Source organism: Pan troglodytes, chromosome 2 (assembly GCF_028858775.2).
Source record: "Pan troglodytes isolate AG18354 chromosome 2, NHGRI_mPanTro3-v2.0_pri, whole genome shotgun sequence".
In the NCBI taxonomy this organism is placed as follows: domain Eukaryota; kingdom Metazoa; phylum Chordata; class Mammalia; order Primates; family Hominidae; genus Pan; species Pan troglodytes.
Genome location: NC_086015.1, coordinates 192,222,753 through 192,349,061, shown reverse-complemented (window position 1 = coordinate 192,349,061; position 126,309 = coordinate 192,222,753). Strand labels below are relative to the sequence as shown.

The following is a 126,309-nucleotide window of genomic DNA, read 5'->3' as shown; positions in this document are numbered from 1 at the left end:
TCCCAAAACTTAAAACAGATATTCAATAGCTTTCAATGAATGACACTTGAATAGACGTTTGAATTGAACCATTGTTCAATAAATAGTTTAAAATGAATGAATCTTCTTCAAACACCTCATTTTACTCTGTGTCACATCACCTACATACATCTCTTGAGGCACAGAACTCTGAGATATAAGTACAACTCTAAGCCAATCCCACACACAATCATACACATGAAAATGAGAAAAGTTTGGTTATTTATAAAATACCTTGGGGTTTGGAGTTGTGTAAATATTAAATATTGCTCTGGTGACAGTGTAGCCCTTTGCAAAACAAAAACTTTCCCTTCACCCACCAGAAATGCTGTGAAACACAGTGGAGCATGCATATATTTACGATTTTTTCAGTAATGTTTATTATGAAGGAATCCAGAGTCAGGATATCAAGAACCTTCTATGCCTGTTCCTTATAGAGTGACCACTTCCCAGACCAAAGGACAAAGGTTACGTACTAAAAAATCTTCCCACATCACATAAGTTAAGAACTCAACTTGTGCATCATCATTTTTCTAACATTCAGATAACCCAGAGGAATAGACTTTCTTGAGAGAGAGAAACCTTTTCCATATTTTTAAATGAGTCTTATAGGTTGCTTAACATATTTTAAAAATATTTTTATCCATCTTTCTAATTCCACTGTATAGCACCACCTTGCCTTACTCACTTCACATGATACTGTCTATTGTATTCATGTAAGTGCTCAACTTAATCCTGTTCTTTTTTTTCTGTTACTTCTGAAAATCCTAATGTAGAGCTAAGGTGTGCCTACACAGACATTTTCTCACTGCCAACTTACAAATTTGGATAACAATGAGCTAATAATCATGAACTAATGTCTGGTCAATAGCCGTAATGCCCATCAAAGACACCATGTTGTGCCTGATCTGAAACCCTGAGCCTGCCAGCACCCAGGATCTGGTGAAGACCCAGACTTCTGGCCTCATTCCACTTCAGTTCCACTGGCCCTATATTGAGCTGTAGTAAATGCTTCCTACCCTTCAAATATACTTCAGATAGTATTGACTTTGGAGTTTACTTAAACTCTTCTCTTGTTGAAAACTCTTCTCATGTCTATCGAGCCAAAGCCCAGTTCGAGTGCCATTTCATCCTTACAATTATCTCTGATGGCAACCTACCTAGTTGCCATAAATCTCTTCTTTGTGAGACCTCAACATTTGCTTTCTTCTTCGTCTTGAAATATTTATCATATTCTGTCTTGCATTATAGTTATTTGTGTACACATTTTCAATACTAGATGGTAAGCCCCTTTGAGAAAGGGTCTCTACTCTTTACCCCTAAATCCCTAAGCTTAGGGTTGTATAATACACCATAGGTGATCAAAAGGTGATTATTATATTATTGGGTGAATAAGAGAAAACATATCATTAAGCTAGTCTCTAGGATTTCAGCAATTTGGATTCTTTGGAAACAGGGCATTATATTGCTATCTATGTGCTATCATACATCATAATTTCTTTTCTTGTTTTTATGCCATTGATCCATTGAGTAAAGAGGATTACCCTGCAAGTATCAACTGTCCTTCCTATTCTCTTATAGGCACCTAAATATTATGCTGCAGCAGTGTCATCTTGCTTAATACTTTAGCATTCAAATCACTGAGTTTTGATAGCTAGCTGAAGAAAATATCCTGGGTAGGTATCAGAGCCAACGGTATGTTCTGCTGAAGTCATCATATATCCTATATCTCTTACATAGTGAGAGGTTAGGAACAAATAATTAACTTCACCTCTTCCCTGGTGCCATTAAACTGTAGCCTGGTCTGTCATTATGTAGAACTAGGTTTCCTTTAAAAGAGAATGATTGAAAGGAATCCTAATACCTAAGAGATTGGAAGAGATCAGAAGTGGAAAATTCAAACACTTGGTAGCCTAAATCAGGTAAAATGGGAGCTGTGGAGGATGGGAGAAAACATGTTCTATCTACAGGGAGAAGTTGCTGCCCGGCCCCAGCACAGGTGTTATCCATGAGGGGATGTGGGTCCATTATTATCAGATCTCCTGATCTTCCTGAAAACCAGATATCTGGATTTTTTACAGGAAATTTCCTAGATATCAAATACTTTGGAACTAGTTTTATCTTGGTTAATATGGCAGCACAAACAAAGCACATCTGCCTGCTGGATTCACCTGTGGCTGCTGCTCTGCAAGCTCTGGAGTAAATGAATTCTCGGACTTGACGCTGCCATTAGATTAAACAATGTTGAGTAAAATATCAACTATCGCTTCAAGTTTTAAAAGGATCAAACTGAGTGACACTTATTTAGGAAGATCCCAGAAAATATAAAAATCCAGACAGGCTGAAGAAAATGAAGATGCCACCACTTCTTGCCCATCTGCCCATCTTATACCTAAGGAGCAGCTCCAACATTTGGCTGAAGCAAATATTCCAGAAGAACCAAGTCAATAAAGAGAGAGGCTTCTCTGACAGATTGCCCTGCTCTAAAGGGCATGATACCATCTCCAGTAGATGCTAAGCAAAGGTCAAAGTGCCCTAAAACTCTTAATTGGAAGAAATCTTAAAGGACATCTAGTTACAGTCTCCAAAATGGCATGGCTAATGTTTCTGCTTGGGACTCCTAGCACCATTCACTACATATGGTGGGCAATGAAAGAGTAAGAGACCCATATGTGACTTGCAGCTCCAATGATATTGGTGTGTGACTTGTGCATATCACTTCATCTTTCTGGGCCTCGGTTTCTCTGTTTTGAATAAAGTAATCAATTAAACGATTTCTTCAGGATCCTTACAGCCAGAAAGACACTAAGAATATATAGAAGTTCCAGCCTGACCAACATGGTGAAACCCCGTCTCTACTAAAAATACAAAAATTAGCCAGGTGTGGTGGTGCATGCCTGTAATCCCAGCTACTCAGGAGGCTGAGGCAGGAGAATCGCTTGAACCCGGGAGGTGGAGGCTGCAGTGAGCCGAGATCGCGCCACTACCCTCCAGCCTGGGCAACAGAGCAAGGCTCTGTCTCAAAAAAAAAAAAAAAAAGAAAGAAAGAAAAGGAATATATAGAAGTCTGCCAAAGATTATATAGCATTACAACCCACTGCATTTGTGGTGGTCCCAAGGGATGACTATTAGTACTGTCATAATAAACTCAAACAGACACACACACACATACACACATGCACACACACACAGAGGAAACATTTCCTTCCACAACTAAGAATGATATAACCTTTTGAGCATGAAAAGAAAAATGATAGCTAAAATTAGCATCTTAAAAAGTAAACTACATAATAACTGAAGATGAGATTTCCTTAAAACTGTAGAACAATGAGATACTATGATAGCTGTCACAAGAGAGGAAATTGCATGAGTCTATTTGAAAGGATTTGGGGGTGTTTTTCCCCCATTGAGATTTGCTTTTCTACATACCACAGTGTGACTGAAAAGCTAAAATATTTCCCCAGGGCCTGTATGATCTGTGCCTCACTACGCTGCCTCTGACATTTGGAGAGTGTCATTTAGCCCCGAATTAAAACCTGCTTATACAGAGATCTGGAGGATGTCTCAGGCGCCAAGTAGTCATCGCTGTCTCATTTGCCTATCATCTTTCAGTTTACAACTCCCCTTTACATACATGCCCTCGTTTGTTCTCTAAAAACAGCCCTGTTTGATGGGACCTATATATTATTATGAAATTTCCCTCAGATGAATTCAAAAATAACCCTCTCAAACTGCCTGCAAAGAAATAATCACCTTTTGTTTGCCATTTAACGGTTCAGAAAGGCTTTTCACTTCTTTTGGCTTTTGGGGATAAGGTATGACCTGCTGGGTTCTATAATAGAGGAAGAGGGAAGAAGGAATCAAATCTAATCTTGGCCTTAACCTGCGGATCCAATTGGAACAAATCACTTCAATTGACCAAGCTTCAGTTCACTAAGCCACCAAATGGAGAAAATTATACCCATCCTACTGCACTATAGGGCAGTTAAGATCAAAATCAATATATAGATAAGTATGCCAAGTGGCTTTATAGGCTAAAAAATGCTAGCCTACAAGCCTCATCAACCCTGGACAGTAAGGAAGAATAGGGAAATTTCACATGGTAATGCAAAACTACAAACCTAAACCAAACTGCAAGTCAGTGGGGGAGGTGACCAGAAACTCGGCTTAGGGGACAGAAGCAATTGGTTCATAGAGAAATAACCCATCTCTGCAGAACCAGTGACAAGCCACTTGATCTTACCTGACTAGGCTGGTCCTCAAGGCTCTTCTTTCTCTTCCTGCACAAAGGGGGCTAGACCACAGATAGTGGCCAGGAGAGGTGTGATTGGCTCAGATAAAGCCAGGCAAGACAGTGCCCTGTGCTGTGAACCCACTCAGTCTGAGTCTCACTTCACCAAGTAGGCTGAGAGTTACATTGTCACCCTCAAATAGTCAAATGAAAGGACTGAGGATGTTTACAGGGTGGAACTCAACCCGTCAGAGGCAGAGAATTGGGTTTGTGGGTGGGGCCTTTCTTGTTCTGCAATGACACACCTTTACCTCCTGTCCTCTCCCTCAAGAAGTCCTGCATTTTTCTGCCAACTCCCTCTAATACACATCCAGCTGAGGGAGCAGGAGCAGCCTATCATCCATTCCTCCATGGCTTCTGTATGCCTCCAAGTAGTTATAATTAAGCTTAAGCCTGAGGCCTACACTCCTATCATTAATATTCTTTATGATGGCTTGATTTATTGGATATTTGTGATTTTAAGCATCACTACCACTCTTGTCAAAAATGTAGAAGACATGTAGAGCAGTGTATCTCTGAAAACAAACACATGTACACACAATCTCTGGTCAGTATTCCTATTAGGAAATGTGCCACATGATATTGTCTCTATGTAAGTGTGTATCCCCCTCCCTAGATGGGGGGCCCCTTGAGGGCAATGCTACATCTTATTCTCTCATATACTCCTCAAAACACCCAGCAGATAGTAGGTAATAAATAAATACACATTGGATTAATGATGATCCATTAATATCTATTTAGTGAATCCTGATCTGTCATTTAATGGCTTTGCAGCCTATAGCAAGTCATAATTTATTTTCTGAGGTTTTTTAATTTTGGTCATCTGTAAGTTGAGAGTATCATTTCTCCTTCAGAAATGCAGATAGAACTTGAAAGGAAGCATATGAGAATAAACCTAGGATAAGATTTGACATAGCAACGGTGCTAAAAAAATGAAATAGAATCTTAATGAACACATTCTGAAACCTAAGCAAGTGTGTTCTACATACAGAGTTGGTATAAAATAAAGTATGAACGGCACAAGTAGGTGGATTGCTGAAAGAAAGGAGAGCACAGAAAACAAAATGCTGTTATGTGTATGATTGAATTTCAATCTTCTATCCTAAATTCTCTACTTCATTCAGCAGACTTTGGCCAAATCAGATTGTATTTGTTTGATGGCTGGAGGAACGGGGGTGCGCTGACAAAGTAGATTGCTTGAATTCCATTCTTTTAAAAGAAAAATAACTAATATTCACCCTTCAAAAAATGTTGTTTAAAGTGCCAGGAATACTGAGGTCATGAAGCGATTCCACAGGAAATGAAGTGCAAACTGGCAACTCGCCACTCAGGAGAGGTCACAATGAACAAACTCACCCCCCAGGAGAGGTCACAATGAATAAACAGTCCTTTTACCTGCTTCCACCGTGTCGAGGACGTCATGTATACTAACTCAACAGTAGTTAACTGAGCAACTACCTTGAGCTTTCTCAGTTATCCACATAGACAAGGATATGAAAAGGAACCAAACACATTCTCCGGCATAAGGAGCTCAAGAAGATAAAATCTGTAAGTGAATTAGCATTGCACGATATAGAAGATGATGAGCACCACAGACAGGATCCTAACAAGTACTATGGTAATCCAGAGGAGGGAGCAACTCCAGGAAGGCTGCACAGCGGAGGAGGCGGCATTAGATCCGGGCTGTTAAGAAGAGCCAGGATTTCAACAAGCACAGACGGTAGAGTTGGGTATAAACATTATTGGTGAGATGGACTCAGCCACAGTTACCTGATCAAACTGATTTATGCCCCCTCCCTAATACAGACCCCAGGCTGAAAAGAGAGTTTTACAGAACCGGTATCTAGGTCACACCACTTAGACGCCACAAAACTACAGGGCAATTAGAAATAATTGCGAGGCAAATACCGTTCCCACTCAGCTCCAAATGTCTTTATGATGGCTCAGGGTGGGGTGCACAAAAGGCAGGAGGAGTGGAGACATGCTGGATCCCAGCCTGGTCTCTTAAGAGAAGGACTAAGCAATGCACTGCTGTTTGAAGTATGCTATTTTAAAGGGCAAGAAACTCTGTGAAAAGACATCAGTTGTTCACACGGCATCCATCTAATTATCGTTAGGTTTCCAGCGGCCACTGAACACTCCTCCCAGCTCATGCTGAGCTCCGCCATACTGCAGCCTGCAGTAACATAATACATCCAGGAGGGGCACAAGCAGTAGGAGTAATGCCACACGGAAAACCTCAGCTCTGGTCCCTGCTCAGCTGCTCACTGGGATCAGAGGCAAGTAGCTTAGTTTTCCCCAAGCCTTGGGTGCCTCTTCCGTGCAATGGGAGTTACAGTACAGATCCCACCAACCTCCCTGGGCTGTTGAGGGAGAAAATGAGCTCCTGGAGGTGATAAGAGCTTTGTAAAATTCAAGGTATTGGTATGAATGTGAAGCAATACTATGACAGAACATATGGCTATATATAAGAATTCACTTCATGTCTATATTTCCAGGCATAGCAAAGGCTATGTACAGATCTCCCAGTAGAGGACATGCTCAACAGCCAAGGAGCAGGGAAGCACAGAATAATTTTTACCAGATTGGCCTTCAGAGATCATTTCTCTCTGTGTCCTGTCTCTTCTCTCTCTTCTATAATAACCTTTACAGGCCGGGCCTGGTGGCTCATGCCTGTAATCCCAGCACTTTGGGAGGCCGAGGTGAGCGGATCATCTGAGGTCAGGAGTTCAAGACCAGTGTGGCCAACATGGTGAAACCCTGTCTCTACTAAAAATACAAAAATTAGCCGGGTGCAGTGGCGGGCCCCTGTAATCCCAGCTACATGGGAGGCTGAGGCAGGAGAATCGCTTAAGCCCAGGAGGCGGAAGTTGCAGTGAGCCAAGATCTCTCCACTGCACTCCAGCCTGGGCACCAGAGTGAGACTCCATCTCAAATAATAATAATAATAGCTTTTACAAATTATTGTTCTTCCTCTTCTCATTCAGCTCTAGTGTCTATGAGAAATAATGTATGTTGTTACTTATTTAGGTTAGGAAACACTGGTATGTTAGAACCCCTCTTCTGCCATTTTTCAAATGGGGATGGAGTGACATCCTGATGATCACACAAGCTAGCCTCCTCCCTGGACTCGGCAGGGCTGTTCTCTTACACACTGCCTGGGGCAGCAGATGGGCAGGAGGAAGTACAGGTGGCATGGATCCTGGTCAGGTATGAACCAGAATCACCTCATGTCCAGGTCTCCCTCATAGTGGATCATGCAGATAAAAATTGGTACATAAACATGCATCACTGGGGGTAAATAGGTACTGTCTACAAGAATCCCATATCCCAACTCCCCAGATACACCCCTTGTCCCAGGAGTCTTTTGGGAAAGAGGAGTTCAATGACAATGAACAGATACTGGCAGCAGCTTTTGAAGTGAACAGGTACTAAGCAATATGAATTTCCCCTTCTCTTGCGTTCCAATAGTACACCACACACGTCACTAGTACTGCCCTCTTATAGTTAGTTTTCTTCCCCAATATGCATCCGTCTACCCTCTTTAAAGATAAGGACCATGTCTTAAACAAGACATTCTTTTTAGGATCTAGCACAGTACAATGCCAATAGTAGGTACTCAAAAGATACCTACTTTGACGGATGGGTGGATGAGTAAATGAATGAATATACAAACTACTCTGTTTTCCTTCACAGCCCTACAAGGCCTCGCAGCTAGAGAGGTGACATTTCAGAGAAGGAGAAACAAAAAGCCCCTTCTGCTTTTGACAAGGGACTAAATTCAGCCCAAAGCATCTTTTTTTCTCTCTCTATTTACTCCGGACAATCTGTCCCTTATCAGATGAGCTCAAGGCTGGTTGGAAATATGCATATTTTATTTGAAAATATCTGCTTCCTCCAGTTTTGTTTTGCCACATACACATTTGTCTGCTTTGCTGTATGTTGTGTATCAGATAGGACTCAGACAAACTGCTTTGGCTTCCTAAACTGTTTTGTTTTCTCCATTCATTTATCATTGATCTCATTTCCTTCCCTGTATCTCACTCTTATTTCCAAGTTCCAATTTTATCCGCAATGAAAGAGAACAATTTCATTGTCGCACAGGTTCACTGAGGGCTAAAAAGGGCACTGGCATGGAAGTTAGAAAGCCTAAGATTTAGTTCCCATTCTGCCACTAACAAGCAATGTGACCTTCAGAGGATCGTCTCTTCTATCTTGGCCTCTCTTTCTCCTTTGCAAAATAAGGTCTGCTCTTGACAGCCACAGAATCTCGAAGTAAGTGCAATACGTCGAGACTCTCTGGATACCAATCTGCTAATGTTGCACCATTTTTCACATTCGTTACAGATGGGGAAGAATTATTGTATGTTTTTGGCTTTGGTTTGAGACCCAGTGAGGGTCCTCCACTCCAGATCCTCACCTGACTTTCTGATCCACCCCAACCAAGAATGGCTTCATGGGCATGCAACCCGTGCAGTTACAGAGGCCTGCAGGTGGAAGGGCCTTGTGCTTGGTTTTGTTCTGCTGTTGTCATGTTGAAATTCTTAATAGTTCTTGAACAAGGAGGCTGGATTTTCACTTTGCACATGGCCTCACAAACCAGTCCTGCCCCTACTCTTACACTTGCACTCCCCCAAAGCAACAGAGAACTAAGAAAGAACCAGGAAAAGGAAAACAAGGGTGTACTTTGCCAGCCATTCATGGCAGGGAGAAGGGCTCCCCATAAGGCAGAGCTTCACTTTGAAACGCCCTTCCTCACAAATATAAATCAAAGAAAAGACAAGGCGGGAGAATGTGAAACTTGCCACAGTCTCCACCCCATCACCCTTCCCCATCTTGCTGGATGGGAGGTCTGACTCATACCTGGGGTGTGGCTCACCACTCCTGCTAAGCACCTGGGCTCCTCCCTGTTCACAGGGCTCAGGAGGAAGTGTGGGTTACCCTGGAGTGGATGTGGAAACCATCCAGTCACCTCTCAATGTCACAGAGCTAGATGGAATCTCACAGCCGACTCAGGCAACCACCACAGCCCACCTTCATCAGAGAAAAAACACCGCTTCTATTGGAGAATGGGCTGAGGCCAGTTCACGCTGTGAGCAGCTCCCACCTCTTCTTGGCATTAATTTTGGATTATCTCCCCCTTTCTGCATCTTTGGGGTCCACAGGGGAAGAAGTTACTCCTCTGTCACACAAATAAGAGTCCCACCCCCAGTTCAGTCACCAGCAGACTCGGATACCCAATATATGGTCGAATTAAATTGAAAATGACCCTGATCTTTTAAAACCTCAGTAAGATGAAACTATTACCATTGGATTATTTTTTTTCTTCCTACCTAAAGTTCTTCTCCTAACAGCTTGAGGCATTTTACATGTCTCATCAGGGAAGAAATTAAAGAAGGAAGAAGAACCTTGACAAAATTTAAACACACAAACGAAGAGCTAGTGATAAATTACAATGCAAATAAGATAGGCTTTTGAAACGCTGAGACACCAAGGAAAGTATCAGGGATACTAGTTAGGATAAAAGGCATTATGCATTTCTGTGTAGGCATGGAGAGTTACTTCCCTAGTTGACTAACTCCCTGGGTGTGCTCGGTCAAGTATACCCTTATGCAAGTTTCCCTCGGTATCCTTTGGCTTCCTTGTCAGCAAATTAAAGCCGTTTGGACGTGCTCAAAGTGAGGTCTCTTCTAGGTTGTCATTCTATGCTACTAAGTATCAAACTGTTATCACCTCCATGTCAGTGTCCCCACTTAAGGATTGATTTTTAAAGTAAGATTACACTCTAGAACCTAAGTTGGCATGGCAACGTAATGAAAACAACAAAACAGTTCAATTCAAAAACTTGAGTTTGGACCATAGGAGTTGAACCAGAGAGGAAGATCCTATGGCACTCACCTATCAACACAGTCCCTTGAATTCCCATTTGAAGACACTGAATGCTCTGTTCTCTTGGAATGTCTGAAGTTTAAAGGGAAATGGTGGCCTCTAAGGCCAAGGCCATGTTATTGAGGGTCTGGAATGCTTAGCCAAGAAGTTTATGTTTAATTTTCATCTTTATTATGTTGTTGGGGACTCTACTCAGTGATTCTGTCTTGACATTTGATGATTTCTTTTGAACTGCGACTGCTCTCTGGGTTTCCAGAGAGCCCAAATCACCTGGGGAGAGGGAGGGAATCTTCCTTTTGTCTGTCTTAGCCCCTGACCAGTTACAGCCCTGCCTCTGTTCCTGTAGCCTAAGGGATTTTCCATATTGGCAACACTCAATGGCCACCTCAATCACATGTTGAGCAGTTTCCACCTCTTGGCAGTAATTTTGGATTCTTTCCCCCTTTCTGCATCTTTGGGGTCCACAGGGGAAAAACTTACTCCACTGTCACACAAATAATAGTCCCACCCCCAGTGCAGTGACCAGCCTGAATCAAAGACAGGCCCAGAGTCCAGGGCTTATGACTCTAGTATCAACCTGGATCTTCATGCCAGGGCAGCCTTTAGTGTCCAGAAAGAGCCTCTCACCCCGAAGACAGCATTTGATGCACAGGTCCCTGGACACCTGCCTGAGAACCTCATATTAAAAATGCACATGCCCAGGCCCCTTGATTTACTGGATTAGAATCTCTGGGGGTAGGCCTAGAAATCTCCATGTCAACAAGCCTTGCCAGATGGCTGTTATGCACATAAAAGTTTGAGAACCAGAGTGTTACAGTTTCTCCATCTACCGTGACAGTCATTTAGAAAACTCCAACCCAGAATAGACTGTACAAAAGCTCAGGGGCAAGAACCTGTAGGGTGAATCAGTCTTGCTGTAAGGAAACAGCAGTAAAACCTGTGTGTCTGGAACACTGGGCGGCAGGCAAAGTTGAGGGTGTGGTAAGGTTAGAAGGCAAGTAATCTGTACATGAATGACCCACGATTCTTTCATTTTTACATTGCTCCTCACTGTATGATATAAACGTTCCTAGGTAAACTCTAAGTTTCATTACCCTCCATCCCAAATCCTCATAGCTGGATATCTGTACTCTTGCTGACTTACTACACATGAAAGAGGTTCTTGCTTAACAACAGTAATAAGGGTAAAAATGCACAGAGATGGGGGCTGGAGCTAGCTACATTGTACAAAGGCCCAGAAAAGAGAAATCGTGAAGGTTTTTGTGAAGGAAAGGAGTTCAGCAAAGCCCATCCCCATTTCCAGGGATACTCTGCCACATGAAGGCTGAGGACAAGCTCCAGCTCCTCAGAGTTTTCTTAAAGCACGTTTGGGACCCCAGGGGACATGGGAGCTGTGGAGGGAACCTGCCACACAACATGCCATATCCGTTTTCAGAGGGTGTCAACACCCTCCTTCCCACACCTGCTGTTCCCAAATATCACAACCTGATTTTTTTCTCCAACCTCCTGTCTTGATGATGATGATTAAATATTCATGGAATGCTGTGATGCCAGCATACTTTGTGAAATTTCAGATACCTTTTTTTTTTTAAAAAAAAAGGGAAGCTTTTATTTTTTTTTTTTTAGCTTATTTCAATTTTGAAAAGAGGTAAAAAGAATAACAAATGCAATGACTAGAAAAGTAGATAATGAACAAAGAAGCTAGTATCCTAGGTTTTCACAACTGTGTTTCGAGCCAAAAATTGTCCCAATTTAAGAAAAAAAGTAGGGGCCAGGCTTGGTGGCTCACGCCTGTAATCCCAGTACTTTGGGAGGCCGAGGCGGGTGGGTCACCTAAAATCAGGAGTTCAAGACTACCCAGGCCAACATGGTGAAACCCCATCTCTACAAAAATACAAAAATTAGCCAGGCATGGTGGTGGGCACCTGTAGTCCCAGCTGCTCAGGAGGCTAAGGCAGGAGAATCGCTTGAACCTGTAAGGTGGATGTTGCAGTGAGTGGAGATCGCACCACTGCACTCCAGCCTGGGTGACAGAGTGAGACTCTGTCTCAAAAAAAAAGAAAAAGAAAAAGAGTAAAACTCAGAATTTAGAAAACAAAGACATGAAGAAACAATTGTTCACATTATAAAAGAATCTTCTCTTTTACCATGAGTTCCATTTAAGTAGCAAAGTTCCCAACTTCATGTAAAATACAAGTAAAATGCATGTAGGTATATATGTCTTATTTATTTGTTTATTATGCAAAAAGTTTACCTTATTTGAAAAAAATGCATATTTTTTGAGAACCAAAGACTATTAGCTAAAGGTATCATCTTATCCAATTGTTTTCAGAATGATTCTCGGCGGGGTTTTCAGCGTGCCTCAGGAACTGCCCTGCTAGACAAGCAGAGCCAAGAGGGTAGAGCCAAAGGGTGCCCCCTCCAGCCCAACCCCAGCAACTCCACTGCTATTTGGGAATATATTGGAGGTACCTGTAAAGTTGTGGAGAAGCCCTAATGGCACACATAGAAGCCTAATTCCTTAATTTTACATTCTGGGAAGCTAAGGCACAGAGAGCTGTAAAGTCATATCTTGAATTTTAACTTCAGTCCGGTATTTCCTTTTCAAGGAAACTTGTTGCCCCATAAAAGTCATCATTTTATTAAAGAAGCAGGTTTATCTCCTATGAATGTTAGGGTTTTAAGCCTAAAACTGGTAAATCATCACAATAACCAAAACAATTGGCTATAACAAGCTTGACATTTTTAAATGTCTTCAGATTAGCTGGCCCGTGTCAGAGTTGATCACAGTTCTGTCTTGAATCATAACACAGATAACTTGAGCTAACACATATCAAAATTTTATTTAAAATACCAACTAAAGCAAGGTGTTATCAAGACGAATCAATGCCTCAGAGAGAAATAGTCAGAGAAAAAATTAAGAACCCCATGTTTTTTTGTTTTGCTTCGTTTTTTGAGACGGAGTTTCTCTCCTGTTGCCCAGGCTGCAGTGCAATGGCGCCATCTTGGCTCGCTGCACCCTCCGCCTCCCGGGTTCAAGTGATTCTATTGCCTCAGCCTCCCGAGTAGCTGGGATTACAGGCACCCGCCACCGTGCCCCGCTAATTTTTTGTATTTTTAGTAGAGACCAGGTTTCATCATGTTGGCCAGGCTTGTCTCGAACTCCTGACCTCAGGTGACCCACCCACCTGGGCCTCCCAAAGTACTGGGATTACAGGTGTGAGCCACCACACCCAGCCTAAGAACCCCATGTTAAATCACCTTGTGTTTTAAATTTATTTCTAATTATTTAACAAATACTTATATAGTGCTTATCATGTGCCAGAAACTGCCGTAAACACCTTACAAATATTAATCACTTAGTTTCTACAACAACTCTCTAATGAAGGTATTATATGTTATTGACATTTTATAGGTGGGAAAATTGGGCACAGAGAGAGATCTGGTTCTCTCTCCAAATTTCCGCACGTGTATCTTATGTATAGAGCAACCTGGATTAATCTGTTTTTCAATGATCTCCTAGGGTTTTCTACCTCTGTCTTTAGCTTTACTGTCCTTTTGATTTGGAACATGAAATGCTGTCTTTCTCTCTCTTCCATAGCAGCCATCAAAGACCCAAATGTTATTATCTGGCTGTTGCTAGAGCCAGATGTAAACCCCACCACTTCCAAATTCTGATACCAACTCATTGTATCTTCATTGTCATATTACTTACCCTCCTGCTCAAAAAAGCTTTCAATGTTTCCTCATTGCAAATCAAACTGAGTACAAAATTATTATCCTGTCATTAAAGACTCGTAACAACAGTGCTTCACCCTTATTCCCCATCGTTTCTTTTTGCATATCATATTCTTCAGCCAAACTAAACTGTCAGCATTTCCCAAATATGTCTCACAGGCTGCTACACCCCTGCTTTTCTTAGAATGGTCCTTCTTCGGCTGGGTGTGATGGCTCATGCCTGTAATCCCAGCACTTTGGGAGGCCGAAGTGGGTGGAGCACGAGGTCAGGAGTTCAAGACCAGCCTGCCAAGATGGTGAAACCCTCTCTCTACTAAAAGCTACAAAAAAATTAGCCAGGCATGGTGGCAGGTGCCTGTAATCCCAGCTACTCGAGAGGCTGAGGCAGGAGAATCACTTGAACCCGGGCAGCAGAGGTTGCAATGAGCCAAGGTCACGCGACTGCACTCCAGCCTGGGTGATAGAGTGAAACTCCATTTCAAAAAAAGAAAAAAAAGAATGGTCCCACTTCCTAGAGTCCTTCCCCATCACCCCACATAGAGAAAGTTTTCACAGCCTCAAAGATTCTGGTCTAAAGTTACCTCCTCTATGAAGCTCTCTCCATTTCTCTTCACACCTCCACTATTCAGAAGCTATCTGCCTTCACCTTGACCCTCCATATCCTTTTACCTTTTTCACAGCACGTGCAGTATCTGCCTTACAATATAATTATTTCTAGACTATTGTCATTCCCTGATTAATCTGAGAGCTCTTTGACAGCAAGGGCTGTCACATTAGTCACTGAAACTACCATTATTGCTGGCATATAATAGATATTTAATAAACATTTCATAGAATGATATAAAATGAAGTGGATAAAGAGTGAAAAAATGGATAAAGGTGTGGGCACAATCATTTTCTTTAGACCCTACTGCCAGGCTTTTCGGCCTGAGGGATGGTATATTTTGTATAGTTTTTGCACCCAGAAAAGATATTTGCTGAGAAAGATAAGGCAATGTGGACAAGAAGAATAAAAAAAAAAGAATCTACTACTTATTAAGCTAGGAGGCAATAAGCAATCTAATATGCATGTAATGTATTTGAATCTTTTGGTTTTTACAATACTTCTCCATTTATGGCAGAAGAAACTGAGGAGAAACAAGTGAATAACTTGCCCCAAGGCCGCAAAGATAGTCCAGTTCTGAAGCTCCTTTCCATGATGTACTGCTTCCATAGCAAAAGAAAAATGAGAGAGGCCTTGCCTGTTCCCTCCAGCCCTAACCCCCATGATAATTCTATACTCGATTACCTCTACAGTTGTATGTCATAAAAGACAATAAACAATATATGCTAACACTTCCTAAATGCCTGTCACATACCAGTGAATTAACAGGTACTTTGAACACATTACCCTAAATTCTCCTGATCGTCCCAGGAGGCAGCCATCACCAATCTTATTACAAGGAAGGAATACAATGAAGTTCTGTGTCCAGGCCATGCCACAGGGCAAAGCCAAAAATCCAATCCAGGCCATTATGAGGCACCTTTTCAATTTTGCCTCATTGCCTCTTCTCCACAGATTCCAGCCATAAGTGGCATACTAAGAGATTCTCCACAGCAACAACAACGACAAACAAACAAACAAAAAACATAAAGAAGGAATTCATTACTACCTTGAATATGAAGAACACGATAAGTATCTTCCGTGTGATGATCTAAATTTTCATCCCCCAGAGAAGAGTATCCTTGGAAACAGGTCTGGCAGGTAAACAGGGTGGGGCAAGGTCAGCATTCCAACACTTCCCTCTGAGCTTTTGCCTTTCCCTGGAGTTCTTTTATTTTGATTCCTGTTGCCACCACCAAGCCTAGTCCCCATCTCCCTGGGTTGGGGAGTTGGGTTGGGGAGGATGAGAGAGAAACGCTATCCCTCTTTTCTTCTCAGCTCAAGGTAAACATAATCTTTCTCCTTGTTTTCCTTTGCACAACTGAGACAGGCTGATACATTCAAAATGAAATTTACTAAATGCTGAGAAAAACCTAAATGGAAGTAAAGAAAATTACAACAGCACAAAATAGATGGCTGATCCCAACACTTCTAATTAAAGTGGAGGAGGGATTTACTGAGCACCAAATTTTATCACATCTTTCCCCAGCCAAAAAATTATCTTCAATCATCTAAATCACTTGCACAGGGTTCTTCCCTCCTCACTGCCATGTGAGATCATCTTCCCACTGTGAAGAAGAAATCACCCCATCAAATCTCTAGTCAACCTGCCAATTGACTGGGATCTTTTCATTCATTCCACGTTTCTCCTTCAGAAGAGTCAACTCATGACCCATTCTCCCAGAGGTGCTGACATACTTAAGCTTCCGGGAGGGCTGCAGCCCATCTCAGCTCAGGCTAACAGCTCTGCCTACTTTCTCTTTAGCATTCGGTTGACCCCCCCGACCACCCACACATCATCCACCATACAGGCCTTCCTTTGGAATTTGAATTTTAGGATTTATTATGAGATTAATCATAGAGTGACAATCTCTGAGAAAGCCAACCCCTCACACACATACTTCTTTGAAATGTCATCGTGAAAACTGATGACAGTGGATCTTTGCAGCTCATGAACCCCTACCTCCACCACCACACACACACACGCACACACAAACACTCCATGAAAGCATTATCTACCTCAAAAACCTTTACCCCAGGACTGTGCGTATGAATCTGCAGTGCCTGAAATTGGAAACAGGTGCCCAATTTCTCATTGCCCATTCCACACTGCACTCCTAATACCAAGAACAACATGCCAGAGAATTAAACCACACCAGCCACTGAAATCAGATCATTCCAGTTGGGGACTCCTGGCTGACTTCAGATTGCCAGTAATAACAAGAACACAAAAATAACATCATCAGTATAAGCAAATATTGCTGCGTTAGATAGTGCTGTACTCTATAGTTTATGTGGGAGTTGTACGAGATCATAAGGACAGGGGATAGGACTCTGTCCTTCCCTCTTCCCAACCTGCTCCTCCAGAATCATCTCTCACTTTTGCCTCAATTCTCCGTCTCTATTATCTTGACATACCACGCTAGTTTATGCATCTTTGCTGTTGCCTATCTTATTCCCTGTACCTGAAATGCCACCTCCACTTGGTAGGATATGCCACACACCTGAGACCCCTTCCTTGTGAAACCTGTCATAATTCCCAGAGTTGGGTCTGCTCTTGCATTTCTCTTCATTTTAAAACCTGAAAAAAATAACTGTCTTTTTTTATGTGTATGGCTCAAACGAATTATCATGTTAAACTTTTTACAAGTTTATTATGATTTAGCATTGAAACCAAAAGTTGTGAAAACAAAATGGCACAAACCCAGGGCAGCAGGGTGCACATGTGGTGTGAGAGGAGCACATCTTCATGATCAGAGGAACGACTGCCTGCTACTCCAAAGAAAATCCCGGAGACAGCAAATGTCACTTTTTAAACAGCTTTCCGAGTAATTCCTCTTAAGAGGAAAATTGCCTTTGTCTGGGGCAAAAAGACCAAAAAAAAAAAAAAAAAAAACTTGATGAGCTCTTTGGATAGAAAAGATACTTTTGAGCACAGCTTCAGAGAAGTGGGCAAAACAACTGTGGTGAAATGAAAGCAATTTTGTTTTAGACCTCGGATGAGGGAGTGCAAAAGGAAAACGGCAGAGCTAGGGAGTGAAGGAAGGAGACAGAACCCAAGATGGAGACAAACTGAACGAGGTGGGCTGGGGACGGTGAAAGTCCACAGTCGTGGAAAGGCTGAAGGGTATTTCAAGAACAGTGGTGTCTGCTCTTCCCATTGCAATTTATTTATTTATTTACTTATTTTTTTTTTATTTTTTGAGATGGAGTATTACTTTGTCGCCCAGGCTGGAGTGCAGTGGCGCAATCTTAGCTCACTGCAGCCTCAGCCTCCCGGGTTCCAGCAATTCTCCTGCCTCAGCCTCCTGGGTAGCTGGGATTACAGCCGCAAGCCACCACGCCTGGCAAATTTTTGTATTTTTAGTAGAGACGGGGTTTCACCATATTGGCCAGGCTAGACTTGAACTCCTGACCTCAGGTGATCCGCCTGCCTTGGCCTCCCAAAGTGCTGGTATTACCGGTGTGAGCCACTGCGCCCAGCCCCACTGCAAGTTTTTAAAATGCTTTAGATCCCTCAACCGCTCAGTTCCCCCAGCTGCATAAAGAGAATAATAGTGAAACCTAGTCCACAGGACTGTGTGGTGCACTGAGTAAGTGAAACAGGGTAAGAGCAGTTCGAAAGCCAGGAAATAATGATGATTTCTATTTCCTGTCTTAAGTGGTTTCAGGGACCCTCCAATGGTAAATGACTATGATGTTGACATTCAATATCTTTTTGACTATAAAAGATTTGGCCAGAATCTTTGTTTGATAAACGTGCCCCCCGTGAGAAGCAAAAGAATGATGCGACATATATAAAGCCCCACAGTAAATAACATCCTAAAAGGATGCACTTGCTAAATGCACTTGCTTATTTATTTAAGTCTTCGTTAGTCTCTACAACATACATTGTATAATACTCAGCACCAGTCAGTCATTCAGTCTTGTGCTATCAGACAGGCCAGATTTGCTACAGCCGGAAGGAGAAGGAATGGAGGGAGTCATAATAACTCCTGTCACATGGGTCCTACAGGTCCCAACTCATCAGCGTGGCCTAGGAAGGAGGACAGGGAGGGCATTCACACCACAAATTTGTCATCCTCCTGGGAGGCAATAGCATGGTGTTCTGTTTATGTTTTATTTTCATGGAAACTTCCTTCGGGAGGGTCAAGGATGCTTGCTACGCTCCCTTAACAGATGAATTGCTTCCTTCTTTGCTTTTGCTGTTCTTCCTTGTCTTTCGCCAAAAGCATCATTAGGCAAACCAGAACAGAAGGTGGCCAGAACCTGGCCTGTGTGGCTGCCTCACAGAGCTCCAAGTCAGAAGGAGAGTGCCCCTCACTGAGTTCCTGGCATTTGATGTTCATTCTGGAAAGGAAGCATGACCATCTGCCTTGGACTCTGTCGAATGGAGCCTGTCCTCACTGCTCAGTCTCGTGGACATGTGAGTCATTGGCCACTCGGAATAGAAGTAAGGCCTCTTAACTGCATCCTGAGCAATGACAGGTCTGGGGTCAGAATAAAGACCAATAGGACAGCAGGGAAAAGAAGGCAGGAGAAGTAGGTCAGTGCCTGCTCCTCAGGACCTGAGACGGAACAATGCTGAGACCTGGATGGCTTAATGCTTGATCAAGTTTCTCTCTAAGATGCATAACAAATAGCAAGGCGAAGCAGCCCCACGAAGGCTCTTTGAAAACATTGGCTGTAGCACTCTCAATTTACAAATGGGGAAGCTGAGGCTCAAAAAGAGAGAGTGACAGCAGGTGAATAGCAAAGCCAGTCAAAATCAGGTGCTCCAACTCCCTGGCATAGCTTCTTTGACTACAATAGTATGACTTTTGTCACTGGCTGAGGATAACCAAAGCAGTACTATGGTCGTTGGTGACTATTTCAGTGATTATCAATTTAAGGAATCCATTCCTCAGCCTGAGGACCCCAGTGACAGACCATTAACAAGCCTCCAGATAATACAGCTTACATCAAAGCAACTTTTATTTCCTAGACATTTTCTCAGCTGTACCTTAAAATAAGAAATATATGTCTAATTTCATTGAGCTCTGTGCTGCCTGCTACCATCAAAGAACAATGAGGAAATACTGATAGATACAGGCTGCAAAGAGGGTGTAAAATTAGGGGAAGGATGATGACAGTGGACAGACTCATCTGACCAGCTAAGCTGGTGCATCTCCCATGAATTTTGTCTTGGTTTATCCTCTTAGCATAGCCAGAGCAGAAAGGGTATCGCCAGGGGCTTGGACTTAAATTCACCCCAAACAAGTTTTCCCCAGTAAAAGGCACTCCATCCTTCCAGTTGCTCTTCAGAAACTTGTAACGTTATCCCTGATCCTCTCTGCATCTCATCCAAGGGTAAACATCACTGACTCTAACTCCAAAACCCATGTGTTTGTTTCCTTTCGCTGCTGTAACAAATCACTGCAAACACAGGGGCTTAACACAACATAATTTTTTTTTTTTATCTTATAGTTCTGGAGGTCAGGCATCTGTAGGGCTGTGTTCCTTCTGGAGGATCTAAGAGAAAAACCTTTTCTTTGATTTTTTCGGCTTCTAGAAGCTGACTACATTCTTTGGCTCCTGGCCCCTTCTTCACTCGTCAAAGCCAGAAGCAAGCACAGCACCTTTTCTGTCTCTGTTTCTTCCATCTTCACATCACCTTCTCTCTTTTTCCTTTTCCAGCTTTGTTGAGTTACAATTGATAAATAAATATTGTATATATTTAAGGTGTACGATGTGATGTTTTCATATAGTTATGCATTGTGAAATGATTACCACAATGAAGCTCATTAACATACCATCACTTCTCATAGTTACTTTTCATTTTGTGGTAAGACTATTTACCATCTACTCTCTCAGCAAATTTCAAGTATACAATACAGTATTATTAACTATAGTCACCATGCTGTACATGAGATCTCCAAACTTATTCATCCTGCATAACTAAAACTTTGTACTCTGACCAACATCTCCCCATTTCCCTCACCCTCCAACCCCTGCTAACCAAATTCTACACTCTGCTTCTATGAGTTCAATTTCTTCAGATTTTACACATACGTGAGATCAGGCAGTATTTGTCTTTCTGTGCTTGGCTTATTCCACTTAGCATAATGTCCTCTGTGTTCATCTATGTTGTCACAAATGACAGGATTTTACTCTTTTTTAAAGCTCAATAACATTCTCTTTTCTTTATCCATTTATCTATCGATGAACGCTTTCATTGTGTCCATATCCTTGACCCTTGCCACTTCCATACCTGGCTTCTATGAATAATCACCTTCTCTCTTTCTAACTCTGCTTGTTTTTTCTTATAAGGACCCTTATGTTTATATAGGGACCACATGGATAACCCAGAATAATCTCCCCATCCCAAGATCTCTAACCACATCTGCAAAGTCTCTGCCTTGTAGGAATTAGGACACAGACATGTTAGAGGGCCATTGTGCAGCCTACAACATAGCAAAAATATTATTTTTCAGTACCTCCACAGCTGCCACCCTAATCCCAGACTCTATTATCACTTACTTAATTTATTGCAGAAACTTCCTAACCAGTTTTTCTGCTTCTGTCCATCCTTCTACCCTTAGAAATGTAATTCCAATAATGTTAATCCCTTCCTCAAAACATTTTATGGGCTCCAAGGCCCCCATGATCCAGCCCCAGCCACCTCCTGGCTTTTTCCTCCTGTGGCTCCCCCTTGCTCCCTCTTCCCCAACCATATTAGCCTCCACGTGGGTCCCTGAGCTTGCCAGTTGCATGCAGACCTCAGGGCATCTTGCACCTGCTGTTCGCTCTGCCTAGGACATTTCCACAGACAGTCACATAGCTCATTCCCTTACTTCCTTCAGGTCTTTGCTCAAATGTCACTGTTTTAGCAGGGACTACTTTGACTGCCCTACTTAAAATGGAAACATCTCCATAATATAGCCACCACACCCCAACCCACTCACCTTTCCTGATTTATTTTTTCTTTCTAATATTTGTCACCGTCGGATGTACTATGTGTTTTATTTACCTATTATTTTTTGTCTCAACCCCCTCTCCCCCAACACACACCACATAGAAATGTACACTGCAGGCTGGGCACAGTGGCTCATGCCTGTAATCCCAGCACTTTGGGAGGCTGAGGCGGGTGGATCACCAGAGGTCAGAAGTTCGAGAGCAGCCTGGCCAACATAGTGAAACCCCATCTCTACTAAAAATACAAAAAATTAGCCAGGCGTGGTGGTAGGAGCCTGTAATCCCAGCTGCTTGGGAGGCTGAGGCAGGAGAATTGCTTGAATCTGGGAGGTGGAGGTTGCAGTGAGCCGAGGTCGCACCATTGCACTCCAGCCTGGGTGACAGTGCAAGACTCCATGTCAAAAAAAAAAAAAAAAAAAAAATGTACATTGCATGAGGCCATGGATTTTTGCCTATTTTGTTCAGTGTTGAATCCCTAGGACCTAGAATAAGGCTCAGCCCATAGCAGACACTCGACAAATAATTGGCAAATGAATGAACTTAATCTCTCTGAATCAATGAATAAAATTACTTCTCTGAGCCTCAGTTTTTATAATCGTAAAATAAGGGTAATAATCTTCACTTTGCCAGCTTTCAGGAGACACTCTGGCTGTCTCTCAGGTTTTGCTCTTCAGCATCAAACTCCTTTTCCAATTGCTGAAGAATATCGCATGATGTGAGTTATTGGTGAGATGCAATGCCTTCCTTCCATCCAAGAAAAAAGCAGCTGCCTCATCCTCTCTCCACTTAAAGCATGCTAATGATAAATGTGTGCTCTACATTTGGCCAATTGGGTGTTTCTACCCAAAGGGCTGGCTTTGGAGAGATGACGGGAACTCACTTAGAATGGCTGCAATGGGCCGGGCGCGGTGGCTCACGCCTGTAATCCCAGCACTTTGGGAGGCCGAGGCGGGCGGATCACGAGGTCAGGAGATCGAGACCATCCTGGCTAACACGGCGAAACCCCGTCTCTAATAAAAATACAAAAAATTAGCCGGGCGTGGTGGCGGGCGCCTGTAGTCCCAGCTACTCGGGAGGCTGAGGCAGGAGAATGGCGTGAACCCGGGAGGCGGAGCTTGCAGTGAGCCGAGATCGCGCCACTGCACTCCAGCCTGGGCGACAGAGCGAGACTCCGTCTCAAAAAAAAAAAAAAAAAAAGAATGGCTGCAATGATGTCCAGTGGCATCCAGTCATAATGCTGTCCTGGCCAGCAATTATTGCTTAAAAACCCTCACTGTACTGACAGTCTTCTGAGACTTGGTCCTCTTAGTCCTCTAAGATTGCCTTGTCTTCTGCCATAGTCCAGATATGGTCCTCTTGTCTCTCAGATCAGTCAGCCCTCTATTCCTTCCAATCAGTTCTGCTTTTTGCCTATACGAGCCAGAGTTTCTGGCCTGCAACAAGCTCTCTGAGGTAGACTCAAGGAAGCCTGCAGCAGATGCTGCTGATGCTCCACCCAGATCCCATTTGCCAGCTGGATACCCATCTCCCGGCTATGGCAGGTGCTGCAGCTAACAGTTTACACACTTGATCTAGGAAGAATTACCTGGGGCTGATGGGAGCTGGCTCACCCCGAGACACTTGGGGAGTGACACCACCCCTCACCCCAAACATCCAATGACTGAGTGATGCAGGGGCCAAAAATCCAAGATACCTTGCCTCAGATTGGAACAATTCTCCAGTGCAAATTTTACATAATTCTTCTGAATCAGAATAAGACTGCATTTTACCTATGATTACATTCTTGCTCAGCTCTTCTCTGTTCTGTTTTCTTCATTCTTTGGTGATGTTTTTTAAGAGTGTAAACTCAATAAACCCCATGCACCCAAATTCCTTCTCAGGTTCTACTTCTAGGGAAGGTGAATTAAGACAGGTTATGACTAATAGCCAGGTTACTCAAAATAAAATCTTTATTTAAAAAAGTACTAGCCAGTATCTGCACACTGCAACAGTGCTCAATACATAGGGATGACGACATTTGTAAAAGCCTGGCGTTGGCAAACTCACTCTCTGGCATAATTTCCAACTCCACTTACGTTGTACACTGTCAGAGGAATATTACATTTAAGTCAAAAGTTTTTCCCATTTATTTCAGGTCTCTTTGTCTGATATCTTTCCTCTAAAGTGATCTAAGACACACGTGAAACTACTTTCATAAGGTAGCTGTGCAAATAACGGCGGGTAGCAGTCCTACTTTTTAATAATAATGGCGGGTAGCAATCCTACTTTTTAATAATAATGGCAGGTAGCAATCCTACTTTTTAATAATAATGGCGGGTAGCAATCCTACTTTTTAATAATAATGGCAGGTAGCAATCCTACTTTTTAATAATAATGGCGGTATCAATCCTACTTTTTAATGATAATGGAGGGTACCAATCCTACTTTTTAATAATAATGTTGGGTAGCAATCCTACTTTTTAATAATAATGGTGGGTAGCAATCCTACTTTTTAATAATAATGGTGGGTAGCAATCCTACTTTTTAATAATAATGGTGGGTACCAATCCTACTTTTTAATAATAATGGTGGGTAGCAATCCTACTTTTTAATAATAATGGAGGGTAGCAATCCTACTTTTTAATAATAATGGTGGGTAGCAATCCTACTTTTTAATAATGGCGGGTAGCAATCCTACTTTTTAATAATAATGGTGGGTAGCAATCCTACTTTTTAATAATAATGGCGGGTACCAATCCTACTTTTTAATAATAATGGTGGGTAGCAATCCTACTTTTTAATAATAATGGTGGGTAGCAATCCTACTTTTTAATAATAATGGAGGGTAGCAATCCTACTTTTTAATAATAATGGAGGGTAGCAATCCTACTTTTTAATAATAATGGTGGGTAGCAATCCTACTTTTTAATAATAATGGTGGGTAGCAATCCTACTTTTTAATAATAATGGAGGGTAGCAATCCTACTTTTTAATAATAATGGTGGGTAGCAATCCTACTTTTTAATAATAATGGAGGGTAGCAATCCTACTTTTTAATAATAATGGTGGGTAGCAATCCTACTTTTTAATAATAATGGCGGGTAGCAATCCAACTTTTTAATAATAATGGCGGGTACCAATCCTACTTTTTAATAATAATGGCGGGTACCAATCCTACTTTTTAATAATAATGGCGGGTAGCAATCCTACTTTTTAATAATAATGGAGGGTAGCAATCCTACTTTTTAATAATAATGGAGGGTAGCAATCCTACTTTTTAATAATAATGGTGGGTAGCAATCCTACTTTTTAATAATAATGGTGGGTAGCAATCCTACTTTTTAATAATAATGGAGGGTAGCAATCCTACTTTTTAATAATAATGGTGGGTAGCAATCCTACTTTTTAATAATAATGGCGGGTACCAATCCTACTTTTTAATAATAATGGAGGGTAGCAATCCTACTTTTTAATAATAATGGAGGGTAGCAATCCTACTTTTTAATAATAATGGTGGGTAGCAATCCTACTTTTTAATAATAATGGCGGGTAGCAATCCTACTTTTTAATAATAATGGCGGGTACCAATCCTACTTTTTCTTATGTTTCCTCTCTACCAAATGAAACATTCCTACTGCAGCAGACATGCCTGTCCCACCATCACACACCCCTTTATAAAGGAAACCGTCCACACGTACCCTTCACTTGGAGCTGGGGGTTCCCTCTAATTTGGAGATGATCATGTCTGTATAGTAGAATCTGCCTCTGGCCAAAGCTGATTGGACTAGGAAGTGCCCATGGCCCAAGAGTTGCCAAAATATAGGATAATCAGCAACGATGGTGTGACTTGAAGGAAAACTCCCCAAGGGACTATGGTAATTAAACAGCCTCAGACCATTTCTCTCCAGATATTGTAAAATGAAGTAAATGGTTCACCTTGGTAACATAAAAAAAAACAGATCTTAAGGGAAGCAGAAACTGACAAAATAGTTGAGTCATATGGAAGGTGAAGCACAAGAACAAGAGCCTTGTGCTCTAGCTCCTGCAGTCCCTAGAGCACACCAAGCCACGCACATCTGCTCAATCCAGACCACACTCCTATTCCAGGTTCTGTAAGGCCTGATGGTTAAGGTTTGCCTGGCTTCCAGTAAAGACAGAGAGGCCTATTTCACAAGAGTGTCCTTAAAGTAAATCCTCCATTACTTGACATATAATGGAGGATCAAGTAATCAATTTTTTTTTTGTAAGATGGAGTCACGCTCTCTCACCCAGGATGGAGTGCAATGGCGTGATCTTGGCTCACTGCAACCTCCGCCTCCCAGGTTCAAGCGATTCTCCTGTCTCAGCCTCCCGAATAGCTGGGACTACAGGGGCATGCCACCACACCTGGCTAATTTTTGTATTTTTAGTAGAGACAGGGTTTCACCATATTGGTCAGGCTCATCTCAAACTCCTGACCTTAGGTGATCCACCTGCCTCAGCCTCGCAAAGTTCTGGGATTACAGGCATGAGCCACCACGCCCGGCCAGGTTTCTCTTTCTGCAAAGGGCTTTGGTGTAAGGTATTACTTTGTGCTTAATTACTGAGGCTGTTAAACTCTTTAGGTTTCTCTTTCTCACAACCAAAGGAGTTTAATGGCCTCAGTAATTAAGCACAAAGTAATACCTTACACCAAAGTCCTTTGCAATAGCATGGTTTTAGCTATATTTAGGGTCAAATTTGTGTCTCCAAAATATGTCTCTGATATACTTAGATTATGAAGTAAGAAGACTGTTGCTGGGATATCAGCTCTATCTCCCAACCCACATCAGCTTTTTCTATATTGGTGAGTTTCTAATAATACAGTATCTTATATCTGGAAAACTCACTTGCTTTTCTGAATAACTGAGCTTATTGAAACCCCAAGGACAAGTGGTGTTAAGGGACTCACTTTGGAGGTGTGTTGCCATCTGAAGTGTTTTGCACAGGTCTTTGCACAAACATCTTTGGAAGAAAATGAGAGCCAGCACTGAACTTTTATTGATTGAAAATTACTCAGCAGTTTTAATCACTTATCCAAAGATGGAGGCTTTTGGGGGGTACCTGTGACAAAACCAATGAAATCCAAAGCACTGTCAGAAATGGAAGATCCTCGGGGGTCAATTCCTTCATTTCACAGATGGGAACACCGACGTCTTCTTGCACCGACTCTTACTCAGGTCACACATGCAGGAGGTGGGAGATTTGGGGCTGTAGGAGAAATGTTATAACATCATCCCACCTGGCTTTATCCATTAACATCTGCTCATCTCTGCCCTCAGGGAGTCGTGGAGCTGGTTGAACAATACCAGACAGTACGTGGAGAGCCTTGCATTGCGTTCACCACCTCGCTCATTTTTATTCAAAATGATTCCAGAAAATCAATGTGACCATCTGGCCTCGGAGAAACTTCACTGAGGTCCCAAATGTCTTCAGTACCCAGATGAATCCTTATAACTCTATTGAAAATACATTTAAAAAGCAGTTATTGATCATGTATTGTGATCCTGGTCCCAAGCCTCGCACTGTCGTCTCCTTCCTTCAAGGAGTTAACAGTTTTATGAAGGGAAACAGCCATGAAAATGAACAGTCACAGCTGAAGCAGGTAAATCAACATTAGAAATCCACACAAAGATCTGGGCGCGGTGGCTCATGCCTGTAATCCCAGCACTTTGGGAGGCCGAGGCGGGTGAATCACAAGGTCAAGAGTTCAAGACCAGCCTGACCAACATGGTAAAACCCCGCCTCTACTAAAAATACAAAAATTTGCTCGGCGTGATAGTGCGCATCTGTAATCCCAGCTACTCAGGAAGCTGAGGCTTGAGAATTGCTTGAAGCCAGGAGGTGGAGGTTGCAGTGAGCCAAGATCGTGCCACTGCACTCCAGGTTGGGCGACAGAGTGAGACTCCGTCTCAAAAAAAGAAATCCCTACAAAGCCTGCAAGTTCACCAAGTCACTTCCACTTTACTGCTCTTCATCAATGGTAGTAAGCAGAACTGCATTTCCATTTGCTCTAATAAAACATAGAACAGCCCCAACTCATTAGTTATAAAGCGTGATATTCTGGGTTATTGTTTATCGAATTTGGCACTGGGTACATCAAAGGACACTGGTCAGTGTGCCCTCAGGAAAATAACAATTAACCTAAGTAAAGCAGGCAAGAGTCGATGCTAAAGTAGTTATTCAACCATGTGGAAAACACTGCGTACATAATCATGTACTGGGAAAAGTCATGCGATGAAAGTTAACATCTTTTTTTTTAAAGGCCTCCAAGAAAAGATGGGGGCTCTGGTTGGAAAGATGTGGCAGATGTCAGCTACCAGATGGCAAGAAGGAGGCAGTTCCGGACACAGGCTCGAAACAGAGAAGTTAGTGTGGGAAAGTGAGAGCAAACTGACCCCACCATGCAGAGAGAGTGGGCAAGGCGTGAGTAAAGACAAGGAACAAGAGAAAGAATGAGAGGAAATGCTGTTTGGTGGGTGGAATTTGTGTTTTGCCTCTAGAAGTGTTGTTCTGAAGAGGGCAGAACATAACCACGTTGGCTGAAACAAAACAGTCTTTGCCCATCAGGGGACCAGTCACTCTTCATCAGTTCTTAGACTGACATCTCTCCTCTGGTGGCAAATGCCATCTAGAAGCTCCATGTCTTCACAGAACAGAAAGTCCTAGCGATCTTGATAACTCAGCCACTCATCAGAAAGCTCTTGAATGCTTTCTCAGAGTGCTGTTCTTGGAATGAAAGCAACAACTTTCGTGCCCTGAGTAAGACCAAACAACTTCTCATAACTCCATCATAGATTATCTGTGCTGCACATATGCTGTAGATACTTAACATGAATTAATACCTTAGACAGCGTACAGTGATGCTTAACAGACACTGCAGAGATGGCTGCTTTCTATCCACCTCCCTACACGTGTCCGTTAGCAATATAAAGCTAGGGGCCAGGGACCAGGTAATATAGATTGTTTGGGAACGTTAATTTATTAATAAGATAGAGATTACCATAAATGGAATCTTGAGAACAGCGCTGAGATATAAAAAGATCTAGAACCTACTTTATGGATACCTATGACATAGGAGGGATAGGACGAAGCTGGTGCTAACACCAGAGCAGAGATAGTCACATTAGGTAAGCAATCGCCCACCGCAGCAGTGTCAAGCAAGAGTCTGCTGAGCCTTAGGCACTACCCAAAGGCATCCGCATGTTCCAGGAACGGGAGAAATGGGGTGGTGGAAGTTCTTTGGGCTCTGAATCCCCACTTCTGCTTCGACCAGAAGAACTATGGTTTTATCTATTTCACATAGTGGGTTTCCATAGGTGATTTCAAGTAATGAGAGAGTTCCAAATGTTTGAAAAGCGTGTGTACCGACACTTGTTTTTCATATTGCTTTACCACCCAAATCTGAATCCTTTATATTCTGGCTGTATAATCTAGAGCCGATTCATTGCCTGGGTCAGGCAGTCAAGGCCTCTCATGGTCTGGCTTAAACTTTTCCCAGCCTTTTTTCTATAGCTTCTTGCCATGCTCCTTACTTACCAGCCAGGCTGAACTAACAACTCACACCATGCAATGACCCATGATGTGCCCTGTGTTTAAAATAAACCTTCTCCTCCTTTTTGCCACAGTGCGAGGCATGCTTCCAGACTCAGCTCAAAGGTGGCTTTCCCTAAACTCCCAGAGAGAGGTCCTCTGCTTTGATAACACTCGGCACCTTTTCTTAAAATAGTACTTATTCAGTTGTAACCACGTGTTGGGCATGTCCGTTTCTTCCATTAGACTGTGAGCCCTTCGCAGCCAGGAACTGTGTTTTATACTGTTTTGCTGAAGACTAGTAGTTGCCTGGCCCCTTGCAAGTTTAGAGTAAACTTTAAAGTTTCCCATTAAAACGACAGTGACCAGTAGTGCCCACCAGATGGCAGTGTGTGGACATTTTTGCTTATCAATCAGGAGGGAGCAGAAAGGTTTTATAGCAACTTGCCTTTCATCTTTGTCCTTGCAGACAAACAAATCCTACAAACACCAAGACTTTTGACTGGCAGAATTCACATCTGTGAATCAGAACCTTAGGCAGCCTTGTATTCCCTATATGCTGCTACTTTTTGAAAACACTCCTCTCGAAGATTGAGAAAGGATTATGCTGTTTGTGTTCCAAGACAGAGAAACTTAGGTTTGAATTTTATCTTCACAAGTGCAAGGTGACCATCTTTTCAGCACTTAGGAAGAACGACCACCCACATCCACTGACTGCTGGCGTCTGCTGAAGTTCCTTAACCTCCTGCCCACCCCCATCTGCCAGACTCAAGCAACAAGCAAAAGTCAGCCACGCATTCCATGCTTGCTTTTAAAGTCACTATCTCCCCTGGGTTCCACTGGACAGCACTGTGCTTTTCAGGCCAGAAGACCTACAGGTCACTTTTCCCTCTCTTCCAGGATAGAACCTAGAGGTACGCCCTAGCCTCCTTACCTGTGGGCCTGGGCTGGTCTCTGGAACTTCTTAGAAGCAAAGGGGCTTCCAAATGGAAGACATCCTAGTCGAAAGGAAAAACAAAAAGAAACATCCCAATGGGTCTCCCAGACGATACAAAACATTCAAAGGCAAGAAGAGTCTCAATTTCCACTTCTTTTCTGCCTCCGACATGGCTATTTTATAATTTCCTCTGCTCTCTAACCAAGTGTTGCGTCTGCTGGTGTAGTAGTGCTGCAGGTAGAGAGCAGGGAGGGGTGGCTGCCATATCCACCTGCATCCACAATGCTCCATCTCCTCTAAACTCATCCTACCCCTATGGATTTTCTCTTTCTCCACTGCTAGAGCAGAGGTTATATTAGAATGTGAGGCCGAAAGATTCTGGAGAGCTCAGCTTCTTTTAACTAAGCAAGTCTCTTTTAATTCACAGGGAATCTCAAGGGTCTACCCTGGAGATGGGCTCACTGGATAACTCTTCCCTCCTCTTCCTTCTGTAGATAGTGTAGTGGTTAAGACTCCAGCTCTGGAGTCAAACAGACCTGGGTTCAAATCCCAGCTGTGTCACTCCCTGAATCTATGACCTTGGATCAGTTACTTAGCCTCTCCAAATCTTAAATTCTTTATCAATAAATGGAGAAAATACATGTGGACCCCAGAGGGGACGCTGTGCAGATTAAATGATAAGGCAGGAAAAGTGTTTAGTGCAGTACCTGTGTCCATGTACTAAATAATAGCATTAGCATTTGCAGAAGTACTGTGGAAAAGGCACAACTCTCTAGAAATGATTCTTGGTGTTACATTCAGCCCAGCTTTAGCAACCTCTAAGAACCAAACACCTCTTCCTAAATCATGCCAAAACTCATCTTTTAAATGAGATGCATATTGCTTTCATGTAATTACTTTTTTATTTATTAGGATTTATTTAGTATGTAAACTGTGGATAGCTCAGGGTAAGCAGTGAAGATACAAGAATATATAAAACATGGTCTCTGCCCTCAAGGAACTTGTAGTGTGTTGAGGAGATGCATCCACAGCAATTATAATATGGGGGGATCAGTGCTCTAACATGGGTATGTACAAGATACAACAGACAGAGTGGGAAGGCGTCTGAGTCCCTGACACTCTGTACAGGGCATTGCAGGTCCTTGCCTTCCTGGAAAAGTCTACTCCCAACAACATTTGTTTTTTTGAGAATCCATTATGATGTCTCATACCTCTAACCTTGACACTGGCTACTCTCTTTAAATGGAATATCTGCCTGGAAAATTCCTAGTAATTGTCTAAGTCTTCCTCAGATCCCTCAGAGAGACTTACGGGCGCCTTCTCTTCCTAACTGTGACCTAACTGAAGGTGGAGGTCACATCTTTATCCTTTGGCCACCAGCATTTAACTCACTGCCCAACATGAAACTGATCTTTAGTCACGGCAATGCATAAACAAAGCTTTAATACATTCATCATGCAACCAACACTGCCTGGTTTTTCAGTACAGGGAAAACCAGCTGATGTGATGAAGGGTCTCCTGTTCCACGAGCCACACAGATCAATGATAGTAAAGCTCTGACTATTACAGAAAAATGTTTTAATATTATCCAGATTGTCTCTCTTTTTAACTACTACCAATTTTAGCCTGGCTTTCTCTTAGAAAAATGCAAATAAAGATATCCATATTCTCTTCAATATGGCAGCCATTCATATATATGAAGATATCAGACATATAATATCAATATAAGATTCTCCTTTGTGATTTCTCAAGCACACACAGATAATTAAGGCATCATTAACATACTTTCTGAAGTGTCTGACATGTGTTAATCACTTCTTAGCAGCTTGAGTGTCATAAATATGGTCCTGATACCTCCAATATCACCTCCACGCATATCTTTTAAGTTCAGATTTGCTTCATTGTTTTCAGTCCTGTGTTCTAGAAGTTCTAGATCATTTTAGATATTAATTTGATGTTATTATTAATGTTATTGCTATTAATTTATTGAAAACATGTGCCAAGCATGATACTAGCTGTTGACACACTTCTTTTTCAATTCTCATCTGATCTGAATCACAAACAACCCTATTGCTACCTTATAGGTGATGGAACTGAACTCTTAGAAACAGTAAGTCTCTGTTCAATGTTACTTCACTGTCAGGGGGTCAGAGACAAGCTGCAAGGTTAGGCCATTCTCTCTCCAATGCCAGAACTCTTTCTCCTTACTATATTACGCCATCTCTTTGTGTTAGTCTATGGTATTTGATTTTTGTTTTAGTTTGGCTTGTTTTTTTTTTTTTTTTTTTTTTTAGATGGAGTCTCCCTCTGTTGCCAGGCTGGAGTGCACTGGCACGATCTCAGCTCACTGCAACCTCCACCTCCTGGGTTCAAATGATTCTCCTGCCTCAGCCTCCTGAGTAGCTGGGATTACAGGCTCCTGCCACCACGCCCAGTTAATTTTTGTATTTTTAGTAGAGATGCGGTTTCACCATGTTGGCCAGGATGGTCTCAATCTCTTGACCTCATGATCTGCCCACCTCATCCTCCCAAAGTGCTGGGATTACAGGCTTGAGCCACTGCGCCTGGCCGGTGTCATTTTTATACTTGGGTATTCCCTCTTCCAGATAATCTTTCAAGTAATTAACAAAAAATATTGAACAGAATAAAAGGCTTCTAGTCCTCACCAAAAACCTCCGACTAGCTTACATGGAACAGTTAGCAAGGCTCAAGCATCATTTTTATTCACCTGCCCGTGAAACCAGTGTGTAAGACATGACCCTGCCTATACTTCACCTGCTTATGTGCAATCACGTCACAAGAGGTCGTGTTAAGTCCACTGCTAAAACTTCCTCATCCTGCTGATTTACCAGTTGTGTGGCGTAATAAGAAAAGGAAATGGGGTGTGTCTAACACAACTTGTTTATGGTAAACTCCTATTAACTTCTAGTGATCAGTGCCTTTTCTTCAAAATACCCATGAATCAGTTGTGTAATGATCTGTTCCAAAATTTCAGCAAAAACCAGTAGGAAACTCATACTATTTCCTGGCTTCACTGGTTAGTCCTGTCATAAGATGCAAGTAATCCCCTTTATTAAAAGAGAAAATCCTGTGAATCTACCAAAATATTAGCTGTTTCCAGGGCTATTGAGAAACTCCCACACCTACACCCCCAGTTATATTTTAATGCTCAGTTTGACAGCAGAACCACCTGCCTCTTTGTTTCGAAATGTGAAGTCACATCACTATTTCATGTACTGTTTCCTCTTCATTGCCTATATGTCACCTGGAGGAGTATTTGACTAAATATTCCTAAACCCACAATTAAAGGTTAAAAATACCTTGAAATTGCAGGAACAAATGGTTGCCCATAAGTTATGTGGATCTCTGAAGTCCACTTATAGGAAACAAAGCTTTCTTGCCACAACCATATTAAATCCAGGAGGATGTAGGTGATGTCTGCTTGTTCATCATTGTACTCCCAGTGTCAAGAGCATAGCAAGGGCTCAAGAAGTATTTGTTATAGTGAGCAGGGAGAAGACAATAATGAGAATATGTATACTTTTAACAGAGATAACTCAAAGTTTTAAAATCGTAGTAAAACATGTATGACTGACATGAGAATGTTTCCAGAAAGCAGATCTGGTCATTAGACTGTGGGAAGAGTTCCTGAAGATCCTAAAGTAGGAAGCTACACAGAGAGGAAATGGAAGACGAAAGCAAAGTGTCTGGGGGAGTTTCACCGGAAATGATTGAATAAGTCATGCTATTGGAGAGAGAGGCCCAAGCTTCAAGTCCCCAGTCTTCCACCATTAGCTGTTTCCTACTGGAAAAGCCTGCATCTTAACAGGGTCCCATTTTCCAGTAGATTTGACAGAGACCAGAATCCAAATCTCACAGGAGTGCTGTGGGAATCAACTGTGGTAAAAGATATGAAAATATGTTATGAAATCAGTGTCACCTACACCTAAGTCTGGGTTGGGGTCACCCTGAGTAAAAGACCAAGGGATTACAAAGAGGTGTCTAGGATGAATTAAGAGGTTACTTCCTCATGTGGGCTCTCAGGCTACCTGGAAAAGATTCGGACTCAAGAAAAATGTTGGCCCCCTCCAGGTTGAGGAGACCATACTCACACAGTATTGGAGCAGCTTTTGTATGACAGAGCCATACAAATATGCATCCAGCTTCCAGCTCTCTAGTCAGCTGCAATTTAGAACATCCTACTCTGAGTTTGTCACTTTTCTCAGACAACCATCTTCTCCTCCTAACTTCCTTATTTATCATCGACAGGCAGTATCTCAAGCCACTTGGGCCTGAAACTTGTGTCCTCATTGTCAACCTTGAAGCATATAGCTGTCATTCGGAGAAATCCTTTGACTGCTCTCAGCCCAGACTTCCTCATCTGGAGAATGGAGATATTATCAGCGGCTCCTACTTTGTTTCAGTGTTTTGTGGGAATCATCTGATGGATGCAAAACCTTTTGGAAAATGTAAAATCCTATATAAAAAAAAGATGATCCTAAAAATTGCAATATTATAGGATTAAACCAGAACAACAACCTTCATCTAGGTTATACATGAAAATCGAGTTTAAAAATCTCTTATTTAGTAATACCAAAAGATACTGGTTCAAAGAATCATGACTATCACTTGTATAATCTTTCTACTTGTTCTCTAGCTAAATACCTTAAATCTATGGAGTTCTAATACTGAAAGAATTAAGAAAATCATTGCCACATTAAAGGTGAAAGTTTTTAAAAATATATTAATGAGGTGGTGGGAAGTAGGCTGACATTAAAGAAGGTTTGGAAGTGTTTGCTTTCTCTAATTAAATAGAGCTAATGAGTTTCTCCACTGAGCCTGAGCACTGGGCTAAACAGTCTCACAAGCCTCTGGTTTCTGTGATCTCAATAAGGGATGGCCAACTGGCAGCCGAAAATAATCTGCATCATGGGGTGATTCATCCTTCACACCTTTGGGTGAAACCTTCCTGTCAGAATGCAGGAACAGGTTGCAAGCACCATGCAGGGTTGAGTTAGAGTCTCCTTGGTCTTCAGAAGCTGCTGACCCCTCACTCATATCAAGAGACTGTAGCACAAGGTCACTACAAGAAGAATCAGAGAATGGCAAAATGAAAGCTTCCACAGGTCACAAATCAGAGCTGGGAACAAAGTGACAAGGAGGAGATAGAATTTAACTGAACCACCCATCATTGAAAATGGGGGCAGGGGGTAGGATCTAGAGATACAGAAGGCATGCCTCTGCCCTCTCCTTACTCACAAGCATGGGAGACGGGTTTTAAAAAAAGAAAATGAAGACAATCTAGCATATCTTCAGTGCTTTTGTGGGGTCTGCAGGTATAATCAATCCCTTGGTGTAGTTTATAAAGCCATTTATGACCTGGCCCAGCTTTCCTCTCCATTTCTGCACATTCCCTGAACATCTCACCACCACCTCCCATCACCACGAAGATGGAAGGAGCTTCTCCCAGACCTGGACGTGTCCTCTGTACGTGCTGCCCGTCCTGCCCGAAATGACCTGTCTTTCCTCTGCACATGCTAAGTCTTCCTTAGTGGGGCCACCTGTTCAGCAAAGACATTCCTGACCACCCCCTTTCTGTAACCCTGTTTCCCCCAGTTCCTCAGACTCTTTAAACTTGGTCCCTCTTTCAGGTCTTTGCACAGGTGCATGTCTCCATCTTTGTCATCCTTATTGCAATTTACCTCTCAGGTCTCCACTTAAATACCACTTGGAGGAGAAATCCTTCATATCCCATTGACTTCTCCAATCAGGGCCCCATCTAATTTTCTACTAGAATCCTGTTCTTTTCCTTCATTACACTTGTCACAGCTTTTTAAAGTAATCAATCAATAAAAAATATAGTGTATGAACTTGATTTAAGACTACACACACAAATACTTGAGACTGTAACGTTGGTAAATTTCAAGGACTATGTTTTGCTCTTCATTGTAGATCCAGTAATACTGGGTGCTCAATAAAATATTTGATGAACAAATTCTCTTCTCAAAGTGCTCAGAGCAGTTTGTACAGTCTTTAAATATAACACTTATTCCATAGTAATGTAATTATTTTCCTTCATATCTATCCCCATCCCTGGATTTTGAGCTACTCAAGACTAGGTGAGATGGCCCCACAGCATCCTGCACTTGGCATATCTTAATTGGCTTTAACCTGTCTTCCAGCTTCTTGGTGGCAAGAGCAGCTTGTTAGAAACATGCCTGGTGCCTAACACAGTGTCTGGCACACAGATAGGTTTTAAACAAATGAATGAATGAATGAATGAATGAATGGCTAGAATGTCTTCCCCTCCATTTTCCCCTGACCTCCCAAAATGCCCTTTAAATGTTGGAGGATATTGCATCCTATCTCTTCGGTGAGATACAGTGCACCTTCTGTGTGTGTTTCTTACTTAAAGCACATTCCATAAAACTTACAGAACTTTAGATTTACAGAAGAGATGTATAAGGATGGAAATTACTTCCTTGAAAAAAGGATTTTTTCTGCAACATGATACAGAGACCTGTAGGCATGCAGCTCTTTTTCCTGCATTGAATTTAAAGTATGATTTGCTGAAAACTGCTATTTGTTAATTCTTCGAGGAGAGTCTATTTTATTTATTTATTTTTTTATTTTATTTTATTATTTTTTTTTTGAGACGGAGTCTCGCTCTGTCGCCCAGGCTGGAGTGCAGTGGCGCGATCTCGGCTCACTGCAAGCTCCGCCTCCCGGGTTCACGCCATTGAGGAGAGTCTATTTTATAAAGCTTGATGTACTTGTGTGCAAATAGGTCCACTTTTGAGCTGTGTTAAAGTAATCAGGCAAATCCTTACTCATCACCAGGTAGGACCTGGTTTGCAGGCTGGTGATACAGCAGCTGCAAACACGGCACTCAGCCTGGGCTGCAGAAATCAAGATTGGCGCGGACATACCCAGGCAAGTTCGAGAGGAGGTGTCCGCCTAGGAAGGGGATGCAAAACTGCATAGTTCAAAGGAGAAATGAAAGGTACCAAATGAAACTGCAGAATACTTGCAGAGTGCATGATTACCCTCTTGAAATACCTGAAGGACTGCCACCGAATTAGGCTTTTCTATATGACCCAAAGGAAAGGCTCAAGGTGCAGGTAAGATTTGTGTTTAATATAAGAAAAAACCATTTAACAGAATTGTACGGAAAAGAACGGGCTGCCTTAGAAGAGACTGGTCTTCTGGACACCAGCGGGGTGCAAGACAAGAGAAGGAGAATAATAGTGGTAACGTTGTAGGAGGTATTTAAGCATCAGATTTGGGAATAGGGATGGTGAGGAAGAGGTAACTAATACTAAGTAATAGCAACGATTTGTTGACATAAGTCCTGTGTGTAGGGATTTAATCCCCTATAATGCTGTAAGTTGTGAGGGCACACTTCGTCCACTCCATTTTACAGATGAAGTAACTGAGGCACACAAAGCTTTGGAATGTGCCCAAAGTCACCAAGCTAGGGAGGGCTGGGGTCAGGATTCAAGCTTAAGTCCATCCACTTCAGGAGCCTATGCTTTTAGCCACAAAGACTGCTTATGTCCTGTCCAACTCTAATTTTCTGGGCCTTAAATATTGAGATACCAAGAGAAAACCTATAAAGGAGTCTCAAGTGTATCTGGTGAAGCTGAGTCCTTCACCTTCTTTCCTTTGTCCTCCAGCATGATTCCTATGCTTACGACTACAGAGCATCAAGCCAGTTTTCAAGTTTATTGTGTGTCTCTGTGTGTGTGTGCATAGATCTGACAGGGCTAGTTCATTTCAAGTAACCAAGTATGTCTTTGGACAGCTCTTGTCAAGATCCAATAGAAGAGCCAATTCCAAAAATATGTTCCTTTAGTGGTTTTTTAGGGTTCTCTGCTCTGCACGGATTGACAATGTGGTAACAAGAGACATTCTGGAGACTGGATTTAATGCAACCATATGCTAGACAGAATGAGAACCCATATTGCAGCAGACCAGCCGGTACATTTCCATGTTAACAGAAGCTTGATTGCAAATTACATTTAGTCTCAACAGCTCAGTTCACTGCACACAGATGCCATGGGGGACTGTAAAGTTAGCGAGATGTGGGGGAGTACGACTAACATTTTTTTTTGAAAAAAAAAAAAAAATCCTTCAGCTGATAGAATGCCAAGGAGCATCAGCGCTGATGCTGAAAAGAAAACGCTGCTATATTTGTTTTGCCAGAAAAGGAAAAATAATCATTGTCGCGAGTTGTTAGTCAAATTATGAATACGAGCTTGGCTGGTAATTGTCTGATAATACAAACAGTGATATTAGGGTTGTCAGATGCGGCACGCACTGTTTGACAGCTAACATGTACGTGCTCTCTGGATGAGGAGCTGGTTCACTGATTCCAGAAGTCAGGCAAACGGGGGGTTGGTGATGGAGGAGAGCTTCCCTAGGATCCTGGCCCCCAGTCCAGGGCTGGATCTGGGTCAGCTCCCCAAAGTGTGGTCAGTATCTCCGCTACACAGAGGAGGGTCTGTGGAAGTGCAAAGAGCACAATGTGGGTTTCAGTGGCAGATGCATCTCTTACTTACTGTGCAACCCTTGGCAACTTATTTAACATCTCTGAGCATACATTTTTCCACTTCTAAAACAGGGATAATTTTCAACCAGGTCCTCCTCCTTTGTGAGGATCAGCTGAGAACCTTGTGTGTGAGCATACAGTAAACCACATGGTGCTTTCTAAATGTTGGGGCTGTAAGTTGTCTACTTGGCTGGGTTTCTTTTGCTCCCATTTTAAGAGCTGAGCTACAGTGATTTTTTGTCCATTTTCTCATGGCTGGAGCAGATTTTTTTTCTGTCTGAGTACAAACACCTTTCAGATAGAATCATTCATCTTCTTTTCCCCAAGGAGTGTGGCCACAGGGCACCTTTCACCTAGAGCCCTCCCTGACCCCTTTATTACATGCTTGTCCCCTAGGGAAGCTAGAACACTTTCATCAAGTTTTATCTTATATGCATAAAGCCCTCATGCTCTCCATCCTCCTGTTCTCCAGACACAAAGCTGTGATAGACACTGATCTGCTTAACAATGTGTTCTCCCCTTAGCCTCTAATTCCCTGGACCCCTTGCAGTTGAGTGTGGCTGGGTGGCTAAGTTCTAGCCAAAGGCATACATATGGACAGGAGTGATGTACACAACTTCCAGACATCACGTTTAAACTTCCTATGCGTGCCTGATCCTCATTCTCTTTCTCCAACCTCCAGCTGAGTGGCAAAGACCTGAGGAACTAAGGGGAGGAGAAAACCAGAAGATGGAAGGAACCTGGGTCTCTGAATGACTGCCTGGAGCATAACTCCCTTGCCAACCTGTATTGTGCTGGGAAGTGAGTGAGAAATGAAAGTCTACTCTCTTAATCCGCTGGTATTTGTTGGATGGTTGTTAATGTAGCTAGCCCTGCCATAAAACCCAAGCAATCATTGACTTTATCTCATTACACAAAATGTGTTGTTACCAGAAAAACAACCAGTATCTCCTCAAATACTCCCTGAAAACACCATGCTCTTTCACACCTCCAAGCCTTTGCTTACATGACATTTTTTCCCTTGTCTCTTCTCTCCTGAACTCCAATTACACTTTTGTATTGAGTAAACTCCTACTTTCAGGATTCAGCTCTTAACACACCCACCCAGAAGTATTGTCACTTCTTCCCCTGGGCTTTCACAAAAGTTGTACATGCCCATTATTATGTGATAATGGAACTATGGTTTACACATATGTGTCCCTCCTCTTGAGGCAGGGACTATGTCTTATTCAAGGCTTTAATGGATGTCTAAGACAGCTCTCTTTTTTCCTTTCTATTTTTGTCTATTATCTATGGAATTAGGTACCCTAAGGCTACATCTTCCAGCTTAAAAATAGAGAGGCACAGAGACAAATGGGATTGTCCATTTGATTCACCTTTAGAAGATCTCATCATAGCGCAGGAAAAGGAAGATCACATTTTTCTTTCTACCCATCCACCAACCAAGGCCTATACTGTCTACATACAGAGACACGAGAAGGGGGAAGGATGCTCACATGAGAGAAGCAGGCATAAACTGTTGTAGACATGCGGAACTTCCCTATCAAAATAGGCCTCCTGCCTCTCTCTCCCGCTCACTGCATTCCCACTTGGCACCGTACTGGGACCCCCAAGAAAGATTATCCTTCTAATGGCCAGAGGCAAAGCTGTAGCCTGCTCATATTTGAGTCCAGCAAAGCCAGTCAATAAGGGCTGTGTGGAATGTAGAGCTCTGTTCGCAGCAAGGCCTGGATGCTCACATCAAACACTGCTCTGTACAACTTAAGGACACCCTGCTGCATTCCAGATTTGAGGGAAAAATTCTTTTTTTTTTTTGTTTTTGTTTTTTTGTTTTGTTTTGTTTTCAAGTGGCTGTTGCTGCTGTTACTTGTTTTGGTTTGAGAGTTCACTTCACCCAAACACACACACACACACACACACACACACACACACACATTTTGGGGTTTTCAGAAGCTGTTTATTTTGTTGCTTTCTTAATGTTGATACTTTGGGCTTCTTTATTTGCCACTTTGACATTTTCATTGACATTATTTTCTTTCAGTTAACTCCTGGAAGATACACAGGGATTTCCCAATGATTGCAAAGCAGACGTGGCAAAATCACAGTCTTGGATTCAGAATGGGAAGCCCAGGTTTGAGTCCTAGCTCTACCACCTTGCTGGGACAAATCATTCCACCTTAGTTTGTCTCTAAAGTAAGAAAAATATGAACTCTGTCTTTCCAGACTTTCAAATTCCATAAGGACAGGGGTCATGTCCATTTTTTAAAAAATTGTCTCCATACACCTATCCTAGCACCTGGTATGTTGTAGCCCTCAGTAAAGATCATTGAGTGACTGAATGATGATTGTGGAGACCAAATAAGGTAATAGACATTAAAATGCTCTATAAATCCTGTAGTGGTCTACACAGGGAAGTATAATTATTGCCTAGACTGGGAATGTATGGATTGCCCCCAAACTGAAGAGTCATTTATCTATTTTAGGATACTGGAAGATACTTTGGCAAATATATTTCAAATGTGCATAATAACCTTGATGAGGCCCAGCACTGTAACGAGAGTGAGAGGCAGGGCAGAGACCTAGCTGTTTTCTTGCCCTTGAATTCTGAAATTTCTGCATTCTTAAAGTAAACTTACCTTTGTTGTCCAGTTAGCAGAGACATTTTTTGTTAATTGAAGCCAGGAGTCTTTAGCAAGCCTAACTATTAACTAGAAGCTGCTTGAGGGTTCACATGTATTCACAGTTCTGAGCACAATATCCCGCAAGAAGAAAGTGCTCAGTAAATGTAAGACATTGATACTCAGCTTCAGGGATGTTCCCTAATGGCTCCTCTCCAGAAACGGCTCTCCTCCCTGAGCAGTCTCCTTCCATAAGCATCTTGAACGGCTTCTCCTCCCCCAGAAGTCCCCTTCCATAAGGATCAGTAATTACTACTGATATATTTGTCCCACCTTCCCTTCTGAAACAATGTTCTCATGCCCCAGCATACACCCTCCACCAGGACACAGGGAATCATGGTGGAAGTGAAGAGGCTGAACACTGTACTAGAACTGTAAGCTCATTTATTGCATGAAGTTTATTTAGCATCAACTATAAGTTGGTGAATGTTCAAAGAAGTGAAAGAAGGGAGTCAAATTTCTAGACTTGGTGACAGGTGAGTAACATATAGAGCTTAGAATTGTTGGGAGATAGGCACAAACACACACAGCTATAATATAATTTAAATATTATAATAGATTCAAGTACACGGCCCTCTGAGAGCTCAGAGGTTATGCCAATGTACTGGGACTTGAGATCAAAGAAGGCTTCAGAGAGTAGGAGATATTTGAATTGGACTGTGAAATATGCGTAGGATTTCTCCAGATGGCAAGAGTCAGGAGGAAGGGCATTCTAAGCAGAGGAAATAACAAGTTCAGCTACAAAGAGGGGTGGACAGATGTGACAATGACAGGGACTACACTGCATCTGGAAAGGCTAGACTAACATTTTCCGGAAGATGCTCTGAGGAAAAAAAGATGTTCCATAGCCAGTAAGTTGGAGAAATGTATCCTATACTCTTTTTTAGAAATGTAAAATGCAGACTTGCCTATTAAAGGCTCTGAGCAATCATTTGAGCAGCTACACATATAGTCCAGAGAAATATAGCAGGGGGGCATGAAGGGCGACAGGGAAAGTGAATACAATAGAGGATAGATGTAGATAGATTTCAGGGGGAGCATAAGTTGCTAAATGTCGAAGAAGACTGGGTGTAAGAGGACTAGGTTTTAGCTTGTTAAACTAAATAGATAGCAATGCCATCTGAGAAGAAAAGTATTTAGAAAAGGTAACATGGGTTTTGAAACTTGTCATGTTGAATGTGAGCTGACAGTGAGGGAAGCATGTGAAGATGTTGAGATAATTGACAGTATACGTCCAGGATCCACAAGTGATGTTGAAGCTCAAGAAGATGCTGGACAACCATTAGAACTGCAATAGAAGAGATCAAGCCCTGGACAGGACATTGAATTGGATGAGGCCACTTTGGCCCAGGGACTGTATGATTTTTAGGGTCAGAGGGACCCATGCTGAAGAGTGTAGATGGCCAAGTCTCTGGCTACTGACTGCATCCAAGTTCATAACCACCTGTATCTGATGACAGAAGTACTGACCGCAAAGAAGAGCTCAACATCTGCACACATCCCACTGAAAGGAAGTAGATTAAAAGGTATGCATTTAACCAGTAAAACTTTTCAGGGACCCCATAAAACCATTATTTTTCTGTTGGGCTGTCCTAACTCAGAAGAAACAATAAAACCACAGCATATTCAAGATCATAGAAAACTGCGTACATTCCTTGTCATGTACTTTACTGATCAGTACAGCCTGGTAGAGTGGAGAGAGCACTGGGCTAGGAGTCAGGTGGTCAAGGCTCTAGTCATGACTAGATCAGTAAATCATTGTAAGTCCTAGTGAAAATTATTTACCTTTCATGTGGCTCTATTAACATATGAGTAAAATGTATTTAAAATAATTATACCATCCAGGTGCGGTGGCTCATGCCTATAATTCCAGCGCTTTGGGAGGCTGAGGAAAGACGATTGCTTGAGGCCAGAAGTTTGAGACTAGCCTGTACCACATTGTGAGACCCCCAACTCTACAAAATTTTATAAATTAGTCAGGTGTGGTGGCATGCCCCTATATATAGTCCCACCTACTTGGGGAGGCTGAGGTGGGAGGATCACTTGAGCCAGGGAAGTCAAGGCTGCAGTGAGCTATGATCATGCCACTGTGCTCCATAATGGGCAACAAAGAGAGGCTCTGTCTCAAAAAAAAAAAAAAAAAAAAAAAAAAAAGGATACCCCCACTGCTTATTCCTAGGGCTGTTAGGAGGGTTCAATGAGATTGGTTCATTTTGTGAAAGATAACATTAGTAATGGATACTACTTGTACTGAACATACAACCTAAACTGCTGAAACTTTGAAGGGCCCTGAATACTGAAGAACATAACATGTTCATTTTGCAGATGAGGAAACCAAGCCCCAGAGATGGCAGGTGATTTACCCACGGTCAGACACACAGCAGGGACAGAGCCACCAGATAAGGTGGAAGCTCTTCCTTCCTGGCGTCACTACTTTCAAAGACCAAGGGCTGGGACCTTGGCTGGAAACAAACCATACAATGGAAAGAAACTATGGGTTGAATAGCTAACATGTGTATTCAACATTCCAAGCAGCAATAAAGCCTGCAGTATGAGTAGTCCAGGTAACACTATTTGCCTCCACACTTCTATGAAGTGAGCAACTTTCTTTTGTTGTGTCAACTTGAGTTGGCCACACTCTTCAGAGTCTCACACACCTCCACTCAATGACTTTAACATACACTAATCCATTCTGTGATGGTGAATACTTTTATTTATATTAATATCCTCATAGACTAGGTTAGAAATTCAGATGCATTAACACAACCCTCTCCTGTAGATCTTCTCTTCTCTAGCTCGAGATGGAATGCTGTAAGTGAGGAGCCATGTGTTAGTTTGTTCTCACACTGCTATAAAGATACTGCCTGAGACTGGGTAATTTGTAAAGGAAAAAGGCTTAATTGACTCACAGTTCCACAAGGCTGAAGAGGCCTCAGGGAACTTACAGTCATGGCAGAGGAGAAAGCAAGGACCTTCTGCACATGGTGGCAGGAGAGAGAAGTGCAAGTAGGGCTTATAAAACCATCAGGTCTTGTGAGAACTATCACAAGACCAGCATGGGGGAAACCGCCCTCATAATCCAGTCACTTCCCTCCCTCAATACGAGGGGATTACAATTCAAGATGACATTTGAGTAGGGACACACAGCCAAACCATATCAGGCCAGAATTAATTTCTTTCCTGAACTGTGGCAAGAGGCTTCTAACTGATCTTGATCTTGCTCCTTTGCCTTTTCCTCTCTGGAGTTGGCACTATTATCTTCCCATAACGTTACTACTTCTTCTCTCCCTGTCTCCATAGCACACAGCATAAGACCTCAAATCTTCACCCTGGCATTCAAACTCTTTCCAGATCTGATCCCAGTCTCTTTCCAGTTTTATTTCTTCTACTTCCTTATTTGTATGTTACATTTCAACCTAAATTAGACTCATTGCTAAATCCTGAATACACATAGGCCTTTCTTTACACTAGTCTCCCCTCTGGTAGACCATTCATCAAGACCCACCTCTGTTTTCCTTGCACTATCATGGTATCATGTTTTTCCTGTTTTCAGTACATATTTCCGTTCATAGCATCATGGTATGTGTACTGGCCCCGCTTCCTCATTAGATGGTCCTCATGTTGATTATATCTCCATCCCCCACAGAACTTAGCTCAGTGCCTGGAAACAAGTCTCTTCCAGAAAAAACTAACTTACATTATTTGAGGAAAAATAGACATACTACACTGGAACTGAAGACCATCATACTAAAACTTTTTAAAATAAACAGCTTTGGCTAAAGATGAAAGTATTTCCATGCAGCTTCAAATCAGATCTGAGTAGCTGATTCTCCAGACAAACGCTAGGAAAATTGTTTTACCTGTTTTCCCGCCTGACAGTTCAGTTGCCTAAGTTGCTTTGAAGTCTATAAAATGGCCAGTATCTCCAATCTGAGCAATGTTTCCTTTCCAGACAGGAAGACTGCTGCTAAGTACAGAAGCCACGCTTGTTTTTGCGGTCGGGCTGCAATGGTGACTCATCCAGTAAAGCCAGAGACTGTCTGTTTTGATCTTTCACTGTTCAGAGACTCTTTACAGTTGTAATTTGCTTTCTTTCTCTCTCTCCCTCATCACCTCTGGTGACTTATCGGAAGGGTCACACACATTTGACAAATGGAACCTGTATAAGGAGAGAGAGAAAGCACGCGATCAAACACGCTTTCAGCTAACGCCCAGGAATAGATGCTTGTGTTTACAGCTCTGATGATAGGGTTCCAGTAATGACTTGGCCTTTTTCTCCTTGATTGAATATTCCCTTGGGCCTGCCAGTCCAGGCTCCTGTTATTTAATGAGGACATTGGAGCACAACATCAAGATGTCTGCAAAAATGACCTTTCTTTTGGGCTCACTCCAAATGCAAAGAAAAGAAGAGACCAAGTTAGACAGGGTGGTTCTGGAATACAGCTTTGGAATTTGCCCTTTTCCCAGAAGTTCAGAATCAGGGAGTCGTGCACTATCAGAGCCAGAGAGAACCATGGAGATGATCTAGTTAAAAGTTTCATTTTTCACATGGAGAAACTGAGGACTAGAGAAGAAAAGCAAGTTGCCATAAATCACATAGCAGTCACAGCAAATCTTAGTTAGTATTCCTTTGAATAGCTTGAGACAGAAATTAACCATTGGCTAAACGTTGGCTTTAAATAAAAAAGAAGCTTTCCTTAGTTTCTCCTGTGTTATATTGTGGCACTATTATGCTCTCCTTTTCCTTCTCAAGGAGATGAGAGACAAGCAGCACAAACATAATAATATGCCTCTGGCTATAAGTTCAATGTCTCACTCTTAGCTTTGAAAGCCAATATAGGATAAGGATAAAGGTCAGTGCTGAAGGGTCTTAACGAGGACAATCTCAGAGGTCCCAGATCTGCTTCATTCACTGTGTATCTGCATTTTGGCTTCACCTGCAAAATGGGGGATTCGTTTATTGACTGAGCATTCTTAGAAAGTTGAAATGAGAAAATATGATCAGAAAGTGCTCAGTAATATAAAGTCCTACTGCATTTGTGAGAAGAATTATTATTATGTTATCAACTGCTATCTACATGGTCTTGTTTCCTTCAAGATGGAGATTTTATATTCTCAAATTATTGTAATTTTGCCTTTTAGTGAGCTTTTTTCTAGACAACTATGTATATATAAACACACATATAGATACACATATATACACATATACATATACACACATGAATATTTATATACAATTCCAACATTAGAATGTATCATATTTACATAATATCTTAAATGATATTGCCTTTTTGTAATGTATAGAAGTAACTCACTAGGGATTTCTTTAGCACCAATTTAAACACTGAAGCCCAAGTTGGAATCTCCCTGAGCCCTCCCATCAGTGAAATTACTACATAATCGCTGCTCCGATTTAAAACATTTTTTAGAGTAAAAGGTAAGATTATTACTAATTATGCTGCCAAAAGGGATAAATCTGAACTGTTCTGGGCAAAGTGGGACATACGATCACGTTACTTAGAGTTGTGCAGAATTTTAGGTATTTTACCGGCCAGAGATAACATGGCATGAGGTAAAAAGTACACATCTCATAATCAGAAGTTTTGGATCCTAGCTCAAGATCCACCATTGTTAGCAAAAATCATATATGGCCCTGAACCTCACTTTCCTCTTCTCTAAAACGCAGGTCATTCCCTGCATCTCAAACTCAGGTTATGACCTGCATTTGAGGAAGAATGTAAATGAAAGCCTGTTATAGCTGGAATATATAGCTCTACTGTTGGATTTTTTAAATAGTACTTTCAAATGGATTTTTTTTAACAGACATTGGTACTCTTCACATCACATTATGGGTGTGTCCTAAGCAGTTCATATTCTGCCAGAATATATAAATGGTTGCTTGATAGCAGAGCCCTCACACTCACAGAAGAGAATCTACATTTGCCTCTAGTTTCATCCTATTACAGTCCATGTCAAGGGACTATTGGTGTTCTCTTTCATGCTGTTGTTCAGTTTTATTAACTACTGGTTAAAATAATCTGCTACGTTTTGACCATGCCAGGCCATTTTCCTCTGATAACATTTGAGTTACTGAGATTATACCTGTAAGGTCCATTTTAGGCCAGTTAAGAAAGCACTGAGAATAGAAGTTTAATTTTTTCAGGTACTACATGTAAGTTAATTCACCATTTCCTTAATGAGGAGCAATGTTTGAATTCTCTGAAGCCTCATAATCTCTCCCAGGCAGAAAGGAATCATGGATCCTAAAGACAGTCAAAATGGTTATTGTCTAGTTGAGTTCTTCTTTCTGTAAATTATGAGAAAGATCTCATGGTGCTCATAACCCAACATACTCGGTACTATGCATGTGCCTAGCACCCATGGCACGTGATGTATGTGCCAAGATCTGTACATACATCATGATCATCTGGTTGAGGATATTCTATATTACTCAGAGCTGAGCTTGCCATGAGTGCTTGATAACTGCATTACAATTCACTTATCATTGCCATAGTCATCAACATAATCATTTATCAGTTCAACATTCAGCTGAGAAGTTTTATTATCCCTCTTATGAAGAGTACCTTAAGTATTATCTTTGATTTATCAGCCTCCATGAGATTTTTTGTGCATTTCTCTTTCCTTCACAATGCCTAACACAAGGCCCTGTATAGAAGTAAATGTTTGATCAATGTTAGTAAAATAAGTAAAATTATTTTCATACTCCTTCCACTGTGCACATGAAACAATCATAACTTTACCATAGCTCAAAATCCTATACTTTTTTCTTCATCTGTGCTTTAGTGAAAAAAGCAATAGACTTGGACTTAAAATAACTGAGCTTAAATAAGGAGTGAAGCGACAACTCTTTCCAACAGAGAGTTTCAGTTAATAAATGTAGAGAAAATGAGGAAAATAGAAAATGACCATTACAACATCATAATAACAATGGCAACAAGCAAGATCCACCACAAGAGGCTAAAATTAGTTAATGAGGGAAAGTTTAAGTATAAACAGCATATTTTTATAGTCTCAAGTGTCACTTCTCAAAATATTTAGTAATAACAAAGGGGGAAACAGCAAATTTACAGTGGAAAAATCCAGCAGATGCCATCTTAACCAAGTGATCAGGGTTAATGTCACCAATAATATATATCAACATAATATACCTGGTATCACAGCCTGAGAAGGACGCATCCCTGCTGTGGTATCTTTTGCAATACCTTCAGTATAGTCCCGAGAAAAGATCAGAAAAACCAAAATTGAAGGACATTCTACAAAATAACTCATCAGTACTCTTCAAAAGTGTCACAATCATGAAAGAAAAGGAAAAACTGTGAGAAACTGTCACAGATGGCAGGAGACCTGACAACTAAGGCAACGTGGGACTCTGAATTGGAGCCTAGGAATAAGAAAGGACATTTGTGAAAAAATTGATGAAATATGTATAAAGTCCATACTTTAGTGAATAGTACTAAAGTTAATTTCTTAGTTTTTAAGCATTGTTCCATGGGTAGATAAGATGTTAACATTAGGAGAAGTTGCTGTTGCTGTTGTTTTTGTTTTTGTTTTTCCTGAGTCTAAAATTATCTCAAAATAAGAAGTTTAAAAGATAACTGAGTTGGGCCGGGTGCGGCAGCTCATGCCTGTAATCCCAGCTACTCAGGAGGCTGAGGCAGGAGAATCGCTTGAACCCGGGAGGTGGAAGTTGCAGTGAGCCGAGATTGCGCCCTTGCACTCCAGCCTGGACAACAAGAGCGAAACTCTGTCTCAAAAAATAATGCTAATAATAAAATAACTGAGTTGAAGAGCCAACACTGCCACCTACCAGTCAGTGGCATGTCCTTAGGTAAGTTACCTAAGCTCTCTCAGCCTAATCTTTCATTATCACTAAAATTAGAGAAATAGTACCAACCTTTTGTTGATATGAGGTCAAAATGAGATAAGGAACATGAGGGCACTTCGAAAACTATTAACTCTTATAAAAATATCTTCATTACTTCTTAACTCTTTGACCTTTTCATCTCATTCAACTATAGTTGCCAGATAAAATATAGGACTCCAGTTAAATTTGAATTTCAGATAAACAACTGTTTTAGTATAAGTATGTTTCATGTTATGGTTGAGACATACTTAAAACAATTTTTTTCTTTAGATGCCCTGTATTTTTATTTCCTAAATCTGATAAACCTACCTTGACCTGACTTCCAATACTCTGTCCCTTTCTTGAAGATGTCTTCTTCCCTCCTCCAGGCCGTCTTTGCACAATACTGACAGCTCTGGTACAATGATTCCATGCAAGGGCCATGGCGGCCCATGCTCCAGGAGAGCTGCACAAAGGTTCATCTATCACAAGACTCTAGCAAAATGAATTCATTAAGAGTACACGACAAACAGGAATTTTCCCTTTCTGACTCATCTTGCAATTGTGCAAAATTTATTTTAAAATTTTTAAGTTATTTTTACTTCTCACTCCCCACAAAAGCCCAGTGATAAAAATACTGTGCAGATTTTTTAAGCTGTGAGGAAAGATCAAAATCAGCAACAACCTATAAGATGGTCCTGGTAGACTAAAGTATGAGCCCACCTCTTGGGACCTGTAGTGAGGTTTTGGGGAAAGAATGAAAGAGAAGAGGAGGAAGACTTTGAACACAACATTTTTACATATACCAGCTAAGCATATAGGGAAGTATGCTTAACTTCACTTTCCTAGTGAGAAACTGAGTCTGAGGGAAGACAACTTAGGGTCTACCTCATGAAGGCCATTGATTTCATACTTCTTTCTCTTCCATAACATCTGGACCTCAAGGTTCTACCCAAAGGCCACCTCTTTTGTGAGTTTACCTCCTTTATTCTCCAAATCAAGTATGGTTTGTTTTTCTCTGAATCTCCACATTGCTATAAAAAGACCTTAAGACCTTTACCTGGGAGTATAGCCACATGTTATTCACATTGTATTGATATCTCTTATTTTGGTCTTAAGGACAAAGGTTGTGTCATGTTCATGTCAAGATACCCTATGGTATCTCCAAAGCAAACGTGACTTTCAAAATTGAAAGTTGAGAGGCCCAAGTACTGGTTCAAGTTGACCACTAACTTGGCACATTGGTTACAATATACACTGTGGCAGATACAATTTTAACTTGTGTCAATAGTTTCCATTTGTTAACATATGTCAGCACCTATATGATCTCTAAAATCCTTCTAGTTCTGACATCTTGCCTCTTAGGATCCCAGTTTTTGATGGAGCAGACACCTAAGTAATGGTTTTGTGGCCTCAATGCTATTCTGGCTACTGAAATCAAATTCCTATAGGCATCATAATTTTCCTTTTTGGTTGCCACTCCCATAGTTCCTTCTACTCACCTTGGAGGTGTATCAGAAATATTATCAAGGATCTTCTGTAAGGGATGATCCAGACTCTGAGGACTCTACGGAGTGAACAGTAACAGGCTTTCTGTGAATCAACAGCATGAAATCTCTGGGTGTCTTTTTGCACAGGCCATCCTCATTAATAATCCTGTCTCAAAGGGAAGATGCAGATTTGTAATTACTGACAGCTTAGAGGTCAGAAGCTCTAAGTTTATATGTTGTTTCACAGGATATTCCTGCTGGATTTAAGTCTAGAAACTGGATTCAAACCCTAGATCATCATCACACTCATCTTTCTGTACTTCTGGTTAGCAATTATTTCACAATGAAATCGTGTGAATAAGAGCTGTCTTTCTTTCCCTACAGGGTTTGGTAGGAATCAAATAAGATACAACTAGCAATAATTTATAGAATACATAGCAAACACCAGGTACCAAGGTAAACACTTCACTTGTATCATTTAATCCTTCTGATGTCCTCGTAAATTTGGAGGTCCAATTTCCATTTGAACAATGAGTAGATCTAAGCTCAGCAAGCTTAAGCAAATTATACAAGGTCATAGAGCTAGGAAATAATGGAAATGGAATTCAGACACATTTTGCTGCCCCAAAAAACCACACTCTTAATCACATGCACCCATTTCCCATATAAAAATGCTTTAAAATCAGAAAGCATCATACACATGAAGGAATTCTCACTTAACCCTCACAACATACCAGGGGATAATAAGGCAGGTATTTTTTCGCAATTTATAAATAACCAGTGGCCAGTCTTAGTGACATCGAGCTAATAAGTGGCAAAACTAGGAGTTAAGCCTATTTATTATCTTGTTCTCTGAGCAGATTCCCTTAACTAAGGAAAGAATAACAACCTTCAAGTTCTGTCTGAAAGCAGAGTGGTATTTTTTTAATACTAGAAGAAGGTCATGCCACCTTATGAGAATATAGCTCTACCCTCCATGTATCTTCTGAGTCAAATTGACTTATTTTATGTAGAACAAAGAGTTTTCCTGGTGTCAGCACCTCATTGCCCAAAATGGACTTTTCTCTGTCTCATGCATCATCCCCCAAACCAAAATTGTCAGTAAAGTCCCACTTCCAGAATTTTTATTATCTATAATGACGCTGTGAACTCAGGAAAAGAGCCCAGCTCTCTTCCAGGCATCGGCAGTGCTTATAGAGCTGGCAGGGAGAAATCCACTTTGTACTTTGTCAGAAAAGTTAATCTGATATGAGACAATAAAGATGGAATGCCATCAGGGTGATGTTCTTACAGAAGCATTTTTTTCTGATCACTAAAGACATTTTAAAAAATAAAACAAAATATACCAAACACACACACACACACACACACAAAACACCCTGCAGCTCCATCTTCTGAATAGGCAATGGAATCTCTCAATGAGAAAAATAAGTCTGATATAAAGAATTCTGCAAAGGAGGAGGATGGTCTTTTCTGAGATCTGGGGCCCCTGAGCTGGCAGAATCCTAACATGGGGCTTGAAGGTGATACTTCCTTTGTACCTGTTGATTAAGAAGACATATGAATAGAGAGACCAAAGAAGGATTAATTGGGGGAGGAGTTGTTTACATGAAAGCTGTGGCTTTTTATTTCTTTGCCAATCTCCTACCTTTTTGGACCTCAAAAGGGGTGGGGTGGAGAGAAAGAGGAATTAATCAGCTATAAACAGACAACCCTGGAAGAAGATCATATGGTCTGACAGGCCCAGGGCTCAGTAAATAATAAGCACCTTCATTTAATGTAGTACTTTATAAATTCACTGTGTAATTTCTATTATATCATTTCTTTTGATCCTCAAAAACAATAAGGGAGGTTAACTGGGATTAATATCTCCATTTGACACCTGAGAATACTGAAGCCAAGGGAGAAAAAGAAACTTGCCCGAGGTTATATGTCTTGTTTGTGGAACAACAAGGATTTGACTTGCTCTGACTCTACAATGCAGGTTTCCCTTCCAATGCTACATTATTATCTTAAAGTAAACATTAAAAACAATAAGAAAACTTTTTGTCTGAGTATAAGCAGACTTTTTTATGTAGTTGCCTAGAAATTAATTAAATAAATCATCCAATATTGGAAAACAAGAAGTAAAAGCAAACATTCAGAGCGAAGAGAGACCTAAAAGATTACCTACTAAATTGAAGGTAGAACAGATAAAAGTAAATCACTTAAGATCTCATTGCAAGATCTAATACTACTTTGGTCAAAAGTTTATTTAACTTTCAAGCTAATAAATTAAAAGTTTGGATTTATTTAACATGGGTTATTGTATAGAAAGATAGGTCTAGACTCTGCCATCATTTACCCATTGAACAATTTCTTATCTTGCTCCATGCCAGTAGTGGACCTTCCCAAATTGAATGTGAAAATATTTCAGTAGTTTGGTTTTATGGAGGAAAAAATAAAGATTACTATTTTTAGCACTGCCCATGAAATAACAAATGTTCATGTAAGATAAATAGTTTCCTCATACATAAAGTGGAGAGGACATTGCCTCCTGCTGCCAAGATTATTAGAGTATTAAATGAGTTAATGAAGAAAATCTATATTAATATATGACACGTATGTGTGTGTGTATATACACACACACACACACACAAAGTCCTTTGTTCTTAAAAAAAAGTCATAATATGTATACATGAAACAAAAGAGAAAGCCCTTCTTCTGAGGGGATCTGGCAGAAGAATCTAAACTCTCTTGTTAATCTATGTCTTTCACCTTCCCTGTCTCCCAGGGTTGTCACAGTACAGTTTGAAAGCCATTGCTTTAAATCACCATACAGGATGGAGCTTTTGTCACCCCTTCTGAGCTCCCCTTGCACTTTAAATATGCTTCTTTTCTAAGTCACTATGTTTTATTGTCACAAGGAATTTCTCTGCCTGCTTCTTCCATTAGACTGAGGCTCCTTAAAGACAAGCACCATGTCTTATTCTGTGTACCTACTCCAGAGCCTCCCCAAAGCTGTCTCTGGCACACTGGAACTCATTAATTCATGTGCTCTGAATGAACATGTGAATTAGTGAGTCAATGAATAATAAGTAACTTTAAGAAGGTAATATTCTTAAAATATTACCTGAAAAAGCTGAATAATCAGAACACATACAACGAAGTAAAGACAAGACTCTGCTGCATTACTCGAATGCATTTCAAATCCTAAACAATCATAGAGCAGTACCACCTCTAATTGGCAAATAGGTGAGATGCCAGCCTTGATGGGCCTGCCACGGCTGGCTGGCCAGGGTCTGAGTGACAGAGACTCCAGAGCACATTTCCCGGGCACATTTCCAGTCCCAGGGAGAATCGCTCCTGTCAAGTTTATCAGCCAAATCCTCCTGATTACCAGAGGTCAAGAGCACACGCAGCAAAGCATTTCTCTACTCGCTTAGGCCAAGGAGAGACTTGATAGAGTGCCAGCAAGTACAATGAATGTTTTACCTTATAAATGCTGAGAAGACAACATGTTCCTTTTAGCATTAATTGCTTCATTCAGAAGAAGCCATTTAAAATCCGAGTCTGGTCTTTTTCCTTGATGAGCAATTTCAGGCTGCCTACCAAAGCTTTTGTTGGTTGGGAGGAGAGAGGAAGAGAAAGCATTTTGTTAAGGCATTTTAATTTTCATATTTAATGAAACAGATTGGGTAGCAGGTTCCTTTCATTTAATTTTTCTGTTCCCTGAATACCTTCTTGTATATTACACATTCTGCCGGAGCTTCCTGCAAGAACTTTACTACATTTCACAAGTTAAGGCTGTCAAATGTTACCCACTGAATCAAATATATTTCTTGCACCAATATTCAGCTATTATTATTGTAACAGACCAATCATAAATCTCAAAGCTGGAGAGAAAGGGAACACGTACTGATGTTTCTCCATATTCTCTTGAGCACATAAAATTATATAACTCTCTAAAGCCCTCTTTTTATTGCTGCATCTAAAATGTTTTGCATGCTTTACAGGATAAATTCTTTAAAGGGGCTATTTCTCTTCAGTAAAGGGGAATTAATCAATCCACCAGAAATGTTATTTGTTTTAATTAATTAGCAGAGATGTAGAGAAAAACACCACTGGACTGAAGTGAGAAGGCAAGCTCACTCATTTCAGCTATTATTTATTAGAGCGTTTTCACTTTCATTCTCCCTGATACAAGGAGGATAAAGCATTTGCCTGTTTTTAGAACAAAACTAGAATAGTGCCTGGCACATAATAAGAGCTCAATCAATATTTGTGCATAAATGAGTAAGATAATCTAACTATTTGACTTAGTTCCTCCGGGCCTCAATTTTTTCATTTGTTAAAAAACCAAAAGGACTGATAATCTCTGTATTTCTTATCTCACATAGTTACCGTAGGAACAAATGAGATAAATGATGGCTTTGTGAAACTGACAACTTATGCACATAAATAAGGGAGCAGCATCATTAGTAATAGCAGCAGGTCTAAGCCTAACCTTGTGAACTTGGCCAAGACATTTCAATTATCTGGGCTTTTGTTTCACAACGATAAAAGGACAGGGTTGGACTAGATGATCTGTAAGTTTTCTTCTAGCTCAAACTAACTAAGATCTTTTAACCAGTCAACAAAGACTCCTTTAATACCCATGCTATGCAAAATACTCTTCTAGGAAAAAAGTGCCCAGGAATAATCCAAGAGATTTCAAAGATAAATTAAAACCAATAACTTTTCTAAAATACTTTGTCCTGGTTATATTTTGAAATATAAAAGCAGGCCATTGGGGAAAAGCATAGGGAGATGTGAAAACCAGATTTCACAAGAAAAGTCATTTGGGAAAATCAAAAATTGAGTTAGCTTCTGGTATGCATCTTGTGGAGATCATTCTGACCTTCCAAACTGCTTGTGTAACAAACTTGGATTTAACATTTGGTGTTGGCTTTTACAATCTACCTAATGAGAAATATCTTTAAAAAGAGTAAGAACATGCTGACTAAAAACATTCAGAAAAGACGTCGGAGAGAAAGTGAAGGAAAGAAGGAATATAAATATACTATTGTCATTTAAACAAGCTACTAGTACTTCATGTGAATGTATAGACAACTCAAAGCAATTCTAGGCATGTGTGCATACATACACACACAAACACACGCACACAGCTAAGGGAACCAACCCATCAACAAACATAAATTGTATATAAATACTAGATACTAAAGAAAATTAGACATATAAAAACACTGCTTTCTCTCAAAGGCAATTACAAGATCCTGCATGATATAAGGCCAAATATCTTTTCAACATAACATGTCCAACTTAAAATCATACCTTTACTCCTTGAATCTGCTCTTCTTCATTGGGCCTATTTTGAAAAATTTTATCTTAATCTATCATATTTTCTACACAAACCAAAAAACACAAAAGCTTTTCTTGATTCCTGCTCTCTCGCTTCCTAAGTCCAAGGAGTTATCAGGCCTTATTGTCCCAAATGACCCCCATCAAGTCCAAAAGAGGGCATGGGGAAACCTCTGGAAGGAAGAGTACATTTTTCAGGATAGATCAGGTTCTGCTTCAAGAACAAATAATTCCAGTAATAGCAGCAGCTTAGCACAACAAACATTTACTTCTTGTTCAATTACAGTCTGATATAGGTTGGTTCTACTCAGTGGTTATTCTAAGCTATGAGTCAAAGATTCAAGTTGCTTCTGCTTTTTAGCTACAAAATAGACAATCCTGTCTTCCAAATTCAACATAAAAAAGAGAAGGAGGGGTACAGAATATGTCAGAAATTTTTTAGAGCTCAAGGTTTTTTACTCACATTCCATTGGCCAAAATTCCATCACATAAAACTCAGTCCTAACCTAACCTCAAGGAGGCTGAGAAATATTGTCTTCCGGAGTATCCAGGAAGAGGAAATGATGTGGTAAAACAGGGCATTGTCTCTGCCACAAGGGCTGTTACGTAAATTAGATTATTTACTCGACCTAAAGAGATTTTTCAGGTACTAAAATCTACAAACTCTCAGGTTTATCTACCTAACTGACAAAATCCTTTCATAATTAAACTCTTTCTATAATTGTTTTGGTTTTATCCTCTAAGAAAATAAAAATTTAGAGATCTGTATCTTTATTTTCACCTACCACATTCTGGGACAGAAGATTTTTGCTCAATGTAGTACTGCGTCATCTAATAATTTACCTTTAGCTTTCCCACACATGTCCTTAATTTTAATTGAATAAAATGCTTTATTATTTATCTAAATTTTCCCACTTCCTGCACATTCCTCTGAAACTGCAGAAATACTAACAAGACCTGGTCTCAGATGGGGTGTGTGACCATGAGAAGAATGTAGAAGATTTTCAAAACACACACCAAAATTTATTGACCCATATCGAGGTTTACCAGGTTTGCCTTTCAGCTATAATTTAGATGAAATTTCCTGAGCCCTCTTAACAGTTTGGCTGTTCAGCCTTATTTAGCCAACCAACCCTCAGTCATCTTTTAGGATTAATCCTAGACATTACTTTTCTCTGGACAACTTTCCTGGCCTTCAAAGTCTGGTTGGATGTTCCATTTATGTGAATTCAAAATACACTGTATCACATATCTTTCTCATAGCACTTAACACACATTATTATAAGCATTTTTTTAAATGTCAGTATTCTTCAATGAACCACTGACCCAAAGATTCACATATTTTTTCCTTTCCAGTATGCCAGACTCTTTGTCCAGAATCTACATCTTGGAACTTACTGAGAATGAAATATATTATCATTAGATTAATTGAAACAAAGACATTTACCATAATTGCAGGTGGGGAGGATTCACTGGGGCATATTCTCAACTTCTCTTCTCCTAAAAGCAATTTTCTTGCCTTTTCTTAAAGTTTAGAAAATTCAGTGGTGGCGGTTCCAGTCATCATGTCACTTGTTTTCTTTCATCCAGCATATTAAAGCTCTAAAAATTCCCAACTCTATTTTGAGCCAGTTAAGCACTGGATTGCAAACAACACAGCCTCCCCACCCTAATTTTAAAATGCATTCCTAGCATAGTGGTCATTGCCACTGCCTCTGACAGATACTGATATTTGTTTGGGGTTTGTTCGTTTAGTATGTTTTAGTTTGGGGCACAGTTAATGATGCCCTCTCAGGTCTAATAGGTTACCACTTGTCTCCAAGACACTTGACAACTTGCTCATGGAGTGCTCTAGATGCCACTGCCATCCCCGAAACCTCCTTATCTGCTAGCATAGCCTCCACTGTGTCTGCCACGGCTGAGCCAGAGGCGCTCCGGTGGACAGACCCCATTACTGGAACCTGCGTGTATTAGTCTGTTCTCACACTGCTAATAAAGACATACCTGAGACTGGGTAATTTATAAAGGAAAGAGGTTTAATTGACTCAGTTCAGCATGGCTGGGGAGGCCTCAGGAAACTTACGACCATGGCAGAAGGGGAAGCAAACATGTCCTTCTTCACATGGCGGCAGGAGAGAGAAGTGCTGAGCAAACAGGGAAATGTTCCTTATAAACCATCAGATCTCATGAGAACTCATTCACTACCACAGGAACAGCATAGGGGTAACTGCCTCTGTGATTTCATTACCTCTCACTGAGTACCTCCCACGACATGTGGAGATTATTACAACTCCAGGTGAGATTTGGGTGGGGAAACAGAGCCAAACCATATCAATTTGCCCTTGGCCCCTGCCAAATCTCATGTCCTCACATTTCAAAACGCAATCGTGCCCCTCCAACAGTCCCCCAAAGTCTTAGGTCATTCCAGTATTAATCCAAAAGTCCAAGTCCAAAGTCTCTTCTGAGACAAGGTAAGTCCCTTCCACCTATGAGCCTGTAAAATCAAAAGTAGGTTAGTGACTTCCTAGATACAATGGGGGCATAGGCATTGGGTAAATACACCCATTCTACATGGGAGAAATTGGCCAAAACAAGGGGGTTAGAGGCCCCATGCAAGTCTGAAACTCCACAGGGCAGTCATTAAACCTTAAAGTTCCAAAACTATCTCTTTTGATTCCATGACTCACATCCACGTCACACTGATACAAAAGGTGGTCTCCCACAACATGGCCTTGGGCAGCTCTGCCCTGTGGCTTTGCAAAGCACAACCCCCCTAACAGCTGCTTTCATGGGCTGCCATTGAGTGCCTGTGGTTTTTCCAGGCACACAGTGCAAGCTGTATGTAGACCTCCCATTCTGGGGTCTGCAGGATGGTGGCCTTCTTCTCACAGCTCCACGAGGCAGTGCCCCAGTGAGGACTCTGTGTTAGGGCTCTGACCCCACATTTTCCTTCCACACTGCTGTAGCAGAGGTTCTCCATGAGGACTCTGCCTCTGCACAGACTTCTGCCTAGACATCCAGGCATTTCCATACATCCTCTGAAGTCTAGACAGAGGTTTCCAAACCTCAGTTCTTGACTTCTGTGTACCCACAGGACCAACACCACATGGAAGCTGCCAAGGCTTGGGGCTTGGGGTTTGCACTCGCTGAAGCAATGTCCTGAGCTGTATGTTGGCCCCTTTTAGCCACAGCTGGAGCTGAAGCAGCTGGGATGCAGAGCACCATGTTTCAAGGCTGCAGGGGTCCCTGGGCCCAGGCTACACAACCATTTTTCATTCTTAGGCCTCCAGGCCTGTGATGGGTGGGGCTGCTGTGAAGGTCTCTGACAAGCCCTGGAGACATTTTCCCCCATTGTCTTGGTGATCAATATTTGACTCCTTGATACTTATACAACTTTCTGCAGGTGGCTTGCAATTCTCCCCAGAAAATGGGGTTTTCTTTTCTATCACATTGTTAGGCTGCAAATTTTCCAAACTTTTATGCTCTGCTTCCTCTTGAATGCTCTGGCACTTAGAAATTTCTTCTGCCAGATTCCCTAAATCATCTCTCTCAAATTCCAAGTTCCACAGATCTCTAGGGCAGGGGTAGAATGTGGCCAGTCTCTTTCCATAGCAAGAGTGACCTGTAATCCAGTTCCCAACAAGTTCCTCATCTCCATCTGAGGCCACCTCAGCCTAGACTTCATTGTCCACATCATTATCAGCATGTTGGTCAAAGCCATTCAACAAGTCTCTAGGAAGTTCCAAACTTTCCCATATCTCCCTGTCTTCTGAGATCTCCAAGTCTCTAGGAAGTCTCAAACTTTCCCACATCTTCCTGTCTTCTTCTGAGCCCTCCAAACTGTTCCAATCTCTGCCTGTTACCCACTTCCAAAGTCACTTCCATGTTTTCGGGTATCTTTACAGCAGCACCCCACTAGCCAGTACCAATTTACTGTAATAGTCCATTCTCACACTGCTATGAAGAAATACCTGAGACTGGGTAATTTATAAAGAAGTTTAATTGACTCACAGTTCACATGGCTGGGGAGGCCTCAGGAAACTTACAAACATGGCAGAAGGCAAAGGAGAAGCAAGTACCTTCTTCACATGGTGGCAGGATGGAGTGAGTACAACGAGGGTAAATGCCAGATGTTTAACAAACCATCAGATCTTGTAAGACTCACTCATTATCACAAGAACAGCATGTGGGAAACTACTCCCATGATCCAATTACCTCCCATGGGGTCCCTCCCATGACACAGGACTGTGATGATTACAACTCAAGATGACATTTGGGTGAGGACACAGCAAAACCATGTCACTGCTTGAACCCACAAAAGTGCTGGTTTCTTCTATCACTTTTATATTTGGTTGAAGTGCTAAACCACAGGGCATGGAGTCCAGCTTCCCCAGGGACTATCTCTTTTGAGGGGCTAGGTGATATAAACTGGAAGTGTGAGGGAATAAACTCCCTACAATGAGAATTTTAACTACTGAGTAACAGGTGGTGGAAAGGTGCTGGCAAAGAAATCTGTCTTCCCACGTCCTTCCAGTTATGTCCCACATGGTTGAGCAACCACTCACGATTTGTTATGAACACATGGCCAATTCGGTAACATGCCACCATATATGTGCTTACCTTCTTTTCCTCTTTACCCTCTTTTCCTCATTGCCCTCTTTTCCTCACTCTCCCTGCCCTGAGATTATAAGTCCCAATAAAGTATTTGCATGACACTTTGGCTCAGGTAAAGGAAGTAAGACTGTTTAAACTGGAGAAAGAGACGTCCTTAAAGTAAAGATCTTGGAGGACAGGCGAACTGGTATGAAAAGTAAAGGGGATACAGCCAAGTCTAACTTCTCTTTGAGAAAATTTTTTTTAGTATTTTTTATTATTTGTATTTTTCGTTGTGGTAAAATATACATAACATAAAATGTACCATCTTTACCACTTTTAGGTGTACACTTCAGTACTGTTAAGTGCATTCACACTGTTCTACAACCAGTCTCCAAAACTCTTTTTATCTTGAAAACTAAAACTCTACACCCATTAAACAACTCCCCATTCATCCCTTTCCTGAGGCCCTATCCACCACCATTCCACTTTCTATCTCTATGAATATGACTACTTCATGTACCTCATGTAAATAGAATCATACAGTATTTGTCTTTTTATGACTGGCTTATTTCACTTAGCATGTCACCAATGTTCATGCAAGTCATAGCAAATGTCAGAATTTCTTTCCTTTTTAAGGCTGAATACTATTCTGTTGTACATGCATACTACATATTGTTTATCTGTCAGTGAACACTGGATTACTTCTACCTTTTGGCTATTGTGAATAATGCTGCTATGAATATGGGTGTAAAAATATCTCTTCGAGCTGGGCGCGGTGGCTCATGTCTGTAATCCCAGCACTTTGGGAGGCCAAGGTAGGTGGATCACGAGGTCAGGAGTTCAATACCAACCTGGCCAAGATGGTGAAACCTCAACTCTACTAAAAATACAAAAAAATTAGCTGGGCATGGTGGTGGATGCCTGCAATCCCAGCTATTCAGGAGGCTGAGGCAGAGAATTGCTTGAACCCAAGAGGCGGAAGTTGCAGTGAGCCGAGATCACGCCACTGCACACCAGCCTGGGTGACAGAGTGAGACTCCGTCTCAAAAAATAATAATACTAATAATATCTTCGAGACCTTGTTTTCAATTCTTTGGAACATATATCCAAAAGTAGAATTGCTGGATCATATGGTAATATTATTTTGAATTTTTTGAGAAACCAGCATACTGTTGCCCATACTGGCTATACCATTTTATATTTCCATCAACAGCATGCAAGGGTTCCAGTTTCTCCACATCCTTGCCAACAGTGGTTATGTTCTGTTTTTTTGATAGTAGCCATTCTACTGGGTGTGGTGTGGTATCTCATTGTGTTTTCGATTTGCATTTCCCTGACAAACATCTGTAAAAGGAATTTTTTTTAATTATTAGTAGATTAAAAGAGGTAACCTGCCCAAGAAGTCTCACAGAGAAAAAGAGAGATGATAAAGTTTAGACCTTCGTATTTCTCTCCTTGGACTCCTCCATAGTGAATGCAATTCCAAACAAGATAAAGAGTAACAGAATCTTAGCAGGTGGGCCTTATGCTAACTGCTAATACCTAATACAATTTAGAGACCATGTCTCATTCATTGTAACATTGTGGAACACAGTCTCAGTTTTTGTAGTTTAAAGCCCAGGCCTACAATCCTGGCAGAAGATATTGTGTAAGAGAGCCATTAGACAACTGCTAATACTTTAAAAGTCTGCATTATAAAGCACAACTCCACAAGACAAATCTATGCCCTCTTTGGACCAGTGAAAATCCAGATACAAAAGCAAAACATAAGCCCTTGCCAATCACTAAGGTCAAATACCCAAGAGAGCTTGGCCTACAAAATTATCAAAGCCTATAGCTATTGCCCTAGCTACTGTGGAAGGCTCAACTTCTCCTAGATTTCAGCCTGCAAACATCAGCACTTGGGACTATTTCTTAAGGTTCCCAGTCCATGCGCCAATATGTTGAAGTTTACAGTGGGAGGCAATAAATAACACTCCTCTCTTCTCTCAAATTCTGATCCATTTGAGAAATAATTCCAGAACTGACAAAAATTTAAAAAGCTGTTTTACTACATAGAAAATGCCTTCTTCCTTCTCAGTTTTTGTGCTCCACTCCCTGAATTGAACACATACACTCTGCCTTAAGCAAAGCTGCACAAGACAACCACAACCTCTACCTGTCAGAGAACTTGTGTGTCCTGGGATCAAGTCTCTTCAACAGGGGGTGAAATAAAACAAGGATAAGTGCCCTCTTCCCTTTACTTGTGTAAAAACAGAAATTCCTACTTTATATTCTAAAAGAGATACAGTAGGAGTAGAGTTCTTTCTGTCTTCTTACAGCCACAGCTATAGCTCACAGTCCTGTTGTAGTTGAGATTTTCTGAGTCTTGCCATCCCTCAGGGCTATAACTGACTAAGCCAGTTATCAATCTATTTAACTCTTAAATACCACTAATTTCTATAGCATTTCTATTACCCACGTTTCTGGACCAAGTGACAGGAATCAAATATTAGACAATGTAGAAATGGGATACTGGGCTCCATCTCAATGACACAGGCCAAGCCTGCATCTAGTATTAGCATCACTAGTCCTCTTCTTCCTTGTGGCTGGGCAAATCCTTATTTGGGAGGAATTCGGGGGCATGAGAGGAGTGGACTCTTACCCTATGTGTCATTCATGAAATAAAACCAGTGATCTCCTATAATCCCAGCACTTTGGGAGACCAAGGAGGGCAGATCACCTGAGGTCAGGAATTCAAGACCAGCCTGGGCAACATGGTGAAACCTGGTCTCTACTAAACATACAAAAATTAGCCAGGCATGGTGGTGTGTGCCTGTAATCCCAGCTACTTGGGAGGCTGAGGCAGGAGAATCGCTTGAACCCGGGAGGCAGAGGTTGCAGTGAGCCGAGATCGCATCACTGCACTCCAGCTTGGGTGACAAGAGGGAGACTCCATCTTAAAACAAACAAACAAACAAGCAACATCTAGGTGCCTGGTGCAACATCTGTGTCCAACATGTTGGTTTCCTTCCATCTAACAACAACAGAGATTGCTCTAGAGCTGGAGACACTGGAGTTGCATTCACTAGTTATCTTCAAAACACCCCACAGTAAAATTATCTTCATAGAAGCTCCCTCATGTAATAAGGGGTTCTGGTATTTTAGCTGATGGAATAGTAAAGTAAAAAATTTAATGTGATTAAATATCTGGCTTTTCTTTTCAACACAAAAAATTCTTGACCAAGAAATAATACCAATTCTACACAAATTCTCCAATAATATAGATGGGAACACTTTATTTTATTTTATTTTATTATTATTATACTTTAAGTTTTAGGGTACATGTGCACAATGTGCAGGTTAGTTACATATGTATACATGTGCCATGCTGGTGTGCTGCACCCATTAACTCGTCATTTAGCATTAGGTATATCTCCTAAAGCTATTCGTCCCCCCTCCCCCCACCCCACAACAGTCCCCAGAGTGTGATGTTCCCCTTCCTGTGTTCATGTGTTCTCATTGTTCAATTCCCACCTATGAGTGAGAGCAAATCAATAAATGTAATCCAGCATATAAACAGAACCAAAGACAAAAACCACATGATTATCTCAATAGATGCAGAAAAGGCCTTTGACAAAATTCAACAACTCTTCATGCTAAAAACTCTCAATAAATTAGGTATTGATGGGACATATCTCAAAATAATAAGAGCTATCTATGACAAACCCACAGCCAATATCATACTGAATGGGCAAAAACTGGAAGCATTCCCTTTGAAAACTGGCACAAGACAGGGATGCCCTGTCTCACCACTCCTATTCAACATAGTGTTGGAAGTTCTGGCCAGGGCAATTAGGCAGGAGAAGGAAATAAAGGGTATTCAATTAGGAAAAGAGGAAGTCAAATTGTCCCTGTTTGCAGATGACATGATTGTATATCTAGAAAACCCCATTGTCTCAGCCCAAAATCTCCTTAAGCTGATAAGCAACTTCAGCAAAGTCTCAGGATACAAAATCAATGTACAAAAATCACAAGGATTCTTATACACCAATAACAGACAAACAGAGAGCCAAATCATGAGTGAACTCCCATTCACAATTGCTTCAAAGAGAATAAAATACCTAGGAATCCAATTACAAGGGACGTGAAGGACCTCTTCAAGGAGAACTACAAACCACTGCTCAAGGAAATAAAAGAGGATACAAACAAATGGAAGAACATTCCATGCTCATGGGTAGGAAGAATCAATATCGTGAAAATGGCCATACTGCCCAAGGTAATTTATAGATTCAATGCCATCCCTATCAAGCTACCAATGACTTTCTTCACAGAATTGGAAAAAACTACTTTAAAGTTCATATGGAACCAAAAAAGAGCCTGCATCGCCAAGTCAAACCTAAGCCAAAAGAACAAAGCTGGAGGCATCATGCTACCTGAATTCAAAGTATACTACAAGGCTATGGTAACCAAAACAGCATGGTACTGGTACCAAAACAGAGATATAGATCAATGGAACAGAACAGAGCCCTCAGAAATAACGCTGCATATCTACAACTATCTGATCTTTGACAAACCTGAGAGAAACAAGCAATGGGGAAAGGATTCCCTATTTAATAAATGGTGCTGGGAAAACTGGCTAGCCACATGTAGAAAGCTGAAACTGGACCCCTTCCTTACACCTTATACAAAAATTAATTCGAGATGGATTAAAGACTTAAACGTTAGACCTAAAACCATAAAAACCCTAGAAGAAAACCTAGGCATTACCATTCAGGACATAGGCTTGGGCAAGGACTTCACGTCTAAAACATCGAAAGCAATGGCAACAAAAGCCAAAATTGACAAATGGGATCTAATTAAACTAAAGAGCTTCTGCACAGCAAAAGAAACTACCATCAGAGTGAACAGGAACACTTTTCAATGAATTTTATGAGGCTGGCATTACCTCCATGCCAAAACCATGCCAAGAAAGAGAGAAAATTATAGACCAATATCTCTCACAAACATAGACGCAAAAATTCTTACAAAGTACTAGCAAATAAAATTCAATAGCCTATAAAAAGTATAGCACATCATGACCAGGTGGAGTTGGTCCCAAAAATGCTAAGCAGTTTCAATATTCAAATATCAGTTAGCGTAATTCATCATATCAACAGAATACAAAGGAAAAAAACAAATGATCATATCAATAGACACAGAGAAAGCCTTTGACATAATCTGACATTCATTTATGATTAAAGACTCCCAGAAAACTAGGAATAAAAGAAAATTTCCACAACCATGTAAAGGGCACCATCAGAAGAGTTACGATAATATCAAATGATGAAAAACTGAATGCTTTTCCCCAAGACCAGAATCAAGGCAAAGATGTTCTCAGTATTTCTATTCAACAATATACTGAAAGTCTAAGCCAGTGCAACAAGGCAAGAGAGAAAGCCAGTGCAACAAGGCAAGACTTGATTCATAGGTAACATGATTGCCAAAAGAGAAAATCTCAAAAACATACTTTAGAAAGCTACTAGGACTAATAAGTGATTTTAGCAAAGGTAGAGGATACACGGGCAATCATGTTACTGTATACAAATGCTTCTCAAATTACAATGAAGTTACATCCTGAAATGTCTATTTTAATAAAAAATATCATAAGTTGAAAATTCATTTAATGCTGGCAACATAGCAGATGGTCCCTGGCTAACAATTATTAGACAAGATTTGTTTATATTATGATGGTGTGAAAGCAATATACATTCAGTAGAAATTATAACCCTATCATAAATAAGAAGCCCCTCAATTTATGATGAGGTTAAATCCTGATAAACCCAACATAAAGTTGAAAAATTATAAGTTGGACCATTATAAGTAGGGGATCATCTATACTAGCAATGAACACTTGAAAATTAAAATTTTAAAACCATAATTTACAATAGCAACAAAAAACCTGAAATATTTATGTACAAATCTTGCAAAATATCTCTAAGACCTTTATACTGAGAACTACAAAATACTGATAAAAGAAATCAAAGAAGACCTAAATAAAAGGAGATATATACTATGTTCATGGATCAGATGACTCAACATTATTAATATGTTAATTTCCCCCAAATTAACCTACAGATTCAATGCAATTCTAGTAAGATTTTTTTTTTTTTTTTTTTTTTTTTTTTTTTAGAAATTGCCAAGCTGATTCTAAAATTTCCAAGGAAAGGCAGAGAAAAAAGAATAGCTGGAACATTTTTCAAAGCAAAAACAAAGTTGGAAGACTCATACTACTTAACTTCCAGGCTTACTTAAAGCTGTAATAGTCAAACCAGTTGGTATTAAAGAAAGGTTTTATATATCTATTATATAATATAAATATATATGAACACAGTGGAGACTCCAAAAGTAGATCCACACGTGGAAAACCAAGTTTCAATAAAGGTACAAAAGCAATTCAATAAAGAAAGGGTAGTCTTTTCAACAAATATTTCTGGAACAATGAATGCCCATTTGCACAAAGCAAAACAAAATACCTAGATACAGACTTTGTACCTTATAAAAACTTAACTGAAATTGGATCACAAACCTAGAATTATCAAACTTCTGTGTAAAAACTAGAAAACTTCCAGAAGAAAAAGCAGAATTAAAAAAATACCAAAAAACTTTGTAACTGTGGAATAAGCAAAGAGTTCTTAGATAGGACATCAAAAGTCTAAGCCAAATTTTTTTTTTACATATTTTACCTAATCAAATATAAAAACTTTTGCTCTTCAAAAGATACCAGTAGGAAGATAATACAAAGCACAAACTGGGAGAAAATTTTTCCAAATGATATGTTTGATATGGACTTGTAACCAGAATAGAAAAAGAAGTCTAAAAACCCAACATTTACAAACCAATTTAAAAGTGGACAAAACATTTGAACAGATAATGTATCATAAATATAAATGGCAAATAAGCCATGAAAATTAAAGTCACAATGAGATACTGTTATGCACTTAACATAACGAATTTATTTAAACTGGCAATATAAGGTGGAGTAACTACAACTCCTCATACATTGTTGATGAGAATGCAAACTTACAGCCACCTTGAAAATCTATTTGGCAGAATCTTACCAAGTTAAACATATACTACACAATGCAGCAATCCCACTTGTAGTTTCTACCCAAGTTAAATGAAAACCTATATTCACACAAAATCCTGTATGCTAATGTTTATAGCAGCTTTATTTGCAACCACAAAAGCTGGACACAACTGTGGTACATACATACAATTAAATACTACTCAGGAATAAAAAGGAGCAAACTGCTGATACATGCAACATGAATGAATTACAAATGCATTATTCAAAGAAAAATAAGATTCATAGGGCTTAATAGTTCATGATTCAATTTCTGACATTCTTGCAAAAGGGGCAAAAGCAAATCAATGGTTGCCAGGAGAGAGGGATTAACTACAAAGGAGCACTGGAGAATTTAGGGGAGTGAGAGAAATGTTCTACATGTTGATTGTGGTGGTTGTTACAAGACTGGGTGTTTGCAAAAACTCATAGAATTGTGTACTAAAAGGGAATGTCTGTAAATTTTACCTTAATTTTTTTAAGTGGGGAAAAAAGAAAAATAGTTATTGATTGTAAGCAAGTGTGCCTCTCAGTAAACACACTTAAATGTATTATACGTTCATTTCCTATAATTCATTGTAATACTTTTTCCTGAGTTTCTATTCTGCTGGACTGGTGGATGAACTTATCTTCAGTTCTTCCTGAGAATTATCTTTTGTCTCTGCTTCTCCAAAATTTATGCCATTAACTATGCAGTAGCAAGGTGGGAGCAGAGGTTGCCAGGGATCAGTACTCAGGTTCACACACGTTGCTGCAACCCTTGTCCCAGGACATATGAGCGATTACATCTGGTAACTCCAGGTAACTCCCATTGTTTCCACGTCACTCTTACAAGGCTACTGTGTGTCAATTAACACCGCACAACATGCACTAGACAGTCGTTTCCTCTTTAGGATCTTGCTGATGGTCCATCAGCACTGCTGTAAAGCAAAGGCAGAATCCTTCCTCCAGACGACAGAAATCTTTCATTGATCCATTTCATTCATCCCTTCCTCCTCTTCTCCTTCCCTCTCTCTCTGCTCTGTCTCCCACACAGCCCAGAGGAATACTCTGCTCTCTCCTCTGCTTGTTTCTGACCAAAATACTTTGTCTATACCCTTAAATACCAACTTTTACCTTCTCCGCAAAACTCTCTAAGTTCCCCTGAGGGCTTAGGCTTCTTCATGACAAATGTCAGAAAGACAAGCAGGCTATTTCTGAGTTCAGCCCTTTTCCTGCCTCCCCTGAGGCAATCAAGCACAGAGTTAACTACAGGGGTGCGGGAGAGCAAAGCAAGATGGAAACACCGCTAGGAAAAACAGATCGGTGTCTTCAAATGCAGCTCCACCTCACCTGATTAAAAGTTTTTTAAAGGCGCTACCTTTATTGCACTCTCTTTTACAGGAAGATAGAAATACTTGAGCAAACTATCCTATTTCATAAGGTACCATAAATGTTGGTTATTGATTTGATATTGTTGAAATTATTTTATGTTATAAAATCATGCTATTCTTCAGAAAGCAGAAACAAAGAATTTTTAGTATATGGAATAATGTGTGAACTAAGTGAAAAAGAATGCACATAAAAATCTTACTAAGAAAAGTCGTGGGTCTATCAGCATTCCATACAGTTGTTCCGAGGCGAAAAAAAAAAAAAAAACACGTTCTAAAAAATAAAATTTATGGAAACTGTGCTGCCAAATGTTAAGTAAAAAATAATCAGAGAAAAAGTAATTAATTCACATACTACACATTTTCCTTTTTTCATCCTCTGTCATGGCAATTATGTACTTTTTAGTGGGACATCTGGAAACCTAAGTTCACTTAAAACATTTTCTTTCTAGCAAGCAGCTAGCCAGGAATCTCCATGTTCTATAAGTTGCTGTCAGCTTGCCCCTGCTTCCAGCTCCAAATGAAGTCAGCCTGCCTTGCTTCCAGACAGTCTAAACAATCGCAGATTGACTCCAATTGCAGAGCACACTCTCCAGATGTCCAGGATTCAAGGAAGCTTGGGCATACTGTACAGATATACATAAAGCCCCATATTTGCTGGTGAGTTAAAGGAACCATACATAATTGGATAGGCAACCAACCTGGTTTATCCCTGAGGGCATATAGTTAAAGTGAAGTGGTGACCTCCCCATTATACAAAGTATCCAAGTAGCAAATAGATGACCTTGGATGGCATATGCACAGGGAATTCAAAGAGTTGGTTTAAATGGCCTATAAAATCTCTTGTTACGATACAACCTTATGATTCTATGCAATTCTTTTTCAAGGAAGTGAGAAAAAATACTACATTATAAGAAATTTCTCTTCCATAATGAATCAAAGCCTGGATGATTCCAGAGAGATAAAAATAAATGATACCATATTTAAGAATTCTATACCCTGAGAGATAAATCAGAGAGATAGGCTACAAGGTAAATAATGCTTTTAAAATTATGTATCAATTTAGTAAAAAACTTACAGGGATATACACATTTTTTCATTTAAAGCAGGTTAGTGCTAATGTGACTAATAGGATCTTATGATTTTCTGAATGCAGGTGAATGAACAACAGACACTACCAATTTGAAATGATATGAAAAGATTGATATGATTCAATAGGAAAACAAAAAGGCTAAGGGGTGAAATTTCTGTAAGGGAATAATGCTGCATTGCTTTTTTGTCCATATGTTATTGTAAAGGTTTGATTAACTAGTAAAATGAGGTAAATGAATAGGAAAAAAGACAGTTTGTGTTAGACATGTATGAAGCAAAAGGTATTTTAGAAAGAATTTTTACTTTTTTAAGCCACTCTTTGGACAAAAACTAATATTTTAATTTTGACTAATTTCTCTCACAAGAAAATATATAAACGTGTTCAGATGCAAAAAACTGTTTTCTGCCTTTAAGCAAGATATATTGCATATAGGCTGCCTGAGGTCCTGAAGGCACCCCCAAAAATGGGATTAAGTGAGATCTCCCCTTCACATTCCCCTATATAATAGGTCACCTAAAGAAAAGAAGTCATAAAAGTCAGGGTATTGCAGGAGGTAAATGGGAAATCTCTGTACCTTCAGCTCCATTTTCCTGTGAACCTAAAACAGCTCTAAACAGTAAAATTCTGTTTAAAAAGTCAGGGTATTGTATTTTAACCAGAACCTTCCAAAAAAAACAAATGCTATATTTTCCAAGATTAAAAAAAAAATCGCATTATGTGCACTTAAATTATCTTTTAAGAGACTAATTTTATTTTTTAAATTACTAAAGGGGAGAACACTAGTCTAAGAGTAAACATGTAGTCTCGGCTCTGACTGCAGCTTCACACATCACCAGGTATGTGAATTTGTGTTAGTCTTTTCATTTTTCTGGGCCCTAGGTTCATCAGATGGAAATTGGGACAGTAATAATTAGTCTTATCTACCTAAAACTACAGAAACATGAAAATTCTTTGAAAAACACAAGGTCATATACAAATGTAAGCAAAGAAGAAGAAAAACAGTATGTGACAATCATTTATTACATTTATTACAAATGTAATAGTCATTTATTCATTCATCCAATCATCCAGGAAACATTATGTGAACAACCAACACAAACCAGCCTCTCTGCCAGGCACTGGGGATTCCACCGTAAACAAAGCAGCCAGAATTGCTCCCCAAAATTAATAGTCTAATGGAAAAGACAGACACTAAATAATCATATCACTAAATATACCATTAAAATTTGTATATTTTCCATAAGAAAAATTTAAAGGCAGGTTACAAAATTATGATGGGTGACCCAATTTAGATTAGGACTGGGGTCGGGGGCAGCAAGATAATTAAGAAAAAGTATTTCAGAGATTTGAAGTATGAAAAGTTGGCAGACCAAAATTTGGAGGGATGGGGTTGCAGACAATATTCCCAGGGTGGGGGAAGGGGGAAAGCACATTCAAAGGCTTTGAAGTAACTGGACATCTTCAAGGTACTAGAAGGCCAGAATGACTGTTACTGCTTTTCATTTATGTGGTCATCATAATGATCTCATACTGCTTTTAAGAATAGACCAAAACAATTGTGAATATCGACACACTAGTTTTTTTGTTTTGTTTTGTTTTGTTTCTGGTAGCACAGTGTCTTTGTTTTTCAGTGTTTTCATTGTTGTTGTTGAATTTTCAGTTCCTAGGTACATGTGCAGGATGTGCAGGTTTGTTACATAGGTAAACATGTATCATGGTGGTTTGCTGCGCCTGTCAACCCATCGCCTAGGTATTAACCCCAGCATGCATTAGCTATTTTTCCTGATACTTTCCCTCCCCAAACCCAACATGCCCCAGTGGACACACTAGGTTTTACTTAGGCTGAATTTCCTGTCTTCAAAAAATGTTTCCAATTTAGAAAGTCTCTATATCCAAAGTAAGCTTCTAATCTCTATATACTTAGTAATTATTATGTCGGAAGGACATTTTTGACATCCTCTATTCCGTAGGCTTCAAAGAAAATCAGCTTGCTAAATTTCAGAATTTAAAACAGTAAAACTGGTAGACCAGAATATATCCTGAGAAAAAGCAAAGTAGACTCAAAACCAGCAGTTGAAGTTCCCAAGGTTTTTGGGGGATAGAAAAGGGAAAATGAGGGAGATGCTATCTTGACCCCACATACCTACCACATACCTACTCAAACTCATATGTAGAAGAGGAACTTAGATTCTCTCTAATGGATATGAGAGAGGCTCATTATGGTAAGTTAGCAGGGGGGCAAAGTGTGCCTCAATGCATGAAAAAGAGCTAATAGTGGGAGATGTCCAATATGGTAGGGTGGAGAAATGGATATTCCTCTGGAAGTCAATTCAGAAGCCATAAATTTCAGTACAGATTACATTCCATCTGAGGGCCATATAGAGAAGATTCAGGTGCTTTTCAGGACCAACATCATGAGTAAGCTTTAGAGTTTCTTCTAGCACTGAGACATACCATTGAAAAAAGCCTCCTTAACGAAAGATTTAGGACACCATTCTCAGTAAAAGTCAAGTCTCATCTCCCCAAATTATCGATCAATTAGAAATTCTGATCAGGAGTGGGATGTCCTTAATAACACCAACATCAGAGAGTTGTAGAGAACTTTGTAAACTATAAACGGTTTCTACAAACCACTGAGCCATGAAAAGAAATTTTATTGGAAATCTTTAGCATTTCTCAGTATGAGTTTAGAAGAAAGAGTTTGGTTAGGGAATTAGAGTAGAAGGACCCAGGTACCTGGCTTGTGCCAAAGTGTTCTGTATCAGGTCTTGGAAAAACTTGAATTATGATTTTTCAAAGCTGATGGGGATGGGTCAGTAAAATTATGGAGCCAGAGGAGACCCTGAAGGTTGAGGAGTTATGCAGATGAAGCCAACAGGGCAGAGGAAGGCATTTTAAATATGAGACAAAGAGCAATAGTGTCCAAAGGAAGGAGGCACATCCAAGAAAATGCACACATTAATAGTTCAGGTGGGTATATGTTGTGTGAGCTAGTCTGGTTAACAGGGAAGCTAAAGCTTAACTCGTGAAACAGTAGACATTGATCTAGTAGACCAGGGGTTCTTAATCTCCAGTTTCTGTTCGTCTTCTGAACAAGTAAATATAGTCTCTTATAGGTACAAATCGGGGCTTTCTTCTGACACCCTACAGTTTCCCTTAGGGAATGCGCCAACTCAGACTGAGCCAAGTGAGAGTCCTGGGCTAATATTTATGTTGACTTAAGTTTGATTAGAAGACAAGATGGGACATATAGTTTGATTAAAATTTTATTGGATAATCATGCTGATTGAATTTTAAAAGATAATCTGCTATAATAAATTCTCCCTTAATTTCCCTTTGCAATTCCAACCCAGATGAGTGCTAGGATATTTAGGTTGCATTTACTGAATATCTACGCCTGTCAAGCACCGTAGTTAGTGCTTTATCGTCAGTACAAACCTGTGAGGTAGATGCTATTCTCATCTCACAGAAGAAGAGGCTCAAAGAGGTTAATTTCTTTCTTTATTTATTGAGTCAACATACATCAGTTAAGCACCTCCTAAGTGCTACTGTGGGGGGCATCTACCAGGAGCTACCATGGGGACACCTACTGCCTTGTCTATGTAGCTCTCCCTTATTCTGGGAACAGTACCTCTTTTGTCCTTGGCTCATCCTCTATCTTTAGTCTATCCATAAGTATCACTAACATTTCTGTTTTCTCACCTAACCCCTCTTCCTTGACCACATCAATGGTAAACTGACTTAGTATTTTGGAATATGGGACTAAGACAAAGTCAGGATAAAGGCTCATCAATGACTGAAAACTATAAAATGAAAAACTCAGGAACTGTGATGGGCCATGATTTTTGCCAGCTAGAGGAAGTCCACGGTGAAAGGGAAAGATGAAGCTGACATGATGAGAAACAGCAGAGACACAAGACAGAGGCTGGATCCTGATAACAATCGTTACTCCACATCATTGCTGTGTCTTTTCAAGAACTGGGTGTTCACCTCTTTCTTAGACCCCCTGATTATATCCCAGTATCCTTCAAAAAATTCTTTTGGTGTGAGCTTGGCTTTTGGGGGTTGTTTTCTGGCTTATTTTTACTTCTAATAGTCTGTCACCATGTTAGGCACGTAAGCCAAAAGATTAAAAAACATACAGTCTCTGTCTCATGATATATAAGAAATATTTCATAAGGACACATGGAATGATTGTCAGTGGTGTAGGGAAGGAACATGATCCCCTAGGGTATGTATCTGAATCATCCAACTCTAGTTTTCCCTTGACACTCCTCCTCTGCAAGATCTTGATCCACTTTCTCCCTCAGGGTCTGGCATCTCTGGCTAAGAATTTTGTAATAGTGATGCACAGTAATAGATGAAAGGGGACTGCAAACATTTTCTGCAAAAGGTCAAATAGTAAATATTTTAGCTTTGGGGGATACATAGACTCTGTCACAACAATTAAACTCTGCTCTTTTTATCCAAAATCAGCCATAGAGCACACTGAATGGGCATGCTTCTGTTCCAATAAAACTTTATTTACAAAAACAAGTGGCAGGATGACTTTGGTCACTGGGCTGCTGTTTGCCACCCTGGCTCTAGGTATTTGGAGGCAAAGTAAAGTTGAGAATCATGATGTGGAGAGTTAACTGATTGGCAGAAATATGTACCAGGTGCTCTGGAATTACAGACGAAGCACCAAAATAAACCACAGGCATCAAGAAAAACATATTTCTGCAAAAGATGACACCTGAGCTGAGACAAGTTTAAGAGGAAGTTAGCCAGAGCAAGGAGAGATGAACAGAAAAATCCGCATTTACAAGTGCAATGAGCTTTGGTAGACCCTGGCGTTTGAGGACCTACCAGAAGTTCCCCATGATTGGGCAAAATAAGTGTTAGGAAAAATGGCAAGAAATATTAACATGATGAAGCACAAAAGCAAGATAAAGTTTTAAAAAAATTAATAAACAAAGAAATTTGAACTTTATCCTAAAAGCTTTGGGGAACCATGGAAGAATTTAAAACAAACAGAATGAACATCGTCTGATTCCTTCTTTTTTAAAAAAATTAATTATCTCTTAAAGCTATAAAAAGTAGGAACAGGGATTCCAGGTAGGAAAACATGGCAATTATTCAGATGTGAAGGGATGAGGGCCTGAATTTAGGCAATAGAGTCAATTTACATACTAGAACTGATGGAACACAACTTAGAGACAGGTAACATGTAGGGCTGAGAAAGAAGAAGAAAACTATTCACAAGGAAATTGGATGGATAAGAGGGAAAAGCCACCAATATTGGAACATGTGAGGCATGGTGAATGCAGCTTGGTACATGTTGTGTGTGAGATGCCTGTGGGCCATTTGAGTGGAAATATAGATGGTGAATAAGAAGCTGGCTCTGGAGATAGATAAAAAGTCAGCTTTTTATATACATTTGCTTACTACATACAGCCCTAGGAGGTAGAAACTATCATTACTCGCATTTCACAGATGAGGAAACCGAGGCCAAAGAAAGGCCAGGGGAGTGTTTTCTACAATAACACTAAAATTACAGAATTGGGTGTTAACTGAATACAGGAGCACATGAGCAGGACATTTGGAAAAAGTGTGTGGAATGAAAAGGATGACCAAGGTTGAAACCCCCAACACAAAGACTTTTAAGAGATAGAGAGAGGAGAGACGTGGTAGTGATATCCTCTCTAGAGCCAGAATATTTGAGCTCAAATCCCAACTCAGTACCTCTATTTGTTAGTTTTCTCATCTGCAAAAAAATTATAATAAAATAAAACAATAGCAGCACCTAACTCATAGGGTTGTATATAGCAACTAAAAAGATGTACGTAAAAATCTGATCATGCAGCACACCAAGTACTGAGTACTCAAGAAATATTTGCTATTATTTTTATTATTAATTTTTTTTATTATTTATTTATTATTATTTTTATTATTAATTTGAAAAGAAAACAAACAAAAATGTTAGGTTGGAGAAGTTTGGTGCAGACAGCCCAAGGACTCTAAAAGATATCAGAGAACAGATGAAGGGGGTGAGATACACAATGATCAAGGCTTGTGGTTAGAAAATGAGATCCTGAAGTTTCTGAAAGTCAAGGAATTGGATGGTCCCGAATATTGACCATCCAGAATGATGGTAGGGCTTAAGGAAAGAAGGAGAATTGCAAATTGTGTTTTTAAATATTCAATGACTGTGGAGAGAAATTAAGAGGTCCATGGTTGCCAGAGGTCCATGGTTGACAGTGGGGGGTGAGTGTGAAATGTGGAGGACTTGGATGGTGTCGCCAAATACCTAATTTTTTTTTTTTAAGAGAAATGTTGAATTGCAGGAAGAATAACATTTTGGAACAGTAATGTGGGATATAAGAAAAAGTCACATCGCTCCACATTTAGGGTGAGACTTTACATGTCTTAGAAGACCATTAAGAGGACTTCCAACAAGTAGGGGAGACCAAGTTTCAATTAGGGCAGAAGATAGGGAAGGAACTCTATAAAGAGACTAAAACTATGAGGGTTCGCTGGCATGAACAGGCGAACTTCAAGGGTACTGTGAAAAGAGTTGGAAGGGGGAGGACACAGGAGGGAAAGCGAAGAGAAATCAAAGCAGGACATGGATGCAGGTATGTGAGAGAGGAGCTGTAATGACCCAAGGGCATGGCTGCCAAGGAGAGCTGGAATGTGAGGCCTGGCAGAGTGCGTGGCCTTCAAATTTCCAAAAGAAACTTTGGAACAAAGTTGTTTTGATGCTAGAAAACCATGGCATTTGCTCAGAGTTCCAAATAGTATGTTGTGAAAATAGGATGCCTCCAAGCTAATATTTTTCTGGATGTACAAGGCAGGATTTTCTTTTACCAGAAACTTAGCTTGCGGTGGAAGCCGCAGTGGCCCCACTGGCAGATGAGAGGGCACAGATTTCTCTTGGTGGGGCCAACCGCTGTCTGAACTGGTCAAGAAGGCTATCCAAGCTCTCATAGTCAGCCAATCACAAGGTTTATAATTCAAGCCTTAATCTGACAGAGCCAAGGTCTGTGCTTTCTGTACCACCCTACTTCTAAATAAAGCAAACTATCAATAACTACTAGCTACTTTTCAGGGTCATTACAGAGAGCAAACGAGTTACTATTTGCAAAAGTAATACATTTTGCAATGGAAGACACACTGTGCAAATATTATCTTACTACCATTACCAAAAAATTCATTATGTGACAGTTAGAGACATATACTAGAACCAAGACATGAACTGCTATGGAGGAGGGTGGAGAGAGAGCCGAGACCCATGAGAGAGATTTGGCAAGGATTCTTGGAGGAGGTGAGATTGGAGATGACCCTTGAATGATTTTTCATTTTCCCCAAAGATACCTTCCCTCTACATCTCAGACATACCCTTTCTGTCTCCATTTCAATGCAGCTGAGGCAATTTGGCCTTCAGGAGAGAAGGAGGGAAAACTGGAAAGGCCTCCATGTGGCAACTGAAGCTGGGTGTGGGGCAGCAGACTAGAGCCCACCTACCTCTCAGGCAGTCATCTTCTCTTGGAAGAAACACTCCTCACTGCTCCAGCCCAGCTCCTGGGGCCTGACCTCTTTTTCAAGCCTGCTTATCGGGCCTGAACTCCTCCAGCTGGATCTTGTTTTTTATTTGGCTCCTTCTTTTCAGCTGTTTCTCTTTCAGTCCTCTCGTCTTGATTCTTGAAAGGGAACGTAGCCAAGCCTCATCCTCCTGCCCAGGACAAGGCATAGAGATTGTATTTAGGCATGATGGACCTACGTGGGACAAAAGACAGGTGTCCATCACTGGGCTTCTGGTAGAGGTCTCCTTTGGGAGCCACTGAGCCTCCTCTAAGTGTTTGGAACTCAGAAAAACAGGACTAGATAACTCAACATGTATAAACAAGATGAAGAGTGATTTCAGCAGGATGGAAAGGGACAGTATCGTTTTCCCGGGTAGTAGCTGAAAGCAATCTGGGTCTGGAGGTGGCACCCCCTCCCCTGAGCAACCATGGTTGACGTCCTTTCCATTTTAAGCAATTGAGCTACCGGGGGGGCTGTAGGTCAGGCCCCACATGTTACATAGCTTTTATCCAGCTATGAGACCCAGCACGTATAGGGCTAGAAATCCACCCCCACCACCACATAAACAACTAAAACACCGCAGAAACTTTTCCCCAAATTCCCACGCCACAAATCTGGGGGTATGCTTCCACCTCCAGGAGGAAGCGGCTTCCTGGAAGGCTGAAGGAGATGAAAAATGCAAAACTAATCCTCCCTTGCCCACTCTCACACCACCGCTCGGCCTGCCTGCCCCCCTTCCCACCCACAACCCCTCCTATTCCCCAAGGGGTGCCATTTGGGAACCAAAATCCACTTCGTCAGCGCAAGAGCAACCCTGCCTTTTCTTGCTCCACACACCATGTGACACTGGAGAACCTCCAGGGCATATTTCATCTGGCATCAACAACTAGAGGTCACCGTGACCCAAAACTTCCTGCGTTCTCAGGCCTGGCAACGCCTGCCAAAGCTAGCCATGGTGGGGGTAGGGGAGCGCCGCTTGTGGGGAGCTGACCAAGTGTGGTGTCGGCCGCCCTGCCTGCCAACAGACAGCAACACTGGTTTTCCACTGCCGGCCATTCACTGGACTTGGACAGCTTTGTTCCTTCTCTGGGACCAAGTCAACAAGCTGGGACCAGAGGAGCTGCGGCTGTAGCACGCAGGGTAAAGCCGTCTCTGTTTGCTTGCAGCTTGTTTGGGGCAGCAGCTGGGCTGGGTGGCTCCCAAAGATTCTGATTTTCCACCTGTTCTACCTGCCAGACACTGCAGGGTGACAAGGGTTCAGGACTCTCAGGGATTGTTGTTTCATTAATTTTTTTCTACATAGGGAAAAACAAATTGTTATAAGGCCAGAGACTTCATGTTGAATTTTGCTCAGGGTCAAAGGCAATGATGGTGAAACCACGAGGCTTGGAAATTAGTTTAGAATCAGAATGCGGGCTCTACTTCTATGCAAGAATCATAAAGTTTTGGGGCCACAAAAGATCATAAACCATCCAAACCAGCGCTTCTTCATCCAGCTTGGTAAAGAGACCTTTGAGTAATTTATGAGAACAACCCACTCCCTGTCCTGGGAAAAAAAAACCTCTGAACACCCAAGATTTTACTCACAATTTTGGGAGTGCAGGGGCTTTCCTGGAAGCCCATCCCCTGGACGTTCTTGTCTGCCCCCGGTACCCTCTCTTCCCCTCTCAGCCATCTCATTTTGCAGAAGGAAAAATGTGAGACCCATGGAGGATATAGAGTCTTGCAAGGATGGAAGCTGGATGTGGCCCTGCTGAACCCAGATCTCCTGGTTCACAGCCTTTCTAGCAGATGACATCATGCTCTCCTACCACAGGATCCCCCTTCCTTTCGTCTTATTTTCTTTACTCGTATTGTCCCTGTTTTTCTTCATTTATTTCCCTTCCTGTTCACTCCTCCTTAGTTCCTCTTTCTTTAATTCTCATATTTTTTATCTTCAAACATTGTTTCCTCTAGTACTTTCCCTACCCGGCTCTCTTTTCTTCTTCTTTATACTCTGTGCCTCTAGTGCTTGATCAATTGGTCAGTCTTAGCTCTGTGACCCTCTGACTAGGTCACTGGCCCCTGATGAATCAAAGGAGACGATGTCTAAACCAAAGGCAGAATGAGATTGCAGAAAGAAATGAAGTCAAATAGAAAATCCTGTCTCTCCTCTTAAATCTTCGGTATAGATCTAGTACAAACAGGCCTTTTTTACCCTTGGTAAAGAAAAGATGACTACGTAAAGGGGGGAAAACACAGAAACCAATTATTTCCATCAGTAGTTCTCAAATTGTGGTTCAACAATCCCTAGGGGTTTCTGAGATCCTTTCAGAGAAGACACAAGGTCCAATTATTTTCAAAATAATATGAAGCTATTATTTGCCACTTTTCCTGTGTTGCCATTTGGACTGATGTGCAAAAACAACAGCAGGTAAAATTGCTGGGGCCTTAGCACATTTAAGGAAGTGAACCCAAATCAGGCCATATTTTTCACGGCCATGAACAACTATTAAAAGAAAAAGTAAATTTCTCTTTAATTTGCTTTAAAGATGCAGTTAAAATTATTATTTATTTTATGAAATTTATAACGATGAGTACACATCTTTTTCTATTCCATGACAAAATGAGAAATATGCACGAAGGGCTTCTGCTGTTTCCTGAAGTATAATAGTTGTCTCAAGAAAAAGTAGTTGTGCAATTGAGATATAAACTAAGTCAATTGCTTTTTTCATGAAACACATATTTATTTGGAAGAATGACTGACAGACAAACTATAGGTATTTAAACCTGGGTATTTCACAGACATTTTTTCAGTAATGAACAAAGTGAAGCTGCCACTTCAAGAGCACAATCAATAATACCTTTTGCCAATCATAAAATTTAAGCTTTCAATAAAAAATTAGAATGTTGGAAAAGGTGTATCCACCACCAGGAACTTAACAGCTCCCCAATACTTAAAACTTTTTCGATTTGATTAGTGTTGATGTTGAAATATGTGATAATTTGAGTTTTGGAATGAAATGTGCCAACATTTGAAAGACTGGTAGAAGTCAGGGAACCAATATTTCCCAGATGACCAAATGCGTAGTGTTACAAAGCCATGCATGGAGAAAATACACATTTAAAATGCAAGATGCACTAGTAAATTTTAATATAACTGAGTACAAAATGTTCATTCATATAGTTCCAGATCCCACAATGCAGTTAATCTTAGAGAAACTCCCAGTTGTTAAGTTTTGATGTGGTAGCAAAAAAGAGAGAGAGAGAGAAATGTCTACAATTGTCTGAAAATACTATTAAAATATTTCACTGTTTTTCCATTATACGTCTGTATAAGGCAGAATTTTCTTCATCTACTTCAACTAAACAACATATTATTACAGATTGAATATACTTATGTCTTCAATTAAGCCAAACTTAGGAGATTTGCAAGAATGTAAAACAACACCACTTTCTTTTGGAAAATATGTGAACTAATGAATTTTTTACGTTTCACACTTTTAATTTCTAATAGAGTAAATATGAATAGATCTAACTAACATAAGCAAAAGCTCTTTGGAGTCCTTAATCATTTTAAAGCACACAAAGGAGTCCTGAAGCCAAAATGTTTGAGCACCACTGCTGTAGAAGAACAGGTCAGAAGGAAGAAAAGATCAATCTCTTGGTATCAGACACTATGAGGAATCCAGCTCTTATAGAGCTCATAATTTAATAGGAAGGTAAACATGCAGATCTATAGCTGCTCTACAAGCACAGGCATGCCACAGCAGAGGAGAGATGAAGTGCTCCACTCAAGTGGAGAGAAGAGGGGTGAGAGAAGTCTTCACAGAGAAGGTAACACTCGAGAAGCCAGAATAGAAACTGAGGATTCAGAAAACAAAACCAAAGAAAAGACAGTAGCGATGGGGTGGCACTAGGGCCTCCCAAGCAGGGGGAAGAGCCCCAGGACAGGAGAAGGAAGGTATACTGAGTGGAGAGCAAGCATTCCATTTGATGCAACTGAGGTGTGGTATGCAGAGCCTGCTGGGAGAAGCCTCCTATACAACTGGTGTTTAATAACTGTTTGCAAGATTAATGTGCACATGAAAACAATGATTGACCATGAATGCAGTTAGCAGTGTCTTATCGTTTCCAATTCCCACAGTATACATGAGCAAATGTTATGAATACGACTGATAGAGGTCAAGAGAAGTGAGATGATTCATGCCAAGTGCAAATCAGAGACAGAGCTGGGCCCTGACCAAACTCCCCTCTCCTGCCCCAAGGTCTCATTCACCAGACAACATTTTATAACGTTAGGCCCTGGCTGAGCTTCTTCTATCCCAACCTGAGAAGGATACTGAAGAATGAATAAGGGAAAGACAGACATAAGCTGTGAGATTCATCACTCAATGTACTTCTGAATGCCCACTTCCTGACAAGAGCAATGGGGATTCTGAGATGAAAAGATGCTGTTTTTGCCCGCAGAGACTTATGAACAAGACATTCAGGGTAGAGAAACCCATCTGACCATGACTTAGAGAGTTCAGTGCTAACCTAAGTACAGAGTATAGAGAGGAGCTTTGCCTGAAGTTGGCGAAGCTTTCCAGAGAGGATGGAGAAGACGGGAGTAATTCAAGAGATTTTTAAAGAACGGAGACTGATGAAACAATACTAATACATCAATCCTAAGGCCTTGAAGGGCAGGGACTCTGTCTTGTTTGGCTATGGGTCCCACATACCTAGCATCATGCATGCCACCGCAGAGACATTCCATAAATATCAGATGAGATACTCTGAACTCAAGGGCAAGGAAGAGACATGCCACTGAGACACAATTTTGAATATGCCATGAATTATCTATGCTCTGGTCTATGACTCCCCCACTCTCCCTTTGTTCATCATTAGAAAACTTGCCAGTCTTCATTACCCAAATCTGCCTCTAGCAGGCAGCCTCTCCTAGACTGGCAATTAGAAGGTAAAAGATGTCCTGTTCCATTGCAGAGCCTTGCAGGTACTCAGAACAAATGAAACAACAGCCACTGAAGATCAAGTCTTTGTTTCACCTTCACACAACCTCTCTGTCATCTCCCTCTCTCAGCAGGCAGGGGCCAGAAGAATTGCATTGGTACCCTAGTCGTGAGCCAGACTCTCTGTAAGGAAGTCTACAATCAATACACATGACACAAGACTGATATGATGCCCCAGAACTGAGAGTGCCTCTGTAAAACTGATGCCAATCATTTTCTACGGTTGTGCATCCTGCTCCTCCAGGATGGATGGGCCTGCTCCCTGCCTCAACCAGAGCAAGGAGGAAGGCTTCAGTGATGGATGACAGCAAGAGGATTGTCACCCTAAAGAAGCGGAGTTATGTAGTTCTCTCACCTCCCCCATCAACATTGACACACACAGATACTCAGCACTACCTATCATGTCTCAAATCGCCTAAATTGAAGACACTTCCTCTTTTTGGGATTGGCTGCCAATATACAAGTGGCAGGCAAGAGAAAATCAATTACACCTGGGCGAAGTTGAGTGCTATAATTCAAACAGCTGCGTGAGTCAGAACAAATGACGCAAATTTAAGATGCAAGCCGGAGTCTGTGAGGAGGTGGAGGGATTTCAGCTGGATAAATAGCAGGTTGATCTCCAAGCTCAAGGACGTGAAGCAGTTCTGACAACCTGGGACCTCTTAAAGAGCCATTTAATGGGGATTCTCAGCATTTTGAATAGATCCTTTTTCTTCAGAAACAAAGCTTTAAAAGTAGGCATGCAGAGGCATAGTGGAATGAGGAAGAGAAGGAGGGGGCAGTTATGGAGTGTTGGAAGAAGACAGAAAAATTGTACTGGAGAACATCTCTTCATTTTGTGAGATCCAGGGGCAACGTTGCCTCCTTCACAATGTCTGTTCAGTACTCCACTTACTCAGGCTGAGTGAGGCCCCCTTTCCACTTACTTCATACGCTATCCTGTTACAGTACATATAATGTGTTTTAGCACTCTGTTCCCAAAAATATCTCTGTATAGGACTCATCTGATGGTCCCTGAACCCAAGAATTTCATGGAATTATCTTTGTGTCCCAGGGTTCGAGCTTAGGGCAAGGCCCATGGTAGAAACTCCGTGTGTTTGGGGGCTGTATCTTTCAGTGAGATTCAAGTTACAAACTGAAAAATGAACAATTTATTAAAAATATAGATAGATTCAAACCAGGCTGATGTCCCGAGGGCTGCTTTGACCGTCCCTTTTCTGTTGGGCTGCTTTCTTTATCCAGAACAATATTATCTAACCCTAATGAAAGACAAGTAGAAAGGCCCGTAGAGGCACGGTCAACTCTAAAGACGCAGATTTTATAAGTACAGAACATCAGGATTGTGTTTCCTTTGCAAAACAAATGCCTTTACAAACAGTGGAAAACATTTTAAGAGTGTGAGCTTCAAATTTCCCAGAACTCAAAATATTGGAATTTAGTGGCATGAGCCCAAAATACCAATGGCTTCACCTGTCTTTCCATTGTCTATCCACATCCTGAAAATGAAAGGAAATAGCCCCGAGATGAAAGATCACATTTAGCTGCAAATTCAAACCAGGTTCCAAGATTCAAATGGCTTCTTCTTTGGTGTCTAAATAAATATTGCTAATAAAATCCCCGCGAGCCCACAAAATAAGAGACCATTTCATTCAGCTCACAGAAACAATCCATACAACACAGAACAAGATGTCTCTCCAATAAATTTATGAAAATCTGCCTGTTTAGAAGCCAAAATTAATATTCCTCCTGTTCTCCTGGGTCAAATCTGTAAGGTCACCACAGCCAGGGCTGTGTCTGAATGTTGAAGGCTACTCAATTAATCTTCCTGTTTGCAGAGATGTGAAAGAATTTAAGGAAGGTCTAAACATAAACCCAAGCAAAATGCAGCTGAATTCTTTATCGTGCAAGTTTTACCTCCATTAATCTTCTCCTTCATCTTTTATATTGTCTCTTTATTCACCCTCTCTCCTTGAGTTTACTTTCTTTTATTTCTTCTCTTTTCTTATTCTCTCATGCTCTTTGTCTCCATTCACTGTCCACTATACAGGGTTCGGTTTGGGGGTATTATCTAGTTATGCTGGAATATTTGGGCTATTTCAACTAGGCAAATATCTGTATATTTAGCATTTTCTGTTTAATCACAGAAGTGAAGAAGAAGGAGAAATAATTAGAATAAAGATAAATCGTGCTCATCAATTTCAGCAAATTAGAGAACACTAAAAACAGAGAGGAACTGTTAATATGGTTTAGATTTTTAAACATGTCTTCGACAAGATGCATTTGTTAAACAAGTTAATACGTGTGTAGCACTTAGAACAGGGCCTTGCATGCAGTAGGCACTCAAAAATGTTAATTTGGTTATTTTGATCATCATCATTATCAGCTGTGCTGGTCAGCGCTCTCCCCTAGCTTATGATAAGCATTTGGTGACAGTGGTATTGCCCGTAGACAGAAGCAGAGCCAGTTCTGAAGTCAGACAGGCAGATGTAGAATCTTCACATTGCTCCCAGTGCACTCTGAGCAGCGTGCCTCCCCTCACCCACAGTCACAGCAATAGATAAGCAACAGGTAACTCTGACAACCAAGCATTTTTAAAAGAAGGAAACAAACTGAGGAAAATCAATACCGGAAGCGAGAAGCCACAGACCTAAGAAATACAAGTATCGCTATCTCAAGAAAACAGAATTAATAGAAGATACCAAAAAAAAAAAAAAAGAAATTTCAGATAAATAATGTATATCTTCAGAATGGTTTAAAGGGATATCAAATCCATGAAGACGCAGTAGCCAGGGCCTTGATACTTAAAGTGTGGTCCACAGACCAGCAACATCACCATCACCTGGGAGCTTGTTAGAGGCGCAGAATCTCAGGCCTCATCCTAAAATGACTAAAACTGAATCTGCATTTTAACAGGTCCCACAGGTGGTTTGTATGCATATTGCTATTAGAGAACTACTGAACTAGCAGGATTGATATTTGAATTTTTGATTATTGAAAAAATCACCGATAAACTGCAAAGTAGAAATAGATATCGCTGAACTGAAAAATAGTGAGTGAAAAGATCCAGTTGTGTTAGTCTTCTTTAGTGCTAAATCTGAGCTCCTGCTGGCAAAACTACATATCAGGAGAAAATAAAGGAGGAAAATATTTCTTAGAATCCTACATTTAGCATCTAAAATGCCATTCAAATAGGAGAGCAAAATAAGGACATACTGAATATTGCAAAGACTCAGAAAAGTTACCACCTTTCATGCCCTCTAGGAAAAAATACATGTCTATGTATTTCAAAATATCTGAAAAAAAATGTGGGAAACAAAAATAAATAGATAAAATAAGTAACACAGAAGATACAAGACACAGTGATGAGTAAATGAAGTAGAAAACAGATTAATAAATAACTCAGGGCATAATCTCTAAATGTTTATAACTAGGATCTTAGGTCATCTGAAAATAGAAGGTAACAGAGAGGAGGAGGAGAGAGAAAAACTACTGAAGTTGTTATTCAGGGGAGGACAGAGGTATTAAATAACTCCAGATAATACAGGCAAAATAGTTTTTAATATATGTTACGAAAGACTGCCTGCTATGTGTTCCTATTTATATGAAACTCTAGAAACGATAAATCTAATCCACAGTGGCAGAAAGCATATCAATGACTAACGGGGTATTGGAAAGAGGTGGAGGGTGTGGAGAGCATTGTATAGGAAATGACACAGGCTATTACTATGTGATGGAAATGTCCTATATCTCAATTGTGGTGGTAATTAAGTGGTTGTATATATTTGTCACGATTCATCAAAATATATACTTAAAATGGGTACATGATATTATATACAAATGATATTTCAATAAAGTTGATTTCAAAAATGCATCTGTCACATATACAAAGTAACTGCTAGAACAATAAAACTCAAATGCACTGTTTACAAACCACTGGAAGAAGAAAGGGGGTGGAGAGAACAAATACAAGTGGAAAGAAAAAAGCCACATAATGATAGTTGACATTTATTTCATACACACTCTTTCTCAGGCAAAGTTTTAAATATTTTACATGTAATCATTTCCTTAATCCCTACAATAAGTCAATGAATTGAGCATAATTATAATCATTCTCATTTAATTTATGAAGAAACTGAGGCATAGAAAATATATGTAATTTAAGCAAGGTCAAATATCTACTATGGTAGAACTGGGTTTCCCAGTCAGAGCAAATAACATTCTTTTACACTGCTTCTTGTCATTAAGTTAAAAACATAAATGCATGAAACAATTGCAAAATGTCATTAATCAAAGCAAAGACTTTGGAATAAATTTCCCTATTATAAGTCAGAGACAAAGATTTGTTAAAGAAAAGAATAAAGCTTAGCAATAAGTTATTATAAAAGATATACCTAAAACAGAAAGATCCAGAAAAGATAAAAATGAAAACATTAAAGAGATACATAGGGTAAATGTTGAAAATAGTAGATATATTAACGTTAATATAAAAGGCAGAACTCAAGGGGAAAAGTTTTTTAAATATCAAAGAATTGTTTAAATTGATAAAAGATATGATTAAGAGAATAAAGCTGTCATTAAACTTCTATATACCTAATTAAAATGGATGCAAAATATCTAAATAAAAAACTATGATAAAGCAAAAACAATGAAATTTTTTAATATATCTTTCTCAATAATCATCATCCTAAGTAGATCAAAAGCAAATACAGATCTGAATAATTTAATTAACAATATATATTTTTTCCAAACACTTTGCATATCTATAAACACTGACCTATTATCAGCCTGCTATGAAGCAAAAATTAAGTATAGATCAGAGATTCTGATCTTAAAGCAGTACAGTTAGAAATTAACAACAAACATTATCCATCCTCTCCAAAAAATGACAATCCACCTGAAAATATTGAAACATTTTAAATAATAATTGTGGTCAAAATCCATTTAGAAATAAATGACAATAAGAATACTACGCGTCAAAATTTGGGGGATGTAGCTTTGTATTAAAGTAATATTCAGAAGAATCCGTATGTTCTTAAATGCATTTACTATCAAACAGGAAATACTGAAAATAAATTAAATATGAATTCAATTTAAAATACTATATAAAATAACAATGAAATAAATCCAATGGCTATTGAAAAGTAATACATAGAAAATAAGTATTAATGAAATAATAGATTTATGGATTAATCAATAACCCCAATAGCTGCTTCCTTGAAAAGACTAATTATATAGATAAACTCCTGGAAAAATCTCATAAAAAAAAGAAGACAAACAAAATAAAAAATATTATTATCAGTTGCTATGGTTTAAATGTTTGTCCCCTCCAAAACTCATGTTGAAACTTATTTCCCAATGGGGCAGTATTGAAAGGTGGGACCTTTAAAAGGTGATTTGATTATCAAGGATTAGTCCATTCATGAATTAATGAAATAATAGGTTAATGGGTTAGTGCACTATCATGATAATGGGACTGGTGGCTTTATAAAAAGAGGAAGAGAGACATGAACTAGCTTGCTCAGCCTCCCCACCATGTGATGCTCTGTATAGCCTTGGGACTCTGCAGAGTCCCCACCAGCAAGGAGGGCCTCACCAGATGTGGTTCCTTGACATTGGACTTCTCAGCCTCCATAGCTGTAAGAAATAAATTTCTTATCAATAACCCAGTTCCAGATATTCCATGATAAGCAGTGGAAAATAGACTAAAATACCAATATGGAACAGATTTTGAAAATGTTAAGAGAGAATATTGTTTATAAGTTATGCCAGTAAATTTGAAAATCTAGACAAATTGGATAATATGTCTTAGTTTTAGTAAAGATACAAAATAGACTACAGAAGAATCTTGAAAAACCAGAATAGCCAGTAGTCAGAAGAGAAGATTGAAAAAATAATCAGAGTATTTCTGTTAAATGAATCCCATGTGATTCTACAGACGAATTCTATTAAATTTTTAAGAAAACATTCCACAGTGTTTTTTGATGGACAGCTTCCCATTTGATTCTGTAACAGTAGAAAATCCTGATATCAAACTATAGACTGTTAGTCCTATAATCATTCAATTGGACTTAAGAACACAGATGAAAAAAATCCTAAAACAAATGCCTTAGTTGTGCCTTTTGTAAAAAGGTATTAATAGACAGATGATAGATAGATAGATAGATAGATAGATAGATAGATAGATAGATAGACACCAATAGATACACATATATCTGACAGAGAGGGAGAGAAAGAGAGGAAGAGCATTAGGGCTTGGAGTGACTTCATTGGTAATTTAATCTAATAACTTGCCTTTTTAAAAAGTTTGATGTACAAAAAAGATATATTACTTACTCAATTTTCACAGCAACAGATGTTAATTTGACCTCCTAATTCAAGTGCAAACCTTTTTTCACTACTTGAGACAATTTTCAAAGTCTTTTATTTCTCTCTTCCCCTCCTCTCACACATGGATCACAAATGCTCTCTGAATGTAGATTGGATATAGGAAATGGGGTGAAAATATATAGATATAGATGATTTATTATAAGTTTAATTACATTTGTAAGTAACTGAAATAAACAGTTAATAGTATTTTTGGAAGTAACCCCGACATTTGAGGTCAAAGTCAAGAATGACTATGAATTAGTGTTGGAAGTTCTGACCAGAGCAATCAGGTAGAAGAAAGAAATAAGGGGTATTCAGTTAGGAAAAGAGGAAGTCAAATTGTTCCTGTTTGCAGATGACATGATTGTGTATTTAGAAAACCCCATCGTCTCAGCCCCAAATCTCCTTAAGCTGATAAGCAACTTTAGCAGTCTCAGGATACAAAATCAATGTGCAAAAATCACAAGCATTCTTATACACCAATAACAGACAAACAGAGAGCCAAATCATGAGTGAATTCCCATTCACAACTGCTTTGAAGAGAAAAAAATACCCAGGAATCCAACTTACAAGGGATGTGAAGGACCTCTTCAAGGAGAACTACAAACCACTGCTCAACGAAATAAAAGAGGATACAAACAAACGGAAGAACATTTGATGCTCATGGATAGGAAGAATCAATATTATGAAAATGGCCATACTGCCAAAGGTAATTTATAGATTCAGTGCCATCCCTATCAAGCTACCAATGACTTTCTTCATAGAATTGGAAAAAACTACTTTAAAGTTCATATGGAACCAAAAAAATCCCGCATTGCCAAGACAATCCTAAGCCAAAAGAACAAAGCTGGAGGCATCATGCTACCTGACTTCAAACTATACTACAAGGCTACAGTAACCAAAACAGCATGGTACCAGTACCAAAACAGAGATATAGACCAATGGAACAGAACAGAGCCCTCAGAAATAATACCACACATCTACAACCATCTGATCTTTGACAAACCTGACAAAAACAAGAAATGGGGAAAGGATTCCCTATTTAATAAATGGTGCTGGGAAAACTGGCTAGCCATCTGTAGAAAGCTGAAACTGGATCCCTTCCTTACACCTTATACAAAAATTAATTCAAGATGGATTAAAGACTTAAATGTTAGACTTAAAACCATAAAAACTGTAGAAGAAAACCTAGGCAATACCATTCAAGACATAGGCATGGGCAAGTACTTAATGTCTAAAACACCAAAAGCAATGGCAACAAAAGCTAAAATTGACAAACGGGATCTAATTAAACTAAAGAGCTTCTGCACAGCAAAATAAACTACCATCAGAGTGAACAGGCAACCTACACAATGGGATAAAATTTTTGCTATCTACTCATCTGACAAAGGGCTAATATCCAGAATCTACAAACAACTCAAACAAATTTACAAGAAAAAAACTAACGACCCCATCAAAAATTGGGCAAAGGATATGAAGAGACACTTCTCAAAAGAAGACATTTATGCAGCCAACAGACACAGGAAAAAATGCTCATCATCACTGGCCATCAGAGAAATGCAAATCAAAACCACAATGAGATACCATCTCACACCAGTTAGAATGGCGATCATTAAAAAGTCAGGAAACAACAGGTGCTGAAGAGGATGTGGAGAAATATAGGAACACTTTTACACTGTTAGTGGGACTGCAAACTAGTTCCACCACTGTGAAAGACAGTGTGGCGATTCCTAAGGGATCTAGAACTAGAAATACTATTTGACCCAGCCATCCCATTACTGGGTATATACCCAAAGGATTATAAATCATGCTGCTATAAAGACACATGCACAGGTATGTTTATTGCAGCACTATTCACAATAGCAAAGACTGGGAACCAACCCAAATGTCCAACAATGATAGACTGGATTAAGAAAATGTGGCACATATACACCATGGAATACTATGCAGCCATAAAAAGGATGAGTTCATGTCCTTTGTAGGGACATGGATGAAGCTGGAAACTATCATTCTCAGCAAACTATTGCAAGAACAAAAAAAACTCCTCCAGGAGTTCGACCAGCCTGACCAACATGGAGAAACCCTGTGTCTACTAAAAATACAAAAAATTAGCTGGGCGTGTTGGCACATGCCTGTAATCCCAGCTACTTGGGAGGCTGAGGCAGGAGAATCGCTTGAATCCGGGAGGCGGAGGTTGTGGTGAGCCGAGACTGCGACATTGCACTCCAGCCTAGGCAACAAGAGCAAACTTCCACCTCAAAAAAAAAAAAAAAAAAAAAAAAATTAGCTGGGTGTGGTGGCACATGCCTGCAGTCCCAGAATTTTGGGGAGGCTGAGGAGGGAGGATTGCTTGAGCCCAGAAGCTCCAGGATGCAATGAGCTTCGACTGCGCCACTGCAGTGCAGCCTGGGAGCCTGGGAAAGAGAGTGAGACCCTATCTCAAAAAAAAAAAAAATTTGAATCAGTGGACTGGGAGAAGAAGACCCACCCTCAATCTGGGTGGGCACCATCTAATCAGCTGCCAGCACAGCTAGGATAAAAGCAGGCAGAGGAATGTGGAAGGACTAGACTGGCTGAGCCTTCTGGCCTCCACCTTTCTCCCGTGCTGGATGCTTCTTGCCCTTGAACATCAGACTCCTAGTTCTTCAGCTTTTGGACCCTTTGACCTACACTAGTGGTTTGCCAGGGGCTCTCAGGCCTTCAGACACAGGCTGAAGGCTGCACTGTCCGCTTCCCTGCTTTTGAGGTTTTGGTACTTAGACTGACTTCCTTGCTCCTCAGCTTGCAGATGGCCTATTGTGGGACTTCATCTTGCGATGGTGTGAGTCAGCACTCCTTAATAAATTCCCTTTCATATATACATCTATCCTGTTAGTCCTGTCCCTCTAGAGAACCCTGACTAACACAGTGATTGAACACTTAATTTCATGATTTTATGACTCCTATTTTATTGAAAGCAAAATGAATGAAATACATCCATATCCTCAAGTGTAAATGGATTTTAATCTTCAATTAATTTCATAACGGTAACAATATTTGTGCCTTTGAACTTTTCATTATGGATCAGGTCACTTATTCCTGAGAAGTTAAAGTGTTTCCACTATAAAGCTGCTGATGTCATCCTTCAACTGGAAGGAAAGTTGTAATCTCAGTATATTTGCTTCAAATACTTCTTGATTAGGCTGAGGAGTTAGTTATTAGCTCATGTTAAGAGAGGAACATATATTAATTAGGACTCTCCCAGGAAAGAATGAACCAGACAGCAACAGCTATCTCCTGTTAGGGAAGCAAACATTGGTCTAGCTGCAACATTCAGCTACTGGAACTCCATAATACACACACACACACACACACACACATGCACACACACACATGCACACACACACAGACACGAGGAATCCAAACATTAATGAAAATGTGTATCCACCGCCAGCCATCTTTCCCTTTTGTTTTCAAATACTATGAGATATGAATTGCATGTCTTGCAAATACTATGAGATGTGAATTGCATGTCTATGAATTGTGGGGATAGCTTACAGCTGAATAGCTCATTGACAGACTGACACACCTTCAGGCATTGAGTATCCTTCACCTCACCCCACCTATAGGACCGTAATGTACCTATGCCCCACTTGGTAACAGAGCCCGGTACTTGATTTTCGCTTTTGTTTTGTTTTTAGAGTCAAGGCAAGGCTTTACTAGTTTATGATTCATGTAACTTGGATAAAATCACTCAATCTACGTGTCCTCATTTGTTAAACAGCACAATCATATTTTTCTTAGAGGACTGCTGCAAGGATCATATGAGAAAATGTTTGCAACTATTCTTGGTAAAGCATGTGCACATATTGTCTGTTACTGTAATTTAACATGTTTTATCAAGCGTCTACTATTTCTGGGGCAAGAGAAATGACAAAAATATGGTTGGCTTCCTTTGGGGGTGCGAAGTCTCTCCTGAAACATTTGGGTAAGGTCAAGTGTTGTGTAACTATTTGTAGCAACTGTGTGGACTTAGGAAGTGTCCTCTTACGCATGATGTCAGATAATGGGCTGTATCTAGATACTACACAGGAAACATAGGTTTACAAGACCAGCGTCCGTTTAGGCCACATAACACTGTTCCAAGTGGAGGGTGGAGGAGAGATGGCAGTTCTGAGAGAAATGCATAGTGAGAGACAGAAAGCTTAGTTAATGAATAGCTTTCTCTAGAGACTGATTCAGAATAAAAGAAGTTATATTTAACCTAATTAAGCAAAGTTACTTTAATTAGGTTGAATACATCTTTAAGTTGCATACATGGAAAGGATCCTTGGACTTTCTCAGTTTCTTGTCAGAGGAAAAGAAACAAGAGGAATGACAAGCTGAGTGGAATTCTGAGGCAAGCCTGAGTAATGAAACAGCTAAAGAACAGGGCATTCTCAAAGGATGGCTCCTTATTTTTATGATAGAATATATATTGAGCAGAAAGTTTCTTAATTCAGTAAGACCCCTTGACAAGCTCATACGTATTGGTATTTCTATTGGTACTTTATAAAGTCACATTTTTATGTATAGGTTAATAGTGTCCATTATTAGAATATCTAATTTATAATAAAATAATTGTTGGCAATATTCACTGAGCACCTATTATGTCTTCAACGCATGGTACATTTTTTTCTTTTCTTTTTTTTTTTTGGAGACGGAGTCTCACTCTGTCACCCAGGCTGGAGTGCAACAGTGCAATCCTGGCTCACTGCAACCTCCGCCTCCCAGGTTCAAGTGATTCTTCTGCCTCAGCCTCCCAAGTAGCTGGAATTGCAGGCATCTGCCACCACGCCCAGCCATTTCACCACATTAGCCAGGCTGATCTCAAACTCCCAACCTCTGGTGATCTGCCTGCCTCAGCCTCCCAAAGTGCTGGGATTACAGGCGTGAGCCACCATGCCTGACCCATTTTGTTTTTAATAACCCTAACAGGAGGTGTTACTATCCTGAGTGTTCCTATGAAGAAGCTGAAGATCAGAGATAAAGAAAATTAACAACCAGTGAATGACAAAAATGGGTTTTGAACCTGGACCTGACAAGCATCACAGGCAACATATACTTATAATTCCATCTCTAGAATTTGGCAGTAGAAACTTGATATAGGCACTAGGAAAATATTTTGTTTGATTAACTGACAACAGATTAATACAATTGGGAGGTTAATTCTGTTAGACTTAGGAGGAACCTTTGAGACCCAATCCTAAATCCTCATTTTCCAGATGGGAAAACAGATCTAGAGAGGGAAGGATGATCTGCCCAAGGCAACAAAGTAAGTTCATGACAAAGCTGGTACTAAAATTAAAGTCACCTAACCCTTCCCTGCTCCAGTGGTTCCTGGGGTCCCTTGGGTAAATGGCGTGACAGGCCCAAGGACCAGTCGATCAGATAGAGTATGCATAAGGCATCTTCCCTGCCCCTCCCTTTCCTTCTCTGGGTTCTGCTAGGTCTTCTCTGTTGCCCACAAACCCCCCAGGAGAAGCCTCACCACAGCTGCTCCACCCATCATTAGCAGCCGAATCCCTATGCCAGAGTGGTCAAAGTTTCCAGGCCTCTGGCCCCAAGGATGTGCTGGCTTCCATGCAGTATCAATGAGAAGCCCCACCTCCCCAGCTCAGTGTCACCCTTGGTCACCTGGGCCCCAGCGGTTATGCTTGTGCCAAGAATCTCACAAAATATTTTTTAAACAGGCCTGCCAGCTTCCACACCCAGCCCCCACCCACAGCCCCCACTAATTATAGCACTCAATCCCAGTCAATGGAAAAATATGAGAAATGAGCCGTGCCATCTTCTCCCTTTTTCTTGTCCTGCTTTTTCCTAGACTCTGACCCCACCCAAATACCATTTCTCTTCCTTCAGGTAAAAAACAAAATCTCCTGTGCATGTGACATAGCACAAACACAGGGAAATATCTGCTGTGTGTGTGTGTGAATGTACGTTCTTGAGTGTGCATGAGTAAATGTAGCAGGGATATTATCAGCAGTCAAATATTCCGCTATGCTTGGAATCAATTGCTGGCCTTTTAAAGTGTCAGTTACAGGTTATGGCTGCTACAGCTGCATTTATGAATGTTCTAACCACTGGAATTTACCTTCTGAGCTCGAGAAATTCAAGGTAAATTGTAAAGTTTGAAACAGAATCAGTCAAACCAAATTAGAGTGAGTGGCAGGACACGTGAGAGTACCTGTCTCTGTTGCTCAAGTGTAAGATGTCACAAATCTTGACTTGGACTTGGCATCCGTTGTGAGGGACTCCATTAACAGGCATGTATGCAGATAAAGCCCAGAAGACTGCCTATAGCCTTCAAGAGTTGGGAGATAGGACTTACCAACTGTTGTCTTGCTTCTGACAAGATGCCTTACCATTCTTTTAAGTTTTTGTCTTCCTAGATAAAGCATAGTAAAGAAAAACAGTCAAGAACACCTACATAGAGCCAAGCAGCATGCTCCACACTTTCATCTTGTCCTCTTGGTTAATCTTCCCAAGGGTCATGTAAGGCCCAGAGAGGTTAATTGAATGATCTGTTCAAAATCATGCAGGCAAGAGATGGCAAAGCCAGGCAAGGACCCAGGTCTTCTCATTTCAAATAGCTGCATTTCCAGGGTACATGCTTACCTCCAGGTCATCTTTACACGTTGAAGACACACACCCTCTTATGTTTTCACCTTGTGTGTCCCTCTCTTATCACTAGCCACTGATAGTTTCCACCTCAGCAAGATAGACCTCAGATATATCTTGTTCCACCTCAGACAACAAGTCCAATGTTGTCCACTAAGCTGAAGCCAGGTAGATGGCTTATTATCAAATAACCCCCAACTCTTCCTTAGTGAGTTTAGCCTCGTCTAGAATCTCTTTTGATGGCAAAACAGAGCTGAGCTAAATCTCGATGAATCCCAGGCAAATTCCAACCTCCAAAGACAGTTAAATAACACTGCAAAAAAAAGTTTCATCAATACAGAATTATAACCAAAGGAACCTAAAAAATATGCAACACCATAGAGGTACTACGACATGCTATAAATTGTGACATATAGTTTTAACAAGGAAAGAAATCATGGAAGAGAAGATATAGTAAGTGTATGTGCATATGTTTGGTTTATTTTTTAACAGAAAGAAATACATCATTACATTATAAGGAAAATTCAGAATAGAGAGGTAATCTTTGCTACTTAATGATCCAAAGTGAACCATGTAAGGTGTTTTCTTGGTCTGTATTTTTATCAACTTTTCTGTATCATTTAATACTTGTGACCATACTTTTTTTCTTCTATTCTTTCATTCAAGCATGAATTTCGGATTGTTCATCATGTAACTATACCTTGCCAATTGAACCATATTTCCATTACCTGCATAATACTGACTCCTCATCCTGCCCTGACTTGCCTTTTCACTTTCTGTCTTGAAACTCTACCCATCTTTCTGCCTCTTTGACTGCTCCTCGGTCCCTTTCACTTGTGCCTCTTTCTCCTTCTGCCTCTTGGCTCTTCTAAGACATTACCCAAGGTTAGTCCTTGGCTCTCTCAACAATCCCTCTCCCCACGCATTTTTTCCTCATTCATTCTCATGGCCTACTGATGACCTTCAAAGCTGCATCACCACATCTATCTTTTCAAACAAGCTTCAGTGGTATATCTTCATTTTCCTTGATTTGTCCATTCATATTTTGCTATCATCTTTGTCACCAGCCCGTTTCAATCACAATTATTCTTCTAATTATCCAGACTGAAAATAAATGACATCATTTTTAACCAATTCTTTACCTTCATCTTCTATAATGAGAAATATTCATCTCTACACCTGCTGCCAATACCTTGACAAGACTCTGGCTGGCCCACGTGTAACTTATCTCAGTAGCTTCCTTTGTGGCTTTCCTGCCTCTGGTCTCTTCTCACTCAAATCTACCCTGCATGCCCCTGCCAAACATTCTTCCTTCAATACCATTTTCTCATGTCACTCGTCCACTAGCATACCAGATCATGACCTAACCCAGTTTACCTAGTTAATCCCAGTGCTATTCAATATGTACTTCCTAATCAACCCAGGATGGCCTCCCCACACTGCACCAATATACCTCATACCTCCTTGTTTTTTATCTTTTAGGTCCCATTTTCCCAAATGCCTCATTCTTGCACCTCCAAGTTTCAAAATTCAACTTGTCCTTCCAGACTTAGCCCATGCCCACGTTTCTTTAGGAACCTATGCTGGTCAACTGTCAGTTTGCTCTCAGATCCATCCTCTCCCTTCCCTTTTCCTCTCTGTATCACTACAAGGGAATGAGGTTCCCTTGCCCTCTAGCTTTTGGGTAGGTTTGGCTCCAGGAAAGCATTAACAAAGATTCAAGAAAAGAAAGACAAGCCAGTATTTTACTTTTCCTATTTCTGTGTATTTTTGCAGTGTCTGCAGTAATGGCTATGTCTCTTCTATGGCTTCAGCTACTGTGGATAGTCCCAGCTTCTGAACTCTGGAAGCAATACCTCCCTCCAGTCCCTCCAGTTGAGGAGTGGTCTTTGTTCTCTGGGTTGCCTTACTATTCTCTGTTTGGTTTTTCAGCATTTCTGTCACAGAAATGACAAATGCCCTATATTAAAACTCCCTCTATTTAAAGATCCAGCATGACTTCTGTTTCGCTGTCCAAACTTAAAAGAAGTTTGAACTAGATAACTTTCAACATCTTTTCTAGCTCTTACAGTCTTGTCCATTGCCATATAATGTAGCCCTTCATTATATACTGACTAGAATTGTGCAATAAATTTTCTCATTTATTCGTTCATTCAACAGATATCTATTTAGCTATACAATGTGCATCCAACCACATCAGGTGTTGGAATTTGGAGGGAGGGCACAAAAAAGTATCAGGTACAAAGCATTTATTATCTTGGTGGCAGGAAAAGGCATCCACAAACAAGTGAAGCATTAACACAGGTAGTACTTGGTTACGAGTCAGATGAATGCCTCAGAAAATGCTTACTGTTCCATATTTAAACCTTTTGGCCTCATAGATGAGATCTTTAACATGTGCTTAGAAGACTGAGTTTATGTCCGGAAAGCCAATAAAGATTGAATGATTTAGTTTTTCACTGAAGTAATTGCATGTTGTACTACTGGGATATGGGGAGTGCAGAGTGTCAATCAAAGCCAAGAGAAACAAAAATATTTTCAAGACCAGGAATCTTGTTTAAATAATTATGAGTGTGCATAGTTGTGTGTGTGTGTTTAAAATACTTCTGTTTTTAATTATTAGTAGTATATGTTGATATTGCATAAACAATGAGAAAACACCACAAAAATGAAAAAGTAAAATCATTTATTCAGCATTTATTGTGAAACTATTCTGGGTGCAGGTTAAAATATGGATATAGAAGCCATGGTCTCTATTCTTGAGGGGCTTCCAATTTAGTGGGTGATACAATCAAGTAAGCAAGTGGTAACAGTGAAGCTTAATGATGTGACATAGTTTGGATATTTGTCCCTTCTAAATTTCATGTTGAAATTTGTTCCCCAATGTTGGAGGTGGGGAACACCTGGTGGGAGGTGTCGGGGTCATGTGGGCAGATCCCTCATGAATGGCTTGCCTCCCTACTTGCCATAAAGAGTGAGTTCTCACTGTATTAGTTCCAATGAGATCTAGCTATTAAAAGGAGGCTGGCACCTTCCTCCTCTCTTTCTTTTGCTCCCTCCCTTGCTATGTGACATTCCTGCTCCCTTTCCTTTTCTGCCATAATTGGAAGCTTCCTGAGGCCCTCACCAGAAGCAGATGCGATGTGAGCACTATGCTTCTTATACCATCTGCAGAACCATGAGCCCAATAAACCTCTTTTCTTTATAAATTATCCAGCCTAAAGTATTCCCTCAATAGCAATGTAAACAGACTGAGACACGATGATAGTTATGGTGACCTACCCATGCCAAACACCACACTATTGCTTTACTTAAGTCATAACACAAAACCCTTGAGGTAGACATTATTGTTACATTATTATTGTACAAAGTTAAATAAAGACATAGACTCAGAAACACTGAAAACTTGTTTAAGGTAGCACAGCCAGTGTGTGGTGGAGCCAATGTATTTAAACATAAGTCTGCCTGAATTCAGAGCCATGGGTTCCTAATTACATAATAAAGCATAATATATCTATTATCAAAAGATTATTTTTCTTCATAACCCTGAATTCATGACAAGAGAAAAGAGCTTACAGTACTTAATAAGACAAAACAATTTAGACTGCAGTCTAGCTATGGGTAAGAAATTTCATTGGCAATTCCAGGTCTACCTTCCTTCGCTTATTCAGTAGAAGATGTATAAGAAATACAGACTGCATCTTCAGGACATTTTAACTATGGAAACACATTTTTAAGAAAAGGGTTTTTGGCCAGGCACAGTAGCTCACACCTGTAATCCCAGCACTTTGGGAGGCTGAGGTGGCAGACAAGCTGAGGTCAGGAGTTCAAGACCAGCCTGAACAATATGGTGAAACCCCATCTCTACTAAAAATACAAAAATTAGCCAAGCATGGTGGCACACACCTGTAGTCCCAGCTACTCGGGAAGGTGAGGCAGGAGAATCACTTGAACCCAAGAGGCAGAGGTTGCAGTGAGCCAAGATAGTGCTATTGCATTCCAGCCTAGATGACAAGAACAAAACTTCATCTAAAAAAAAAAGAAAGAGAGAAAGAAAGAAAGAAAGAAAGAGAAAGAAAGAAAGAAAGGAGAGAAAGGAATGAAGGAAGGAAGGAAGGAAGGAAGGAAGGAAAAGGTTTTTAGGAGAAATATTAATGAGACCAAGAGAGTTCTTCAAAGCACAGTAATTGGTAAATGGCTACATGATCATCTTTGTTTGGAAGAAGCACTGACTTTATACTTCAGGTAAACTATATTAAGTTTAAGCCACCATACACTGGTTTCTGTACAAATGCAAAGCTAACAGTGCAATTTCTCAATTCTCCAACTAAAAGAAAATATCTGGTAAGAAAGGAACTCATTGTATTTCAAAGCAGATTAATAAAAATCTAATCTATACTGAGTGCCTAAAAGGTGTGAAGTGTGAATATTTCCAATCAATAAATACAATCTCTGACTGGATTAAAAGGGTGGAATATATCAATTTCTCTTTAGTTTAGGTATAATTAACATACAGTAAAATGCACAAATTGTTAAGTGTTGAGTTCAATGAATTTTGACAATTTTGTACACCTATATAATCATTCCCGCAACAAAATATTGAATATCTTTATCACCCCAAAAATTCCTTGTGTCTTTTTCCACTCAATCTTTTCTAAAGAGGCAACAAATTTCTGATTTCTATCCCCATAGTTAGTTTTGCCTAACTGTTAGTTAGGCAAACTAACTAACTATTAGTTGCCTAACTATTAGTTTGTTAGTATAGGCAAAAATACAGAAAGTGTGTATTTTTGTTGAATCTGGCTTCATTCAGTTAATATGATATTTTTGAGATCCACGTTGTTATGTGTAAAAGTAGTTCATTATTTTTAAAGGCTAAGTAATATTACGTTGAATTAATAATATACCATAAACATTGCTGTTTTAATCTTTTGTGGATTTATATTTTCATACATCTTGAGTAAATTCCTAGAAGTGGAACAGCCATGGAGTACATAATTGCTGAACTTTAAAAAACTGCGGAACACTCTCCCATAGTTATGCAGCATTTTACACTCAGAACAGCAATGTAGGAAAGTTCCAGTTGCTCCATATCATCACTGGCATTTAATGTTGTCTGTCTTCTTGATTTTAGCCATTTATAATTTATCTTATTGTGGTTTTTATTTTCAATAAGCACTTTCTCATGTGCTTATTGGCTATATATATATATATATATATGTACACATATATTCTTTTGTGAAGTGTTTGCCCACTTTTCTGCATATAATGCTATAACTTCTTTTCAAATCTGACTCAATAAATGACAATATTTAGCTATTTATTTGAGAGTTTGGGTATTCATCTGTCATTTCCAGTATAAACAGTGATACATTTGCCTAGGTGGCCCGTTAGTATCTTCCTGGAAATTACTGGGCATGCTTTTTTTAGTTACATTATCTTATCACTCCCAGTAATGATCTATGAATTTAAAAAGGGGGAAGGAGAGACCATTAAGCCCAGGGCTTAACAACAGTGTTCCATATGGAACCATTAAACTACTTACTAACCATCTGCTCATGGCGATGAGCCCATTCTGTTTTTATACAAAGTATTTTTTTGTAAAAAAAAAACAGTCTCAGTGACAGATAATACACATATTTTTAAGAGATGATATTCAATCAGCAAAATACAGCTTGCTGAGAATGGAGCATACTAAAGGTGCACTTACAGATCATTAGAACTGCAAGGGAACTTAGAGCCCATCTAAGTCAAACCACTTAATGTTTTAGAAGATAAAACTGAGGGCCAGAGACAACTAATTTCCAAGCCAGGAACCAAACTCTGGTAATTTTACTTACAGCCCAGTGTTCGTTTCACCATATCATTATGCATTTGTGAGGAAAAGCGCTCTTTTTTACAGTCTAAATTAGAAAAGAAAGTCCAAACCTATTAGATGTTTAGAAAAAATGCTTAATGGACAAACAAAAGCCAACCAGAAGGCCGCTTGGAGCTACTAAAAATATGAAATCTCAGGCCAAGTATACCTGGATATGAGTCCCAGCCCTTCCACATATTAACCATGTGGCTTGAGACAAGTCGTTTCATCTTAATATTTTAATATCCTCACCTGAAAATTGGGGTTGAAGAAAATAAATATGTTGTTATATTCCTAAAGAGAAAAAAAGTATATATTGGGAAGGGGAGTTGAAACAAAGAACCTGAGCACCTTTGAAGAGAGAAACCAGAAGTGGCAGGTATAGAATAATGGAAGAAAAGTGTTCCATGCAAGACAGGTGAACAAAACTAGGCTGACTGCTTGAAGATAGGGATTTGCTAAGTATGGGGTTATCCCCGTGCATAAAAGGGAGCAGAAAATTAAAAGGTTGCCAATTTTATCCCTGAAGATACAGTTTATGGGAACTGTGGACTAAGGAAGTAGGACTATAAAAATACACCCTGATGTGGAACTGACCAAGCCAACCCATTTTCTCTAAAATCACCACAAATCTAAAGCCCCAGAATGCCATTATAAAATCAGACTCAGAATTGGGGATAGGGGGAGATAGTTTCAAGTGCCTACAGAAATGCAAAATACTGACCAGGGAGAAAAAAGAGACAAAAATAATTTGGCTGACTGAAAATGGGCCCATCTACTCAAATTCTAAAACTCATCAAGTCTAGAGCGAGGAAAGACAACCAATGAAGCAAAAAAATCAGAGCATGCACCAGGTGCAGTGGCTCACTCCTGTAATCCTAGCACTTTGGGAGGCCGAGGTGGGTGGATCACCTGAGGTCAGGAGTTCGAGAACAGCCTGGCCAACATGGTGAAACCCCATCTCTACTAAAAATACAAGAAAATTAGCCAAGTGCATGCCTGTAATCCCAGCTACTTGGGAGGCGGAGACGGGAGAACCACTTGCACCCGGGAGGCAGAGGTTGCAGTGAGTGGAGATCGTGCCATTGCACTCCAGCCTGGGCAACAGACTGAGACTTCGTCTCAAAAAATAAAAAAAAAATAAAATTTAAAAATCAGAGCATGAATTCGCTCTCTGTAAAACTGATATTAAGGGGTAGGCTGGGGAGGCCGAGGTGGGCGGATCACGAGGTCAGGAGATGGAGACCATCCTGCCTAACACGATGAAACCCTGTCTCTACTAAAAATACAAAAAATTAGCCGGGCGTGGTGACGGGCGCCTGCAGTCCCAGCTACTCGGGAGGCTGAGGCAGGAGAATGGCGGGAACCCGGGAGGCGGAGCTTGCAGGGAGCCGAGATCGCGCCACCGCACTCCAGCCTGGGCGACAGAGCGAGACTCTGTCTCAAGAAAAAAAAAGGTAGGCTGACAGACTTTAAAATAAGGATATTAGTGTACTCAAAGTGATAAATGATGAAATAACATAAAAGATTCAAAGATATTTTAAAAAGCATAATTAATGAAAGAATATATGGATATAACAATAAGATCAATAAATAAGCATAGTTGATCAATAAAAGAACACAGTTAAAGAAAGAACAGCACAGGGAAAAAGAAATAAAAACATGAAAGAATGATTAAGAAGCATAGAGAATAAACTAAGATACTCTAACCTACATCCAATATGAGTTCCAGAAAGAGTTTCCAAACGTAAAAAAGAAAACAATTCTGGGCCGGGCGCGGTGGCTCACGTCTGTAATCCCAGCACTTGGGAGGCTGAGGTGGGCGGATCACGAGGTCAGGAGATTGAGACCATCCTGGCTAACACGGTGAAACCCCGTCTCTACTAAAAATACAAAAAATTAGCCGGGCGCGGTGGCGGGCGCCTGTAGTCCCAGCTACTCAAGAAGCTGAGGCAGGAGAATGGCGCGAAACCTGGAGGCAGAGCTTGCAATGAGCGCAGATCGCGCCACTGCACTGCAGCCTGGGTGACAGAGCGAGACTCCATGTCAAAAAAAAAGGAAAATAATTCCTCAGAATTAAAAAAAACTCCAAACGCCAACATGAATTAATAAAGAAAAATCTACACCAAATCTATACAGCAGCCCATCTTGATGAATCTGAAAAACTTCAAGGACAAAGAGAAAGGCCAAATTCTACAACTAACAACCGTTATTTGATGGCCGACTTCTCATCAGCACCAATAGCTTCCAAAAACTAATAAAGGAGTTCACGACTTGAATCAACAGTTTTAATTAAACTGTCATTCAAAAGTGAGGGTAAGAATACATGAAATAATACAGAGTAATTTCTAAAATATGTTGATAACCATAAAAAGTAAAAATACAAGAGAATATTGGTAGCATACATGCTATTTGAATAAAAATAGAAGCATACATATTACTTCTGTATATATTGTGCATGAGAAAGAAGAAAAAAAGTCATTTTTCCTAAAAGAAACATTGAAAGGATAAACCAAAAAATAATAAAATTGCTCACCTACAGGGGTGTGTAAAGAATAAGGGAGAATGTGACACTTTTCTGAGCACATTGTTTTTGTAATGTTTTGACATATAGAATTATCGTAATGATCTACATATTCAAAACAAAATTAAATCAACGAGCATGAGAAAGAAAACACTAAAACCAAGTACAAACGGAAAAAAATGAACATAAGAGTGTTTTAGATAAATTTAAGCACACTAAATGGGAAAAAAAGATAACTATTCAAATAACTTAGTTCTCTACTTTATCTATATACCTTTCATCCAAAGGGGCAAAAAAAAGAACTACAAACAAATCTTGAATACTCATAATTGATTTGTGTTTATAGTGTCATGAGAGTAATAACACTGAAAGAACTTTGTATGTGTCTGTGTTAACAGGACCGAACAAAAGAGCAAATATACAGATATCCCTGGAAGCCAGAGTTCTTGGAAGGAAGAAATACACATACAGAATGGGAGAAGGCAAGGAAAAACCCTGTAAGGTTGGGATGCATTCAGAGAAATAGAAACTTCTGATTCCATATAGGTATCTATTTCCTAGGTCTGTCTATGAAAGCTCTTAAAACAGTGCACTCACATAGAAATGAACACATCTAGTACCCAGATCTCAGTTTCTAAATGCTATTCCCACTAAACAAACCAGTACTCATTGTGGAAATAGCTACTAATTCAATTCAATAACTGGGGCAGGGAAAGCACAAGGTAAGATCATCATCTTGTTGTGCCAAAGAGTAAGAAAGTGTCTTAAAAACTTGGGAAGCATATAACAATACACAGAAGCATGCTTGAAGGGGCTCCCACTTTAATATCTGGGACGATGTAAGGAAATTAATGAGAACTGTTGTAGATTATAAACAATTAAACATAATAAATTCCATGAGTCCCTACTAATAAAAATTACATAGACAGATAAATGATGGATGGATGGATGGATGGATGGACGAATTGATTGATAGATAGAGAGATATAAAGAGAACGATAGGCAAGAAACAACCAATGGATCTTGGGTAGAGGAAGGTAGTTTTATAAAAAATACTTGCAAAATCTAAAAGCATATCACTACAAATTACTTATAAAGAAAAAAGAAAAAAGTGGAGAAACTGAACACTTGCAACCAAGTGATCTAAATTAACATTACCAATGAAGGGCACACAGACATATTGTGCCTCTGGATGTATGCCCCATGAAAAATAAAATATCACCTGTGGAGTACACTAGCCATAAAGGGATAATTTCCATTTTATCATAAAAAATATAAAAAATATCCACATTGAGAAACAATAGCCAAAATAGCTGAGCTTTGTTTTTCAAAATTATCAATAATATAAAAAACAAAGAACAGCTGAATATGGTTCCTAATTAAAGGAAAGTAAAGAAACATGACACCTAAATGCAATTCATGACTCTAGATTGGATTCTTAAACTGGGGCAGGAGATAATAGTCGTAAAGCATACTATGGGAAAACTGACAGTTCTGGAATATGATCTGTAGATCAAATGTTATATGAATGTTAAATTGCTTCAAGACATTGATGAAAGAAGGGAAATCCTTAAATGATGGGCCCATTTATTATGCCTGCTCCTCCATATGTTTTAGAATCAAGTTCAGTGAGAACATAAAATGTTCCTTTTTTTCTCCATCATCACTATCAAGTCAGCCTGACAAAGGCCCAGTATGGCCAACATTTCACATTCCCTGATTACTACTTCTCAACTAAATGAGGCTTAGCTTTACTGTCCATGCATATACCAAGAAGGAGAGAGATGATACCATGCTGTAAGTCTACAGTTTGCCCGAACCCAGCTCTGCAGAGACTACTTTAAAGAGATCTAGGTGCTGATTTTATTTGTGGGAACCAAAGCTCCATTGAAGTGAACACACAAGCTAATTAGCAGATTTCGAACCTTAGAAACCTTCATTATATTATAATCCTACGCCATCTTTTGAAGTTCAAACAAAATGTAACTCTGCTCATTAATCGTTGGCAGTAAGTGCATCATCTCTGCCTTTGAATACCCTCAGGCTAATGATATGCCGAAAGGTGTCAGGCAGAGGATGACTCATAATGGTAGTTTTTGCTGGAGCTATTACTCTGTATGCACACACATATACCACTGTAAATGACTTTTTCTGTACCTGTGTGCTTGCCTCTTTCAATTGCATGTGTGTGTGTCTGTGTGTGTACAGATGCATACTGATGCTTATAGGTGTAAGTTCATGCCTCTGTGCAAGTGTGTGGACACCTCTGTGTCTGTGTGGATAAATACCTCTGCATTGCTGTGCTACTTTGTGTGTGTGTGTGTGTGTGCAAAACTTATACACTACTAAGTATAAAATGGATGAACAATGTATTTATAAGGATCTCTTTAATGGTAAGTGACATTAAACTAAACTAAAAGTTGTTTAAGGAAAAAGGAAATTTATTGGCTTATTTAACAGAAATATTTAGGGTTAGCTTTAAGTTCCCACATGGAAAAGGAAAAATTGGAACCACCCACACATAGTGATGGCTGGTCCCCTGCATATATCAATTCTGCTGAGCAGGAATAACAGGATTCTCTGCCCTGGTGACCAGAGTCTGCTTTGGGCACCTGGTCTGGGGACCTTCACTGAGCTGTTTCTAAGGCATTCCTTTTTTTTTTTTTTTCTTTTTCTTTGGCGTTTAGTTTCTTTGCTTCCAGGCAATTCCTGGGGTAAGTAACAAAGCCAGAAGTTTCATCAAGTCACCATATTTAAACCTGGAAACAAATCTGAGAATTTCTATTTTCAATCAACAGGCCTTCCTTCATCCCCTCAACCCTCAGCTTTGTGGCCTCTATCTTGGACTGTCAAAGGCCAATTTAAACAATGGTCACACAGAGATTCACACTTCTCGCAAGCCCCAACTCAATCTCCTGCCATGTTTTTCAGGTAATTGCCTTTGCTCCTACTAACTTTAGATTGGTTGGAATATCTCCTTTTCAATAATGTAAGATTCTGGAATACCTAGATGCTCAGGTATCTTAGATTTCAAGCTGTAGCCACGAAGAATTTTTTTAATAAAACTGTCTTATTGTTCTCTTTCTCTCTCTTTCTTACTATATGTTGATTTAAATTTTTATTGAAATCATTTGGATTCAAATGCAATTGTGAGAAATAATACAGATATCCTTAAGAAACCTTACCCAGTTTCTCCAGTGGTAACATTTTGCAAAACTATACTATCATAGCACAATCAGGATATTGACATTGATACGAACTGGCAATCGTAATCAAATATCCCCAGAGAAGGGGACTTATACTTATTTTTATGCACATTCATGAGTGTGTGTGTTCAGTTCTATTCAATTTTATTACATGTATAGATTCATATAGCCATCACCACAGACAAGGTACTGAACAGTTCCCTCATCCAAGGGTTCCTTGTGTTGACCTTTCATAATGATACTCACCCCTCTCCTGCCTATACCTCTTTCATCACCACTCCCTGGCAACCACTTATTTGTCCTCCATTTCTAACATTTTGTCATTTCATAAGCATTATATAAATTAAATCATGCAGTATGTAACTTGAAATTATTTCTGTCAGTCGAATTCACTGGACATTCTTCCAAGTAGTGTGTATTTCTTATTGTTTTTCCTTTTTTTCTTTTTTTGAAATGGAGTCTCGCTCTGTCACCAGGCTGGAGTGCAGTGGCGTGATCTCTGCTCACTGCAACCTCCACCTCCCAGGTTCAACCGATTCTCCTGCATCAGCCTCCCGGGTAGCTGGGACTACAGGCATGTGGCACCACCACATCCAGCTAATTTTTGTGTTTTTAGTGGAGACAGGGTTTCACCATGTTGGCCAGGATGGTCTCGATCTCTTGACCTCGTGCTGGTATTACAGGCATGAGCCACCACGCCCAGCCTGTTTTTCCTTTGTATTGTGGAGTAGTATTCCATAGTATGTATGTTCCTCAGTTTGTTTAACTACTTACCTGTTGAAGCACATCTAGGCTATTTCTAGATTGGGGCTATTATGAAGAAAGTTGCTATGAACATGTGTATACATTTTGTGGGAATGTCAGTTGTCATTTCTCTGGACTAAATGCCCAAGACTGAAATTTCTGGGTCACGTGGTATTTGCAAGGGCTTTTCTTTTTTTATTAAACATTTTTGTTTTAGATCATTATACCTTTAGATGCAACTGTAAAAAATAATATAGATAAATACCATGTACCCTTTATCCAGTCTCCCCCAAAGGTAAGATCTTAAACTATCTATCATACAATATCACAACCAAGATTTTGACATTGATACAGTCAAGATACAGAACAGTTCCATTACCGAAAGAATCTCTCATGTTTCCCTTTTTGCTGTACTCACTGTCGTCTGGCCCACTCCTGCCTTTATCCCTGGTAACCATTAACCTGTTCTCCATTTCTAAAAGTATGTATTTTAAAGAAAGTTGTTTAAATGGAATTATAAAATATAACTTCTGGAATTGGCTTTTTTCCTTCAGTCACCATAATTCTCTTAAGATTTATCCAGGCTGTTGTACACATGGAAAGTTAGAGATTTTTTCATTGCTGAGCAGTAATTCATGATATAGATGTAACAATTTGTTTAGCTATTCACCCACTGAGTGACATCTGAATTGCTTCCAGTTTTGGCTATTATGAATAAAGCATCTATAAATATTCATATACAGGTTTTTGTGTAAACATAGGTCTTCATTTCTCTGAATAAATGCCCATCTGGTAACCTTCATTCTACTCTCTACCTTCATGATTCCAATTGTTTTAACGTTTAGCTTCCACAAATGAGTGGAAAATGCTAAGTTTGTCTTTCTGTCCCTTGCTTATTTTACTTAACATAATGTTCTCCAGTTCTCTCCACGTTGTTGCAAATGATGGAAACTTGTCCTCCCTCCTCCCTCCCTCCCTTCCTTCCTTCTTCTCTTTTTCGAGACAGAGTTTCGCACTATCATCCGGGCTGGAGTGCAGTGGCACAATCTCGGCTCACCGCAACCTCTGCCTCCCAGGTTTGAGCGATTCTCCTGCCTCAACCTCCTGAGTACCTGGGATTACAGGCGACCGCCACCACGCCTGGCTAATTTTTTATATTTTTAGTAGAGACGGGGTTTCACTATGTTGGCCAGGCTGATCTCGAACGCTTGACCTAGTGATCCACCCACCTTGGCCTCCCAAAGTGCTGGGATTACAGGCGTGAGCCACTGCGTCCAGCCAAGAATCTTGTTCTTTTTTATGGCTGACTAGTACTCTGTTGTGTATATGTACCATCTTTTTTTAATCCATTCATCTGTTGATGGACACTTAGGTTGATTCCAAATCCTGGCTATTGCAAATAGCTCATGTTGTGAGTGCAATTATCTCTTCAACATACGGATTTCATTTCCTTTAGATATCTACCCAGCAGTGGCATTGCTGAATCATCTGGTAGTTTTATTTTTAGTTTTCTGAGGAACAGCCATACTGTTCTCTACAGTGGCTCTACTAATTTACATTTCTATCAAATGTGTATGACAGTTACTTTTTCTCCACATTCTTGCCAGCAATTGCCTCTTTTGGATAAAAGTCATTTTAACTGGAGTGAGATGATATCTCATGGTGGTTTTGAATTACATTTCTCTGCTGATAAATGATATTGAGCACCTTTTCATATACCTGTTGGCCATTTGTATGTCTTCATTTGAGAAAAGTCTATTCAGATCTTTTGCCCATTTTCTAATCAGATTATTAGATTTTTCCCTATTGAGTTGTTTGAGCTCCTTTTATATTCTGGATAGTAATCCCTTGTCAGCCAGATAGATTGCAAATATTTTCTCCTGTTCCGTGGGTTGTCTTTTTGTCGATTGTTTCCTTTGTTGTGCAGAAGCTTTTTAACTTGATATGATTCCACATGTCCATTTTTGCTTTGGCTACCTGTGCTTATGGGTTGTTACTCAAGAAATCTTTGCCCAGACCAATGTCCTAGAGAGTTTCCCCAATGTTTTCCTTTAGTAGTTTCATAGCTTGAGGTCTTACATTTAAGCCTTCAATCCATTTTGATTTGATTTTTTTTACATATGTGAAGAGATAGGGCTCTAGCTTCATCCTTTTGCATATGGATATCCAGTTTTCCCACCACCACTTACTTAAGAGACTGTCTTTTCCCCCGTGTATGTTCTCGATACCTTTGTTGAGAAAGAGTTCACTGCAGATGTGTGAATTTGTTTCTGGGTTCTCTGTCCTGTTCCATTGATCTATGTTTCTATTTTTATGCCAGTACCATGCTGTTTTGGTTACTATAGCTCTGTAGTATAATTAGAGGTCAGGTAATGTGATTTCTCCAGTTTTGTTCTTTTTGCTTAGGACAAACTTGTCTATTCTGGGCATTTTGTGGTTCCATATAAATTTTAGTATTATTTTTTCTATTTCTGAAGAATGTAATTTGTATTTTGATAGAGATTGCACTGAATCTATAGATTGCTTTGGGTAGTATGAACATTATAACAATATTGATGCCTCCAATCCATGAATATGGAATATTTTTCCACTTTTTGTATTCTTTTCAATTTCTTGCATCAATGTTTTATAGTTTTTATTGTAGAGATCTTTCACTTCTTTGGTTAAGTTTATTCCTAGGTATTTTGTTTTATTTGTAACTATTGTAAATAGGATTACTTTCCTGATTTCTTTTTTCGGATTGCTCACTCTTGACATATAGAAATGCTACTAAATTTTGTAGGTGGATTTTTATATTCTGCAACTTTACTGAATCTGTTTATGAGTTCTAATAGTTTTTTGGTGGAGTCTTTAGGTTTTTCCAAATGATAGATTGTATCATCCACAAAGAAGGATAATTTGACTTGACCTCCTTTCAAATTTGGATGCCTTTTCTGTTTTTTTTCTCTCATTTGGTTGCTCTAGCTAGGACTTCCAGTGCTATGTTGAATAACTGGGGAAAGGGGCATTCTTGTCTTGTTGCAGATCTAATATGAAAGGCTTTCAGTTTTTCCCCATTTAGTATAATACTAGCTGTGGATCTGTTGTATATGGCTTTTATTGTATTGAGGCATGTTTCTTCTATAGCCAGTTTTTTTTTTAAGGTTTTTATCATGAAGGGATGTTAAATTGTATCAAACGCTTTTTCAGCATCAATTTAAATGGTCATATGTTGTACTTCATTCTGCTGATATGATGTATCATATTGATTTATTTTTGCATTTTTTGGAGCATCCTTGCATCCCTGGGTTGAATCCCACTTGGTCATGATGAAATATCTTTTTAATGTATTGTCGAAGTCAGTTTGCTAGTATTATATTAAGAATTTCTGCCCAATGTTTATTAGCGATATTGGCCTGTAGTTTTCTTTTTTGTAATGTTCTTTGTCTGGTTTGGGTATCAGGGTAATACTGGCCTTGTTGAATGAGTTTGGAAATATTCTCTTATCCTCTATTTATTGAAATAGTTTAAGTAGGATTGATATTAGTTCTTCTTTAAATATTTGGTAGAATTCAGCAATGAAGCAATTGGGTCCCAGGGCTTCCTTTGCTCGGAGACTTTTACTATGGCATTGATCTGTTACTTGTTATTCGTCTATTCAGGTTTTGCATTTCTTCATGGCTTAAACTTGGTAGGCTGTATGTGTCTAAGAATTTACCCACTTCTAGGTTTCCAATTTATTGGCATATAGTTGCTCATAGTAGTCTATAATGATCCTTTGAATTTCTGCAGTATCAGCTGCAATGTCCAATTTTTGTGTTTTAATCTTATATCCTGCAAAGTTGATGAATTCATTTATTAGTTCTAGGATTCTTTTTCTTTAGATTCCTTGGGATTTTTATTAAGATAATCATGTCATCTTCAAAAAATTATAGTTTTATTCCTTCCTTTCCAATCTGTGCACCTTTTTTTTTCTTAGCTTACTGCAGTAGCTAGAGCGCCAGTACTCTATTGAATAAGAGTAGTATTAAAGACATCCTTGCCTTGTTCTCAGTCTTAGGAGGAAAGCATTTAGTCTTGGACCAATAAGTATGATATTAGCTACAGTTTTTTTGTAGATGTTCATATCAAGTCATAGTAATTTCTATTTATAACTTGCTAAATGTTTTTATCCTGATAAATGTTTGATATTGTGAAATATTTTTTCTGCATCAATTGATATCATCATTGCCTTTTTTTTTTTAGCTTTTGGACATGGTATATTACATGAATGATTTTTGAGTGTTAAGTCACTTTTCTATACCTGAAATAAATCTGTTGTTCATGATCTATAATTCTTTTTAAATATTGTTAGATAGGGATTGTTAATATTTTGTTTAAAATGTTTACGTCTAAAATCATGAGGGACACAAGTCTGTGACTTTCTTTCTTTGTACTGTCTTTGTTTGGTATTGGTATCAGAGTACTACTGGTCTCATAAAATAAGGTAATAAGTGTTTCCTCTCTATTCTCTGGAAGAAATTGTGCAAAATTTGTGTTAATGCTCCTTTAAATGTTTGGTATTATTCTTTAGTAAAATCATTTTGGTCTCAAAATGGTATTTTTTTACTTCTTTTTTTTTAAGAGACAGTCTAGCTCTGTTACCCAGAATCAAGTGTACTAGCATAATTTTAGCTCACTGCAGCCTTGAGTTCCTGGGCTTCAGCAAGCCTCTTGTCTCAACCTCTTGAGTAGCTGTGCGCCACCACACACAGCTAATTTTCAAACTTTTTGTAGAGATGGAGTCTCATCTTGTTGTCCAAGCTGGTCTCAAACTCCTAATCTCAAGCAATCCTCCCATCTCGACCTCTCAAAGCACTGGGATTACAGGTGTGAGCCACTGTGCCCAACCTTGAGATTTCTTAATTATTAGTTTTTAAATTATTAATCCAATTTTGTAATGATTCTAAGACAACTTAGATTATCTATTTCAACTTGTTTGAATTTTTGTGGTGTCTAATTTTTTAGGAATTTGTGTATTTTTTTAGTTGTTGAATTTATAGCACATAAAGCTTTTCACAGTGTTCTCTAATTAGCAATGTAATGGCTGCAGCATCTGTCATAATATCCTCTATTTCATTCCTGGTATTAGGGATGTCATCTCCCTTTTTATTTTTACTAGTATTGTTAGAGATTATTGATTTTACTGACTTTTTTGAAGAATCAGCTTTTGCTTTCATTAACTTTGTCTATCATTTCTCATTTTAAATCTTATTAATTTCTGCTATAATCTTTCTTATTTTTTCTTATGCTTGCTTCGGATATATTTTGCTTTTTTTCTAATCATTTGTGAAAGAAATTTAGATTATTGATTTGAATTTTTTTTTTCTTGTGTACAGGAAAGCGTTAACCCAGTTGTCCTGAGTTGCTCCAACTTTGCAGTTCTCAAGAAAGCCCTATTCTGTGGTGAGGCCTTAAACAGTTCTTGGGAATTGAGATCTTGGAATGTTCTAACTGCTAGGAATGCTTTAAACACTTGGGACCTTGAGCCATATTATGCCAGGCTTTCTAAATAGTTTGTATGAGGAATGTGATTTATGAACAAACTCATTTCCTTTGGGGACCTGGATCTTCAGCAACTGTGGTCAGTCCTACAGATACTATATCCCTTTGTAACCAACCCACAATGAAAATTGTGAACTTATAGGCTTAGACAAGTCTCTGTAATAGACAAAACTTTACATGCACCTTCACAATTTATTCTTGGAAGAATTAAGTGCATCTTATGTGTATTAAGTGTATTTTCTAGTGACTCCACTAGAAGAATATTCTTAGAAGCTTGTGCCTGATTTTCTCCAAACGTTACCCATACACCTTTTCTCTTCACTGATTTTTCTTGGGACCCTTTACTATAATAAACCACAATCATGAGTATAATGACTTCTAAGTCCTAAAAGCTCTTCTAATAAAATCACCAAAACAGGAGTGGTCTTGGGGACCTCCAAAACACTTTGCTTCTAGAGTAAGTTTTTACTGCTATAAATTTCCCTCTCAGGACTGCTTTAGATGCATCCCATATGTTTTGACACATTATTGTTTCAATTTAATTTGGTTTTGTATATGTATTAAATGTCCTTTGAGATTTCCTTTTTGACCAATAAAGTATTTAGAAGTATGTTGCTTAATTCCCACATATTTTGAGAATTTCCTGTAGATTTTATTTATTTCTAGTTTGATTCCATTGTAGTCAGAGAAAACACACTGTATGATTTCAGTTCTTATAAATTTGTTGAGGTCTATTTTATGGCTCAGAATATGGAATATATAACTGAATGTTAAATGGGCACTTGAAAAAAAGTTTATTCTGCTATTGTGTGGAGTTTTTACATATGTCGTTTAGATACTATTGGTGAATAATTGTGTGGCTCATATCTTTTAAGTATTTTCTGATTTACTGTCTAGGAGTTCTAGCAGTTCTATCAGTTGCTGAAAGGTAATGTTGAAGTACTGAATTATAACTGTAGATTTACCTATTTCTCCTTGCAAATCTATCAGTTTTTGCTTTATGCATTTTGAAGCTCTGTTTTTTGGTGTGTACAAAAGTTGATCCTTTTATTATTATGTAATGTAACTTTTTCTCTAGTAATTTTCTTTGCTCTGAAGTCCACTTTATTAGATATTAATACACCACACCTGCATTTTTGCTTAAAGTTTGCATGGTAAATTTTTTCTATTCCTTTCTTTTCAATCCACCCATATCATTGAATTTAAAGTGAATTTCTTGTAATCAGTATATCATTGGGTCTTTTTTGTTCACTCTACCAATCTCTTTCTTTGATTGATGTATTCAGATCATTTATATTTAAGATAATTTTTGATATGTTGGTACTGAAGCCTAGTATTTTATTGTTTGTTTTCTATTTCATCTGGTTCTTGTTACTCTGTTACTCTTTTATTGCCTTCCTGTGGGTTATATGAACATTTCTTATTATTCCATTTTGATTTATTTATAGTATTTCTCAGAGTACTTCTTTGTACAGCTTTTGTAGTTTTTTGTGGGGTGGGGATATTACAACATATACATATGGCTTATTATATGGCTTATCACATTCTACTGGTATCAACATTTCAGACATGGAATCCTCCCTTTAATTTAGGTCCATTTTCCTTCTCCACTTTTAAATATCATTGAATGTCAGATGGTAAGAGAATTTTTATTTCAGTGATCAATTATGATTTATAAAACTCATGAGGGGAAGGATAGTCCATTGTATGTACTCATATTTCTGCTATTTTTTGTTCCTTCTTTCTTCCTAACAGTCCAAAAAAATTATCATTTTCTTTTTTTAAAGTTTTATTTTAGGTTCAGGGATACATATTCAGGTTTGACATATAGTTAAACTCATGTCGCCAGGGTTTGTTGTACAGATTATTTCATCACCCAGGTATTAAGCCTAGTATCCAATAGTTATTTTCTCTGCTCCTCTTCCTCCTCAGTCCTCTACCCTCAAGTAGTCCCCAGTATCTGTTGTTCCCTTCTTTGTGTTCACAGGTCCTCATCATTTAGCTCCTACTTACAAGCGAGAACACGTGGTATTTGACTTTCTCTTCCTGCATTAGTTTGCTAAGGATAATAGCCTCCAGCTCCATCCATGTTCCCACAAAAGACATGATCTTGTTCTTTTATATGGCTGCACAGTATAACATGGTGTATAGGTACCACATTTTCTTTATCTAATCTGTCATTGGTGGGCATTTAAGTTGATTCCATGTCTTTGCTATTGTGAATAGTGCTGCAGTGAACATTCACAGGCATGTGTCTTTATGGTAGAATGATTTATATTCCTCTAGGTGTATACCCAGTAATGGGATTACTGGGTCAAGTGGCATTTCTGTTTTTAATTCTTTGTGGAATTGCCCCACTGCTTTCCATAATGATTGAACTAATTTACACTCCCACCACCAGTGTATAAATGTTCCTGTTTCTCCACAACCTCACTATCATCTGTTACTTTTTGACTTTTTATAAATAGCCAGTCTGACTGGCATGAGATGGCATCTCGTTGTGGCTTTGATTGGCATTTCTCTAATGATCAGTAATATTGTGCTTTTTAAATATGCTTGTTGGCCACATGTATGTCTTCTCTTGAAAAGTGTCTGTTCATGTATTTTGCCCACTTTTTAATGTGATTGTTTGTTTTTTTCTTGTGAATTTAAGTTCCCTATAGCTGCTGGATATTAGACCTTTGTCAGATGCAATGTTTGCAAATATTGTCTCACATTCTGTACATTGTCTGTTTACTCTGTTAATAGCTTCCTTTGCTGTGCAAAAGCTCTTTAGCTTACTTAGATCTCATTTGTCAATTTTTGCTTTTGTTGAAATTGCTTTTGGCATTTTTGTCATGAAATATTTGCCTATTCCTATGTCTAGAATGATATTGCCCAGTTTGTCTAGGGGTGTTTTATAGTTTGGGGTTTTACATTTAAGTCTTTAAGCCATCTTGAGTTAATTTTTGTATATGGTGGAAGGAGTCCAGCTTCAATCTTCTGCATATGGCTATCCAGTTCTCCAAACACCGTTTATTGAACAAGGAGTCTTTTCCTCATTGCTTGTTTTTGTCAGCAATGTCAAAGATCAAATGGTTGTGAATGTGTGGCCTTATTTCTGGGCTTTCTATTCTGTTTCACTGGTCTATGTGCCTATTTTCGTACCAGTATCATGCTGTTCAGGTTACTGTAGCCCTATAGTATAATTTGAAGTTGGGTAATGTGATGCTTTTGGCTTTGTTCTTTTGGCTTAGGATTGCCTTTGCTATTCAGGCTCTTTTTTGGTTCCATATGAATTTTTAAATAGTTTTTTTCTAGTTCTGTGAAGAATGTCATGGGTACTTTGAGAGGAGTAGTGTTGAATCCGTACAATGCTTTGGGCAGTATGGCCATTTTCATGGTATTGATTCTTCCTATCCATGACCATGGGATGTTTTTCCATACGTTTGTGTTATCTCTAATTTCTTTGAGCAGAGTTTCAAAATTCTCATTGTAGAGATATTTTACCTTTCTGGTTAGCTGTATTCCTAGGTACTTTATTCTTTTTTGTGGCAATTGTGAATGGGATTGCCTTCCTGATTTGGCTCTCAGCTTGGCTGTAGTTAGTATATAGGAATGTTAACAATTTTTGCACATTGATTTTATGTCCTGAAACTTTATTGAAGTTATTTATCAGCTTAAGGAGCTTTTGAACCAACACTATGGGGTTTTCTAGATATAGAATGATGTCTTCCACAAACAGGGATAGTTTTACTTCCTCTCTTCCAATTTGGATGCCGTTTATTTCTTTCTCTTACCTGATTCCTCTGGCCAAGACTTCCAATACTATGTTGAAAAGGAGTGGTGAGAGAGGGCATACTTGTCTTGTGTCAGTTTTCAAGAGGAATGCTTCCAGCTTTTCTCCATTCAGTATGATGTTGGCTGTGGCTTTGTCATAGATGGCCCTTATTATTTTGAGGTATGTTCCTTCAAAACCTAGTTTATTGAGTTTTTTGTTTGTTTCTTTGTTTGTTTGTTTTTGAGACGGATTTTCGCTCTTGTTGCCCAGGCTGGAGTGCAATGGCGCAATCTCAGCTCACCACAACCTCTGCCTCCCAGGTTCAAGTGATTTTCCTGCCTCAGCCTCCTGAAAAGCTGGGATTACAGGCATGCGCCACCACACCCGGCTAATTTTGTATTTTTAGTAGAGACTGGGTTTCTCCAGGTTGGTCAGGTTGGTCTCAAACTCCAGACCTCAGGTGATCCACTCACTTCAGTCTCCCAAAGTGCTGGGCTTACAGGTGTAAGCCACCGCACTCAGCCAAGAGTTTTTAACATGAAGGAATGTTGAATTTTATTGAAAGCATTTTCTGCATCTATTGAGACAATCATGCAGCTTTTGTCTTTATTATGTGATGAATCACATTTATTGATTTGTATGTGTTGAATCAACCTTGCATCCTGGGGATGAAGCCTACTTGATCTATATTACCTTTCATTCCAGACTATCAAGGTTTGAATCCCAGCTATATAACTACTATTTATGTGATTTTAAGAAAATTACTTAACCTCACTATGCCTCAGTTTTTTCATGTTTAAAACTGAAACAAAAATATTGACTATCTCACAGACCTTTTCTTTTTTTTTCCTTTGTTTTTTTCATTTTGTTTTTGTTTTTGTTTTTTTAAGATGGAGTCTTGCTCTGTCGCTCAGGCTGGAGTGCAGTGGCGCGATCTCAGCTCACTGCAACCTCCACCTCTTGGGCTCAAGCGGTTCTCTTGCCTCAGCCTCTCAAGTAGCTGGGACTACAGGCGCATGCCACCACGCCCAGCTAATTTTTTGTATTTTTAGTAGAGACGGGGTTTCACCATGTTAGCCAGGATGGTCTTGATCTCCTGACCTCGTGATCCACCCGCCTCAGCCTCCCAAAGTGCTGGGATTACAGGCATGAGCCACTGCACCTGGCCTTCTCACAGACTTTTTCTAAGATTTAATTGAGTTAATATTTGTGAAGTACTTAAGAACTATGTCTGGCACAGAAAGTGCTTGGAAAATATTAGTTATTCTTACTGTCTTACTTGGAAACTTGGGACTACTTCATGTCATCCTCAAAACAATCCTATGAATTAGATATTATTGTTTAAATTTTAGACATCAGGAAACTGAGGCTCGTGAGGGTAAATAACTTGCCCAATATCACAGAACTAGCAAGCAACGGAGCCAGAACTGCTACTACTCTGCCCTGGGACACCCTAATGACTTTTGGAGCCTCAGTGCTAGTGCTAAGAGGGGCAGAACTAGATATGCTTACAGAAAGGACCCCATCTAAATGAAAATTCCTCAGTTTGCTCGATCTTGCTTGCTGGTATCTGTGCACGTGGGACGTTTTCAATGCTTCTAAGTATGCCTTATAGTTAATATATTTTGAGGTCCATTCCATCAATTCAGCCTGAGCAGCAAAAGCATAAATCATTCAACTCTCCTTCAGCCCCAGCGATAAAGGCTGAGTGTGTATTCTAAATACAGCTGTTGTAAGTTAGTCACATACTGGGTAAATTAGCCCCACAGACAACCCACTGCTTTCCTAAGGAAGCATCAGCTTTAAGAAACCAGCATTAACAATTATTTTTCTTAAAACAATTTCATGATGCATACCTCTTTGTTAGCAACCTTCTTTGTGGAGACTATATTAATTCTAACAGCGCCTTGACTTTTCCGAATCCATTGATCCAATGACTTGTTTTGTGGGCCCCACAAAGGGTAGATACACAGTTATAAATATAAAGAATAAAGCAGAATTAATTAGGTTGCGTGTTTGGTGCCATTTTATAGAAACCAGCTAACATTTTCACTTTCCGCCTATTACTGTGTCAATTGAGGCCAAACTACAATTGTGGAGACTTTCTGTGTACCAACATTACACTCCTGAGTACAAAGAAAATAATCTATTGATAAACATGTCAGAGATGGCTTTAAGGAGAGCAAAGCTTTGGATGATGAAAAGATCCCAGAGTGCAATGTTGACACTTCAGCTCTAACACATATTTACATTACTTGTCATCGCTGGGACCTCGCTCTTCCTAAGTGTGATATGTGATTGGGGACATAACTGATGATCTCCAAGGCCCCTTTCTTGCTGACAGTCTATGAGTACAAACTCACTCTACAGGTAGTGGATATCCCAGCCCAAATTGGCTTCAATTAACTCACTATGCAGAGGAAGATGGTGGAGGTCCAGAAAAAATCCTGACATATACATACTGTCATGTTAATATTCAGCATAATATATACACAACCTACAATATATGTACATACAACATATATATACACACAATATATACATATATACATATATACAAGATATATACGTGTGTATATATGTGTATACGTATATATATACACACACATATACATACATACATACATACCCATAAATATACATATATGTATATGTGTGTGTGTATATATATATATGTATATATATACTAATAGAAATATGAACCATGGTTCCAAAATTAGAATAATGCCCTCTTGTCTGCTATTAGTGAGTCATTTACTTCTGGTGTTTTATTCCATGTTTTTGTTTCAACGTGAAGTTTGTCCACATCTATTAACACTTCTCTCCTGGGAGAGCAATCAAACAGAGAAAAGTGTCTGAAGAATTTTTAGAAAGTGATGGGGTTGTAGAAAAGAGCCCACAGAATGTGTAAAAAAAAAAAAAAAAAAGCAATCAGGGCTCTGTAAGAAGCAAATCCTCTTGCACGTGTCTTCTTATTACCATCTCTGATGATTTTTCTTCCTTTTATTGCCTTTTGTCTAGACAAAATAAAATTGCAGGAGGTTTACAAAATGATTTTCAATCTAAAAATCTTCTCTTTCATGTTAAAGCCCAGAGGGAATATTTTCTACTTTAGTGATTCAGACCTGAAGAAATAGTGTACCAATGCAAACGCGAGCAAGCACCTCATGGCTGAAGCATACATCATGTGCTGGCAACACAAGCCGTAAGCCCGGGGCCTCAAATGCCACTGTGTATGAAACAATTTTGGATTCACTCACTGATTCCCAAGGAAGATTTTCTCACTCAGCCTGTGCTGTGTTCCCAGAAACTCCCCAATCCTAACGGGCCCTAGAGAGCTTAGAGAAAGCATGATAGATGTGATGTCAAGCCATTAATTTAGCAATGCTTCAAGGGAGAAGCAAGAGTGATTAATTTTTACACTTCAGAAATTATCCTCAGGGGGAAGTGAGTTCAAGATGCAGTTGGAAGAGCACTGGATGTACAGTGGAAAAAAAATCATATGAACTTGGGGATGTATATCATCTTCAATCGTGACATAGTACTGAGGCTTTCCAAAGCACCAGCCATCATTTTGATTAGTAGCCTAAGACATTACAGTCCCAAAGGAGTAGGTGTGAACAAGAGTAAAAACTGAAAACCCCACCCTGCTGCAGTATCATGGATTCAATCTGTTCATCTGTCTGCACTGAGAGATTCTTGTAACCACTCCAGTTAGCATCATCTGAACCCCTACCATGTTCAAAAACCTATACTAGGCACTTTCATGGGGGAATCTAACATGATTCTTGACCTCAAGGAACTTGTAAACTGGCAGGGGAACTAGTACATGAGTATAAATAATTATGATTAAGAGGAAAATGGTGTAATCATGGAGAGATTGATTACTTTGATTGGCAGGGAGACTTGAAGTTCTTTTCATTCATTTACTCAACATTTATTGAGGCCTATTTATTGGGTCCTGTACTCTGCCTGGTAGGAATCACACACAAATAAGGGGGAGAGAAAACAAACAACAAAAATACCTCTGCTAGGCTGGGCATGGTGGCTCATGCCTGTAATCTCAACACTTTGGGAGGCAGAGGTGGGTAGATCAGTTGAGGTCAGGAGTTCAAGACAAACCTGGCCAACATGGCAAAACCCCGTCTCTACTGAAAATACAAAAATTAGCTGGGCATGATGGCATGTGCCTGTAATCCCAGCTAATTGGGAGACTGAGGCATGAGACTCGCTTGGACCCGGGAGGCAGAGGTTGCGGTGACCCAAGATCTTGCCATGCTCTCCAGCCTGGGCAATGGAATAAGACTCTCTCTCAGAAAAGAAAGAGGGAAGGAAGGAAGGAAGGAAGGAAGGAAGGAAGGAAGGGAGGGAGGGAGGGAGGGAGGGAGGGGAGGGGAGGGGAGGGAGAGAGAGATCCTCATACAAGAGGTGACATTGAAGCAGAGTAAGAAAGAGCAAATGGACAGGGAAGAGAGGGCCACTGCAGGCAGAAGAAACAGCATATAGAAAGGTAGGAGACTGGAAGGTAAGGGAAAAGCAGAGCAGTGAGAGAGGTTTTGGAGCCAGATCATAATGGGTGTAGTACTCTACCCTCTATGCCTGGAAAGGAACTGTATGGGTCAGTATCAGGACTCCACACATATTCCCTTGGACCTCATTACCAATTTCATGAACACTAGCTTTGGGTGGAATTTTACTCCTGACAACTAGCACCTGCCATCTCTTTGTTGGGAGGGCTGTTCTCAAATGGCCAGAAACTGTTTGCCTACACAGTCAGAGAATAAGAAGTGTCTGATATGTTACATATTCCCATCCACAACCCGGCCCTCTGGTCAGGAAGATGGAGAGTTTCCTTTAACAAATGACTGGTGAGTGAGGAATATAAATGCTCTAGCTCCCCTGCACCTTGGTTGGGACAAATTTTTGGGACTACCTACACGCTTCCCAAAACTTCCCTGTGAATCAGAGCCTGAGGGGGCCCTTGCGGACCTCTGGTTGATAGCGTACTCTGACTTGGCCTCCTTTTCTATTGGTTCCACTTCGCTATTACTCTACAAGTTATTCTTGGGAACATTTCCTTAAAATTCAATTTCACATGGATTTTTGCCTCAGGGTCTGCTTCTGAGGATCAAAACCTAAGCTAGGAACAGTAGAAGGTCTTTGGAAAGAAGAGGGAATAAGAGATAACACTAGAAGAAAGACAGTGGTACTTTTAGACTGGGCATTAAGAGATCTCTTCTAACTACCTGGGGACCTTAGAAAAGGATCTCATATTTCTAGCCTAAGTGTTCATAGACAAAACTTTTAATTTAGCCAGGAGAAACTCTACAACTAAATACTAGGTAGCATTTTATTCAAACAGATAGTTTAGTTAGAGAAAAACTGTACACACATACCTCATTTTAATGCACTCCACTTTATTGCACTTTGCAGATGGTGCATTTTTTACAATCTGAAGGTTTGTGGCAACTCTGCATTGAGCAAGTCTATTGGCACCATCTTTCCACCAGCACATGCTTACTTCGTTTCTCTGTGTCACATTTTTGTAATTCTCAAACTATTTTAAACTTTTTTTCATTGTCATTATTATCCTATCTGTTATGGTTATATATAATCAGTGATTTTTTTTTTTTTAAGAGACAGGGTTTCACTCTGTCACCCAGGCTGGAGTGCAGTCACGCAATCATAGCTCACCATAACCTCTACCCTGGGCTCAAGTGATCCTCTCACTCAGCCTTCCCAGTAGCTAGGACTACAGATGGGTACCACCACACCCGGCTTTTGTGTGTGTGCATCTGTGGGTGTGTGTGTGTAGACATTGTTGTCTTACTATGTTGTCCAGGCTGGTCTCAAACTCCTAGCCCTGAGGAGTTTGCCATTTAAATTTGTCATTTTATAAGAGCATAGTTTGTGGCACGCCAAAAATAATTACAACATTAATATCAAAGATCATTGATTACAGGCTAGATGCAGTGGCTTATGTTTGTAATCCCACCTCAGCCTTTCACAGTGCTGGGATTACAAACATAAGCCACTGCGCCTAGCCTATAATCAGTGATCTTTAATGTTAATATTGTAATTGTTTTGGGGTGCCACAAACCATGGTCTTATAAAATGGCAAATTTAATTGACAAATGTGTATACTCTGACTGTCCTACCAACTGGTCATCCTCCCGTCCTTCTCTGTCTCCTTAGGACTCTCTCCTCTTTGAGACATAACAATTTTGAAATTAGTCCAATAAATAATCCTACAATGACTTGTAAGGGTTAAAGTAAAAGGAAGATTTGCATGTCTCTCATTTTAAATCAAAAGCTAGAAATGATTAAGCTTAGTGAGAAAAGAATGTTGAAAACAACAACAACAAAAAAGACTGAAAGCTGAGCGTCTTACCCCAAACAGCCAAACTGTGAATGTAGAGGAAAAAATCTTGAAGGAAATTGAAAGTGCTACTTCAATGAATACACAAATGTTAAGAAAGCAGAACAGCCTTATTGCAGATACAAAGTTTTAGTGATCTTTAAAGAAGATCAAACAAGCTACAACATTCCCTTAAGCCGAAGCCTAATCCAGGGCAATGACCTAACTCTCCTTGTTACCAAAACACAAGGGTCCAGTCTAGGTCCTGTTGCTCTTTGTTACCAAAACACCAGGGTTCAGTCTAGGTCCTGTTGCTCACCACACAGAAAGCCAATCACTGAGACAATGAGTATTGGCTTTAACTGGGTACTGCAGCCAAGATGGGAGATCAGTCTCAAATCCGTCCTCCTGGCAGACTAAAATTAGGGGTTTATATAGCAGAGAAGAAATGTAACCACATATGGGAAAACAGAAATTAGGGAGGAGCAAGGAGCAGGAGTTGGTCAAGAGGAAGTGGAAGGTCACTTAGGCAATCATGGTGGGTGCGGGGTCTGGCATCTTATTGTCCGGATGCAGTGATCTGGTAAGTTTCAATTCCTTGATACTATCCGGGAGCCCAAATGTTTGGTTTCCTGAGAAAGAAACTCGGATAAGACAAAAATAATTTCCTCAAGTTTCAAGACTGGGAGGGTCAATTTCTATGTTTCCTCAAAAGAAACCATAAACATCAGTTCTATGAGAAAATTGGGCTGGTTTTATCTTCAATTCTATGAAGGCTAAGACAGGTGAGGAAGCTGCAGAAGAAAAGTTGGAAGCTAGTATAGGTTGGTTCATGAGGTTTAAAGAAAAAAGCTGTCTTCCTAAAAGCGCAAGGTGAAGCAGCAAGTGCTGATATAGGAGCCACAAGTTATTCAGAAGATTTAGCTAAGATAATTGATGAAGCTGGCTACACTAAAGATCTGATTTTCTTTTTTTTCTGTAAGTTATTGGGATACAGGTGGTATTTGGTTACATGAGTAAGTTCTTTAATGGTGATTTGTGAGATTCTGGTGCACCCATCACCCAAGCAGTATACACTGCACCATATTTGTAGTCTTTTATCCCTCACCCCTCTTTCACTCTTCCCCCCAAGTCCCCAAAGTCCATTGTATCATTCTTATGGCTTTGTGTCCTCATAGCTTAGCTACCACATATCAGTGATAACATACAATGTTTGGTTTCCATTCCTGAGTTACTTCGCTTAGAATAATAGTCCCGAATCTCATCCAGGTCACTGCAAATGCTGTTAATTCATTCCTTTTTATGGCTGCATAGCATATATATATATAATAGTTTCTTTATCCACTCATTGATTGATGGGCATTTGGGTTGGTTCCACAATTTTGCAATTGTGAATTGTGCTGCTACAAACATGCATGTGAAAGTATCTTTTTCGAATAATGACTTCTTTTCCTCTGGTAGATACCCAGTAGTGGGATTGCTGGATCAAATGGTAGTTCTACTTTTAGTTCTTTAAGGAATCTCCACACTGTTTTCCATAGTGGCTGTGCTACTTTACATTCCCACCAGCAGTGTAGAAGTGTTCCCTCTTAATCACATCCATGCCAGTGTCTACTGTTTTTTGATTTCTTGATTATGGCCATTCTCACAGGAGTAAGGTGGTATCTCATTGTAGTTTTGATTTGCATTTCCCTGATCATCAGTGATGTTGAGCATTTTTTCATATGTTTGTTGGCTATTTGTATATCTTCTTTTGAGAACTGTCTATTCATGTCCTTAATCCACTTATTGATGGCATTGTTTGTTTTTATCTCACTGATTTGAGTTCATTGCAGTTCTGGATAGTAGTCCTTTGGCAGATGTATAGATTGTAAAGATTTTCTCCCACTCTGTGGGTTGTCTGTTTACTGTGCTGACTGTTCCTTTTGCCGTGCAAAAGCTCTTTAGTTTAATTAGGTCCCAGCTATTTATTTTTGTTTTTATTGCATTTGCTTTTGGGTTCTTGGTCATGAAATCCTTGCCTAAAGCAATGCCTAGAAGGGTTTTTCCAATGTTATCTTCTAGAATTTTTATAGTTTCAGGTATTAGGTTTAAGTCCTTAATATATCTGGAGTTGATTTTTGTACAAGGTGAGAGATGAGGATCCAGTTTCATTCTCCTACATGTGGCTAGCCAATCACTCCAGCACCATTTGTTGAAAAGGGTGTCCTTTCCCCACTTTATGTTTTTGTTTGCTTTGTTGAAGATCAGTTGGCTGTAAGTAATTGGGTTTATTTCTGGGTTCTCTATTCTGTTCCATTGGTCTATGTGCCTATTTTTATACTAGTACCATGCTGTTTTGGTGACTATGGTCTTATAGTATAGTTTGAAATCAGGTAGTGTGATGTCTCCAGATTTGCTCTTTTTGCTTAGTCTTGCTTTGGCTATGTGAGCTCTTTTTTGGTTCCATATAAATTTTAGAATTTTTTTTTCTAATTCTGTGAAGAAAGATCCTGGTATTCTGATGAGGATTGCTTGAATTTGTAGATTGCTTTTGGCAGTATGGTCATTTTCACAATATTGATTCTACCCATCCATGAGAATGGAATGTGTTTCCATTTGTTTATGTCATCTATGATTTCTTTCAGCAGTGTTTCGTAGTTTTTCTTGCAGAAGTCTTTCAACTCCTTTGTTATGCATATTCCTAAGGTGGTTTTTTGTTTGTTTATT

The 126,309-nt window shown here is 39.7% G+C and overlaps 3 long non-coding RNA genes across 3 annotated transcripts; 2 read left to right on the top strand and 1 right to left on the bottom strand.

Annotated features, from left to right (window-relative positions):
- The first annotated feature begins 5,663 nt into the window (after positions 1-5,663).
- Positions 5,664-27,022, top strand: LOC104005897 (uncharacterized). Its single transcript, XR_679390.4, has 3 exons — positions 5,664-6,029; positions 15,495-15,680; positions 26,813-27,022. It is a non-coding gene; the product is annotated as an uncharacterized LOC104005897 (long non-coding RNA).
- On the bottom strand, positions 26,509-77,824 carry LOC129135329 (uncharacterized). Its single transcript, XR_679387.5, has 6 exons — positions 77,573-77,824; positions 54,058-54,179; positions 50,596-50,749; positions 45,090-45,388; positions 29,998-30,061; positions 26,509-26,989 (listed from the first exon to the last, which is right to left on the bottom strand). It is a non-coding gene; the product is annotated as an uncharacterized LOC129135329 (long non-coding RNA).
- A 746-nt stretch (positions 77,825-78,570) lies between these two features.
- LOC104005896 (uncharacterized) lies at positions 78,571-113,963 on the top strand. The gene is made up of 4 exons (XR_010155893.1): positions 78,571-78,772; positions 104,408-104,555; positions 106,808-106,940; positions 113,317-113,963. It is a non-coding gene; the product is annotated as an uncharacterized LOC104005896 (long non-coding RNA).
- Positions 113,964-126,309: the final 12,346 nt, after the last annotated feature.